A 132,053-nucleotide genomic window follows, 5' to 3' on the forward strand; every position below is an offset into this window, starting at 1 on the left:
ACATCATAAAGGGCTCTGACATCATGTACGCCACATGAGTCAACAAAAAATGCCATGGTTACGTATTGAATGTCATCAGTATGACGTGTTCTGATTTTCCTATATGGGCATAAATGGACACAGGCAAACAGATGGTCAAAACGGATCCTATGACAACAGGTATAATGGGGTTTGCTTAAAAGGGCGGGACATTCATTCCCTATTTACATCGTTCCCGAGTTGGCCAGGTTGCCGACTAGACGCTCGGCCGCACTTCGGGCGTCCGAGCTTCTAGTATGCATAAATTGTGTACAATATAATGTAAAATAAATATGTACAGTGTAGCCTATTCAGTAATGATCGTTAAATATGCCAGTACATCAACAACAATATAACACATGCATAGGAATATCAATCTATGTTCTGTTCCATTGGCACAGCATTGACATTCCACACATTACCAGACCAAATAGATTTCACTGTGTGACAACAATCACCAAATAATCCTAGTTATTGTACACCATTTTAACCATATATTAACCATCATTATGTATTTCACAATGTAATAAAATGTTAGACAATGTAACGGTGAAGCAGTCACTGAGTTCAGGTGCCATTGAGCATTGACTGTTATATAAGTCTGATTGCGTGGCACATTGTAGTTTCTTTCCAATATCCAACATATTGGATATAAACAATGTTTTAGTTTAGAGATCATTCAGTTGAGTCAGTCTGAAAATGTTGAAGTGATGAAAGAATAAACAAAATATCAACAAAGCAAAAAAATTAAATAAAAATAAAAATAGCAAAACCAAAAAACAACTGTTGGAATCCTGGGCAGCTGCTCAAAACGTTACTTGCACCATGAAGAGTGATTTTGATGTGCTTATTTGCTGCTATAGATATATATGCCTTCTGCTTCTGCACATTTTGACACTGCTACTAAAGATATTATAGGCTTATATATCATACCTGCCATTCTGTACTTTAACTTTATTTTTATCTTACTGTATATCATTTGTTTTATCCCCGCCACAAGCACTGCTGGACTGATCGGCGGGAAACCTAGGCCTAGCAAGAACCTCCACCCAAAATGTTCAAGACTGCTATAGCACCACCATGACGCGGATTTTTGCAAAACAATTTTCTTTTTTGCTAGTTGCTACTACTGTCCAAATCTCTGTAGTCATGTAATCAGGGACGTCAGTTCAGAAAAAGCTAAGGTATGGCAACATGACTGGTGTCTTGCATGCGCAAGACACCAGTCATGTTGCCATATACCTTAGCAACAGGCATGATACATTTATTTTAAGAAGTACATTTTATTTTTTCCCCCATTTCTACGGTTTCTTGGGCTGGATATGGCAGCAGGAATATACCATATCGTGAAGATGTTGAGAATAAAAGTGTGGAGAATATAATTATAATACCGGTAACTTGTTTAAGTGACCATTTTGTAAAATGTTGTAGTTTTACTGTAATTTAACAACATAAAAACCAGCACAGATAGACAAAGAGACATTCATGGATTTATATTTAAAAGTAACTTTTATTTTCCCCCTGGACCCAAGGTATGGCAGCTGCATACCCCTGCTATACCCAATTGTCGCCCCTGATTCATTCGTTAACCTTAGGATCATGATTATGTACAGTAGGCCTACGCAGACACCAAAAGTTCTCAAGAAACTTCAATATGTGAAACTTAACTTCAATACGTGCAAAACTCTGCTGCTCACCTCCTCACCAAGAGACCACTTCACCCCAGTTCTCCATGACCTCCACTGGCTCCCAGTAAAACACAGAATTGATTTCAATACTGATCACCACCTATACAAGCAGGGGCGTCACAAGGGGTAGGAAAGTTGGACTGAGTTACTAGGGCCCAAGGTGGAGGGGCCCTAGTAACTTTAGCTATTGAAAAATAGCAGATCTACAAGCTCGCAGCGAGTGCCGCGCTGTGAGCTTGTATATCTGCTGTTTTTCAATAGTTAACATTCATGGGGGGCCCGCAGTGAATCCTTGTACCCAGGGCCCAGAATTTGGTGTGACGCCCCTGCCTACAAGGACCTCAACAACCTGGCTCCCCTGCTTTCTCTCTGACCCCATGTTCCCTCCCACCCCTTCAGGTCTGGCAATTAGAGGTGGGGCGTTCGCGAACGAATCGAGTCTTTTGAACGGCTCTTTGAAATGAACCATGGGATCCGGTTCGCAGTAGCTGGGAACCGTTCCTTTCTAAATGAACAGTTGTGGGGAAAAAAGTACAAACGATCTTTACTTATGTAAAAGTATCAATACTGCAATGTAGAAATACTCTGCCACAAGCAGAAGTTTGGAATTAAAATGTACTTCAGTAAAAGTACAAGAGTAGGCTATTGGTATCAAAATGCACTTAAAGTAGGCCTACCAATGGTAGAAAGTATTCATTATGCAGAATGTCCCGTTTCACAGGTTTTCCAATGAATAAAATGTAGAAAAAACATTTGAAAATAGCAGATCTACAAGCTCACAATGCGTCGTGTTGCGACGCATTGTGAGCTTGTAGATCGACTATTTTCAAATGGCGGAAATGTGTAAATATATATATATATATATATATGGCTAAAATGTATAGGGTTGAAGTGATTTGTAATTATAATCAAAATCTACAAAGTAACTAAATAACTAAAGTAACTAAAATGAGCCAGTCTTTTGAACGGCTCTTTGAAAGGAACGGATCCCAGACATCCGGCTCACTTCAAAGAACCATGAATCCCATCTTTACTGGCAATGCCAACCTCCTGGAATTCCCCCATAAAACAAAAAGAACGCACCTGGGGTGACAGGGCTTTCTCAGTTGCAGCCCCCACCCTCTGGAACCCACTCCCACCTCACATAAAAGCCGCCCCCACCCTTGCTGTGTTCAAAGCCTCCCTCAAAACCCGCCTCTTCTTTAGACTTGCCTTCCCCACATAACTCTACTCTCCCTCTCTGCTATTTTAATTTGTTCTGTGTCCTGGCTAATTTTCTTTTTAGCTTTTAGCCTTTTTACATTTTCTCTCTTAATAAAGTTGTTTATTACTTTTTTATTTCAGTTTTTTTAACTTTGGGTAACTTAAAAAGCACTATATAAATCTGTATTATAGTATTATTTTTCCACCCTTAGGCGTCTTACTGGTTATTATATATTATATCACTTGCTATACGACAATATGCTTTATTATTATATAATAAAGCTTATTACACGGCTACTTTAGCCTATACATAAATTAATAAATTGTCCCAAAAGTAACAACAAAAAGTATTTTCTTGCCTACGATAATTCATGTATTCCATAATACATGAATGTGTTCCGCCGAGTGCAACACGGTCACCTCGGAAAACAAGGTAGTGTTTATCAAAATAGAATTGTTTTTTGTTTGTTTGTTTTAATTCTTGAGAGCTGTAAATGGCATTGTGTGTTTGTTTACATGGCTGTCATGTTTGATACAGCATAACAATCAAGCAGTGGCACTGCTTGATTGTTGCATTGTTGCTGCACTGTGCAGCAAGGTGCTCTGAGCCAGTGATTAGACAGAGGTCTGTTATTAAGCGGTAATTATCCAGAAATAACCCACAGCTGAATTCCGTGTTGATTGCATAGGATGGCTCAAGGTAGAGTCAAGCAATTGAAATTGGGGCTGACATATAAAATTGTAAATGCATCGCTGCCCTCCATGCCCTCGGTGCCCAATTATTTGACTGATTACCAAAAAGAAAAAGAAAGTGAGCAACTCTCACGGCTATAATACTAGAGGGAGCGCACACAATGATCTGGTGCCACCCATTTTTAAAACAAATATGGGTAAATTCACCTTCCACAACACTGCCACACAGGAGTGGAATGCTCTGCTCCCTTCCCTAAAAAAAAAGCAATTCACTGGCTTCATTCAAATCTGGCTTGAAATTGCACCTGTTAGCAGGTCAAATGGAGAGGTAATGATCACCACACCTCTTTATAACCCATGCAACCTTTTTATAGACCTCGTGTTTAAAGGGGAAGACCACCCATTTTCAATATTGAACTATGTCATTAATATACCTTAGAGGAGTTGTGTGGAAATAAAATAAAAAGTTCCCCCTCTTCTGTGTTGCCTAGAACTGGAGGATTGATTTTGGGGTTTGTATTGCAAATCACGACTTGATGACATCACACATTGTACTTTACTATACAAACCCCAAAATCAATCCTTCAGCTCTAGGCAACACAGAAGAGGGGGAACTTTTATTTTATTTCCACACAACTCCTCTAAGGTATATTAATGACATAGTTCAATATTGAAAATGGGTGGTCCTCCCCTTTAAGAGATGTTTTAAATGTTTCTTGTTGTTGATGTTCTTTGTTGTGTGGTTTGTGTCTTGTACTATTTGTGAGTGAATGCAAGGGACCGGAATGGAAACGAGACCACGTGGTCTTTCTTCGGTGATATCCTTTTGGACCAAAGTGCTTGTCTGTACCCTGTACTGTATGCATTGTTTTAAATTGTCTAATAAAACAATCAATCAATCAATCAATCAATCAATCAAACCGGTCTGCAACTGGTCAGTCCAGAGCGCTGCGATTTCTTGCAACTGGTTGCAAGTTGCAAATAGGTGCAATCAGGGACGTGCTGGGCCCCTGATTCAGCCTGGGAAAAAGAGTTGGAGAGGCCCTCATTGCGCGCTATAGAGAGAGATCTCTCTCTATAGCGCTGCTGCTACTCAAAGATTTGCCATTTCAGATCATGACAAGTGACAAGCCAGTGGGCCAATTACATGAGTTATATTTCGTCGTCGTTGTCGGGTCCCAAACCGTTTGTTAAAAATGATTTAAACTAGTGAAAACAGCCGATCTACGAGCACACAACGCCTCGCGGTGCGAGGCGTTGTGTGCTTGTAGATCTGCTGTTTTCACTACTTTTGTGCAACGGCCTTGTATGATGAAGCAGGGCTTTGCTTTGCGAAAAAATGTACAAATTTGAAACTTGTAGATACGAGGTTTCCCAAAATGGAACGAAGGCCGACATTTTATTTGTATTTTTTTCCTAATGGCCGGCCTGGACCGGCCGGGAATGAACCGGCCGTTCGGGAGTTGTCCCGCTTTTCCCAATGGCCAGCACGTCCCTGGGTGCAATGGTGTGGAATGGGCTTGAGTCGGGCCTGTCTTGTGGGTGTGACTGATTGCAAGTTGTTACCATGTGTGTTCTCTGTCCTTTTAGTGCAGTCGCCCCCTCAGTCATCTGCTCATTCTCAGAGTGGATGTTCACACCTGCACACTTTGTCTCCGTGTCACCATTATATTCTGTTTACGCCTTTTTCATTTTGTACCTTGTTTTGTCCTCTGTGTTTGCCTGCTAGTTTTTTTTTTTCAGCAGGATGTGTATCAAAATAGCGACGCGCTCCCGTGTATCTACTAGCTGTTCAAGGACTTTGCTAACACAAAGTTATCTTAACACCTTTCCGTTAGTGTTACTTTTCTTAAAACACTGTTAAAGGGATATTTCACTTTAAAAAAAAACTTTTGGTAATTGTATTGTCTATTCAGGGTTTTATGAACACCCTGAACGGATTTTAATTTGCTTGATTCAATATTTAGATATTTGATGTAAATGCTATCAGGCCCTCCTCCTGCAGGACGCCTCCCCATACACACCCATTGTAACTTCAAACTCCATTTTAACCATAGTTGGGGCGAATCCGATACTCCGATACGTCTCAGTGGTTTTGTCAACTATGAAGGTTAAATAACACAGCTACACCCAAAAAACTGATTCAACCCCCCTATAAATGTGACACATATAAATTATGTTTGCTTTATTTAATTACTTCACTTCAAGGCATAAGCATATACATTTAATTGATATAACTCAAATATTATTAATAGTGCCAGATGTGATACATTTACATTATGTTGGCTTTATTTAAATGTATTTAATTATAATATATGCAAATGTATTGAATTGATGTAACTGAACAAATATTAATCGTGCTTACCTTAAATATATACATTTACAATATATGCATTTTTATTAAATTGTTCCAACTCAAATGTAATTAATAGTGCTTATACAAAATCTATTCATTTAACATTATGCATTTATATTACATTCATGTAACTCAAATCTTAGTAATGGAATTTAAAAACACATTGAAAATGAGTTCCAATGAAAACTCCCAGAGTCCCATAAACCACGCCTCTCACCAATTTTATTGAGTAGTTTTTAAGGCTGAAATCATTCTGAGAATATTGTTTGAATCCAACTCAATTTTATTAAGTACATTTTACAGATCTGAGAAGTGACTCCAGCCCTTTCCCTTGATTGGTCAAATAAGTTGGTCACATGTTATGCAAAGCATGCTGGGAACAGCATTTTTCTAGGTTTTCAGGGAAATGTTTAAGCTTTCGGGAGCTAAAAATGCTAAATGTATCATATCAATGTGTCTGCCTTGGCAAGATGACTGTCATATGTCAGAATTTGATTTGTCAGTATTTGAGCCTTAACCCTAACCCTAACTGCTAGGCTGCTAGTTTAAGCTTGAGCTCCCTCCCCATGCTAGGCTAAAAGAGAAGAACTCATGGTAACTTTGAGGTTATTGCGTTGGTTTTCTCTTAAATGTTCTGATTATTCAATAATCACTGCTATTGCATATATCCATTATGCATCTGTATGTTGATATTGTAAAACTTGAAACAAATCATCCAGAAGAAAACCTGAAACCGAATTCTTCTTATGTAAATGTAAAAGTATTTTATTTATCTTAGCTTAATTCCATAAAAATGAGTTGAACCAACACATTTACGTTAACATTTGTTTGAGTTGGACAAACGTAAATTAATTAAGTTCATATAATTAACTTGGCTTAAGTTAATGAAAATGAGTTGGACTAATTGAACAACATGCATTGCATTGAATGTAGATTTGACTTGGGACTACATATATCCCATATATAAATTTACTCATATAAAATGGGTGGAAAAGTTTCACACATTTAAAATGTGTTCAACTGAGAGATTATTTTTTTGGGGTAATTTTCAGTCTCATTCACTTAGTTACTATACACTATAATATAAAGGAAAAAAATTACTCCCAAAAAATCTGCTTTAAGTGGGATGTGAGGGGTCTAACTAGGTGTTTTTAATTATTCTGAATCCATTGCAAGTATTTGTTTTGCACGAAAAACATTCCTTGGGCTAAAAACGGCCAACAAAACTATGGTTTAGTGATGAGTCATCAATTTTCACAGTCTTTTGGGGTCCGTTTTTAGCCCAAGGAATGTTTTTCATTCAAAACAAATACTTGCAATGGATTCAGAATAATTAAAAACACCTAGTTAGACCCCTCACATCCCACTTAAAGCAAATTCTTTGGGAGTCATTTTTTCCTTTATAGTAGTGTATAGTAAGTGAATGAGACTGAGAATTACCCTATAGCTTGTCAAACATTTTGCCCGCATTTTTGCAAGGGACATGGGAGCTCAATTTGTTATTTAACCTTCATAGTTGACAAAACCACAGAGAAACGGACCTTTGCTCTCGTGGTCACGGAAGTATCGGATTCGCCCCAACTACCATGATACTGTAGATTCATCAAAAACACCCATTTTTCTGGTAACTCATATTAACCTCTTAATATGTGAGCAGGCCGTGCTTTTCTGCATGCGATAAATTGGCTGGAGGTTGTGAGTTGCCATCCAAGGAGTGTGTGTGCAAAGTTTGGCATGGATGGGGGGGACGACGGTGCCAGAGATAAGAGTAGGGCCAAAAGTGTGGTGTGACGTGACATGACGGACAGACGGAGGGACAGACAGACAGACAGACAGACAGACAGACAGACAGACAGACAGCCGGTGGAGGTTTTCATAGTAACTTGTGAACTGACGGTCGCAACAATATTGTCTTTTAAATGTACTGGAGTGAAAGTATCCATAATTAGGCAGACAAATACAGGTAAAGTACAGATACAAGTACAGGTTGACCTACCTATGTAAATTTACCTTGTTACCGTCCACCCATCTGGCTAACCATCGTCAAATAAAAGGGAACGCCCACTCTGTTTTGTTCCTAGCTAGAGTCTGCCTTGAGAGATTACCTTCCACCTAACACAGTCCACTGAGCAATTTGAGGGCTATAACACCTGATATAATAGCTATTAAAAAGTTTGTATTTAATCAATATTCATTGAATAAGGGAGACAGCTGTGTGTGTTTGTGTGTGTTGCTGTCAGAATGAATTATGTAACTCAGAGAAGTATAATATGCTGTCCCGAGCAGCGCCAAAAAGGACTTACTGCCCAGCTTTTTAGACGGCTTCTAGACGTCTATAGCCAGAAAACTGCTCAGTGGATGCAAACTGCCATTATTAAGGTATAACCGGGAGATCTAATCATTTCAACCTATACTGTTAGCATCTGATAATGAACAACATGATACAAATGTAAAAATATTTGATGGTCTAAAAATCGTTTTCATCCAAACGTTGATATATCGTTCAGCTGGAAACGTCAAATGACGGCTAAAACTAAACCAGACTATATAGTGATCATTAGCTCTTAAAATTATGTTTGAAAATCAGGTGTGAAAATTAAAGCTGTTTTTTTTATCAACAAGTATGGAATAATGAATTAAATGCAATCGGCTAGAATCGATCTATATAAAGACGGAATCTAGCCCATTGAAATTCTGGCTGTTGTTACCATATAAACAGGCTGAGGATTTTCTTCAGAAAGATACATCAATAGAATTGCACTCAGTGACTTTGCCAGGGTCTCAGCTGCAGAAAACCACCAGCAGGGGGCACTGCTGTCTGCCACATCACTGCTGCTCTGTGCAGGCAGGCACACTGCTGAAGCCTGTTGGAGGAAATACACATGTGAATGAGTAGTTTATTGACATGACACACACCATGATGGCATCTTCTGAACATTTGAGAAATTAAAGGAGCTATAGTCAACTTTTTCATTGCATCCTAGTCTATAGACTTGAATGTAAACAAAGTGTCGGTCTGACAATGGCCAAAATGATTATTTTATCATTATTTTACGCTTGTTGTGGTCATTTTTGAATAGAAACACATAGGCCTATATGAAGCTTATTTTTTTATAAAATATTTTCGAAACATTAATTTTATTTTAGCATCCGTTTTTAAAGAAAAAGTTGACTATAGCTCCTTTAATTTACAAAATAGGGACACCAGGGTTGTTAACAGCCAACAGTGTTCCTCCCATGGTCATGTTTACTTGAATACTGTACTTATACTTGTAATAATTGTACTTTACTGGATTATTTACAGTTTCCATTATAGCCTATACTTACTTACTTTTACTCCTCAACATCTCGGATCCAAATATTGTTCTTTTACTCCACTACATTTATTTGAAAACCTTGTTTAGTAATTACTTTGTAGATTGATTATTAAAAACATAAACCCTATACATTTTGGCCATTTTGAAAATAGACGATACAAGCTCACAATGTGTTGCATTTCGACGCATTGTGAGCTTGTAGATCGCCTATTTTCAAACAAAGGATTTGTATACATTTGAAAACTTGACATTCTGCATAATGAGTGCCTTTACTTTTGATATTTTAAGTAAATTTTCATGCCAATAGTTTTGTACTTTTACTCAAGTATATTTTGAATTCCATACTTTTACTGTTAACAGACAGATTATTTCTACATTGCAGTATTGATACTTTTGAGTACTTGAGTACATTTTTCCCACCACTGCTTGCATGAACCTCCCTTAATGTTGTTCTGCTCTGTCAGACGTCCAGACAGACTGTTACTAGGGGCGTCACAAGGGGGGGGGGGGGGGGACTGAGTTACTAGAGCCCAAGGTGGAGGCGCCTTAATTATTTTATACTTTAGCTATTGAAAAATAGCAGATATACAAGCTCACATTGCGGCACCGAGTGCCACGCTGCGAGCTTGTAGATCTGCTGAAAAGTCGTGAAAATGTGTGCAAATCTTTGAATATATGTATTTCTTAAGCGAACATTTGTTCTCAAATTTAGCTTCTGGGGGGGGGGGGGGGGGTCCCTGGAACGAAATATTTTGAGATGGGGGTCCGTGGCCAAATACATATAATGTTGGGGGTCCTTCACATGTTTGAGCACAGCTGACATAGAAACATAGGTTTTTCAAAGAAACCTTAGAAGGATTTGAAATATTCAAAGACTTGCACAAATGTTCACGATTTTTCAAAATAGCAGATCTACAAGCTCGCAGCGTGGCACTCGGTGCCGCGCTGTGAGCTTGTATATCTGCTATTTTTCAATAGTTAAAGCACAAAATGTGACTGTTACAGTAGCCTACAGCATCACTCAGTATTCATTCTCAATACTCATTCCCTCTGTTCTCCTGTCATCAGCCCTGCTCCATCTGTCTCCATCACTCCTCAATCAATCCTTGTTATACCTGCTTCTCCCACGGCTGTCGTTTGATTGGATTACTTTATCTGATTGGAATTGATTGTTTTCATTGATCCCTGTTAGGAAAAAGAGCACCGTCTCTATGTCTCGTACCCCTTCCTCCCTTATGTGATCTACATCCCTAAGTTAACACAGTCCTTAGTGTGGATGCCATAAGCCTCTCACCTCTTCAGACTCCACCTAAACCGATGATCACACAGTCAGTCTATTGGTTGGTTCCCTTGTCACTGTGACATCACAGGTGATATCACAGTCACCTATGTAAAAGTCCATATATGGGCATTCCCAGAAACGAAATCCGTTTTATGCCCATATATGGAGATTTCCAAGAGCCTGCTTTACTCTGATTTACACCCTACCTTCCCCGAAAACGTTAATATTAAGTCCATATGTATATGCATATATAATAATAAAGGATAAAATCAATAAAATGTCCATATACAGTATGGGCATTCCCAGATGATGCTGTTAGGGTATGCCCATATATGGAGTTCCCCAGGCATCAAAGGCCCTGCTTGACTTTACTAATTAACATACGTTTTATGCCCATATATATGGAGATCAATATTAAGGACATATCAGGGAATGCCCATATTTGGTAATGCCCATATTTGGGCATGTTCTGACATAACATTGTTGACTATCATGCAGGGGTCTCCATATATGGGTAACTGGTCCGATATACATCACTGGCCAGATGGTTTTAGGGCAAGGTCGCATGTCGCCCTGAGGCGTCTTACTAGTACTGATTAGGTGCGTGGTCTACCTACGTTATTGTCTTTTAGATTGATATTCATGTGTAGTGTTCTTGATGTATTGACGTATTATCTTCTTATCTTGCTGTATTGATGTATTACCTGCTTATTGTAAGTCGCTCTGAATTAAGAGGGTCTGCTAAATGCCTAAATTGTAAATTGTAGGGGGGAACAAATCACGGCACCATGTCTTTTAAGTATATTTGATATCAAAATTGTACATTTAAATTTGTCCATTTTGAATTCTGGACTTTTACTTGAGTATTACATTGCAGTATTGATACTTTTTTACTTAAAAAAAAAATATGAGTACTTTTTTCACCACTGGAAGCTGCTGTGTATTCATAATGTATTCATAACAGTATGTTTCCATCCAGCCGGATCCAAATCCCAGGTGGAGTGGAGTGGAAACATTGCTGCATATTTAAATGCAAATGACTTTCAACAGTCACGCTGGAGTCATACAGCATGCTACAGTATCTGCATGTAGAGTGTGTCTTTGTCCCAACACACTTAACAAGGAACAAGGAAAGTCTTTAAAGCCCCTTTTCGACTGCAGCTTTAGCACCACACTATATGACACCACACTGCACCACATAAAGATATCTACATTTTCCATTACACAAAAGAACCCCAGTAAGAAACAAATTGACCCTTTTAACTGTGATTATAATACAATAATAATAATTACAACTATCCTAAATTATAATACACTATAATGGATTATAGCTGTGATTGTTACGAAGGCTTTCCACATCCTCTGGCTTGTTACCTTCTAAGTTGGTATAACACCTGGATTCCCATATATGGAGATTAATATCATCACATGGATCTCCATATATGGAGCTGGCTGTACCTCCACGTCTGACATCACGGACTCCAGATATGGATATAGCTGAGTCACTCTGACATCACAGGAATGACTCGACCCACTCAGCGAAGGGTATATAAAGGCCCGCATTCTCCGGGCAAGTTGAGATTCAACCATCGCACCCGAGAATCTCCAACTCTACCAGCAAGACTTCAAGACTCTCCACGGATCTTCAAGGACACTCCAACCTCAACCAACTCATATTCAGTTCCCAAGATATTTGGCCTTACTTACAACCCATATATCTTTGTACCGCACAAACCTTTGACTACCTTAACCATATCGTTAGATATCTCGGTTTAAGTCCAGTTGGACACCACTGTGGCGGGTCCTAGTTCCAACCCTTGAATAACAGTTATTTCTTATTAGTAGTAATTAACAGTGATTATAATACACTATAAAGTATTAATGTATTACTATGATAATTATAATACACTATAATAGATTATAATAGTGGTTTATAACACAATAGAATCTATTTTCATGTATTACAACTATATCCTGGTGGTCTAAATGAAAAGTCAGTGAGTGATCAGTCATTATGAAGTGTTTGGCCCAGTTTGGCCTAGCTCAGACCTACTCTAGTTTGGATACTTTTTAGTACCACGTTTAGTACCACTTTCACACCACTCTACCCTGGTCCTTGTAGTGGAAAACCTGGCACAAGTGGGTGGTGTGGAGTGGTGTGGTGTTGTGCCATGTCAGTGGAAAAGGAGCTTTTTAAGTGATTACTGTTATAATGAAATAACCAGTCTACAATATAGTTGTGAGCTTTTAGAAAACAAGAAAAGAAAGAAAGACATCTAGATATAGATGTGAAAAATATGAATATTTTTGAAACACTTTTAACAACACAAATCTTGTATAAGTGTCACTGGCACAAAATGTTTTCATATGGGGGTCTGGGGCCAAATACGTACACATTTGGGGGTCCTTAACATGAAAATGTCTGAGAACTATACTGTCGTATAGCTTAACCTATGTAAGCGCAGTATGCTTGCACAAACATAAGCAAGGACATCGACAGCACGCACGCACGCACGCATGCGCGCACGCGCACACACACACACACACACACACACACACATTTTAAATGCTTTATTTATGTCCACATAGGTACATAGTTTGCATGGACATAAATACTAATAGTGCAAAATTCCTCGGGAGACATTCAGTTACATTGTGACTGTGCACAGTGATCAGCATAACCTTACAAAATTTACAGCTCGCAACAGTAGCATTACAGTATTACTGTAAAAGAAAAAGAAAGAAAGACCGTATCTACCTCATGGGTACAAAAAGCAGCGCCTCCTCCATATAGAGCGGCTACCAATAATGGCAGATATAGAGCAATATCTTGCTAACTGTTTGGCCTTCCTCTTTGAGAGACCAGCTATCTGAAGGCCCCTAACCACAAGCTTGTGAACATGGCCCAGGCTGCCAAATATAAACACAATAAGGTTACACTTGTAGCCTAGGCTAGCTGTAAGATGGTCTGCTTCAGCTGCTGGTATTTCAGCATCTTGGTTAGAAAGGCCTCCTCTAGACTGTAGTCAAAGGTACAGGCAACCTCTAAAATGAGCACCTCCCTCCTACTCTCATTCACCAACACAACATCAGGAGTGTTTGCTGAGATGTTAGAGAACACATCCGAATCATCATCACACAGACCAAACATAGTGGGCTTTACAGTAGAGTGCTTGTACAGTGATGCAGAGGGACCAAAGGCAGAGCTAATATCTTTTGATAAAAGATCCACAATTCTGTCATGTCTACATATATAAAGCCCTTTGTACGCAAAGCATCCGTTTAGGATGTGAGCCATGGTTTCAGTGATCTGTGTGTGGCCATGGTGTATACAGTGTGGGCTGTGACTGTCAGGAAGCCAGATGGAGAGATTCAGCTTAGTTGGTAAAACTTGCAGTCTGGCTTTTATAGTGAAGATGGTAATGCTCTCGTCCAGAGCTACACTCTTAAACACTGCATGGGAGACGCTATGATCTGCAGAGGTGAGACAGGCCAGCTTCCCCTGCAGTCTGAGCTCAGTCCAGTGTTGACGTTGACGTTGTTGCTGTGCTGACAGGAGATGACCACGGGCGTTGGTGGGTGGGAGTTCATGCTCTGCTCCACAGATGTTAATGGTGGCCCTCACAGAGATGTTAGGGTCAGAGATGATCCTCTCAGAGACATTAACAGCCTCCGAGTTGGGCCCCACCCACTCCAGGGCCACGTTGGACCAGCCGCAGAGGTCGTTCAAGTCTGGCCAGTCAGACCACACCCCAAATCCTGGGGAGCGGGTGTCCAGCTTCCCACTGGGCTTCCTCCTGTAACCCAGGAAGTTTGGTTCCGACCCCCTCGCCAGGGGGACCTTGCGCCTTTGCAGGTCCAGGAACAGAGAGGCTCTGGCCTGCTCCCTGATGTGCTGGTCGTCACTGTTCAGCATATTAAGAAGATGGCTGAGCCTCGTGGCAATGTAGGTCCACTCAAAATTGGGAACACCCAGTCCACCCTCCTGCTTGGAGTGGAAAATGATGTCCCGTGTTGTGTGAGTGTTCAGTCCAGTCCATTGCCTCACCATATGTACGGTCTTATTATTCAGATCACAAAGAATATTGCGAGGAATATGTACAAACATACACTCCTAGTGTATGTTACACTCCACACACACACACACACACACACACACACACACACACACACACACACACACACACAGTGTCAGTCTAATAAAAAACACTAATCTCATTAACCAGCGTGCAGATGAGTCATAAATCCCTGGTGTTTTCATGCTATGAAAACTCTGCCTTCTTTGATACGGGGCTAATTACGACAGCGCTTCCCCATTAGGCGTGTGTGTGTGTGTGTGTGTGTGTGTGTGTGTGTGTGTGTGTGTGTGTGTGTGTGTGTGTGTGTGTGTGTGTGTGTGTGTGTGTGTGCGCGCGTGTGTGTGTGTCTGTGTGTGTCTGTGTGTGTGCGCGTGCGTGCGTGCGTGCATTCGTAATGTAAATGTGAATGTACTTAAATACAAAAAAGAGAATGTCCCATTTCAAGTTTTCAAATGCATATATATATATATATATATATATATATATATATATATATATATATTGAAAATATCAGATCTATATATGTGTTGAATGCGACTCATTGTGAGCTTGTAGTAACTAAAGTTTTCAAATAATGTAGTGGAGTAAAAGTACAATATTTGCCTCTGAGATGTAGTGGAGTAGTAGTAAAAGTACTGCAAAAGTAAAGTTGTCAACATTGTATTTAAGTACAGTAGGCCTACTGTAATGTAATGTAAATGTACTTACCGGTAGTTACTTTACACTACTGGAAAAGTTGCATTCATAAAACTGGTGTTTTAAAATGCTGATGTCCTCACTATAAGCCTACACATTACAGTAATAGCCTACTGCAGGGGTCTTGAATGTTTCCGGTCAAGGACCCCTTACCTGAGAGAGAGAGAGAGAGAGAGGGAGGGAGAGAGAGAGAGAGAGAGAGAGAGAGGTGAAGCAGGGACCCCCACTATCCACATTATTGCGACCATAGGTTGCAGGTTTATTATGTGAACGGTCACAGCTTGTCCGTATCACTGTCTATAACGCCTGACACTGTGGTTCCCCTGACACATCACTGTGACATGTGTCAGGGGAACCACTCTAACAGAATCACTTTTATACCCATACATGGAGAGCCCTGATGTCATCAATATTAAATTAAGCCCATACAGGACTTCATATGGGAATGCCAATATGGAGGCCACATACCACACAAACAGAATCCATATATGGCCAAGACAGCCCATATCTGTGTGGCTGGTTCTACAGACAAGGATCTCCATGTATGGGCATAAAAGGGATTGTATGTATGATGTCAGATGTCATAGACGTCATAGGACTTTCTGCCTGTTTGGGGTCTCACAGCATATCTCCATATACAGTACATGGATCTCCGTATATGGGTACCAGGGGTCTCCATATATGGGTAACTGGTCCGATATACATCACTGGCCAGATGGCCAAGACATGGCGCAACCGAGGTCGCATGTCGCCCTGAGGCGTCTCACTAGTTAAATAAAAATCACACCAGTGTGAACTGTGCGGTGGTGTCCATTCATTTCAAGGCTGTGTGTGTGTGTGTGTGTGTGTGTGTGTGTGTGTGTGTGTGTGCGTGTGTGTGTGTGTGTGTGTGTGTGTGTGTGTGTGTGTGTGTGTACATTTCAAGGATACTCAACAGCACCTCTCTGGCCACCCAACGGTATTGTAGGCCAGGCTCAGGCTACAGACACACATAGACATATAGCTACACACACGGTCACGAGCCGGTGTGACCACTAGGGTTGCAACGGTATGAGATTTTTAACACCGAAAACCGTGTCCGTGTCAACACCGCGGTTATTGGTAACACCGTTTCAACCACCATTGCGTGTCTTGCCGTCTTGTGAGCACTCAGTAGCAGCCAATGCTACCTCAAGCTACAACAACAACAACCATCCGACCATATTAAAAATTCGGCTTTGTAAAAAAGCAACAACACTGTTAAGGCCCTCTTACATCTAACAACTTTGAAAAGATTTCTCAGTCGTAATAAAGTCGAGGCGCGCTCCCGTGATTCGGTCGTTATTCAATCGTTAAATGTGAGGTAGTGTTCCGACTCGATTAAAAATTCAGCACTGTTAGTGTTACAACAGTCCTGCGTTTTCTTGTTTGGCTAATCGTTGTTTTTCTGCCTACTGCGCGCTGCCTGTGACATTATAAAGCCACAACTTGCCCTGCGAGTGGGGATGAGACGTCATGCAGTCTGATGGGCTGTGCCTCGCCCCGTAAATGATCCGTTGATTCTGGATCTGTTCTCGACACTCCCACACAAGGAACGGCTCCCGGCCTCCCGCGATTGAGAACCGAATCCCATCGTTCATTTAAAAGAGCTGTTCAAAAGAGCGGAATCGTTGGCGAACGTCACATCTCTACTGCGCTCCTCGGGGCAGAGAAGAGCAGCGGCTGCGTTTTCTTTTTATTTAACGGTGTTATCGGTGTGCAAGTAAAGTACTGCTGCAACCCTAGTGACCACCACTCCAAAACAAACAGACAAAGCCAGATGTAGGAGCGGTTAGCACTACAACCAGGGGTGTCGCACCAAATTCTGGGCCCTGGGTACAAGGATTCACTGTGGGGCCCCTGTGCTTTAACTATTGAAAAAATAGCAGATATACAAGCTCACAGCGCGGCACCGAGTGCCGCGCTGTGAGCTTGTAGATCTGCTATTTTTGAAACATCATGACAATTTTTGAATATTTCAAATCCTTCTAAGGTTTTTTTGAAAAACCTATGTTTCGATGTCAGTGGAGCTCAAACCTTTTCATGTGCAGGACCCCCAAAATGGTATGTATTTGGCCACGGACCCCCATCTCAAAATATTTAGTTCCAGGGACCCCCCCCCCCCCCCCAGACGCAAAATTTTAGTTACAAATGTTCGCTTAAAAAATACATATATTCAAAGATTTGCACACATTTTCACGACTTTTCAAAAATAGCAGATCTACAAGCTCGCAGCGCGGTATCTCTGCTATTTTTCAATAGCTAAAGTATAAAATAATTAAGGCCCCTCCAACACCTTGGGCCCTAGTAACTTAGTCCCACTTTCCTACCCCTTGTGACGCCCCTGAAATACAACAACCCCTGTAGTAGCCAGTAGCCTAACTCTGAGGACCCCCTGTTGAAGACCCATGGCCTACGGTATTCTGTGGGAATAGGTCTGCTAACATGAACGTAATGATGTGTCAGTGTGAAGGGTGATGCATGTGCAGAGGAGTGATCACACATCTCTCTGTCACGCATTGGAAATACCTGAAAATAGCTTATAAATAGCAGATCTACAAGCTTGTTGATAAGCAATTTTTCAGTGTGAGACATCACAGCTTAACGCATAACTAAGACAGTAAGACAGTAATGTATACTCTAACCCCAACCCGGGAAATAAACCTAAACCTCTATGTCACAGTCTAACACATTTAAACCCTGCACGCAAATGGGACAAAATACTTTGCAACAAAAAGACTTAAGTGGTTAAGCTCGTGTTAATTGCCTGGAGTGATTCATTGTGCGAGATAAGTGTGTGTTAATATCATAATCCTCTTGTTTGTGAGCTGAGCTTATAGGCTATTTTCTCAATTAATGCAAAACTCGATGCAAATATTTTGCTGGCAATCATGTGATGTGGGACTCCACGGTGGGAATAACTTCCAAGCTGACCTTCGAATAAGACTAATCTTTGTAACGGTATGACGTTTCTGTCGGGCAGAAACCTTGCATCTCAATATTTCAACTTCACATCCTCTTTTCGTAATTGAGCACCTTAGTTCGTCTTATGACAGTGACGCACAAAAGTAGCGAAAATAGACGATAGTAGGCTACAAGTGTGTCTGTGCTGTGGGTTTCATAAATACCGGTAGATAAATTGTACCAAAGAAAAGTATTAAAAATAGCTTGTGAGTGTGACTAAATTATAACTATGTATCCATAGGGCTTTTTATGCTTTTGCTGATAGGTATGCTACAGTAGTCTCGCGTGGCCAGACTCTGGCTACGCAAGACAAAGGTATACAGTAGTCTGACCAGAAATGGGGGGGAAAGGCACGCAGAAAAGGTCGTTGGGGTCGGGACTCGAACTCGTCACGCTGTCAGGCTATAGGTGCCCAGACGGCTATGCAAGCCTCCCAGGCCAAGAACACAGTAACGGTTTTGGACATACAAGGGTTTGAGGTTTCTAAAATATATACCGGTATATATTTTAATGCAAGGACATGCTGGGCCCCTGATTCAGCCGGGGAAAAAGAGTTGGAGAGGCCCTCATTGCGCACTATAGAGAGAGATCTCTCTCTATAGCGCTGCTGCTACTCAAAGATTTGCCATTTCAGATCATAACAAGTGACAAGCCAGTGGGCCAATTACATGAGTTATATTTCATCGTTGTCGGGTGGAAACCTTTTATGTCCAAAACCGTTTGTTTTGTATCTATCATTCTAAAAATGATTTAAACTAGTGAAAACAGCCGATCTACAAGCACACAACGCCTCGCACCGCGAGGCATTGTGTGCTTGTAGATCTGCTGTTTTCACTACTTTTGTGCGATGGCCTTGTATGATGAAGCAGGGCTTTGCTTTGCGAAAAAATCTACAAATTTGATACAAGGTTTCTGCCCGACAGTGACGATTTACTTTGTTGGCCACCCAGCCCCCAAAATGGAACGAAGGCAGACATTTTATTTTTTATTTTTTTCCTAATGGCCGGCCTGGACTGGCCGGGAATGAACCGGCCGTTCGGGAGTTGTCCCGCTTTTCACAATGGCCAGCACGTCCCTGTTTTAATGGCATGTTGGAGAGTCCTGCCTGGAAAGCCAAAGGTCCCAGGTTCAATTCCAGGCGTGTGTCCCTGAGCAAGACATTATTTAACCCTATAACTGAGCGCCATAGAATGGAACTCAATTCAATTCAATTCAATTCAAAGGAGCTTTATTGGCATGAGAAAACATACGTTTACATTGCCAAAGCAAGTATCACAAATACAATAAAAACTCACTGCGCCAGAGAACAAATGCCACTTATGTGCAAATATACAGATAATTATTATCACTATTACATTGGTACGTTGCACTAACATGCATCCTACACAGTATGTCTATGTCAGTAATAATGTATAAAGACCAGGTTGACAACATCTAATGACCGTCCCTGAGGGCTTTGAGGTCATGCCGACCTACAGTGCTGATTTAATTATTGTGTGTGTGTGTGTGTGTGTGTGTGTGTGTGTGTGTGTCTGTGTGTGTGTGTGTGTGTGTGTGTGTGTGTGTGTGTGTGTGTGTGTGTGTGTGTGTGTGCGTGCGCGTGTGTGTGCGTGTGTGTGTGTGTGTGTGCTGATGAATGAATGAATCTGCAGCAGAGCACGGTAATGAGCAATTTGAGAGGACTGAGTTGGCAGAGTATAGCGGTGCATCTGTCTGCTCTGCAAAGCTATGCTACGCAGCCAGGGGTGTCACACCAAATTCTGGGACCTGCGCAGTGCGCACAAGGATTCACTCACATTTAGAGCTTTAACTATCGAAAAATAGCAGATATACAAGCTCACAGCGCTGCGAGCTTGAAGATCTGCTATTATTTTTTTTATCGTGAAAACTTGTGCAGAGTCTGAATATTTCAAATCCTTCTAAGGTTTTTTGAAAAACCTATGTTTCTATGTCAGTGCTCAAATATTTTCATGTGAAGAACCCCCAAAATGATATGTATTTGGCCACGGACCCCCATCTCAAAACAAATAGTTCCAGTGACCCTCCAGAAGCATAATTTGAGTGACAAATGTTCGCTTAAAAATACATATATCCAAAGATTTGCACACTTTTTCACGTCTTTTCAAAAATGGCAGATATACAAGCTCACAGCGCGGCACCGAGTATATCTGCTTGTATATCTGCTATTTTTCAATAGCTAAAGCATAAAATAATGATGGCCCCTCCGGTGCCACTTTTCCCCCCCTTGTGATGCCCCTGTACGCAGCCCCCGAGAAGAGCCCTCAGGCTACATGCACATTTTACTATGACACATGGCATCATTCAGCTGACACTCTCATCCAGGGAGACTTGCCACTTAAAGGCGTAGTTCACCCAAAATAGCCTCTACGCACAGCAGCCATGTTCAGGGACGTGCAGAGAATGTTAAGGAGGCAGGGGCTGAAATGTCTAATAGAGCCTTTTGGTGAAAATATTGAAAATAGCAGACCTCCAAGCTCGGAAGCTTGGAGTTTGGCTATTTTCGGTACTTCATAACACACTAAACTAAGCATAAAAAAAGCAATACTGGAGATGTGGTGTGGATTTCTGGACAGTGAGGGCAATTCTTTCAACATAAGATTCTGCATTCAAGTTCAGGAGAGTTTGGACAAGGCATTTCTCTTGAATGCTGCGCCTTGGTATGGCGGGAGCGTTTCGCTGTTTCTATGTGTCATCTTTTCGACACCCAAACCTAACTCTTACCCTAACCCTAACCTCCGTGGGGTGAGTGAGTCGCTAACCCTCCCGACGCTCCTTTGTCGAAATGATGGTCGTTCGAAAGAGCGAGATTTCCCCTGGTATGGCATGGAAAGAGGGCATTTACATGTCTTTCACCACAGTAAAAACTGCATTCATGGTCTGGAGAGGGCACTTTTTTACAGACAGGTAAAAGGGCAGGGGCTCAAAGTCCCCTTTGATGTCTATGTGTGCACATGCCTGGCCATGGTGGAAGGAAATTGGGCCTCTTCCTTCCTTCCTTTCCTTCCTTCAGTTCGCAGGGTGGCTATTATGGAATCCGTAGGAGACGGTGGGGGAAGGAGCGCTCGTTTTCGATTAGCTACTCACCAGCGTCAGGGTTACTGAGGTTAGGGTTAGGGTTTGGGTTAGGTTTAGGCATAGAGGGTAACATTCACCAGTGTCGGCAGGTTAGCTACTCACCAGCGTCGGCAAGTTAGCATTTCACCAGGTTAACATTCCCCCGCGCGGTCCAAGTAAACACGGCCGAGCGCTCCCAACCTCCGCTCCAGCCAGTCACAAGCCGCGCCTTCTAATATATTCAACCCAGTCTCCTACGGATTCCCTTATCGCTCACAGGTGTTACCAAGGGCATAGTATCCGGCTTGCAAGTTGAGGCGATATAAGAGACTTCAAGAGAAAGTTCATATGAATGGCCGCTAGTTTCGCAGTTTTCCCCCCTGCTGGTACCATAAAGTATTTTGCTCCATTGAAAGTGAATGGATTGTTGCCGAACTTTACATATGATTTTATTACCTTAATAAACATAAATACTTTATTCTTCCAGTCACTAGTTTAAAATCTTCTTTCAATCACCATGATATGCGTTGTTAAATTATGGTCCCATGTATTTTGTAATTGATGATAAAATAACGTATGCCGTAGGAGGGGCGTGGGTAGCTTGATTGACATGTATTGACCCACCACCCAAATACTGCACACGGGTCCATTTGGTTCCATGTGTGCACTCGGGGGAGTTAAATGGAACAGAGCCTATACATTAGTATAATTACTAGTGTCAGCAGAGCGTGCAAGTACTGCGTTCGGCTGCGTATGTAGGTAGGTATGTATGTAGCTGTGTGTGTTTAAGCCCATATAGTCGGAGGCCTTAGGGATTTTTCGTGCTAATCAGTCTAAAAGCGCCAAATTTTGCACAGATGTAGCCCAGGGTTTGCTCTAATGATTTAGCTAGCAAGTTGGCGACCTTCGGGTCACCACAGCGGCCAAGTCAAGTTGGGCTCCCATCAACTTTCTATACAGGAGGAAAATACCCAGAAAAACAAATTTTTTCTGGGTATTTAAGTATAGGATGTGAGGGGTCTAACTAGGGGTTTGTCATGATGCTGAATCCATTGCAAGCATTTGTTTTGCGCAAAAAACATTCCTTGGGCTACAAATGGCCCCAGAAAACGCCCACAAAACTGTGAAAAGTGATGACTCATCACTTTTCATCACTAAACCATTGTTTTGTTTTTTGGTGGTATTTTCCTCCTGTATAGAAAGTGGATGGGAGCCCAACTTGATTTGGCTGCTGTGGCGACCCCGAAGGTCGCCGACTTGGGCGCCCTAGCTAAATCATTAGAGCAAGCCCTGGGATACATCTGTGCAAAATTTGATGCTTTTAGACTGATTAGCACAAAATTACCATTCTATCTCCCTAAGGCCCCCGACTAATAGCCCAATCAGGGACCAGCATTTCTGGCAATGTCATCATTAACAGCCAATGAGGGACCAGCATTCCTGGTGATGCCAGTGGTGATGTCACTGGCATCGGCCAGTGGTGATGCCAGTGGTGAGCGCACCTCATGGCGCGCTCTGCTGGTGCAAGTAGGCCATACATGGCCTACTTGATTTCTCACTCTTGAAATATGCTGTTTTTCTCCCACTGTGGAGGAAGAATGTTTAGGATTTTTGAGCGGTGGTCACATGCACCGTCTCCATAGAGTGGCCGTGTGTGTATCCGTGTATCCGTGTATGTGTCCGTGTATGTGGGTGGGTCTGTATGTAGCCTGCCCTACAGTACCTTTTATGACCACACATGTTAAGGGAGGGGCGCTGTTTTCAGGCCAGGCCAGGCCAGGCACACACACACACACACGCACACACACACACACACACACACACACACACACACACACACACACACACACACACACACACACACACACACACACACACACACACACAGGGGGGGGGGGGGGGGGGGTTGGTGGGTAAGAGGGTGCTGTTGAGACTAGCCTGGGGGGGGGGGGGGGGAGGTGACAGAATTCATAGATCTAGAACACATAGAATTCATAGATATAGAACACAGAATATGTACAGTACAGTTAGGTGGGTAAACCACCGCTCAGTTCACACGGGTGTGATTTTTACTGTGATTTCTCACTCTTGAAATATAATCCTTATAGTTTCTGTTGATTGTAAACAATAATAGCGATTCAAAACAGTTGCCCTTCAAATCCCCACCTCCATTCCCCGTCATCAGAACAGAGGGAGAGCTCCTCATCACGGCGCTACCAGCTGCTACTGCTCGCCCAGCTGCAGCCCATGAAGCCTAATTTATGCTCAGTCCTGACGCCATGTGAGCTTGTATATCAGCTACTCTCAATGCGCAATACCGTTGCGCAATGAAGTATAAATATGTCTCGATAAGGGCGCACCCATGGGTGCACCTCACTAGCCAACACAGCGTTCCTCAAAACAACGGGTTTGGGGATCTGTTGGGAATTGATTACATGATACAGTCACCTGTGCATTTAGTCTCAATGTTTGTAAACAGAGAATTGGTCTATAGGGTGACTAATTGATGTAAAACAAATCACAGCAAAACGATCTACAAGCTCACAATGTGTCCCATACGGCACGTTGTGAGCTTGTAGAGCTATTCATATAATATGGGGCTGATGCGGCCAGCAGGAGCAGAAGCCCCTGCCCCCCAAAACATGTGCACGGCCCCAGGGGCGTCACACCAAATTCTGGGCCCTGGGTACAAGGATTCACTGCGGGCCCCCCATGAATGTTAACTATTGAAAAATAGCAGATATACAAGCTCACAGCGCGGCACCTAGTGCCGCGCTGCGAGCTTGTAGATCTGCTATTTTTGAAAAATTGTGAAAATGTGTGCAAGAAACCCATGTTTGCATGTCAGTGGTGCTCAAACCTTTTCATGTGAAGGACCCCCAAAATGATATGAATTTGGCCACGGACCCCCACCTCAAAATATTTAGTTCCAGGGACCCCCCCCCCCCCCCCCCCCCCCCCGGAAGCAAAATTTGAGTTACAAATGTTCGCTTAAAAAATACATATTCAAAGATTTGCACACATTTTCACGACTTTTCAAAAATAGCAGATCTACAAGCTCGCAGCGCGGCACTCGGTGCCGCGCTGTGAGCTTGTATATCTGCTATTTGTCAATAGCTAAAGTTACTAGGGCCCCTCCACCTTGGGCCCTAGTAACTCAGTCCCACTTTCCTACCCCTTGTGATGCCCCTGCACGGCCCCGACAAATCTAGTTGGCTGGAGGAACAGCAGAAAGCAAAGAGCAGCTCATTGATCCAGCATGTCAATGTCTTCTCCATGGAATCAATGCATGATGCATCGCACTAATTGGGCAGCCCTCTGCCAGCTGCTACAGCCCCATAAAGATCGGGGCTCTAAATTTAAACTGTTCTCTCAGTGAGGTTAATATCCTTAGTGAAGATAATGAACCTATGGGAATGATCAGATAGGGAATAAGCTGCTAAGCCGTGCTGCAGTTTCATGGCCTACGGAAACCCCCAAAACCCAACCATTTTCACATTGGAATCCTGGGCAATCCTGCGGTGAGTCGATGTTGTCTTCAACAGAACAGGCAGCCTCGAAGAGTATGTTTTTCGTACCACAGACTGTAAAATATATGGACAAAGCGAAGCCATTGGTTTCTATGCAGCGCAAATGACGCATTTTGGTTCCTTGGCATGGGTGTCGCCATAATAGATTGTAAAAGCACCAGAGGATGCTATTGGCTGCCAACGGTCACGTGCAACCGCAGAGATACATGGGAGAATGTGGTCGGAGCCTCCCAAAATACAGCACACGAAGAAGAACACAGCCGGCTGGTATCAGTTTAGTTGGCCACGGCGCCCGCAACTTTATCATCAATTTTAACATAAATGGGACCTTATGTTCACAAAATGCATAGCATCGTGATTGAAAGGCAATTCTTAACTAGCGATAGGAACCATAAAGTATTTATGAAAATGTTAATTAAGGTTAGAAAGAGAAAGGGGAAAATGAATGGGGTCCAATGGAGAACAATTCTTTTACGATCGGCCGGGGGGGAAAACAGCGCAACTATAGCGGCCAATCATAGGAAGTTTTAGTTCCGTATTGGAGTCATTTTAAATCGGCGGAACTCTGGTCTGTCCGTCCGACAGACAGACAGACAGACAGACAGACAGACAGACAGACAGACAGACAGACTGACCAACTGACAGACGAGACATCCAATGATTCAAAGAAAACAACAGCTCACAAAACCCTCTGAGTCTGAGCAGTAAAACCTATGAAGGTTTGTGGTCTACTGGTTTCAATGAGGAAAGCTTTTCAGTACAAACTTACATCTTAACTACTGATAGATTAGTTAGTTAGTTAATTAGTTAAGTAATAGCTATTCCAACATTACTCGATGATTTTCATGATGAATTCATGATTAACTAATGTATTAGTTAATCAGGAATAAAGCGTTAGTTAAAGGAGCTATAGTCATTTTTTTCTTGAAAAACAGATGCTAAAATAAAAATAATGTTTCGAAAATATTTTATAAAAACATAAGCTTCATATATGTGTTTCTATTCAGAAATGACCACAAAAAGCGTAACATAATGATAAAATAATCATTTTGGCCATTGTCAGACCGACACTTTGTTTATATTCTAGTCTATAGACTAGGATGTAAACAAAGTGTCGGCCCTACAATGAAAAAGTTGACTATAGCTCCTTTAAGCATTATGAATTTGTACCTTATAGTAAAGTCTTTAATACCTAATGGTTTCAATGAGGAAAGCTTTTCAGTACAAACTTGCTTTAGTTCACTCCTCTTAGTGATGCATGTAAAGATTGAACTAATCAATTAAAGACCTGAAGAAGTATGTTTTTAGCGCCCAGTATTTTTCTGTTAATTAAAAACACTTCAGCAGTGGCAAAGGTGTGTATAAAAACTTTGTAGCATTTATAAATCTTTTAAATCTGCTCTGAGGAGGGCTGAGCCGTAACGCGTAAGCGTTCCCAATAAATGACAATGGCCGAGTTTCCCAAAGCGATGTTAGCCCATCGTAGCTCACGCATGGTCGTGGAGACCAAGCCCCAACACAACAGTAATGTTCCCCTGTTTGCATTGGTTCGGGCAGAGCGATTTATTTATCCCCCTATACAACTACACCATCATTCAGATTTCAGTTTTCTTAATAAAGTCTCATGTCTAAATACGGTACGGCTTTCTATAATTACCCGTATCCTAAGTGTTCTTTAATAAGAAGCCTTTATCCGATCGCGTTCTGTTTTCCCATGTATTTCCTGGCGTTCCCTATGCGCACCAACCCCATTGAGATAAACATCGGATAAAAATACTTCTTATTAAAGAAAACAGAGGATACGGGTAATTATAGAAAGCCTTACCGTATTTAGACAGGTGTGAGACTTTATTAAGCACTTTGTTTGTGAAATCTGAATGATGGTGTAGTTGTAGGGGGCTAAATAAGTCGCTCTGCCCGAACCCATGCAAACACGGGAACATGACGGTCGGGGCTTGGTCTCTACGACCATGCGTGAGCTACGATGGGCTTATATGGGCTAAAATCGCTTTGGGAAACCCGGCCAATGTTTATCTGAGACGTCCGAGATGTCTTGGATCCTTTATTTTGGAGTCCCGCTTTTTCCACTTCTGTGGTATTTGATTCAACCACGACACATGCTAGAAAACGTTAGCTATAATATTTGCAATCAGACCGTGACCTGTGTTCTGCTGTCTACATGTTATGGTCCATGTTATGGTCACCAATGTTAATGTCCTGCATTAGCTGGATACTCAAATACTGTAGTTATCATATTCTGACAAGCCATCAATGCTATCCATGCATCACAAATCAAATCTTGCTTATGTATCAGTCATGGTCATGAGGACATAGTTGTCCCATCGCAATGAGCTGAAATATCATATTGATTACCAGAATTGTATTGACCAGAACTGTGCGAACACATTAGTTATAAAGAACAATAATATGATCTAATAAAAAGGTTTTTACAGGCAGATGAACAATATATTTGTACTCATGTTGGAATGGCATTAAAATTCATCGTGTACTGAAACAGTAGGCCTATAGGCCTAATAGGTTTCCACTTTGTCACAAATTGTGTAGGAGAAGAAGAATGATTGTTAAATTTGTTCTTGCATTTGAATGAATCACTCTTGAAACAGTTTAGTTCTTCATTCCTGTGGTGCAGGGACATGCTGGGCCCCTGATTCAGCCCAGGAAAAAGAGTTGGAGAGGCCCTCAGTGCGCACTATAGATAGAGATCTCTCTCTATAGCGCTGCTGCTGCTGCTACTCAGAGATTTGCCATTTCAGATCATGACAAGTGACAAGCCAGTGGGCCAATTACAGGAGTTATGTTTCGTCGTTGTCGGGTGGAAACCTTGTATGTCCAAAACCGTTTGTATGTCCAAAACTTCATTGATGTCTTCATTTTCTCTACTCCTTTCCCTGCCTTGTGTCCTTACACTGTAGAACCGAGAGGCAGCATAGTTTTGCTGACCACAGCACCAGGCACAAAGTCAAGAAAACATGAAATATTCCAAATCCCTACAAGCAAAACCCAACATGAGGAACCATGCAGGCTGCCCAGCAACAGACTATTCTGCACCTCAGGGCTTACTTGAGGTAGAGCATGGGGTGGAGTACTCCTAAGTATCATTAACACACAACAGCAAATGAGACCAATAGCAAATGTAGTAGTACTGTTACACCCGGCATATATTCACACCAATTAAAATAAAATACGGTATATCATATAGAACAGAGTTCCCCAATAGGCGGCCCGCGGGCCATTTGCAGCCCGCGGGGGGCTACTGTCTGGCCCACACCAACCCCAGTAATAATGGTGGTATAAGAGCAGCAACAACACTAGTATATCGTCGTTGTCAGGTGGTAATCTCGTATCTCCAAATTTGTACGTTCTTTTGAAAATCATACAATGCCGTCGCACTAAAGTAGTGAAAACAGCAGATACAAGCACACAACGCCTCGCACCACGAGGCGTTGTGTGCTTGTAGATCGTCTGTTTTCACTAGTTTAAATAATTTTTAAAATGATAAATGCAAAACGAACGGTTTTGAACAAACAAGCTTTTCACCCGACAACGACGATATCTGAACTGTCACTGGAGTAGCGGGAACGCCTCCGTCGCCCCCTGCAATGCTGTGGCCCTCGACTTGGTACCCTAGACATAATTCGGCCCTTGTGGAAAACTAATCGGGGAACCCTGATAAAGAACAAACAATGCCCCAGCTTAGACAGTCATGTTGAAGCTGAACTTCTCTGCAGCCACAGAGCCAACTGCTCCTGTCCATGTCAACCAGGGACGTGCAGAGAATGTTAGAGAGACAGGGGCTGACATTTCTAAAAGGGCCTTTGGTGAAAATATAGACCTCCAAGCTCACAACGTGTCGCAGTGCGACGCGTTGTGAGCTTGGAGGTCGGCTATTTTCGGTACTTATACCACACTAAATGCATTATCAAGTGAATACTGGAGATGTGGTGTACGGCATGGATTTCTAGTTTCTACACAGAGGGCAATTCTTTCAACATAAGATGCTGCATTCAAGTTCAGGATTTTGGACAAGGCAATTCTCTTGAATGCTGCCTTCAGGTATGGCATGGAAAGAGGGCATTTGCTTTTCTTTCACCACAGTAAAAACTGCATTCATGGTCTGGAGAGGGCACTTTTTACAGACAGATAAAGGGGCAGGGGCTCAAGCCCCCTTTGATGTCTATGTGTGCACGTGCCTGCAGCACATCCACCCCAGAATCCACAGAAAATGCAGACTGAGCAGTTAATACGACAGAGGTAACACAGCATATTCAATCTATGCATGAGCTTCTGCATGTTTTCTTAAACAAAATGTTTATTATTAGTTCCAATGTCAGCCCTGTACACGCCTTTGAGAGCATTAGGACAGCTGACACAAACACAAAGGTACCACAGAATGGAGATGTGCGTATAGTGTATACTGCAATGCAAAATAGCCAGGGATGTGTAAGTCATGGGTTATGGCCATCAGGGTGTGAGGAAGCAGGGTGGGGTGGTGAATGGCAATAACATGTGTTCAACATACAGTGCGACTTTAGGCACTTGTGGCACAAAGAGCCTTTGGTGCATAATTGTAGGCCCCTCAATATGTGATTTGATGTTGCATTGTGGGATATCAAAATACCATTTGACAGTGCTTGGCACATGACTCACAAGATCATTTGCACCTATTTTGTTGGGGAAATACTCATGTTTCTGTTACAAACTATCCACGTAGCGTAGAGACCCTTTAATTTGTTATTCAAAACAATTTTGACAGGCAATACATGTTTAATAGGCCTACGTATGTAGGGCCATGTAGGAGTTGTAGGCAGCAAAACGTGTGTTTTGAAGAAATATAAATGGTTAGGCGGAAATGGGCGTGGCCTATATGGAGAGTTGCATCATGGTCCAAAGAATCCGGAGATTGTATTTTATTGCATCAATGCTTTAATCGCATGCTGCCTTTCAAGAGGCCAAAATAGAAAGTGGTCTGTTATAGCGCCACCATGAGACCAAAGATTTGGAGTAGAGGGTCTACTGGGAGAGAGCTTGCAAAGTTTGACGCCGCTCAGTCCAGCCACACTGTACCTGTCACATTGTGCAATAATGTGATGACAATTCACCCTTTGTCAAGTCCCACCCATTGTCCTGTCCCTCTTCACACCCATTGGTTGCTGTGTCTTGGTGGGACACTCGGTGGCCACTCCATCCACTACCATTTTAATTCAGTTGCTTCGGATTGTTATTCTGTGTGTTAAATTCTAATTTCAAACTTGGTTTCAGTAAAATGGAGCTGCTCAGTGGCAGCATAGTGACTCAGCATGTTTTTAAATGTTTTTATTTCTCCAAAAATTACGTTTTAGCAAATTCAGCATAAAGAAGGCGGAACCAGGGCGGGACAAGGCAGACAGAGCCTGCTGGTTGGTCAGTCAGGGACCAACCAGAAGGCTGCATGACAAAGGGGAAAGCCAACCAAAGCTGACGTTGGGTATTGCTTAATTTAAGTGCACAAGATTAGAACGAGTAGAGCAGTGGTTCTCAATCAGTGGGCCAGGGACCACCAGTGGTCCTCGAGGAGGTTCCAGGTGGTCCCCAGCTAAATAATGGAGAATTTGTAACCAAATGAACCCTTATTAGATCTTTAACTCTTAAGTAAAATGAAACCAAATTGGCTTCATTTTACGCTCTCAAGAGTTAAATTATTGTTAAACATCTGCATAACTTAATTATGCATTTGTGTGATTTGTTTTGTATTTTTGCGTGGGTTTTATTTTGTGATCATTGCATTGATTTCTTAATGATTTCTGTTTTGAATTAGCCCTATTCACGGCCCGCCCACTCAGCATCTCAGCATCCCTCTGGTGCTGAAGTCACGTTTTGAAGGGTAAAACCATAGAGTTAACACAGAAATCGCAAATTTAATGCAATTTCCGAATAGTAAAGTATAAAATACGGCTAGCATGATCAAGAACACACGATAGTAAAAGGCACAAAGCATTATAATTTACTTTACCGTTCGAAATAATGATTTGTTGGCTTTAAGTCCAGCTATTTCTGTTATAGTTTCCCCATCTAAACTGACGTCAGCACCAGGAAGTTGCTGAGAAATTTGCTGAGTGGGTAGGCCGTGAATAGGGCTAATAGAGTTTGTTAAACTTTGCCCACTGACCAAAAGCCTAGTCTTGATTGTTGAGGACCTGCAGCTGATGACTATTTATTCTTTTGCTATTTTCTCGCTATGTACATGGGGTAAAGACACCATAGACCAATGCACCAGAAGCATGTTAACTCATACTGTGCCGGGCCACTTGGGGGTGCCAAAGTCTGTTGAGTGGCCAGGGTCCCTCTCATAGACTGAGCGTTGCAACATACAGGGACTCACGTAGCAGTGACGTGCGTGGTCACGTTTGTGCATGTGATGAAAAAGACCCGGATGAAGATGGCTACAGGAAGGCTATAGGCTAACACTCATTTAGAAGATCGATTTTCGGCGATTTAGCCGTAAATAAAACGTTGTCGCTGCCCTGGGAACACAGTTCAGAGAAAAAGATCTAGATCGGGATCGGCACCCCGGAATACGTCGTGCCGCCGACAGTATATAGATTGAGTTTTTTTGGGGGGGTTAAACCATTTTCAATGGAATAAATCGTCGGACCATCTAGACTCGGTCGTTGGGAAGCGTAGGACGAGCCAGGACCACCCACATCTCTACAAGCAGCTCAGGGTAAGTAAAATAGCATACAAAGATATTGTATTGTATTGAAAAAAAGCCGAACTTGTTCGGGATCGGCACAAAAAGGGTTAATTGTTTACCAAGTATGTCCTTAGTAGATGTGACAGACTTTAAGCATTCATAGTTCCTTGGGCCAAATGTAATACTTTAACCTACATTCTGCCCTTTGAAACTCCAGGGCTGTTCCACAAATGTTAATGCGATGTCTGCAAGATGTAAAACATTTCTTTGAACTGTGAAAATCCACGACTGCCTAGTAGACAAGTTCGCTGACGGTTTGTCCCATTGGTTAGTGCCAGAGCGTTGTATGGAGAGAGTGTCGTCACTCCCGTTCACTTCATGGGGCCAGGTCTTCTACGCACACATCTATTGGCGTATAGTGACAAACCGTGAACCGGACATTTCCATAATGAATTGAGTCTATGAGGTGTAAAGTGACAATGAACCACGTGACCAGCGCTGTTTCTGACCCCGCAGTGGCAGAACTCTCTGATTAGACAACTCTGGTTAGTGCCTGTCACTACCGGGCCCATAGACCCGCCCACTCTCAGAGTGGACTGTTTCTCTGGTCTGGAATTGTGTTCATAATAAGCGCTTTCTCCCGTCCGAAATGACGGCTCCTCCAATAAGCGCACGGGGTGGGGGTGGGTTTAAAGAATAACCAATCCGCGGCCAGTTTTTCAAGCGACGTCATCATCTTCCGTCATCATCAGAAGACGAGGTGCTTTGCTTTGATCTGTAGTGCTTGGTTTAGGGAAAGTCAAAGTCCCTGAAATCAGGCTAGGGTGACAGTTGAGCAGTGCTGAACCCCATGCGTTGAATATGAGCTTGGAGCATGCGCGTCAGCAGCGGCTCAATGGCGCTTCGGTCGTCCTAAACGCTGGAAAACCGGCACCACTTAAGTGTTAAGTTCAAAGGAACGGCAGGAAATGCTGCGATAGGCAGCGTATTATTCCACTCTTAACAACTCGCCATATGTGTTCGCGCCTTCATTCACAGAGAATTTAAACAGATCATCAGTGGTGGTGAACTTCCCTCCATCCAGGGTACCAACAACTGTCAGTTCTATTCTAGGCCTACTCATAAACCCCACAAAACAGTATAGAACACATTCCCTACAAAAAATAATAAGCACAATAACACAAAATAGATCTCAATATAAAAGTGTTACACTTACACAAAATGTTAAAAGCCTGCACTTTTCTTTTAGTATTTCTGCTTGTGTTTGACTTGATGTAGAGATACTTGTTGCACTAACTAGCATTGACTGTATGGTCACTTTGATTTGGGCACTGTATTATTTTTTGATAGTCGTGCTTTAAGACACTTTATGTATATATATTATTCGTTCCCTTTCCTGTTGTACCTTGCTCTTACTGTACTTACTGTACTCTGTTCTTGTTTTTTCTTTTTATCTTTTTCATACTTCTCTGTAACTTTGTAAATAACCTTATACTGCTGTGCTGCCTCTGGGCAACACATTTTCCCCCTTGGGATAATAAAGGTATCTATCTATCTATCTATCACTGGTCTGGAAAGTGCATTGTGAATTCAACTCGAATTCCCATGACTTTCCTTGACAGAAGAGCACTTTGAAATTGAGGATTTGTGGTGTCTGAATTCAATTGCCTAATCCTCGACTGTGCAGCAGTCGGCTGCAACACGCACGCACGCGCACGCACGCACGCAAGCACGCGCGCGCACGCACAAACACACACACACACACACACACACACACACACATTCCATCTGCACACCATCTGCTCGCTCCTGGAGTCGTAGCAGCCCACAGTAGACACGAATTCGGTCAAAGAAGAACGCATATTTATAATAGAAAACTGTCTGTCTGTCTGTCTGTCTGTCTGTCTGTCCGTCCGTCCGTCCGTCCGTCCGTCCGTCCGTCCGTCCACTCTGCCTCGTCTTGGCTGGTGGTGTGGTGGGGGTGGTCGTGTGTGTGTGTGTGTGTGTGTGTGTGTGTGTGTGTGTGTGTGTGTGTGTGTGTGTGTGTGTGTGTGTGTGTGTGTGTGGACTGGAGGGGCTGTAGGGGGGCTGGGCTGGGCTGCATATGGGGGGACATCCACTGACACAGACCGTAGAGAGATGGGAGGATTCCTGAATGATCGTCTCTGTGCCTGAGAAGAGAAGAGAGAGAGAGAGAGAGAGAGAGAGAGAGAGAGAGAGAGAGAGAGAGAGAGAGAGAGAGAGAGAGAGAGAGAGAGATTATAATACAATACAGCAGCATGCACAGTGATACGACGAGGCTGTGCGTTTTCGTGGATATAATATAAAGCCAAAAGAAAGAACACAGGACTGAATGGGGATCATATGCTGCTGTTGAGAGCTGCTCCTCCTGCGTCCTGCCGTGCCACCGCATCTGCATCGACGACAAGCACCGCTGGATAGATAGAAGGTCTATGAAGGCTTATTGCAGCATGTATTGGTAAGCCTGTCCGTGTGGCTGTTTGTTCATTTTTGGAGGTAGGCTATATTTATTAGTGCAGTTGACTACGAATAAACAACGATCCATGCATGCACTGACAGATTAGCAGCAATTTAGCTATACACTGTACAATAATTCACATTTGCTTAATTGTCTGCTTTCATCATATAATATTTTTTACTTAGGCTAATTTGCACAACGAGCCAACCCAATAGGCTACATATCTGGCGTTAATGAAAATAATCAGGGCGTTTATAGCCTATTATTTCTCAATTCTTCAGAAAGAAAGGCCTGGATTCTATTTTAATTTAAATGAACACACATCATACTAATAACTCGGCTTATTGCTCCTCCAGCCTCTGTGAGGTATAGCCTGTTCAAGGTGACATTGGCTGAAGTTTCTCCACAGGTGTTCCTTTCTTTCCACTTCTCCAAACATTTATCTCCTTATACAAGTCAAATAAATGGCTGACTGAATGGTTCCCAAACTTTTTTTTAGCAGATACACACAACATAGACCAGATATTTTCAGTACATAATAAAGTGTTTCGTTAGATGAACAGAATTCTTAATTAATACAATAAACTAAAATAAACTAAATACAAATACGGTAAATAAATACTGTATATGTAGGCTATATTCATGAAATTCTTTTGGGAGGACAATTTAGAGGAGGAAAAAAAGTTTTTCAAATGCTTTATCTTTTGGAAAGAAAAAAGAAAGAAAAAAATATATAGACCTATATATTATTATTATTATTATTATATCTATTTTTTTACTTGTGTCGACCCACAAATGGGTCAGTGCAGAGGCGTCAATTGGGTATGGCAAGCTATGGCAGCTGCCACTTCAGTGCCAATGGACTAAAATGTTAGCAAACCTCTCCTTTCACTCCCTTCTCTCCCCCAGACAAATCCCACACAACATGCAGAGTTCCAGGACAACATCATCATTTTAAAAACGCGCTCTATCCTCCCATCCCGTCCCGTCAACTCAAGCAGGAGCGCTCCCGTACAGTTTTTTTGTTTTTGTCCCTGCCGGGCCCCCGTTGCCATGGGAGATAACATGTCCAAGAGGCTGAAGCTGCTCTCTGCTAGCGAGGCAGAGATGGAGGAACGCTCCTTCATAAACCCTTACCCGGACTGCGAACAGCAGCAAGGCCTGGTCTCCTCGGCCTCAGGCTCGGGAGGAGAGGAGGGGGAGGACGCTGCGGGCTGCAATGAGCCCTTTGACGCCAACGGGAAGGTGAGAGTTGGTGTTTAAAACCCCCACGTTCACCTGAATGTTTATCATAGTGCTAAGCTAACTGCTACGCAGCAGTCAAGTGTTCTGTCAGCAGTGGTTTGTTTGATTGATTGATTGATTGACTGATTGAAGACTTTATTAGAAGTTTGCATAGGAAAAGGTGCAGTTTCATGACAGTACAGTTCACTGTTACAAGGTCTACTAAAAGGAGATCCTAGAAAAGACTAAGCTTATTTCCACAGGAAACCATTAAAGCATCTCATATAACATTGAATTGATTGATTGATTGAAGAATTTATTAGAAGTTTGCAATAGAAAAAAGTACAGTTTCATGACAGTACAAATCACTGGTACAAGGTCAACTAAAAGGAGATCCTAGAAAGCCGAGGCTTATTTCCACAGGAACCACACTTTAAGTATCTCATATAAAATGACAGACGAATAGAACACAGTACTATGCAGTAGATATAGTCAGAAAAAAAAGAAAGAACAAGAAACAGTAAGGCAAACAGAAAGTATATACAAAGAAGGGGCAGGGTAGGGCTGGGCTGGGCTAGATTTGTATTTATTCCCAGTTGCGGACGGCTGCTGCCTGTAAGTGGTTTTTCAGGGCGATTTTAAAGGATGCTAGTGATCCACACTCCTTTAAGACCTTCGGTAAGGGCGTAAGGCATTCCACATTTTTGTGGTATAGCAGAAGAATGAGTTTGACCCTTTCTTTGATTTGACTCTGGGTTGAACGTGATCTGTGGCGCTGCCTCTGGTGTTGTAATTGTGGTGTAAAGTAACTAAGTAATGTAACGGAGGTATTTGTATGTTACTTGATTATTTCCACTTTCCAATACATTTACTTATACTTCCACTACATCTCGGATCCAAATATTGTGCTTTTACTCCACTACATTTATTTGAAAACTTTAGTTACTAGTTACTTTGTAGATATAAATTATAATATCATAAAACATAAATAAACCACTTTAGCCCTATTTTATACCGTGGCTGTTTGAAAATAGCCGATCTACAAGCTCACAACGTGTCACATTGTACTTTTACTTTAGGTACTTTCAGTACATTGTTATACCTATACTTTTGTACTTTTCTCACAAAAGTATAGGTAAAGTACAGTTTACATCTCAATCTATGTAAACTGTACTGTAGCCACAGCCATTTATTCATGAAGTATTGGCTTGTTGTGGATTTCACATTCAGTTCCTCTCCAAAGTTGAATTTTCCCACTGTCTGTTGGAGCAGTCATAAACGACACAGTTTCGTCCTGTTACATGTCTCCATTCCGACATGTCTCTATTCCGACACTATACCTAACCTAACCCTGACCTTTATGGAAATGTTGCCACTCCGACAATAAGAAGTCAATGTCGGAATGGAGACATGTCGGAATGGAGAGCAGCCCCCGTTTCGTTGTAAAGTAAAAAAAATAAAAATGTTAAGAGTTAGGTGAGCAGATGGACAGCTGTCTACTCTGTCCAGCGTAATAGCGTTGCATTACCAAACCGCACCGCAGTATTGGCGACGCCCCCTACATGGTGTCGCTTAGGAAATCGGCCTATATCAGGGGTAGGCAACCTTAGGCACGGTGCCAACATTGGCCCAGGGGAGGGTGATCACTGGCACACTGGCAGAAGTGTGAGAGAATAATGCCGCCTGATGGAGGGGAAAGGAACTGGTTGGAATAACGTGTTCCTTCCACGCGCTACCTCCATACGGGGGAAATCCCCCCTGTCAGGTGAAAAGAAAACAACTTGGACTACTCATGCATTGAAGGAAGCATGAGGTCAGTCCGTTGTCTCCCCAGGCGCGGCAGAGGCCAGGGAGAGCAGAGCCCGGGATTACATAGTTTAGGCAATTGGCACTGGGTGAAAAAATGGGTTACAAAATTGTGGGATAAAAATTATATAAAAAAAAAAAGAAGTGTGAGAGAGAGGATTTATGTTTTAAAATCAAATATTGTTTTAAACGTGGTCAATTACATTAAGTTACCCAATTTGCAGCAAATTACATCCTGCACATAATTCTACATTCATTAAAATTCTGAACTTTGAGTGGGGAGGGATTCGGGGGGAGATATGTGGGTTATTGCTCCGAGTCTAATGATCGTTATAACAATGTCCTAACAATCAAAATATGTCAGAATTTTGATGTGATGTTATTAAAATGAATGTTGACATGGCACACTGACTATCTAGAAAACAAAAACACTTCACTTCATTTCAAAAAGGTTGCCGACCCCTGGTCTATCCACAATTTTCCGCGGGAGTTTACTGGAGACTATCGGGACCAAACTTCCGGGTTTAACAGCAGACATACAAGCTCACGTCGCGTCGCAGATGCAACCCGTTGTGAGCTTGTAAATCGGCGCCGGAAGCTCGGTGCAGACGTCTGCGCAATGCACTATGGGGCGTTGGAAACTCGTGGATATGCATCAGTCATTCAATGGCAGTGCTATGGAAGAACGGTATACTGTAGGACAGGGTTCCCCAATTAGTTTTCCCCAAGGGCCGAATTATGTCTAGGGTACCAAGCCGAGGGCCACAACATTGCAGGGGGCGACAGTGGCGTTCCCGCTACTCCAACGACGGTTTTCGTCGTTGTCAGGTGAAAATGTTGTATGTCCAAAATTTATCATTTTAAAAATGATTTAAACTAGTGAAAACAGCCGGTGCGAGGCGTTGTGTGCTTGTAGATCTGCTGTTTTCACCACTTTTGTGCAACGGCCTTGTATGATTTGCGAAAGAACGTACAAATTTGGAGATACGAGATTTCCACCCGACAATGACGATATACTAGTGTTGTTGCTGCTCTTATACCACCACCGCGGGCCGCAAATGGCCCGCGGGCTGCCTGTTGGGGAACCCTGCAGTAGGATTACATCATAAACAGTGTCAGAATCACCTTTATTGTCACATCACAGGTTTACATGTGTAAAACTGGGTGAGATTAGTTTTCGTGCAAGCTCCACTAGTCGGGGGCCTTAGGGAGATACAAATTGTCATTTCGTGCTAATCAGTCTAAAAGCGGCAAATTTTGCACAGATGTAGTCCAGGGCATGCTCTAATGATTTAGCTAGGGCGCCCGAGTCGGCGACCTTCGGGGGTCGCCACAGCAGCCAAATCAAGTTGGGCTCGCATTAACCTCGGAAACCCAGGCTTTTATTTTGGCGATAGGAAGAAAAATAAAAGCCTGGGGTAACCTGCTGCAATTTCTGGCATAGGAAGTGGGAGGCTGGCCATGGCACAGATCGTGAACCAATAGGAACCACCGGCTGTTTTCAGCCGGTGGAGCCGCCCCCTCTAGACCAAAATCAGCCTGTGTTAGGGAAGGCTAGGCTCGCATCAACACTATACTACAGGAAGACAATTGCCAGAAAAACATCTGCTTTAAAGGGCCAGTTCACCTCTCGGACAACCAGATCTTATTTTATTGTTGTTTGGGACACGATCAACACAATCCTGAGTTATTTTTTGTGTTCAATCTGTGTTTTGAGATATTTTAGTATTTCAGCATGAATGATGATGCATTTTGCATCATATGATGCAGCATGATGACTCATATGATGCAAAATGCATCATCATTCTTAAGATATTCATTCATTGATTCATCATCAATAAGATATGGTTGCCCCAGAGGTGAACTGGCCCTTTAATTAGGACTAGCCCTTACCCGTTCAAAGATATGAGCTCCAAAATGATGTGCAGTGTGTGGGTTATGGGATGTGCACTGTGCACACAGTATATGAGGGATGGAAAGTAACTTTAACTGGTGCTTGCATGATGTAGGAGCATCAATGTAAGAAACCTGTTTCGTTTAATGGCTACAGAGATACTGTCGCCCGCCCACCCACCCGCCTGCACACACACCCGCCTGCCTGCACACACACACACACACACACACACACACAGAGCTGGTTAGGAGCATCAATGTAAGAAATACCCGTTTCGTTTAATGGCTACCCCCCCCCAACCCCCCCCCCCCCCCCCCCCCCCCCCCCCCCCCCAGCCCGCCCGCCCACCCGCCCACCCGCCTGCGCACACACCCGCCTGCCTGCACACACACACACACATACAGACACACACAGAGAGAACTGGTTAAACATGTTGCCTCATGCTAGATGCAGAATAGATGTGCCTCATGCTAGATGCAGAATAGATAGTAGATACACCATAAAAATGCTAATATACAGCATACGATTTGTGAAAGTGACAAACGGGCTTCACAGTTATGTTAGGTGTGTTCATATGCTAATGGTGATGCGATTTCAGATCAATTGCTCCAGCCACTGAGGAGAAACGCTGTTTCAGACAGACAGACAGACACTCACTCAGACATTCGCAAAATTATAGTATAGATGTGAGGGGTCTAACTAGGGGTTTGTCATGATTCTGAATCCATTGCAAGCATTTGTTTTGCACAAACAAACTCCTTGGGTTAAAATGGCCCCACAAAACGATGGTTTAGTGATGTGTTATCACTTTTCACAGTTTTGTGGGGGCCATTTTTAGCCCAAGGAATGTTTTTTGTGCAAAACAAAATGCCTGCAATGGATTCAGTAGTTAGACCCCTCACATGCTACTTAAAGCAGATTTTTCTTCCTCCTGTAGTGTATAGAAAGTCAATGGGAGCCCAACTTGATTTGGCCGATGCAGTGATGTTAACTCATTGACTGCCAAGGCCCGAGTTTCCCGAGTTATTACAGTAGTCCCAGGCTGCCAGAGCCCGAGTTTCCCGAGTTGGAAGCCATTTTGAAAAAAAAAAAAAAAAAAAAAGATTTTTTTTTTTTTCAAATTTTTTTTTTATAAAAAAATTTCTAAAAATGCCTCAAATGTATTAGGCATGATCGCAATTGTGAAATTGCATGTGTAGCCCCATAACAAACAAACACATCTTTCAAAATGTCAAAAATGGCTGTTTTGTCTGACTTTGAAGGCTTGTAACTCATGAATGCCTGAACGGATTTCCAAGCAGATTTTTTTGTTTGAAAGCTGTTAAAAAGTACTACACATAATTATGATGCATATATGGTGCATGGGCGTGCACGATCCGTGCACTAAAAATTGATCCGTGCACTAGAAATCTAGGATAGTGGCAGTCTGGTACTTGGGGGCCATCTTGAAATGGCATTCAATGAGTTTTAATGTAATGAGTCCCGGGACCTAAGAAGTGTCTTTCGGATGCGTCCCAGGGATATTTTATGGGTTCCACAAAAATTCAACACGTCATGTCATTTTTGACAAAGTGCATTGAATTGGTTATTATGGTTATGTTCACCGGTAATATCGGATGTTGACCACTTGGGGGCGCAGATAGAAGCTTTTACCGAGTCTTCATAATCAACACAGCCACCTGTTATTTTATATACATCGATAATATATGGATCTTCTCAGTGAGATGTATCCTGTTTGTACTGTTACTGCTTCTATGGAATGGGGGAAATGCTATCTGCCGTGCTTGTGTTTGCTCTGCTGTACAGAGAACCAGTGGACTGGGTCAAAAACAGTAGATTGGGATTGCTTGTAGATAGGCTACTTTTGTTTTGAACGGTTGATCATAGAGGGACGTGCCGCCCCTCTATGGATGCGGGAGGGCAAGGCACAGGCGGCCGCGGTGGTCCGCGGCCCCGGCGGACCACCACAGGGACGGCGCCGCCACGAAAACGCTATAATCAATCAAACAGTTAGGCAGCCTAGGCTACATACATACTGTCTCAGATAGCATACATGCTAGGCTAGCTTGCTTCCTCCGTGTTGTAGTTGAGCCAATAAAGGTTATTTGACCATGTTCACCACAACGTTAATCGTCGCTATTGTTGTAAAGACGCAATGAAGACCTGTGTGGCTTCAACACGTTGTCCAATGTCCACCACATCTATAAACTATAGCGCGTGTATCCAGTTGTTATTGAATGAAGAGGATGAAGAGGACAGGGGGAGAGGAGGCGGGGTCGCTGTCTGAGCAGTGAGCAGACTCACTCAGCATAATAAATACAATATCATGAATTTAATGCTGTCGGAAAATACACGTGACGCCGTCAGCAAACGTTTACATTTGTAAGTTATATTTGAATTGGATACTTTTTAAGTTTCTTTTTTTATTCCAAGTTATTTTCGGAGACCGCTCGCTGTCAATGCGCATGTCGCTGCACTGTAGCGCAGTGTCTTGCCATACACGTTCTGTGGGGGAACCCTTTTTGGTGCATCACCTAACACGCTGTGCCACTATGGTCAGAGAGCGGCCCGGTGCTACGCTAAAACTCAGGCACCCATTGAATTCTGTGACCATGTACGGGCACACAAAATGGCGTTCAAAACACAGTGTCGTTAGTTCTATCGTCTGTTTTAAGACTTTCTACGCGGATTTCATTTGTGTTAACGTAGCGTAAAGTAGCATGCCTTCACCCATGAACAATGGTGGCGACTTTTTAATTTTTTATTTTTTTCACGACGTGGTAAATTATTTTAACGTGGACTCCAATGGAGGCGATGCGTCCGTGGGACCCCAGAACAATGACGTGAATGCGTCTCTAGGCAACGTGAATGCGTCAGAGACGCGTGACGCGCACGTAATGACGTCACTGCCGATGTGGCGACCCCGAAGGTTGCCGACTCGGGCGCCCTAGCTAAATCATTAGAGCATGCCATGGTCTACATCTGTGCAAAAATAGGCGCTTTTAGACTGATTAGCACAAAAAAAAACATAAGCCTTGGCCTTAGGGAGCCTCACACTGTGTCTCAATACTAGAAGGAATAGACAATGTTCATTAATGCATAGCACTAATTGGACCTTTTAATGCCTAATTTGCTTAATGCAGAGCACTAAATAAGGCAATACAGGTCTGTGCCTTTTTGTCCGGCAATGCAGGATATTGGGAGTGACATTTTAAACTGAAGTGAGGCATACCCATAAATAACCCGCCAGGTAAACAATGGCCTTTAATCCATCATTGGCTCTTGGGTAACATGATTAATCACGCTGCCATCTATTGAAGGGTGCAAAGGATTAGGCTTAATTGATCGGCATAGTTAATGGAATTAGCACATGAAATTCAATTAGAAAGACTAGTTTATTAGAATGCAGTTGTGTGTTCATTAAGGATTCAAATAAATTAGGCTTTGTCTTGTCAATATTAGTCTTTTAGAGTTGCATGGCATACTTATTAAACTGAAAACTAAGGCTGGGCTCCCATTGGACGTGGACTCTCTGTGAAGTTTTGGAGACAGTTTTCCTTTCGGAGACGTTCATACCGCCCACACGTTTAGTGTGAATTGCAGCATGAAGCTGCTTTCTGTTGAATCTGTTTCAAAATGAGAGCGAAACAAATCGCCCCAAAAATAATGGCGTACTGTTTGATTGCAGCAGTTTTTAAGAGAGCAGGTAACATTTTATACAGTAGGACTAAGACAAACTGGCATAGCGAGTAGCAAGTCCAGTAGTGAAGCAGTTGAGTGTACAGCAAAAATTCTTAAAGGGGTGGTGACATCCAAAAATAAATTTTGAGTTTTTTATGCTTTTTTTAATGTTCCCTGGCCTCAATTACACCAAAAAAAACACAACTTTTGACATGCAGTGGTTTTCCTGCTATCTGTCTGTTTGTGCCGGTTTCTGCATAATGAGTCTCAAACGCGCAGTTCATTGGATACTGGACTCATACGTCGTCAGTCCTCCTCTCTCCCAGTCTCCCTGTCTGTATTTCTCCCATAGAGTTATTTCTCCACAGCCCAAGTTTTGAGGAAGTGACCTCTTACATTATATCGTCCTTTAATTGTAAATATGGGCATATAAAATACATTTATCCATTCAAATATCTTATTTACATCAATATCCTTCATATCAAGTAGTCTGTTTATGCTTTAGTGAAATAATTAAAATCGCTATGTATTTGCGCACAGCGGAACCTCTCTCCTTCTTACCGACACTCTGTGTCGGCTGTGTCCGACTAACAGTGCACTGCTCCCCGGGGTAGAGCTAAGTGGAACCTCCCTCCTTTTACCGACACTCTGTCGTTGCTGTGACAGTGCACAGCGCACCCACACACACACACACACACACACACACACACACACACACACACACACAGACAGACAGTAATGCGAGCAGACAGTAAAACGCTATAACACAAGCAATAGGTGTTTCTCTAAACTGAGGCATTTAGCCAAAATATGTTGCTATAACTACAAAGAAAGGACCATGACGTTTTTCTGCATTGCGGAGCGGAGCTGAACGTTACCGCGGCGCCGACGGTCTAAATTGAACTCCGCGAAGGTACATAGTAACCGCAGGGCTCCGGTAATGTATCGTTCCCGGGGTAAGAAAAAACACCCGCGCCTCGGCTCGTAATGACACAATTCCCCGCTGATCATGCAGACGCGTATGCCTCAGGCCAGGGCTTAGCTCAGCCTCTTTAGCTGCCATGGTTGTGTGTGTGTCTGTGTCACAGCCACTGTCTTGTGCGAAAGCAACAAAAAATGCGAGCACGCATCTCTGTGTGTTGGAGCCGGGGCGGCCGCAGATCTGTATGTGCGTGCGCGTGCGTGTGTGCGTGCGTGTGTGTGTGTGGCCACTTTGGGTACCATAGTTTGAGAATCGCTGTCCTATAAGGGCTGAAGTGATTGATTTGTATTAATAATCAAAATCTACAAAGTTACTAGTAACTAAAGCCTCCAAATGATTGTAGTGGAGAGATAAAGTGCATTTGCCTCTGAGATGTAGTGGAGTAGAAGTATAAGAATTGAAAATTGGAAAGGGTTAGGGTTAGGGTTAGGGCTAATACTCAAAATTGTACTCAAGTACATGTACTTACTGCACTATAGGCCTACTAATATTTATTTTGTTAGAATGAGTGGGAGAGAGAGGCTCCCCTGGTGGTGAGTTTAGAGTATTTCAGGTGACAGACCGTTTTTCATGACACCTAAACAGAGAGAGACACCATGGCTCCATGGAGTGGATTTTCAAGTTTAAACATTTTAAAACATGTTTTTAGGACCAGGGCAAAGACTTTTATGATTGGTAAAAACAGAATGTCATTTAACCTTTAAAGTTATTAATTCCAAGGACTCGCAGTATGGTATGCATTTAGGCTACGGACCCCCATAATATAACCTTTATGGGTCTTAAAATCTGAGGTTTATTTGGGAGCAATCAAAACATCAATAATCTGTACATCGAAGTATTGTCATTGAGGGTAGGCAAGTGCTACGGTAAATGCTAGTGATGCGCGGGTCAGGTTTTTTTCATAACCCGCACGGCCCACAGCCCGCACGGAACGTAACCCGTCCGCCCGAGCCGCAGAACAATACATAAATCAACGAATCCGCCCGCCGCGCAACCCGCATTTAAAAAAAAGATGGTATATCATCTCCACAATAGCTCATCTTTATATACGGCTCTTCTAAGTACCCAAAGTCGCTTTACAGAAAGGTCTACAGTTGCACAATATTGTCATAGGCTAAATAAACGTGTTGTTCAAATTGGGGTTTAGCCTAAAAGACATTCATTCAAAGACGTTCATTCTTCACGGGGGCATCGTCGGGGTAAGAATGGGGTTTCAGGGTTTATGTCAATCATATTTATACAGCGCCTCGCACTTCAAACAGACAGCAAAAGACGGACAATATTAAATCCTGTTGGTTATTGATTAATCACCAGATTGGAGAGATGGGAGCGACTCGAGGTGAGCATGGTTCATTCAGTCAAAAAATCCGTCTCACTTGCGAAAGTTGTGTTTCAAATCGTATCCGTTGACTGGCTGGTTATATAACTTAACCGACACAAAGTATTTATAAACGGACTTGTGTGGATGACAGAGACATAAGTGAAATCCTGATCAGCGACACGACACGCGCTGAATTGTTAGTGCATTCTTCTGCTGTGCTCACTCGCTCGTGCTCGTATTCAAACGTTGTATTCGTATTCTTATAGGCCTACTCTTATTAAGAATAAAAGGCAAATAAGAACAGGTGATTATTCTTATTTATTTTTTTGCACATGAGAGTGGTGATAACCCGCCCGCCCGCCAATTGAGTCTGAAACCTTGACCCACCCACCCGCATGTGGGCGGGTGGGGGCACCGGGTCGGCCCGCGCATCACTAGTAAGTGCTATGGGCTAAGGTGGAGTCTAAAGAGGTGAGTCTTAAGACTACGGCGAAAGTTAAGGAGTGAGCAATTGCAATGGGCAGTTAATTCCACAGTTTCGGGGCCAGGAGGGCTAATAGTCAGGACGAGTGGATCGTTGTCCTGGGGTTGTACTTATCTGAAGACAAAAATACTTTTCGGTGTCAGAGAGGACTGTATGAAATCTTTAGTCTGGTTGCTCGTTTAATCAACCCAGCATGTTGGGTTGCGGGGCTTTCATGTGTGCAGCAAATCAACGTTAGAGAGAGAGAGAGAGAACAGAGAGAACAGTGGCAGCTGAACTTCTGAAGTGCTTAACAGTGACAGCTGAAGTGTTTGCCTTTTATGAATATTCTATTGTTAAGGCTGAACAACAGTACGTTTTGTTTGTGTTCCTCCCAGCTCTCTCTCTTTTGTCTGCCTGTATCCATCGTTCTGTTCTTCTGTGTGCCAGCCTCTCTCCTGCGTCTGTGAGCTCGCAGCGCTGAGGCAGTGTTCTCTGGTCACGATCCAAAATGACAAAACAGACTCCAGTCAGGTCCCTGTTCTTCTTGAAGCTGTCCCCCCCACCCCCACATACATATACCCACACACACTTACTGGAGCCAATTGTGAGCTTGTAGATGTCTTGTTTTGTGCCGTACTGCTCTACAACAAAGTATAAAAAGTGCATTTAGTAAATTATTTTAACCCATTTAGGCCTAGAATTATTGAATGCTTTAACCAGTGAAAAATAGCAGATATACAAGCTCACAGTGCGGCACCGAGTGCCGTGCTGCGAGCTTGTAGATCTGCTATTTTTGAAAAAGTCGTGAAAATGTGTGCACATCTTTGAATATATGTATTTTCAAAGCGAACGTTTGTAACTCAAACTTTGCTTCTGGGGGGTCCCTGGAACGAAATATTTTGAGATAAAAAGCAATAAAACTAATTATCCCCCCAAAAATGGCTTCTCAGTTATTCGATTAATCAAGTTGAAAAGAAGATAATGGATAGCACTATTGCGCCAGGCCAGACCCACCAGTTATTTCTGGTGACCAGAAATGCCTTGTGGATCTGACCGGGTTCCGACTGTTCCGGGGTCACTGGATTTGACCCGGGTCCGACTGATTGTTTTACTGAGCAGTATTCTCAGTCTGCAGTATTCCTGCAGACTGAGGTTTGATTCCCCACCGTGGGGCCTCCAGCTTGGCCGGGGCACACCGACAAACACAGTGGGAGTGTCAGTGTTAGCGGGTGGGTACTGGGTAGCCGATTGGGGATTGCGAGTTTGTGGCGGCACTGGCAATGGCAACCCCTACTCGTTGGTCAGGGTGCCAGTTCAACTGGGAGCAGAACGAAGACATCTAAGGCTCATTCATACTAGGGTGAAGTGAGTAGCTTCTCACTTTTTTAGGTGATGGGGTGATGACGGAAAGTAAAAGCAGGGAGATGTGTCGGGGTTTCATGGAGGCCATGAAGGCCGCTGTTGCCCCTCAGTTTGGCCTTGTGTCCCTCAAACCAATGGCATGATGACCTGAGGCCCCAGCGGCCTTAATGCCCCAGCTGACTGTACCACTTTCTCCTCTGTCTCTTTCTTGTCGATATGTAGACATTAGACACCAGTGTCTCTTTCTTGTCATTTAGACACCAGTGTCTTTTGTTGAGATTCTGAAATCTTAACTCCCCCAAGTCCCCATTTTTAAACCAATCCAGTGAATCCAGTGACTTTGTTTGGAGCAGGGCTGAGCATGGATTCATCAGATTGTAAATACAATAATTGATCTATTTCACTGCAGATTAGGTTATCATCCCTAACCCTTAGATTCAAATTCTTTCAGTGGACTAAAATCTTGTTTTATTTGATGGCCTTCCTGCCCTGGCATTTGGCCTTTGTACCCTCAACAAATGGACAACACCAAAGGCCAAGTGGCCTTGCCCCTAAAATGACAAATTTCCAGGCCTGGACATAACGTTGTAGTTTTCTGACTTTAGAAAATGACACGGCGGTGAACTGCTCTTCACCTTCTCTTCACCTTCTCTGGAGTATGAATGAGCCTTTATTGTGAACCTCCACATACGTCAGGCTCTCCCAGTGAATCATCCATGTAAAAAGAGGCAGCTGGTGGTGACCCCATCCGTATCAGCGGAGATGAAAGAGATCACAGTACACATGGAGGGAATTGGCGATGACTACATTGGCAAAACCAAAACACTAAACAAAAACATCTTTGTGTTGTTTCATATGAATTGTACGTTCCCTAGGCTTCGGAGCCTGCGTCAGCCTGGCCTATTAAACAGCAGAAAAAGGGCGAATAGAGCTTGGGGTTCTTGCTAACATAAACCAATTATTCAAGGCAATTTATCTCCTGAAATAAGGTCCCGGTGAAGAAGCACTGGGTCATAGCCTTTCTGTCCTCTCGCCGTTTATGGCCATCTTTTGGCTCGTTTCAAAGAGACAGTAGCCTAGCAGCCGCTCAAATTGGCGAAAAGAGGGCCGTTGCTAGCTTGCTGTATCAAGGGGAGATGGTAGAAATAATAGGTGGTGTGTAACCTGGGCGGTAGGTAGCACAGAAATGGTTCTAAAAGAAATTAGATTTCCCATTTTGTACCAAAGCACAACTTGGCATTATACTATTGCAATTTGTAGAGAGGTATTATATTCCATTTGAACAGAACAGTCTGTCTATCAGCCTTTTGACAGATGAATCCTTGTCTATGGTATTCGTTATTATTGATTTATCATGGACCAAGATCATTGCTCCGCACGTAAATACGTACATATTGAAGAATTAAGCCACAAGAGGCGACCGGCTGAGAGTCCAACCCTCTCAGCCGGTGTAAAATACAGGTAACCACAAGCCTTGCGTGGCTTATTGCTTTTCTAAAACGGTTACAATATGGCAACATGAAAAATCATAGACATGTACCAATTAAAACTACTCTATGTCACCAATAATTCACTATAAGGTCTGCTCTGCAAGAAAGTAGTCCCCAGCTACAAGAAAGTAGTTCCCGGCCAGGCTTCAGAAACAACACACCTGTTACTTTGCAACCAAGTTCTCTAGTCTAGCTTCACAACACTGTGGAAAGAAATAACGCACCTGGGTTTGATATAATCTGATTAAAGGTGTGGGTTATAGTAGAGCAGTGTAAGGGGAGTGGCGACACACTTTGATCTCGCCGCAGACCGGAAGTGGCGTCGCATGGAGCCTGTTCTCATTCTTAGCAAGCCTCTGCTGCCCTTCAGCCCCGTCCGCCCCCATTATATTCGAGGCATTTTCCCCCTTTTAACTCATTCACAGGCCTCTCCAAGGTAGACAACATTATTAAAAGGGAGAAAAAGACGTAATTTAGTCTTCTTACCAGCGAGTGAAAATGCCTCGGTTATAATGGGGGCGGACGGGGCTGAAGAGCAGCAAAGGCTCGCTAAGAATGAGAACAAGCTCCAGTAAGCTAGGCTAAGCTAGCGACTTCCAAAGTTTTCCACGCTTACAATGGGAGTCGACGGAAGAGTCGTAACTCTCTTTCTAGGGGTCTGGGTTATAGTCTCACATACCACAACAATTAAAGGGAAAGCAACCAATCAGAATCAAGGAATGGAACTAGCCATTTTAGAATGTACAGTAACATGTTGATCCTTGGGGTTGGTTCCTTCTCCAGGTGAGCGCTGCCTTCCAGAGGAAAGTCCAGAGTAAGATCAAAGACCTCCTGGTGCAGATGGAGGAAGGCCTGAAGACCGCCGACCCTCACGATTTCTCCACCTACACCGGCTGGACAGGTCCGTTCTGCTCTGTCTTATCATCTCAGTGGTTCTCAACCTGTGGGTCGAGGTTTATTTTGAGGAGTCCCCAAATTATTTTGGGGGGTCCCCAGATGATTAACTTAATGTGTAACATTGTTTTCTCACTCAACAGTAAACATACCAACATAAGGTTTAAGTGTATATAGAGGGTATCTGCCCATTTCTAAAGTGACAATTTAAGGACTTTTTAATACCTCTAAAATGACAAATTAAACATTAGCCAAATTGTCAAACATTAGAGGCAGAAATAGTGAAAATAGCCGATCTACATGCTCACAACGCAAATTCCTACAGTATGTGCTTGGAAACTTTTTCAAGAATTTTCAAAAATATTTTTTTCTTTCTTTTACAGTTTTGTGTTTGTGTTTTTGTATTTTAATTCTGTTGTATGTAAAGCACTTAATGAATTCTCTCTGAGAAAGGTGCTATACAAATAAAATGTACCTACCGGTTATACCGTCAAATAATTCAATAGCTTTTTCTCTCTATGCCATCTGCCCCACAGGCATCGCACTGCTCTACCTGCAGCTGCACCGCGTGTCCAAAGAGGCCGCCCACCTGCAGAGGGCGCTAGATTACGTGAAGAGAGCCCTGAGGAACCTGAACGGCCGGAAGGTGACCTTTCTGTGCGGAGACGCGGGGCCCCTAGCGGTGGGGGCCGTGGTCCATCACAGGCTGGGGAACACCGCAGACAGCGAAGATTGTCTGACCAAGTATGTGTTATTAGTGTCATCAGATAATTGGAGCTATTAGTAGGGTTTTTGTAGGTTCTAAATGTAGTGTGAGATCACTTTGGTTGAGCTCCTAATGCAGGGTTCCCCAATTAGTTTTCCCCAAGGTCCAAATTATGTCTAGGGTACCAAGCCGAGGGCCACAACATTTCAGGGGGCGACGGTGGCGTTCCCGCTACTCCAGTGACAGTTCAGATATCGTCGTTGTCGGGTGAAAATCTTGTATGTCCAAAACCATTTGTTTTGCATTTATCATTTTAAAAATGATTTAAACTAGTAAAAACAGCCGATCTACAACCACACAACGCCTCGCGGTGCGAGGTGTTGTGTGCTTATAGATCTGCTGTTTTCACTACTTTTGTGCGATGGCCTCGTATGATGAAGCAGCTAGGGCTTTGTGAAAGAACATACACATTTTGAGATACGAGGTTTCCACCCAACAATGACGATATACTAGTGTTGTTGCTGCTCTAGTGCTCTTATACCACCATTATTACTGGGGTTGGTGGGGGCCAGACAGTAGCCCCCCGCGGGCCACCTATTGGGGAACCCCGTCCTAATGTATGTAGAGAAGAGTTCTCAAATTCTGCCCGAGCCCGACCCGGCCCGGCCTGGCCCGACGTTGTCGGGTAGGGCAGAGCCTGAAATAAATGCTAATTGATCGGGCCGGGCCGAGCCTCGGGCTACGTCACTCAAGCAACAGAGAACAGGCGCTTCCCTGTCTGTCTGTCTGCACGCACCCCGGCACTGAAGCCGGACCAAGGGACCAAGGATAATCAGTGAGCTTGGTTGTTGTGACGACGTCACTTACATAACCGTTGGATATACGGTAATTCTGTTAGCAGCATGAGCTCTGTGTTGGAGAGGCTGGTTGCGATGTTAAAAGACAGCTCGGAGTTCCACAAGTTTGTTATAAGTTATATAAATCCAAGAAAAGTACATTCAAAGTGGAACAAACTTGGATATTTTGACAAGGACTTGAGGAGGAGGAGGATTGTATTCAACAGTAACAACAACATCAACTTAACTCATTGATTGCCAAGGCCCGAGTTTCCCGAGTTATTACAGTAGTCCCAGGCTGCCACATTCCGAGTTTCCCGAGTTGGCAGCCATTTTGAAAAAAAAAATGCCTAAAATGTATTAGGCATGATCGCAATCGCAAAATTGCATGTTTAGCCCCATAACAAACACATCTTTCAAAATGGCAAAATGTTCGTTTTGTCTGACTTTGAAGGCTTCTATCTCATGAATGCCTGAACGGATTTTTGAGCGGTGGTCACAACGCTCCTATACGTGGCCGTGTGTGTGGGTATGCCTGTCTGTAGCCTGCAGTAACCTTTTCTGACCACACATGTTAAGGGAGGGGCGCTGTTGTTCAGACTCACATTCACACACACACACACGCACACACACACACACACACACACACACACACACACACACACACACACACACACACACACACACACACACACACACACACACACACACACAGCCTCCACCGCTCAGTTCACACGAGTGTGATTTTTTTTGTTTGAAAGCTGTTAGAAAGTACTACACATGCAACATCTAGGCATGGGCATGGGCGTGCACTAAAAATTGATCCGTGCACTAGAAATTTAGGAAGGTGGCAGTGTTTGTTTTGTCTGACTTTGAAGGCTTCTATCTCGTGAATGCCTGAACGGATTTCCAAGCGGATTTTTTACACATATGGTGCATCATCTAGGCATGGGCGTGCACGATCCGTGCACTAAAAATTGATCTGTGCACTAGAAATTTAGGAACGTGGCAGTGAGGAACTTGGCGGCCATTTTGAAAATGGCAATCAATGAGTTAAGCACTACAAGTTGACAACCTTACCTTGTTACAGACGATCAGCTCGTCTGGTAAGATATTATTAATTCCATATGCTTTCTGGTTAATGAAGTGTCCCTGTGATGCTGTGTGCATTTATATTACTAAAGGGTTTACAGCCGTGGCGGTGCTTAGACACAAGCCTGATTTGTATTGCATGTTGAAGCATGGTGTGGTGTCGCGCAGCGATCATAACAGATCTGCAATCCCAGAATGCAAGTGAAATGAAGTAATGAACACGTTTTGGGTTTATCCACCTGTTTCCGCGGGAGTTTACTGGAGATTATTTGGACCACACTTCCGGTTTAACAGCTGACATACAAGCTCACGTCGCGTCGCAGATGCAGCCCGTTGTGAGCTTGTAAATCACACTCGGCTGCGGCGCCGGAAGCTCGGTACAACGTCTGCGCAATGCACTATGGGGCGTTGGAAACCCGTGGATAGATCTGCCCTGTTTGCTGCTGCTGTGTTTGGCGCGTCACCGTTGGAAGGACGAAATATAAATCACACGCAGCGAGAACGTCAGGGAGGGGAGAGAGAGAATGAGAGATGTAGGCTACTGTAGGCTATAACAGGGATTTTAGCCTATTTTGTGCAGATCTTGGCTTGTTTTATGAACAACACGTGAAGTTGCCATTTCGCCAACTATTATAGGCCTATGTCCGTTCTCTCACTCTGCTGTAATTTGAGACACTGGTGCAGCCTACTGGCGATCTCTCTTTTGCCAAACTTGGCACACACACTCCTTGGCTGCCAAACCACAACCTCCACCCCTCATTTCTCACATGGCCCTCTTCTAGCGCCACCATGAGGCTGATTCTTGCAAAACACATTTTTGGACACTGCTCCTACAGATTTTGCCCTAAAATCACGCAAAGCGGTACACAGTATATCTGCATGTGACCTGGCGGTCGCTTATCTCCCGATTAGGGAGTCTTACTGGTGTAGTGAAAGAAAGAAGCCCAGTCTTAATATATTCTGCTCAACTGGTGTTATTCAGGCGTGGTTTGCTTCTGTTTTATCCCTAATGGCCACACGCTGCTTCCTGTCAACTTCCTCCTCCTGTTGTGCAAAACAAAACAGAATGCATGAATAATGTAACCGAATTAAAATGGTGCAAAGCAATCCAATTATTATAGATGAGGCTGGGGGGGGGGACAGGGCAGTCATTCTTCTCAACGCTTCTGTTATCGCACAGTTTAGGTGTACAATGATGTGCTTAGGATTAACAAGACGCATTGTTATCGCTGGAACGCTGGAGGCAGAGATTTTGTTTTCGGCCCTGTGTGTGGGAATCCAGAGCTAATCACGCAAACCACCAAGGAAAACACCCAAGCCCACACTTTCAAATCGGGTAGTGCTTTATCAGCCTCTTGACCCTCAGGTGTCTTCAACCGGGGGTCCGTGACCCCTAGGGGGTCCTCAAGGTTAGTACAGGGGGTCCTCCAAAGCTGAGTGATACAACCTTTTTTTATATTATTATGTATATATATTTTTTATTATTATTACCCATATTGGTTAAATATCTGAAACACACTCATTGACATGAATCCAAAATACCGTACACTGATGATTGTGCTGTCAAACAATGAAACTATATGGAATCTATGAACAGGTTATGGGGGTCCCTGCTTCATCTCTCTCTCAACTAAGGGGTCCATGGACTGAAAACGTTGAAGACCCCTTGCCTTAGGTTGTACAGTGGAAATTGTGGATTCCTTGGATCAACTCCTCAGAGGCAACGCCCATTTCCATCTAACTAGATTTCCCACCGTTTATCATTTTCTGACAACAGGGGTTTGACATTCCCTGCAATTTGCCTATAATTGGCTTTCAAAATGACTCACATGTTGAGGGGTCTTTATAGACCAGGGGTTCCCAAACTTTTTTGTCTCGGCACCCCATAAATATTTGTTTTAATCCGAGGCACCCCTACATACACACCCCTATTTATCATCTATAAAATGGACTAAACTAGTGAAAACAGCAGCTCTACAAGCACACAACGCCTCGCTGTGTGCTTGTAGATTGCTGTTTTCACTAGTTTTGTGCGACAGTCTTGTATGATGAAGCAGGGCTTTGCTTTACCAAAAGACGTACAAATTTGAAACTTGGAAATTTTTCTGCCCGACAGTGAGGATATTTTAGTGATTGTGTTGCGAGGAAAACGTTGAGATAATAGCCATTTTGGTTAGAACTGACTGAAAATAACTTTGTACTTCAAGTTTAAAATGATACTAAATAAAAAAAATTCCAAGTGTCCAAATAAATTCCAAATATTATCATATGATCTCGCGGCACCCCTGGACTGCCGTCGCGGCACCCCAGTGTGCCCCGTCACCCACTTTGAAAACCCCTGTTATAGAGCACACCTCCAAAAGCTTCTGTCCATAGGGGCCGCTGCAAATTTGAAAAGGAGAACCGTATGTTGTCGAAAGACTAATTCCCTCGTATAGCTTTTCCGAGTCCTGTGAACCACGACTTGGCAGTGAGTAGGCAACCCAGCCTGGTGGAGATAATGTGCTCCATGAAAGCTCCCCTTTCTAGTTCAGTGGTTCTCAACCTTTTTCAGGCTGTGACCCCCAAAATAATCATATTTGAACTGGGGACCCCCCACCCTGACGAGATTTGAGGCTTTACATTTTGTATAATAGGGTTCTATTATGAAAATAGCAGATCTGCATGCTCACAATGCCTCGCAACGTAGATCTGCTATTTTCTTAATTTCTGCCTCTAACATTAAAAAGTCCTTAAATTGTCACTTTAGAAATGTGCATAAACCCTCTATACACTTAACTCTTTTAGTGCTAAAACCGAACAATTTTTGTTCTTTTTTTCAATCCAATCCAATATTTATTTTGCTATTTTACTTACCCTGAGCTGCTTCTAGAGACGTGGGTGGTCCTGGCTCGTCCATCGCTTTCCAACGAGCCATTCTACGTGTTCCGACGATTTATTCCATTGAAAATGGTTTAGAATAAAGTTTAGAGCCCCCCAAAACAAACTCAATCTATGCGCGACGTATTCGAGGTGCCGAAACCGAACAATTCCGGTTTCTTTAATAAAATGAATTAAATAATCGGAGGCCTCAACGAAGCCTCCGTCTAAATTTTCATCCAGGCCGAAAACCACGATCTCTTTCCACCGGCCCGTAATCGGGTAACGCCGCCGCATCGCACCGCCTAATCCAATACATTCTCACATCTTTAGAGCCCATTTTCTCTGAACTGTGTTCCTATGGAAGCGAAATATTTTTTTTTGTGGCTAAATAGCCTCAAATCGGGCTTAAAAAAAAAGAAAAAAAGCCTATAGCATCTGTTAACTCTCTTCATCCGGGTCATGTTCATTCCACTGTTCAACGTGAAATGAAGATCCACTGCTGCGTGGGTACCCGTATGTTACAGTGGTGGCCTACGGGGGAATGTCTGGCACTTTAGCGGCCTCTTGTGGCCCTTGGCAGTCATCGTGTTAATCTTCTTTATGTTGGTTTGTTTACTGTTGAATGAGAAAACAATGTTGCACATTAAGTAAATCATCTGGGGACCCCCCAAAATAATTTGGGGACCGCCATGGGGGTCTCGACCCACAGGTTGAGAACCACTGTTCTAGTTAACTGTGTGTGTGTGTGTGTGTGTGTGTGTGTGTGTGTGTGTGTGTGTGTGTGTGTGTGTGTGTGTGTGTGTGTGTGTGTGTGTGTGTGTGTGTGTGTGTGTGTATCAGACTTCTTCAGCTACAGAGGGCGGTACTGAGTCCAGAGTCGGACATGTCGGATGAGCTGCTGTACGGTCGAGCCGGTTACCTCTACGCTCTGCTCTATGTCAACAAGGAGATAGGACCCAACACAGTGGACGATGGCACCATCGCTAAGGTGATACTCCTAATGTCACATTACACCAACACAGTGGACGACACCAACAACCGTCCTGGAATGTAGGGCATTAAAACCCATTCAGAATGGGTACACATTATTGCATTAACTATGCTTTAACTATTGAAAAATAGCAGATCTACAAGCTCGCAGGATCTGCTATTTTTTTTAAATCGTGAACATTTGAATTTTGTCCCGATTCTATAAGTGTCTTTTGAATCCTTCCAAGGGGTTAAAAAAAAAAAAACCTATGTTTCTATGTCAGCAATCTGGCCAGCCGTCGTCAAGGTCCTTTTCACTTAACTGGAGCTCAGTTAGTCTGTTCTTGAGAGACTACTATGTCAGTGGTTCTCAAACCTTTTCATGTGAAGGACCCCCAAAATTATATTTATTTGGCCACGGACCCCCATCTCAAAATATTTAGTTCCAGGGACCACCCACCCAGAAGCAAAATTTGAGTTACAAACGTTCGCTTTGAAAATACATATATTGGTGCCGCGCTGTGAGCTTGTATATCTGCTATTTTTCACTGGTTAAAGCATTCAATAATTCTAGGCCTAAATGGGTTAAAACTCATTTACTGCCACCATATCGACACTGAGGGTTCGCTGCCACAATGTTCTTACCTTTTGACGGGGGCGCGTGTGTGTTCCATTGTTCATGAACCGCATGCACGCCATGGTCTGTTCGCGGCGTGCACGCTTTATTTTTTGCTACATTGCCTGTCTTTAGGCATTGCACATAGGAGTAAGAGACGTCTTATTGCGCTGAATTATTCTTATATAGTCCTGGAAATTGGGTTAAATATTCTGGAAAAGTTTTGGAAATTCATTGGTAAAAATGTGTGGGAACCCTGGTACTGGAATGTAGGGCATTAACGACTCAAGTTTTTTTCAAGTCGAAGTTGAATCGATCCGTATGACGTCATCATATTGACGGGGTGGGGGGTGTGTGTGTGGGGGGGGGGGGGGGGGTCGGAAGGTCGGGCGGAGAAACCACACACACAGTCTGCTGTTCAACTTGAGCAACTTGTATTAAAGATCTGTGTCTTGACAACTGAATATAAATGATATTATTATAAAACATAGTAGGCCTACCTTTAGTCCTATAGCCAGGCTATTTGAAAACAGACGATCTACAAGCTCACAGCGTGTCGCGCTGCGACGCATCTATGATCACAGCAGCTGCAGCCCACGATCAAGCCTAATTCATTTATTCTCCGTCCCGCGACGGTGTTGCGTGCAGAGAATAGCAGACCTCCAAGCTCTCATAACGGGCACATCCGCGACGCGATGTGAGTGACTTGTACTTTATGAGTAAAGCAGTGAGGTTTGTAGCCTTCAGTCAGCTGTTCTCAGCGTGCAATGCCGTCTGTTGTGGCGGCCTGGTGAAGTTAAATGTCTCGCTAGGAGCATACTGTATATACCACGCGTCTTACCACAGTCACCAGCCAACAAATAAGAGGCAGGGTTCCCACGGTCATGAAATTCCTGGATATATTTTGAAATTAGAAAAATATTTTTCCAGTACTGGAAAAGTTTTGGAATTTATCAAGGAAGGTCCTGGAAAAAATAGCTATGCATTGTCTTTGGTTATTGATTTTGTTAATACCTCTGAAATGACAAATTAAACATGGGCCAAATTGTCAAATATTAGAGGCTGAAATTGTGAAAATAGCCGATCTACACACTATTTTCACAATAGAACCGTGTTATACAAAATTCCTCAACTCTTAGTGCTCGTCAGGGTGCCGGGTCCCCAGTTAAAACATGATTATTTCAGGGGTCACGGCCTGAAAAGGTTGAGGACCACTGGCATACACTACCTGTCTTTGGGCATTGCACATAGGAATAAGCGACCTGTTATTGAGCTGAATTATTGTTATATTGTCCTGGAAACCGGGTTAAATATTCTGGAAAAGTTTTGGAAATTAATTGGTAAAAATTTGTGGGAACCCTGAAGAGGTATGAATGAACTGAAACTTTCGCTGAGACTGAGCGGTCCCCAAAATAACACATTTGGGGAATTGATTACATGAAACAGGCATCAATAGTCTCAAATGTCTCTTTTTCTTATTTATTTGTTCTTCAACTTTCGACTTTCCCTGTTGGGAGTCCACTTATGTAATCAAGTCGATTGAATCGACTTCCTGATCCGATCCTGGCAGGGAACAAACAACATCAACAGATTGATTTCAATGTATTGATGTCAATGGGTTTGGGAGATCCATCGGACTTCACTGTGTAATATCATTTCTTTTCCCCCACGACATTGTTTGCGGTTTACCTTCAAGATTTAATCGTGTTCCTCAGGTTGCTTGGTGACACAGAGTAAGCAATACTCGGGTGCAGTTCTCAGCATCTCACGTGCGACGAGCAATACTCACTCATGCAGACCAGAACTACATTGATTGCCATTGACAGCCACCATTATGCATGTCGACATCCTCTGCTGTCTTTGATTGCAGTTAGCTCATTTGCTGCCCCCTCCTGAGTTTCAGGCCGCCAGGGCCCGAGTTTCCCGAGTTAGCAAATATATATATATTTTTTTGGACCTCCAAAATTGTAGTAGGCATGATCGCAATCGCGAAATTGTATGTTTAACCCCCATACCAACCACATCTTTCAAACATGGCAGCCATGTTTGTTTACATTTGAAGAAAACATAATGCCTGAACGGATTTCCAAGCGGATTGTTTTGTTTGAAAGCTGTGAACAGCGTGCACACACATGGTGCATGATCTAGGCATGGGCGTGCACGGATCCGTGCACTAAAATTACATGTTTTGGCATCCTGGTACTTGGCAGCCATTTTGAAAAGGCAGAGAATGAGTTAATAATGCTTATTTTAAAAGTTGTTTCCTTGTTTCTTTCGTTCTGCTACTTTGGCGAATTCCGTGCAACACCAACGTATGCCAGTTTAAAATATGGCTTAAGTGGTTAAGGGACTCTTAATATATAGAAATGGATGTTAGCAGCAGTAACATGCATTGTTGAGCTCCCCCACCCCCTTCCTGTGAACTACCCGTGGTTTTTCAACCCTGCACAAGCCCCGGGCTTCACCTCGTTTCTCTCCCCTGCTCCAGCCAAGTGAGAAGGAAGCCGTAACCTTGTTGCGTGGCGTGCCCTGCCCCAGGGCCGCATGAGCCAATAATAACATTATAGACAGTATCTGAGTCAGAGAGGCAGGGAGACTCAGGGGGGGAAAAACACATGGAGAGAGACCAAGCGTGCTGGTCCTGCTAACACTACACCAGGGGTCTTCAACGTTTTCAGGCCAAGGACCCTTTAGTTGAGAGAGAGATGAAGCAGGGACCCCCACAACCTGTTAATAGATTCCATTTAGTTTCATCGTTTGACAGCACAATCATCAGTGTATTTTGGATTCATTACAATTTGTGTTTTCAAATATTTAACCACTTGAACCTTCGATACTTAATAAACTTGACCTTTCACTATGTACTTACCGTAGTCAGCTCTTTTCCCCCTCTACACCAAAGCTCTTTAGAAGTTCACGGAATATGGATATGGATATATTATATTATATAAAAAAAGGAGAAAAAAAAACTTTCTATCACTCAAAGATTTGGAGAACCCCCTGTAGTAACTCTGAGGACCCCCTACGCGTCCCGAACCCCCTGCTGAAGACCCCTGCACTACACGGCAGCCTCTCTTCCAGGGGGTCACCGGGCCAAATGATTGATTGTTAACCAATCAATCATAAAGGTCCATGGTCCATTTGGGTTCTGCAGTGCAGGCTGCAGTCCCAGACTCCCAGAGATGCAAATCATGTCATAATGGAGCCCTCATGGCCTCATGCATATCAAACTATGGGGGCTTTGAAATCAAAAAAGATTGCGAATCACTGCTCTAGATCACACTCTTTTATCCCCTCCCGGCTCCCGTACGCACGCACGCACAATTCCTACAGGCCTGAGATCTCTGAGAGGAAAGAGATCGTGGTGATTATCGTGTCTGCAGAGCAATAGGATTATGGTTGTACTGTAGATATGAGGCAGCTTAACCTAACAGGACAAGATGATTACTCTATTGGAGAAAGCCTTCGGCTACAATATGGTTTTAAAGCCCAAAAATCTGGGATTTATTGTATTATTTATTTGAACCACTGTATGGTATAGTATAGTTTGCATGCTATGCACATGATTGGACACTAGCCGCCCTATTTAGACGGCGCTAAATACCGCCGCGCTAAGGAGATTCCGTCTATCGACTAACCTTTTGGAAGCGTGAATAATGATCAGCTGCTCATTAAGACTTTTTCACTCTTTGCTGTTGATTTACATAAAAAAACACCCCCTGCGCTAAATATGCGAGCGACGCTAAAACGTAACGTGTGCTGATTACATTCAGCGCGCATTTTATAATAGCAATAACACATATGATGGGTGGCGCTCGCCGAGTTGTGTGCTCAAGGCGAGTTTCAAAATCGGGCCATCGATGCGCTACCGTCTTTATTGCAGTAATGCAGTTCAGACATCGTTGCAATTAGTCAATACTCAATAGGGTACAGCAGTAACAACACATAAATGTGTGTGGCGAGAAATTAATGGCTTTACGACCAAATTGGGGAGAAAAAGGTGGTAAAAAATAATTGGCTATACACTAAATTTAAGAGGAAAAAAAAGATGTGATGTTTGAGCTTGTATATCTGCTATCAGGACAGTTGTTGTGCTCTGTGATCATTGAGTGTGAAACACAATAAAGAAACGTCCTGATGGGGCCTGACAGCATGTCGTGGGTTCGAGACCCGATCCCGACTACGGTCCTGGCGCTCCAAAGAGCATCATGTTCAGTTGAGTTCTTGTTTATAGAGGATATATACACTCGTACTACTGAGCATAAATAAGGCATAACGTCATACTTTTGTCACACCCGCTCTGCCTTTTGAGTCGACCGCACCGCAACAAAACCACACAACTCGTATTTGGTCTTTTTAAAACAATTTAGGCTTTTTGACCATCTATTAACACATTGACCGCCATTTTAACATACCTCCGTACTCCCACCTGCCATTCGTCTCCATAGACTTCCATGTAATTGGGTGTGCACGGATCATGCACACCCATACCTAGATAATGCACCACGTGTGTCCACATTGCTCACAGCTTTCAAACAAAAAAATCCGAATGGAAATCCGTTCAGGCATTCATGAGATAACAGCCACTATGTTTAACAAAGATGGCTGCCAAAATGGCTGCCATGCTTGAAAGATGGGGTTGCTATGGGGGTTAAACATGCAATTTCGCGATTGCTATCATGCCTACTCCATTTTTTGGGGTCAAAAGAAAATTTTGAAAAAAAAAAATTTTTTGAAAAAAAATTTTTTTTTTTTTTTTTTTTTTTAAATTCTCGGGACTATCGGGCCTGGCGGGGAAAGACATTGGAATAATCTCGGGACTATCGGGCCTGGCAGGGAATGAGTTAAGTATTAATTAAAAAAAAAGAAATTCTACAATTGTCTGGAGACAGCCGGTTATACAGACAGCTTTATCGTCAAGCTGTACCCACACGTCACCATGCTGCCAAAGACACCCCACGCAACTTACCCTGGCTTCGCCACTAACTAAGCCAATATTGTGTGTGTGTGTGTGTGTGTGTGTGTGTGTGTGTGTGTGTGTGTGTGTGTGTGTGTGTGTGTGTGTGTGTGTGTGTGTGTGTGTGTGTGTGTGTGTGTGTGTGTGTGTGTGTGTGTGTGTGTGTGTGTGTGTGTGTGTGTGTGTGTGTGTGTGTGTAGAATGATTATTGCATTAGGTTTTTTTGCATTTTTATTTTCTGACCAATTTAAATGCTCGTGCACGCATGCACACACTCACTCCTGCACACAAATTGCTGCAAAAACTGCAGGACCAGCTGTCCTTATTGGTGAGGTGCCACACGCACACATGCACACACATACGCACGCTCACACACAATAGGTGTTGTGAGTGTGTCAGCAGGAAGTTGACAAACAGCCGGTGTTGTGGTCAGACATATTGGATATGAATATCATGGTGACAAATGGAGGAATCAGGTTGTCACGAGCGTGGCTTTGAAGCACATCATCCGTCTTCCTGCAACAACTATTCATCACGCCATCATCTGGTGCTGCCACCCTAAACGCCAGCAGACCACAAAGATCACAGCGCTGAATCCATTTCATGGAGTTGATGAATGGCATTCTATATTAAAACCCATTTAGAACGGGTACACATTATTGTGTATCATTATTTTATGCTTTAACTATTGAAAAATAGCAGATATACAAGCTCACAGCGCGGCACCGAGTGCCGCGCTGCGAGCTTGTAGATCTGCTATTTTTGAAAAATCGTGAAAATTAGAATTTTGACCCGATTCTATAAGTGTCTTTTGAAACCTTCTAAGATTTTTTTAGTCTGTTCTTGAGAGACTACTATGTCAGTGGTTCTAAACCTTTTCATGTGAAGGACCCCCAAAATGATATGCATTTGGCCACGGACCCCCATCTCAAAATATTTAGTTCCAGGGACCACCCAGAAGCAAAATTTGAGTTACAAACGTTCGCTTTAGAAATACATATATTCAAAGATTTGCACACATTTTCACGACTTTTTCAAAAATAGCAGATCTACAAGCTCACAGTGAGCTTGCATATCTGCTATTTTTCACTGGTTAAAGCATTCAATAATTCTAGGCCTAAATGGGTTTAACAACCACCTGAACCCCTGTGTCCCGCTATTCTGAGTCATCATAATAGGCAAACATTCTGCAAAAACAAAAAGCTCAGTTGAGAGCAATTCTTACATATAATCACCTAGTCGCAATTATTTGAGACGATCGCAATTATTGTATGCATAATTGTCATACTCGTTTCCATGATTTAAAAATAATAATAATAATAATTTCAAACATTTCAAAAATTCCTGGAAAAAACTTGTTTTGAGCTTGTAGATTGTCTAATTCCACTCTCAATGTATTTTCTTTTTTTAGTTTAAAGTAATTAAATGTGCAGCGTGTTATTTGCTTACGAAGGCTAAACGCCAAACAGAAATGTAATTTTTATTCATAATGTTTCATGACGGAAGCACAATTAAATTGTTAATGGCATTGATTTGAGTGACTATTCATTGTGAAGTAAAATGTCATAACTACTGACAAGTCGTAGATCAGGTATTTTCACCAGATATATTTGGTGAAGAGGGGGGCGGGGGAGTGGACCAAGCATAGCGCCCTGAGGGACCCCTGGTCGACTAAAGTATATAGGGCTTAAAGTGGTTAACCCATTTAGGCCTAGATTTACTGAATGCTTAACCAGTGAAAAATAGCAGATATACAAGCTCACAGCGCGGCACCGAGTGCCACGCTGCGAGCTTGTAGATCTGCTATTTTTGAAAAAAAAAAAAAAAAAAACGTGAAAAAGTGTGCAAATCTTTGAATATATGTATTTTTAAAGCGAACATTTGTAACTCAAATTTTGCTTCTGGGTGGTCCCTGGAACTAAATATTTTAGATGGGGGTCCATGGCCAAATAAATATCATTTTGGGGGTCCTTCACATGAAAAGGTTTGAGAACCACTGACATAGTAGTCTCTCAAGAGCAGACTAAGTGAGCTCCAGTTAAGTGAAAAGGACCGTTTCGTTGACGATGGCTGGCCAGATTGCTGACATAGAAACATAGGTTTAAAAAAAAAAAAAAAACTTAGAAGGATTCAAAAGACACTTATAGAATCGGGTCCAAATTCAAATGTTCACGATTTTTCTAAAATAGCAGATCTACAAGCTCGCAGCGCTGAGCTTGTATATCTGCTATTTTTCAATAGTTAAAGCATAACATAATGATACACAATACTGTGTACCCGTTCTGAATGGGTTAACCGTGATTTACAGTACCGCTATATTGTCATAGGTTGCAGAAGTCATCTCCCCAGATGCAGGTTTGTCGGCATTATGATCCCAATGCTCCCAATGGTCTCCAATCTCTTCCTGAAACACACGTTCAGTCTGACTCACTGCAGCGCTTGTGATGTTGATTCTCCCATCTTTTCACTTCTTTTTATTATTTTCATGGCAAAGTGTGCTGACAGGGTTTTTTGTTTGCAGCAATGTGCGTGTTTGTCCGCATTTGTCTGCCTCTCCTTGCATGCATGGCTGCACGACTTCTTACGCCTCTTATTCTCTGGACCCGTCCGTATCATGTTTTGTGCCTTTTTTTTCCTGCTGTGAATTTGTGCTCTGCTTCAGCGTGGACAACCTCAGGGCTGAGAGGGGAAAACAACAAAACAGATTTGGTTATGATATGATGACTGTTTTCAGGGACGTGCAGAGAATGTTAGAGAGGCTGGCTGGGGCTGACATTTCTAAAAGGGGCTTTTGGTGAAAATATCGAAAATAGCAGACCTCCAAGCTCACAGTGCGACACGTTCGACGAATGCTACAATAACATTTTCAAAGACAGTCGCTCAAAACAGCTCAACATCAACTCACCAAAACCACAGGATACTAGGCAAATGAACACATCTCTCAGTGAGGCAAACATACTATTTTAACAGATGTGAAAATGTGATAAACATGTAATCTGACAATGAAAATTGCATCATGTAATGAAAATACCTAATGAATCACTCGCTTGGAGGTCGGCTGTTTTCGGTGCTTGATACCACACTGAATAATTGCATAATCAAGTCAATACTGGAGATGTGGCGTAACCGCATGGATTTATACACCGAGAGGGCAATTCTTTCAACATAAAATGCAGCTTTCAAGTTCAGTAGAGTTTGGACAAGGCAATTCTCTCTTCGCTGCCTTCAGGTATGGCATGGAAAGAGGGCATTTTCATTTCTTTCACCATAGTAAAAACTACATTCATGGTCTGGAGAGGGCACTTTTTACGGACGGATCATTTCCACATTTGACTCAGTCATGGAAGCATGGCACCTAGTGCACCGCTTCTATGATCGCCTCCTCGCTTTGTTGTGCTGTGCAGATAAGAGCCCTCTCTACTGACCGTGCACCCGCTCACTGCGTAGAGAGCCCTCTCGACTGACCGTGCACCACTCTCTGCGTACGCGGCACGCCGCAGTCTGAATGCTGCAGATTCCGGCTATCAAATAATTTTCTCCAAAGCCGTTGCAACAGTATCACTTCCCTACTCTCTCAAACCACCGTGTAATTTCGTGTGTGCGTGTGTGTGGATGCCAAAAGGTAGATAGGGGTGTAACGATATAGTAACTGAATCGAAAAATCGATTTGAATTTGCAATGATCTACTATATCGTTTGCAAAAGCAAACTACCGTACCGTTTTGGCTTTGTATCGTTTTAAAATGCAGATAATCCGTGTGGAATAGTTTTGCAATGCAAATAATTGATTGTATGGAAAATGAAAAAAGAGGTCTAATTACCTTTCCGTTCCATATAGCTACTCTTGGTCTCGATAAATGTGTGTAATCTCTGTGTTCATGTCAAGGTGGGTTTGTCCTTAATAATGTGTTGAAATATACCGGTAATGTCCATGTATTTGCTAGATAATCACAGCGTTTACTTACATAATAACAGATTTTTTTACACGTTTTACACAGATTTAATTTCTTTGCTAAATAGTTACTATATTGATTTTAAATCTTTGAATCGAATCGTATCCTATCGCCATGAATGAACCAATATCGTCCATTTATCGTATCGTCAAACATGTATCGTGATGCGTATTGTATCGTTGTTAAAATGTATTGTTACACCCCTAGTAGATACTCATTTGGTTGTGAGCCCTCCAAGTGGATGTCCCAGCAGCTCAGGTGTGAATCCACTGATTCAGCGCCTTGCACAAGGGCACTGCGGCAGCAGGGGTAAACGGTTCCCTGCCCTCGGATTTCTCTGGTGTGCAGACTTATGCACACTGTGCTGATATACCTTGTCAGCAGCATTAAACCCATTCAGAACGGGTACAGATTATTGTGTATCATTATTTTATGCTTTAACTATTGAAAAACAGCAGATATACAAGCTCACAGCACGGCATCGAGTGCCGCGCTGCGAGCTTGTAGATCTGCTATTTTTGAAAATTCGTGAAAATTAGAATTTTTACCCGATTCTATAAGTGTCTTTTGAATCCTTCTAAGATTTTTTTGAAAAACCCTATGTTTCTATGTCAGCAATCTGGCCAGCCATTGTCAAAGAAAAGGTCCTTTTCGCTTAACTGGAGCTCAGTTAGTCTGTTCTTGAGAGACTACTATGTCAGTGGTTCTCAAACTTTTTCATGTGAAGGACCCCCAAACTGATATTTATTTGGCCACGGACCCGCATCTCAAAATATCTAGTTCCAGGGACCACCCAGAGGCAAAATTTGTGTTACAAACGTTCGCTTTAAAAATACATATATTCAAAGATTTGCACACATTTTCACTACTTTTTCAAAAATAGCAGATCTAGGTGGCACGGTGGCGCAGTGGTTAGCGCTTCGCCTCACAGCTAGAAGGTCCTGGGTTCGATTCCCGCCGGGGGACGCTGTGGGTGCTGGGGGCGTGTTTCTCCCTCCGCGTCATCAGCGCCCACACCCTAGGTGGGGTCGGCGATATGGCCTTTCTGTGTGGAGTTTGCATGTTCTCCCCGTGTCTCCTAGGGTTGATACCCTCACAAAAACATGCAGTAATCCTGGTCTCAATAATGCCTCCCCCTGGCCAGCCGGGGCGCCTGATGGAGGGGAAAGGAACTGGTTGGAATAACGTGTTCCTTCCACGCGCTACGTCCATCCCGGGGAAATCCCCCCTGTCAGGTGAAAAGAAACAACTTGGACTACTCATGCATTGAAGGAAGCATGAGGTCAGTCCGTTGTCTCCCCAGGCGCGGCAGAGGGAGAGCAGAGCCCAGGATTACATAGGCAATTGGCACTGGGTGAAAATGGGTTGCAAAATCGTGGGATAAAAATTACGAAAAAAAAAAAAAAGAATAGCAGATCTACAAGCTCGCAGCGCGGCACTTGGTGCCGCGCTGTGAGCTTGTAGATCTGCTATTTTTCAATTGCTAAAACATTCAATAATCCTAGGCCTAAACGGGTTAAAATAAACCCCCAAATGGGCTTTTACTTCAGGAGTGCGATCCGACGTATAGCCTCTAGACCCCGTTGACAAACTAGCTGCCGTCTCTCTCGCACTCGAGTAACTGTATCTGTTGCAACTCCGCTGTGTGTACGGCGGTGATACATTAGGGCTGTAAACAAATGACTTCCCTCTAAATTAGATTGGCTCGGTATCCCTGTGGGGTGGCCGAGGACTGTGTGTGTGTGTGTGTGTGTGTGGGCGGGGGATTGCAGGAAATAGACTCAAGTGAGCGAGGGAATGTCTAAACGGACAAATGACGGCCTTATAAATGTGCCCTGTCACAAGGGAGGAGTTAACTGCTGCAGGATCTCTACCCCTTCTTAGGGAGGGGACGATATGAAAATGTCATATCACGATTATTGTGACAAAAGAAATTGCGATTTACGATATTATTGCGATAATCAAACCCATTATCCTGGGGCGGAACATTTGCCAAAAGAATAGCCGATCTACAAGCTCACAACGCGACGTGTTGTGAGCTTGTAGATCGGCTATTTTTTGGCAAAGACATTTGAGGGTGAAAAAAAAGACTGTATCAAGTACGTATATTATAAGCACCTATAGAGGGTTTAAGTGCTACCGGATATGCAGCTCGGCAAATAAAAGGTGAATTGATCCCAGTGCATGACGGAGGACGATATCACGATAAATTAAATCTCGACGATACGATTATCGTGAGTTTTTTTTATCACGATAAACGATAATATCGCTTATCGTCCCATCCCTACCCCCTCTGTTTCTCAATGGTTCTCTCTCCCTTTCTTATTCTTTTGTCTGATTTTTTTTTCTTCGTCTTTTCTTTTCCCTATACTGCGGCATCTTTCTCAATGCTTTCTTTGTCCCTTTATGTCAGTGCCACTCCCACAACGCGTCTCTTTCTCAGCGTGCCGGCCTCTATACCTGCCTCTCCCTCTCCAATCTTTCTGCATCCCTGCACTTGTCTTTTCCTTCACCTCATATCTCGGTTCTTGCTCTCCTCTCCTCTCCTCTGTTTGTGTGTGTGTGTGTGTGTGTGTGTGTTTTCACACAGAGACGAGAAGAGGCACATGGACAACAGCAATGCGCTGTATCACGCTGTGGCGTAGCCCAGCCTCCCTCTCTCCTTCCCTGTTACCCACCTCCCTATCCCCTTCACCAGGCACGTGCACACCTAGACATCAAAGGGGGCTTTAGCCCCTGCCTTTTTGTCCATCTGTAAAACAATGCCCTCAGTTTTCACTGTCGTGAAAGAAATGCAAATGCCCCTCTTTCCTTGCCATACCCGAAGGCAGCATTCAAGGGAATTGCCTTGTCTAAAATTCTCCCGAACTTGAATGCAGAATCTTATGTTGAAAGAATTGCCCTCTCTGTGTAGAAATCAAGCATCGAAAATAGCCAACCTCCAAGCTCACAACGCGTTGTGAGCTTGGAGGTCTGCTATTTTCGATATTTTCACCAAAAGGCCCTTTTAGAAATGTCAGCCCCTGCCTCTCTAACATTCTCTGCACGTCCCTGCTCTTCACGCCTCCTCCCTCCTTCCCTCCTCCCCAGTGTTGTACCCGAACGCGTTCAAAGAACGATCGTTCATGAACACGTTCATATTTTGGCCGAACGTGAACTGAACGTTCTTTGTTTTCGCTTGATGAACGATATTGTCGAACGCGGTCATTCTGACGCCCGTGAGCGGCGTTCCTCGGCCGTTCATGCGGCGGTCCGCGCCTCCGCGGTCGTCTGTCCTCTCGTCTCTCTTTTCATTCACATGCTCCAATAGCACGCACTGCACGCAGCTCCTCGCAAACGTTGATATGCGGTGCTGTGCTGTCTGCACTCTGCAGCTGCACTGTGAATCTCCTCCTCGTTACGTCTCGCAAGCCTGACTATACTTTGTCCTATGTGTGTTGCACGGCGAAAATAGCTGATCTGCAAGCTCACAACGCGTCGCATCCACGAGACAACGTGAGCTTGTAGATCAGCTATTTTAACCACCGCGGAAACATGCTGTGCGCGAGGTTTAGAAACTTCTGCCTTCAGCCCTTCACAATAAGGGTGCAGGAAGACTGGGCAGTGGGCACATAAATATTGTGGCCACCTCAATGTTAAGTTGGATGAAATTATTGCTGTGTGTGGTTCTATATGGGCTGTGTCAATAATTTTGACAAATAATAGCATGCAGCAACGTCTAAACACACACATATATATATATATATATATATATATATATATATATATATATATATATATATATATATAGACAAAAGTATAAAAAAATTTGGTTAAAAAAAGAACGAAAAAGAACTAAGTTAGTTCATTTTGGGGAACCATGAACTTTAGCTCAAAATATAGAATTATGAACTATGAAATGAACTAGTTCATTTTAGAAGTTCTGAACTTGAACTTGAACTAGTTCGTTTTTAAAGTGAACTTTCCCAACACTGCTCCTCCCTTTCTTCTCATATCTTCCCCCCTCTCCCTCGCTTCTCTTTACCCTTTGCCCCTTCCTTCTCTCCGCCTGTCTTCCTGTCTTCCCCACCAGGGGCGTCACAAGGGGGGGAGTGGGACTGAGTTACTAGGGCCCAAGGTGGAGGGGCCCTAGTAACTTAAGCTATTGAAAAATAGCAGATCTACAAGCTCACAGCGCGGCACCGAGTGCCGCGCTGCGAGGTTGTAGATCTGCTATTTTTGAAAAGTCATGAAAATAATGTGAAAATCTTTGAATATGTCTATTTTTAAGCGAACATTTGTAACTCAAATTTTGCTTCTGGGGGGTCCCTGGAACTAAATATTTTGAGATGGGGGTCCGTGGCCAAATACATATCATCTTGGGGGTCCTTGACATGAAAAGGTTTGAGCACCACTGACATGGAAACATAGGTTTCTTGCACACATTTTCACGATTTCTCAAAAATAGCGAGTGCCGCGCTGTAAGCTTGTATATCTGCTATTTTTCAATAGTTAACATTCATGGGGGGCCCGCAGTGAATCCTTGTACCCAGGGCCCAGAATTTTGTGTGACGCCCCTGTTCCCCACTGACCCACACTCCTCTCTCTCTCGCCTGTAGATGATGCAGTCAGTGTGTTTCAGTTCAGCGTCATTAGTTCTGTCGTGTCCTAAAGGAAATCCATATTAAGAGCCTGGTTTGCTGTAGGCTGCTGCTGTGTTGCTGCTTTTCTTAGCCCTGTTCTGTAGCATCTTCTCTCAGCTTCTCACAATGGCTTCCTCAACATGGAAGGCAGTGTTTTTTTTTTGGACCACTGGCGTTTCTGCTTACCCTCATGACCAGTGCCATCGGACACGATCTGTACGGTTTCTGTCAAGCCAATAATTACTTTTTGTATTATTATTAATAGTTAATAATAATTGTTAGTTGCGACCATAGGTCGCAGTTAACTATGAAAACCGGGCACATCTTGTCTGCGTATCCGCGTATCTCTGTAGGTCACGTCTGACACTGTGGTTAAGTGGTTAAGCCCATATCTAACAGGACTTCATATAAATGGGAATGCCCATACAGTATATGGAGGCCACATCGGCCACATACCACACTAAAGCTGGGTTCAAACCTGAAGCTATTTGTTCTATTCTAGTCACTTCTTTCGCTTCACTTTGGTAGCGCAGGTCCGCGTTGGTAAAAAAATCATGTCCCGTTGGAATCAAGGCGAGTCCCAACTCAAAACACCAAAATCATGTCCGTGTCTCCAGACAACATCAACGCTGATTGGCTGTCAGGACGCGATGGTTGGAGTGGGGGTGAAGCGAAGGTCGCTTCAGTTGGATTTTTCCAAGAGGGGCGAAGATACTGATGCTACCGTTTGCGCCGCCCCTTTCGGATCGTTCACGCCGCGCCTGTTCGCGCTGCGCTCGGTCACACGTCGTCTCGTCTTTACATGCACTTCGTATGTAATCGCGCTGCTCGAACCATCCAGGTTTGGACGCAGCTTAACAGAATCCATATATGGCCAAGACAGCCCATATCTGTGTGGCTGTTTCTACAGACAGGAATCTCCATGTATGGGCATAAAAGGGTATGATGTCAGATGTCATAGACATCATAGGACTTTCACATAACGAATAACTGAGTAAGCATGTTTGGGCTCTCACAGCATATATCCTTATACAGTACATGGATCTCCATATATGGGTACCAGGGGTCTCCATATATGGGTAACTGCTCCGATATATATCACTGGCCAGATGACCAGATAAATTAAAGGGCGAGGTCGCATGTCGTCCTGAGGCGTCTTACAGGTATTAATGATTATACTGTATATCATTAAGTTATTGATATATACGATTTTACAACTAGGCTCTGAAGGAGGGTAGCCTCAATTTTACCTCCCCGAACCCAAATGGACCCGCGAAAAATGGATCCGGACCCAAATGGACCCGCTTATTATTAGAAACCGGAGCCGAGATCCAAAATCTCACCTGTAGTGAACCTCAATGGGACGTCTTCCAATTGTAACTCGGAGCAACTTCCTCCAACGCAAAGACAATGTGTTGAAGACCTGGACTTCAGTCTGATCACTGTTGTAGCCGTATTTTCCAAATGAATACAGCTTGTGTCCAACCACCACAGCAACATGGCAGTACTTCTCATGTCCTCCTTTCAAATGTATTGTCCAGTGAAATATTTTACACTCCAGCACCACTGTGAACCAATGCAACAACAGGATAAGTTGTTAATTTTTTTTTAATCGTTGTTGAATTACATTTTGTTAATCGGACAATTAGTTTTAACTCTTTGAGTGCCAGCGCCCTCTAGGGGCCAAAGAATGCCAGCGCATCTCTCATAGGCGAGCGCTTTAGCTTCCAGGACTTCAGCTTCCAGGACCTGACGTGCTCACGTTCATGCACGGCATGGAAATGTCCCGGATGAAGATGCTAACAGAATGGCTATTCCCATTTTGTCATCTAAAAGATCATTTTTGGGCGATTTCGCCGTAAATAAACCTCGCGCCGCTTCCCTAAAACACAAAAAAGAGATATAAGCCTTTAAAGATGCGGTCTTTCATTGGATTAGGCGGAGATTGGCGATTGCGTTCGCAAATTACGGCCGGCCGGGACGTTGTTAGCTTTCGGCTAGTAGCTACAAAAATCAAGCCAGGCTTCAGAAGGCCTCTTATCATTTTATTCATTTAATTAAATAAAGCCGAACTACTTCGGGATCGGCACACTCGTGTACTCATCGGAAGCGGCGCCGAACATCGGGTGAACATTGGGGAGCTCAAAAATGTATTTTAAACCATTTTTAATGGAATATATCGTCGGACAGAGTAGAACGGCTAGCTGGCTAGCGGCTAGCGAGCCAGGACCACCCACGACTCTACAAGCAGCTCGGGGTAAGTGAATTAATAAAAAAAAGATTGTATTGGATTGAAATAAAGCCGAACTAGTTCGGGATCGGCACCAGATGAGTTAAAAGAACAAGCACATCGGTTTTGATGACGATGTTGTGATGTCATTGCGTAATAATGACTTAATTATGTAGAACTAGTCCTTACCCGTTCAAAGATATGTGCAACCAAAATTAAGTGCAGAGTTTGGGTTCTGGGTTGTGCACAGTGCTTGAAAGTAACTTGAAAGTTACTTTGTTGCTTGAAAGTGCTTGAAAGTAACACAGGGCTTGAAAGTAACTTTGTAGTTGGAATTGAATTGACAGTAAACAACAGCTTTGGAGACCTTAAAGTTGTGGGGGTGGGAGGGAAGAAAATAAAGACTCTTGCACTTGTTTATTGGCTCTTAATACTGGCTGGAACGAAGAGTATTTATCACACGCAACGTTGTGACGTTTGGCGACCCCCTCGCGCCTATTGGCATACTACTAATAACCATTGGTTCCTTTGTGTTGTCTGCTAGGTGGTCACTGCCATCCTGGAGTCTGGTAAGAGCCTGTCAGCGGAGCAGAAGAAGACGGAGCGATGCCCGCTGCTCTACGAGTGGCACAAGAAACAGTACGTTGGCGCAGCCCACGGCCTGGCTGGCATCTACTGCATGATCATGCAGGTAGGGTGGTCCATCGGTGGAATGGATGGATGGATGCTGGTAGACACTGCATATAGATGCTTGTTTGGTAGTTGGGTCCATAGTTGTACAGGGGTTGACACTAAGGTCTCTCGGAGGTTTTCAATGTAATGGGTCATAGGACCCACAGGTGGTCATTTAAATGGGTCCCAGAAAAATAGTATGGGTCCCCAATAAAATGTTTTTGAGAGTTGTGAGCTTGTAGATCAGCTATTTTCCAAAATGTGCCTCTTTCTTATATTATTTTACAATTTGTCTAATGTTTGTTTTTATAGTATAGTTTGATTACTCATTGATGCGTCAATGGTCTTTTGTTTCTTCTTTTCTTTCTTTATTAAAAAAGGTCTTCAAGTTATTATGACTTCATTGTCATCTAGGGACCCCCCCAAAAAAAATCATATGGGGACCTCTGGGGGGTCTCGACCCACAGGTTGACTCACTACTGAAGAACAACCCGTGGAAGGGAGAAGAGAATGTAGTTGTAGTAGATGAAAGTGGAGCAGATATATTTGTTTCAAGAGAATTAGATGTTTGCACAAGTGTTTATTGCTCTGGTGTTTTCTTTTTACAAACTGGGATTCTCTTTGAATGCTTTATGCTTGTGTCGCAACGCGAACGATCTGAAGACAACGTTGTGTGTCAACATTGTATGTTGATGGAGGGTATGATGTCATGTATTCTGTTATACTTGTAGTACGCACTTGTGCTACACCTTTCGGTCAAGATACTTTAGGGGTAGGGCACGGCACACACATGCACTATGCAAGGGATAATCGATGGGGAGTGGGTCATCAATGAGAAATAAACCCAGTCAGGTTGATTAGATGGGCGATATCCTGCTTATTACACGAGACACACAGCTGAAGATGTGACTGGAAAGCCTAGTTAACCCATTTTATACCGGAGGCTGATTCTACAGAGCAGTGGTGGCTGAGTGGTTAGTGTCCACACCTAGGACTCCGGAGGCCCCAGAGGTCGCAGGTACGATTCCCCACTCCAGCTACCACTGCTCCCCTTCCCCCTTGCGCTCCTTGTGGGCATCACTGGGTTGAGTTCAGCTGGGTCAAAGCTGATAAAAAAAGCAGCTGGGTTGGGCTGCGATATCTGAATTTCCCCCGCGGGAGGAGTAGGTATTCATCATCATCATTCATCATCATACAAATTATAAATCTGTTTTCTAGAGCTGGGCGCGGTAACCGTCGTACCGCAGCCTACCGCAGTGTCAGGTTCCTTACCGCAGTAAAATATATATTTTTATATATCAGTTATGTTCTGAATTTGTCGTCTCATATCTTTCCACAAAATATTAGAAAACGCTCAATAGTGGGCTCGATAAAAGCCCGGCTCAATAAGCAGGAACTATAAGGTGCTCATTATCAATAAAAATTAATGAGCTCCATCCCTATTCATGATGTTTGTGAAAAGCTTGGGCCGTCTCTCACACGGACAGACAGAAGCCTCGTACAGCAACAGCGTTCAACTTTCTCCATAATCCATGAGGAATGGATGTTTATAAATACCTTGTGGCAGTTTTTAGTGACAGTACTTTTACTTTAATGGAGTATTTCCAATTGTCAATACTTTTACTTCTACTTCTACTCCACTGCATGGCCGATCTAAAAGCTCAACGGGTGTTATCGCGACGCCTTTTCCTGCAGAGTATTTTTGTATTGTGGTATTGCTACTTTTACTCAAGTAAAACATTTGAGTACTTTTTCCACCACTGTCGCTGCTAGTGCTGCTACAGGAACGTATGTGCTCCGTCGGCGGTCAAGTTACAACCTTTTCTCTCAAGTCTGGTAACTAAAACCTACTATATGTTTATATCACCACTCAATCAATGCAATTTGAGACGTGAGTTTACAGAATCACAGTAAACGATCTACCCGTCTCATCTGGTTTACTTTGTTTTCACGGCATACAGCAGGGTTCCCCAATTAGTTTTCCCCAAGGGCCGAATTATGTCTAGGGTACCAAGCCGAGGGCCATAACATTGAATTATGTCTAGGGTACCCAGCCGAGGGCCACAACATTGAATTATGTCTAGGGTACCAAGCCGAGGGCCACAACATTGAATTATGTCTAGGGTACCAAGCCGAGGGCCACAACATTGCGGGGGGCGACGGTGGAGACGAAAACCGCGGTAACAAAATTACGATACAAGTCACTGGTGCTCAAACATTTTCATTGTTCCATGGACCCTCAGAAGTTAAGATTTGAGTAAAACATGTTTGCTTTAAAGAAAATAATAATTGTTATTTTAGCTAAAATGACACTTTCTCAAATCTTTCTCAAATCTTTCTTTCTCATGGTCCCTGGAACAACATATTTTGAGATGGGTGTCCTATAGTTCTAGTGGTCCTTGACATTAAAAGGTTTGAGCACCACTGTTATAGAAACCACTGTTATTTTCAGAAAACCATTAGGATTAAGAAGACATTTTTCGAAACGGCTTCAGGGTCCTGGGTTAAGGCTACTTTATTTGAAATTTGAAATTTTCGTTAGAGGATCAACCATTGAGTTGCAGCAACTCGTTTTCGAGGTTTTCCTCAAGCACAACAAACAACAACAACAACAACAATAAACAACACAGAATAACAAAACATACATATAAGGCTCCTCCAACATTTCAACCCCCACTACACCCCCCACTCCAACAGTATACTAGTATCCTTAGTGATAAAGATGAATAAAAATGATATACAAATGAAAACATAAAAATAAAATAACCAAACTTTGCAGATGCACAGATCATACAAATAACAGATCAGCATGAAAAATAAATACAAATAATTTAGTTAAGCATAATTACAATCAAAAACAAGAGCAGATAGTTGTAAGATGGGCCCATAGAGAAGATTTGAATGCATTAAAATTTGAAATTGCTCTAAGGGACAAAGGCAGGATATTAAAGTCAGCTGGTGCTTTAAACTTAAAGGCACGTCTCCCAGTTTCTGAGTTCATAATGGGCACTATGAAGAAAAGATGCTGTGTATGTCTTAGGGAATATGATGATGTGAATGGCTGTAAGTACTGTTTTAAGTATGATGGAGAAATGAAATAAAAACATTTGAAAACAAAAAGTAACCAATGAAATTTTCTCCTAGCCTGGGGTGATAACCAGTTCAGTGATTCATACATAACACAATGATGAGTAAGATAAGGACATCTCAAAACAAATCTACAAATACTATTATAAGCCACAGTTAATGGATGGAGATGCGTTTCAGAGGTGTTCTGGTAAATGACATCACCATAGTCCAGTATTGGAAATAACATCTGCTGGGCAATTCGTTTTCTTATTTTAAAGCTAAAACAATTGATTGATCTATACATAACTTTGAGACTAAAGTTTATTTTAGTTCGAATGGATTCAATGTGAGGCTTAAAAGAAAGCTCAGAATCCAGCCAGAGTCCCAGGTACTTGAAAGACTCAACCAATTTAAGGGGAGACTGATCAGAAAAATAAATGGACAAATCAGTGGATAAATGATTGAGTTTATATCTAGTGCCAAACAGCATGCTACAGGACTTCTGTTTATTCAGTATGAGATTGTTATTTAATAACCAATCCTGGACCAGGGAAAATTCAGACTGCAGATTTCTTTGTATCTGAGCTACATCAGAGTGAGATGAGTGAATGACCGTGTCATCTGCAAATAGATGCATGGAACAAATTGACATTATTTTGGGGAGATCATTAATAACAATTGTGAAAAGCAAAGGACCTAATACGGAACCTTGGGGCACCCCCTTTTCGACCACTAGAAATTCAGACTGAACTTGATTTAGAGAAACACATTGACGACGGTTATGAAGATAACTGTTAAACCAAAATAAAGCTTGTCGAGAAACACCAATTGCATGTAATTTATCAAGGAGTAAATAATGATCCACCAAATCAAAAGCCTTGGTTAGGTCAATAAAAATAGCACCTGTTAATTGTCCATTGCCAAAAGAAGAGAACACATCATTGGTAAATTTTGTGAGCGCTGTAGTGGTGGAAAATTTAGAACGAAAGCCAGATTGAAATGGAGATAATATATTAGAATATTTCATCTGAGTGCTGTTATCCCCGGGCATGGATGGACATAGTAAGCTGTATTTAAAGAGACCTACAGTAGCCTCTATCAGTGATTATTGGCAGCAGCAGTGGTCAGCCCTGCCAATCAGTCACCAAGGAGAAAGATTAGGTCTAATCGGACCGCCTGAATAATACATGACATTTAAAATATTCAATGAGTAAACAGCAACGTTGGCACGGAGCACGGCACACACTCAGCAGATTCAGCACAGCATTCAATAGCTGAGTTGGTTGGCTTATCATTAACCCATTTACCATATAGTTGGGTCGAAAATGGCAGTTCCGTGACCGGGAAGACAAAGGTCCGTTTCTCAATGGATTTGTCATCTAGGAGGGTTATTAAACAAATTTGGCCGGGGTGTCTTTTTTATAATGGCTGGGAAAAAGTTTGACAGTTAGGGTAATTTTCAGTCTCATTCACTTGCTATACACTACACTATAAAGGCAAAAATGACTCCCAAAAAATCTGCTTTAAGTGGGATGTGAGGGGTCAAACTAGGGGTTTTTAATTATTCTGAATTCATTGCAAGCATTTGTTTTACATGAAAAACATTCCTTGGGCTAAAAACGGACAATAATGGTGGTTGCCAGGGCACCAAATTCTGGGCCCTGGGTACAAGGATTCACTGTGGGCCCCCCATTAATGTTCTTCATAGGGGGAGTGTCAGTGGTGCTCAAACCTTTTCATGTGAAGGAGGACCCCCAAAATTATATGAATTTGGCCACGGACCCCCATCTCAAAATAGTTCCAGGGACCCCCCAGAAGCAAAATATGAGTTACAAATGTTAAGAAATACATATTTTCAAAGATTTGCACCCATTTCCACCCACTTTTCAAAAATAGCAGATCTACAAGCTCCTGAGCTTGTATAGGCCTATCTGCTATTTTTCGATTGCTAAAGTATAAAATAATTAAGGCCTTGGGCCCTAGTAACTCAGTCCCACTTCCCCGCTTGTGACGCCCCTGGTGGTTGCTTGTGAGCTTGCAGATCGGCTATTTTCAAATGGCGGAAGTATTTAGGTTTAAAGTGCTCATGTGGCCTATATTCACTTATTTTGGGCTTGTTTTCATAGACCTGGTTGTTTATTCCTCCTGACAAATCTGACAACAGAACTTACTTAGGTTATTTACTTAAGTTTGAAAAGCCAAATAGTTTTTATTTTTGTGTGTAAATAAAGCACTTTGAAAGATCAGAAGATGATGGCCAATGTTGTTATAAAATACAAATCTATATATTTATTTTTTAACTAAGTAGAATCGCGCAAACACACCCAACCCGAAAAACACAGAACATTTTCCGCCTGCACGCCGCGCTGTGCGCGAACGCTATGCCGCTCCCCGCAACTCTCCCCCCACTCCTTCAGCTTCTGCCTAGGGGAAACACTGGGGGTCCTTCACATGAAAAGGTTTGAGAACCACTGACATAGTAGTCTCTCAAGAACAGACTAACTGGAGCTCAGTTAAGTGAAAAGGATAATTTCTTTGACGATGGCTGACATAGAAACATAGGTTTTCAAAAAAACCTTCGAAGGATTCAAAAGACACTTATAGAATCGGGTCAAAATTCAAAAATAACATCTACAAGCTCACAGCCCGGCACTCGGTGCCGCGCTGTGAGCTTGTATATCTGCTATTTTTCAATAGTTAAAGCATAAAATAATGATACACAATAATGTGTATCCGTTCTGAATGGGTTAATCGCACGCGCGCACACACACACACAAATGTGAATGTTTTCCACTGTCTTGTGGTTTTCGAGTTGTCTCTTTATCAGCTAAACTTTCAAATTATGTTTTTTTTTGTTTCATTTTAAAAGCCAATCACTTCAAAACGAAACATTTATATCTAATTAAGGATTAAAATGGTGCACATTAATGAATTCAAATTGCATCTCTGGACCGAGTAGCGGGCTTCATACCTGAGAACCTAAAAGCCTGGTGCATCAACTTCACTTGTGGGTCTGTCTTTAGAGGCGTAGGTACATTTGGCATGGCCTTGCTTTTGTCGAAAAAGCAGCGTGTCCCTTATTAGTGGAACCAAGTACTTCTACACAGCTAATTTATGTTGGGACTGCCGTAGCTGAGTGGGTAACAAGACCGTCTGGGAATCACAAGGTCACCGGTTCACCCGCCCAGCACACCACCCTACATATAATTTAAGAGAGTCATGCTCTCACACTCTCATTTCCACATTTATTGCGGTCGAAGGTCGCAGTTTAGTATGTGAAACGGCACATGCTGACTCTGGACGTCTGGATGTGTACACTTTTTTACGTTCTATGGGTTTTCCGCTCTGACATCATGCTCTGGCATCACTGTGATGTCAGGGGAACCACTCTAACAGAATGGGTTTGCCGCTCTGACTTCACTCTGATGTCAGGGGAACCACACTAACAGAATCCTTTTTATGCCCATACATGGATATCCCTGATGTCATCAATATTAAGCCCATAACAGGACTTCATATGGGAATGCCCATACATGGAGGCCACATCGGCCACATAAAGTACACTAACAGAATTATTTTCAGGATTCAAATTTAGAGCTTACGGATCTACTACTTTTGATGCTTTTGTGTGACGCTGTGTAGTATGGTCAAGCAGGTACAGCGTTCATTTATGGAGGGACAAAAACCCCACAGAGGGAGAGATTTCTGCCCGACAGCAACGATACATAGCAACATAGATTTTTCTGAAACCTTTTAGGATTTAGAAGACATTTTGTAGAATCAGCCTCAGGTCTTAAATGGGTTAAAACAAAAAAAGTTAAATAATAATACATTCCTCCAACAGTTTCTTTGGCCCACAAGGCTGGGTCCGCATCAGTGTGCCAACGGGCCGGTATTCCGACACTAAAACTAACCCTAACTCTAACCCTAAACATAACCTCAGTAACCGTGACGAGTAACTAACCTGCCGACGCTAGTCGGAACAGCGGCCCGTCGGCATATGAGCGGACCCACACAAGGCTAAGCAATTTTGAGTTTTGCCTCTTCCCCTGAGCCTTCTTTTCTGCAAGTTCGTCCACGTCGCAAAATGAGCCAGACTGTTCCAATCACAGTGTGAGCTCAGTACCATCTATACTCGGTTAAGGGAGAATTTCGGGTCAAAAACATGATCCAGTTGTCCCGTTTTTTGGGTCCCATTCACTTGCATTGAGAAGAGAAGTACCGCGAGAGACGGGATTTCAACGGGAGTTCAACGTTCAGCGTTCAGTTTTATCAACCCCCCTGGGGGTGTAATGGTCTCTATGTGTTGCTAACAGTGTCGGTGACTGATGTGTAGAGAGAAAATGGACTTTGAAGCGAGAAAAATAACCAGATTAACAATATATCCAATCTTTCCTGTTTGAAGCCCTGTTTGGGTAGGACGGCTCGACCAAAAAATGAATATATTGCATCTTTTCAAAACGGGATAACTGGACCATGTTTTTGGGCAACAAATAAATACTTTGAAAGGTAAGATAGCCGTTTTGTCCCGGAATTCTCCTTTAACACAGCATGGTGTGAGCGTAGTATAGAGGAACTGAAGCCCTAGACCAGGGGATAATACTGATATTTTCACAAATTGGTACCACCCAAGGTGGTTTTGTCTTCCTACATGTCTCTAGTTTATATTTTGGTATGATAACCCTTTCTGAGAAGTAGCTTAATTGATGTCGGTGTCCCATTAACTTAACATTACAGGGAAAAAAAAGGGAAAAAAATATTCAGCTTTATGTAGCTTATGAGGGGTCACACTAGGGGGTTTTCATGATTCTGAATCCATTGCAAGCATCTGTTTTGCACAAAAAACATTCCTTGGGCTAAAACGGCCCCCTCAAATGTGTGAAAAGTGATGACTCATCACTTTTCATCCCTTTTTCAAACCACTAAACCGTAGTTTTTTAGCGCAAGGAATGTTTTTTCGTGCTAAACAGATTCAGAATCATGAAAAACCCCTGGTTTGACCCCTCATATGCTACTTAAAGCATATTATTTTTTTTACCTTTTTTTCCCTGTAATGTAAAGTTACGGGTGATAACTTCAATTAAGCTACTTCTCAGAAAGGGTTATCATACCAAAATATAAACACATATATCACCTTGGGTGGTACCAAAATGTGTATTATCCCCTGTACTACCCTAGTTGCCAGCCATTTCCCTCAGTTTAAAATACAGTGTGTTAATTTCATCTGACAAAATGTGTCTGTTCCTCTTGTCTCTATCTTGTTGCGACCGTAGGTCGCAGTTACTTGCACACTATCCAAACCTCCACCGGCTGTCCCTCCGTCACTCCGTCACTCCCTCTGTCACACGTCACACGTCACACTTTTGCCCTGCTCATATCTCTGCAACCGTTGCCCCGATCCATGCCAGATTTTGCACACACACTCCTTGCCTGCCAAACTACAACCTCCAAGGACCCCCGGAGTTTCGGGGACCCCCAGGTCCCTGGGGGACCCCCAGGTGTAAAAAATTACCAAATGTGCAAAAATGACCAAATGACCACCCCAACGGGGCTGCTCACGGGGCATTCCCGGGGACCACCCACTCCTGGTGCTCCAGAACGGATGCAAAAGTGGTGGCGCCCCCAGTGGAGGACCCCCTGCCACTGCAGCTCACATAAAATGCCGTAACTCGGGCTAGGAGCGACCGGGAGAGCCGGGGCCGGTACCTATTCGTCCGCCTTGGCGGCGAGGAGACCCCACCCCTCATTTCTCACATGGCCCTCTAGCGCCACCATGAGGCCGATTCAGATTTTGCCCTAAAATCACGAAAATCACTACACAGTATGTCTACACTCATGTCAACAACATGGATCAGGAAGATTTTGGAAAAACACATTTTTGCTCTATTTATGGAGATAAGCGACCAACGGTCGCTTATCTCCCGATTAGGGAGTCTTACTGGTCTTTGAAAGAAAGATCTTTCACTCCTCTCGGCTTCGCTGATGACGCAGATTTGCTTGAAAAAGAAAAAAATCAAAGCTTTATGCTGAACCGGACAGGGAGACACAGGTTAAAGGTTGGGAGCTCACCCCTCCAAAAAAAGAATCCATCAAAGCATCACAGATCTCATGCATAGATAATGAACCACAGCACAATGTCCTCTTTGCTCGAGCTATATCAAACATCTGCATTTTAAAATAAACCTTAAGAAGATGACGAAAATTCTGTAATTAGAACACGATCAGAGTCTTCAAAAAGATTGTGAAGTGATAGCCGCTTGATCAAAGTAGTGGGAGGGCCGTGCAGTGCCACACAGCACAGTATGTTCTGCTTTGACAGCTCTCTTCACATAAGCAGTCACCAACTGTGCCGTTAATACCCATAAAGCACTTTTTGTTGTAAGTCGCATGGCCAGCTGTTATGACCGTTGAGCTGATTGCTCTTGATTTCTCTCGCTTTGCATATTGTCGTTGTCGGGTGGAAACCTTGTATGTCCAAAACCGTTCGTTTTGTATTTATCATTTTAAAAATGATCTAAACTAGTGAAAACAGCTGCCGCGAGGCGTTGTGTGCTTGTAGATCAGCTGTTTTCAATACTTTTGTGCGAAGGCCTTGTATGATGAAGCAGTGCTTTACTTTGAAAAAATTTTACAAATTTGAAACTTGGAGTTAAGAGGTTTATGCCCGACAGTGACGATATAAAACATCGTCTCGGTCGGCTTGAAACCTCACCACCCCAAACTCTTACTTTTCCCGCATTCAAATTCAATCAAAAGTCACAGATGATTATTTTTTTACTGTATTATAAAAGCCATACAAATAGAAAAAAAAAGTATTTTCTGATCAGTGTTTGGTGCCACCAGTGCCGTTGCATCAGCATTGTAGCCATAGTCTCAGTACAAAATACCCTGTCAGATTCTGATCTGTGCGTACAGCGGATCCAATGCAGATTAACAGAGGATTAGTGTTCTTAGTGTTGTATCAGCTTTTGCCCCCGTGGTGGTGTGTTCCAAGACACTGAAGAAGATGTTTGTGTGGGCATTTCATGGTCGTATGTTGGTACAAGTCCCTTCTGGCTCTAGGCCTGTCACAATTATTACATAATCGTCTAGTCCAGGGGTCTTCAACATTTTTAGGCCAAGGACCCCTTAGTTGAGAGAGAGATGAAGCAGGGACCTCCACAATCTTTCATTGTTTCACAGCGCAATCATCAGTGTATTTTGGATTCATTTCAATTTGTGTTTTCAGGTATTTAACCTTGAACCGTCATTACCTAATAACCTTGTACTTTCACTCTGTACTTAGTCTGCTCTTTTTCCCCTCTACACCAAACCTCTTTGCCAAAAATAGCCGATCTACAAGCTTACAACGCCTCGCGCTGTGAGGCGTTGTGAGCTTGTAGATCTGCTATTTTTGGCTAAAGTTCTCAGAATATGGACACTAGGGTTCAAGCGGTTAATATAAAAAAGAAGAAAGATTTGGAGGACCCCCTGTAGTGACTCTGAGGACCCCATAGGGGTCCCGGACCCCCTGTTGAAGACCCCTGACTTAAATCGTCGATACTTAGTAAATGTGACATTTCACTCCAAAATTTGACAAAAATAGATGATCTAAAAGCTTCTAGATCTGCTATTTTTGGCTAAAGTTCTCCTCAAAATAGGGATGCGAGGGTTCATTTAAAAGAATCCTACAAAAGATCCTACACAAATATTTGGAGGACCCCCTGTAGTAACTCTGAGGACCCCCTGTTGAAGACCCTTGTATTAATATTGACCAGGGATCCTTTTAATATGTTTGCGTTGTGACCCCCTTCAATAATATAGCTTGGAGGTAGACCAATTCTAGTGCATAAGAGTGAATCAAGCTTCAGACTTTCAGTCTGGGGAGCAAGTCCAGAAGCATGTCTCCTGATGACTACAGTCTCTTGTAGCCTCGAACAGAGTAGTGCGGTGTAGTCTTTTTGAGTCATAAAACTACAACGTTAACGCTCAAAAAGACTACACCGCACTACACCGCGGTGGACCCGACTCTGTTCGAGGCTTGTGTCTCTCTTGACAGATAGTATATAGATTAATTCAGGCAGAAGATATTAATAATCCTCCTGAATTCATCTCTGCATCTCTTTAACACCAGGCATATGGCCAAGGGTTACTTGGGGTTAGAATAATGCTTTATATATCGTTGCTGTCATGCAGAAACCTCTTATCTCCATATTCGATTTTTATTTATTTTTAAATTAACGCCCTGCTTGATCATACTACTACGGCATCACTCAAAAGTAGCAGATCTGCAAACTCGAAACGCGGCGCAGTAGATCTGCTACTTTTGCTGTCTTTGAATTTGAATCGTGAAAAGTAACTGTTTGGACATATGAGACATTCCAGCTGACAGAGACGACTACGCTCCATCTCACGATGTCTCACGTTGGAAAATAGCAGATCTACTAGCTCACGATCACTGTGACAAAAGGCATAAATCAGGCTTATGGTCATAATGATGAGTTATGAGCTGAGGATTAGTTCTGTCAAGTTGTGTCTTTGTGGACATAAGCTCTAAAGCAGCTTATTATTCATGTCGGCCTAAACTCTTTGCTCTCATGTTTCAGATTAAGACGGAGAAAATGACTAAATCTTCAAAATTCTCCACTTTTGCCCCCTATTTTTCTCTCTCAACCTCTCCCTCATCTCTTTCTTGGTCTCTGTCTTACTCCACACACAAACACACTTATATGCGTACATATACACAAACGCTTCCAAACACGACATGCACATGCACACAGCCCTCAGATCCTCGGATAAGTCCCTCCTGGAACCTCCCAACACCTCCCGTGTCACCTGGGGGGACCAGGCTTTTGCGGCCCGGGCACCTCTGCTCTGGAACGCCCTGCCCTTAGATCTTAGGCTAGCAGAATCAGTGCCCTCTTTTAAATACAGGGTTCCCACGGTCATGAAATTCCTGGAAATATTTTGAAATGGGGAAAAAAAAAATCCAGTACTGGAAAAGTTTTGGAATTTATCAAGGGTCCTGGAAGGTACTGGAAAAAATAGCTATGCATTGTCTTTGGTTATTGATGTTGTTAATACCTCTGAAATGTCAAATTAAACATGGACCAAATTGTCAAATATTAGAGGCAGAAATTGTGAAAATAGCACTTTGGAACTATGTTTGGAAAAGTGCTATACAAATAAAATTCATTCATTCACAGCCAGGGTCCAAGGTGAACCCGGACGTGCTCTCAGAGTCGGTGCGGCCCAGCATCGACTATGTGCGCCACAAGAAGTTCCGCTCGGGCAACTACCCCTCGTCGCTGAGCAACGAGAGCGACCGACTGGTGCACTGGTGCCACGGAGCGCCCGGTGTGGTGCACATGCTCATCATGGCATACAAGGTAAGGGATGACGCCTGTCCTAATTATTACATAATCGCCTAATCACACTTATTTGAGGTAATTGCATAATTGTTGCCGTTGTCATTAGGGCTGTCACTCCACGTTGAAAGATTTTCATACTGTGTATATAAGAAGTCAAAAATAGTGGAATTAGCAGATCTACAAGCTCACAACGCGTCGCATGTTCTTTTTAAGTTGTCAAATATGTTAGTAATTTCTTTGTACATTTAGGTTATGTGTCATATCTACCATGTGCAACTTAAAAGCCTAAAAGCCAAACAGAAATGTAATTTCTATGTGCCATTGTTCAGCGACAGACAATTGTTAATTGCAAGAAACACGATTAAATCGTTAATTGCAATTTGAGCAAGTCAAATTTCCTAATCGTGACAGCCCTAGTAACGAACTGATCGTGTGTGTGTGTGTGTGTGTGTGTGTGTGTGTGTGTGTGTGTGTGTGTGTGTGTGTGTGTGTGTGTGTGTGTGTGTGTGTGTGTGTGTGTGTGTGTGTGTGTGTGTGTGTGTGTGGGGCTGTGGAGGGGCTGGAACAATCAGGAAATGTAACTTGACGATTGTCTCTCAATTAACTGCGATTATCGACTGTGTGTTTGTGTGTGTGCTTTTTTTTTAATGAAAGTTAAAAAAAAAATGTGTTCAGCTTTAGAGCTTCGTAAACAAAAGTTGCCCAGGGCCACTATGTCAAAAACGTAAATATACAAAGATTTTCAAACAAGCTACAGTAGAAGACTTTAAGCTGAAAAGACAGGTGAAGTCACACTTTTTGATGGCTGGTGGTCGGACATTTCACATTTTGGTGGCACAACGGGGGGTGTGAGTGAGAGACAAAATAGTTTCAGCATTGCATAATTCATGAGCTTGTAGGTCGACTTTTCTCAATGCGAGACAGTCTGTCACGCGAAGAAGTATGCATCAGGCTTTTGGCATCTCCGTTGGATGCTTTGTCTTCAAATGCATGTGCATTGTTGTTGATGGTTTGAGGTGTGACAACCTGGTGATGTACAGCTTGTGTTTGACCTTGTTTTTATTACTACACAGAACACAGAGCTTTAGCTTTTTAACAAAACCTTATAGGACAATATGCCATTTACAGCGCCATAGCAGTTCATATGAATATTTCTGCTTATTCTCAGTGCAGACAAAACACACACACACACACACACACACACACACACACACACACACACACACACACACACACACACACACACACACACACACACACACACACACACACTCTTTAAAAATGATAATAATTGGATCCAATTGTGAACAATACCCAGATGATATATCCATTTGGCCAATCATATGGTTCACTGCAGCAACCAACAGTTCAACAGTCACCATTCACTTCCCAACACAGATTTTTTCCTGCCTGTCCGTCCAGGGATCGAACCGGGAAAATTTCTGTCACAAACGAACACCTACGGTGGCGCTGTCGGTAGCGCTGTCGCCTCACAGCTAGAAGGTCCTGGGTTCGATTCCCGCGTGTTCTCTCCTCCACATCATCAGTGCCCACACCCTAGGTGGGGTTGGCGAAAGGGCCTTTCTGTGTGGACTTTGCATGTTCTCCCTGTATCTCCTAGGGTAGGTACCCTCACAAAAAGCATGCTGTAATCCTGGTCTCTATACTGCCTCCCCCTGGCCAGCCAGGGTGCCTGATGGAGGGGAAAGGAACTGGTTGGAATAACATGTTCCTTCCACGCGCTTCTGTATGTCCAGCCGGGGAATCTCTCCCCTGTCAGGTGAAAAGAAGCGGCTTGGACTCCTCATGCATAGAAAGAAGCATGAGGTCATTCCGTTGCTCTCCGCAGGTTGGCAGAGGGAGTGTAGCGCCCAGGATTACATTAGATAATTGGCACTGGGTGAAAGATGGGTTGCAAAATCGTGGGATAAAAATGTAGGACAAAAAACTAAAAACAAACGCACACCTACTAACCTGTAGGCCACAGGTTCTGTCCAAGATGCAAAAAAAGGTTTTAAAATAGGAAAAGTGAATTTTATGGAGGATTGTATTGCAACAACATCAACATAAAAGCACCCATGTGCGCAGCAGATAGGGGGGGATGGGGGGGATTAACACCCCCACTTTTTTTGGGTGGGGGGGATATCCCACCCAGTCAAAAAGTCTGGATTAAAACTCTTTTTTCCCCCAATTATTATTATGTTTATCATTTGTGTCTAAAAACTTAAAATTACTGCTGGAATAAAACCAATGAGCGATACAATTTAAATAATTGAGGGTCCCTATATTATATACTCACCCCTTATAAAGCTAAAATGGTTTCTCCTGCTTTCACGTTGTTTTGAGACCTATAGTAGCTTTGCGGTTTGTGTGTCCGCTTGCATCATGTTATGGTTGTGAAACTTAGGTGTGCTATAAAGGATAATTATGATCATCTGAAGTAAATGGAAAAGTCTTTTCATTGGTCCTGCAAACATAATATCAACTCTCAGGTTCTGTTCGCCACACCCTCCCCCGGTCCTGACTGTAAAGCAGCTTCTTCAGCACACAACAGCATGCATTGAACAGAGACAGGGAGAAAAAATAAATAAAAATACTGCAAACATAAGATCAACTTTCAGGTTCTGTTCGCTCCACCCTCCCCCGGCTTCTTCCACACACAACACGCATTGAACAGAGACAGGGAGAGAGAGAAAAAAAGACGTAATGTAACATAGAGCAGCATGTTTCATTACTGTAAACTGAGAGGAGAGCTTGACTGTTTACACTCAAGGAAGCAGCTGATGTCTGTGGGTAAGCATGCAACAGAAAATCTTCTCCCCTCTTCCTTCTTCCTTCTTTATCCAACACCATTAAGCAATAAGCATGGATAACGTTTTAAGCACAAACGCAAGTGTTTCGAACGAAACACCTGTTTGCTAAGTTCTGGAAGGAAGCACTCCCAAACTAGTGACATGATCAGTTGATCACAATCACATCACGTTATGAATGTATGTAGGTTCCCAAATTGTGAAAAGTGAAAAATGGTTTGGTTTGTTGCAACAATGACTAGTTATCTAAAGTATGGTAATAGTGTCAAGTAGTGTGAGGATTAATGTTAGAGTGTTTGTGTTTGAGCGCCTCAGTTTGGCCGCTGCAGAGTTCATGTGCAACCTCTTCCAGAGAGATAGATGGAGATACTAGAAACTAAACTGCTGGATGTCCCTAGTAATAACAATAATTGTATAATATCCCATCATCTATCTAGTAGTCATATGATTATGTCATACAAAATTAACAATCTAGGCATCACAATATTTTTGTTTCATTCAGTCACAGTATTATTGTTTTGTGAACTCCCAAAATGTTCACAGGATCTTGCTGTAGATTAAACGCACTGACTGACTTTGCTGTTAAAACAATGTATGTGCATACACACAGTACACACAAGAATGTCATGTTATGCCATTCTCATATAGCCTTATATGATCTAGCCTGTTATACAGTAGATGTATTCTCAGATCATTATAGCCAACCCTTGTTTTCCATAGCTTAGCTAACTAGCCAAAGTTCTGATTGCATGCAGACTCATTTTTGCATGTAGGCTAATCATTTTCATACTTCACCCAATCTGAATAGTCCTATACTGCTTATTTTTCCTCCTATTCTATTTCCTATGTATAGCCTATATGCTTCACTCCTCATGTGCATTTGCTTGAGCACTGCTGCTATTGATTAGTGATTGTATATTCTGCACAACACCTGCACATATTTAAGCTGCTACTAAAAATACAATGTAGTGTTTTATTGTTATACTGTTTTATATTGGCTTGCATGGGAGGCTGGGCTCAAGTCAGAGTTCTGGTGTCTCATTCACTTGCTGGTGATGATGGTGGTCTGCACTTTTTATTTCATGGGTGGATTATACTGCATTAATAATACAGTAGCTGTATCTGAGTGTGCATGTAATGGATGATTATGTGTAGTGATCATGGTTAGATCAAGCTAGAATTCCTGGACTTTGTTTCAAGAGCTAGCATTGTCAAATTGTTACACCAGACACCACATGTTTGTTTATAGCCTGCTTAGGCTACAATAGTAAAACTAAAAGAGTGAGGAAAAAATGGTAAATGGTGTTACAATTTGACAAATAAGGTGAACATGATTGCTGAGGCGATCACGGCTACTGTATCATTGTGAGACATGTCATTCAAACAGTAACAAAGTGTTCCCGGTTGGCCGGTTCTCCGCTTGCATGGGGGGGCCCATACAGATTTCTGGCCTAGAGGCCCAGAATTGCTAGTGACGCCCCTGCCCCCAGTGTTCAGGTCCAAGAAAAAGCCGTGATCGATTATACTGTACACACTGAGTAGTTCTCATTTCAAGGCGTATTACTGCCCTCTAGAGGCACAGTCCCACCAGTGCAGTGCAGTCGGCAGCTCAGCTCAGCTGTTCTGAATGAGTTTAATTAATGCGACGCGATAGTGACAAGCAGGCAGGCAGTGGCCTGCCTGCCTTGAAATCTGTGTAAAACAACTGTGTAATTCAGCTCAAGTAGAGGGGATATGTCCCCCCCTCCTCGGGGCAAAAGTGGGGGGGATATCACCAAAAGTGGGGGGGATACCCCAAAATTTTTCGCGCGCGCACATACCTCCCAGATATGTCCCCTTCACTTTTAAAATGCCTCCTGCGCCCCTGAAAGCACCAATACGTTGACAACCTTACATTATAGAGACGATCATCTCGTCTGGTAAGATATTATTAATTCCATATGCTTTCTGGTTAATGAAGTGTCCCTTGCTGCTGTGTGCATTTATATTAAAGGGTTTACAGCCGCAGCGTGCAGCTTAGACTCGCAGAAGGCATACAGTACATGCGTGAGTTCTGTGTGTTTAAGCATGTTGGTCAGGTGGTGTCGCACACCGAAAATAACAGTCTGCCATCCTGATGAACACATTTTGGGTTTATAGATCTGCCCCGCTTGCTGCCTGTGTTTGGTGCGTCACCGTTGAAAGGACGAAATGTAAATCACGCAGGCAGCGGCAACGCCAGGGAGAGAGAGAATGAGAGGTGTATGATTGAGATTGACAATAACAGGGATTTAACCTGTGCAGAACCTAGCATGTTTCATGAACAACTTAACACCAGTTGCCATTTCTCTCACTATGTTGTAATTTGAGACACTGGTGCTGCCTACTGGCAACATTTCTCTCTTTTTTTTTTGTATTTTTTCTCTCTCTCTGGCTTTCAGGTTTTCGGGCCGAAAATGATGAAAATTGTTAGGGTCGGGCCGGGCTTCGTGCCTGCCCACTAGGGCCCAGTTAGGGCTGGGCCTTAATTTTCGGACCTTGTATGTCCACATAGGTTAATATTCAGGACTCAAATTAAAAAAGTAGCAGATCCACATGCTCAAAATACACCTTGCTTCACGCCACATTTCAACCTTGCGGGTGTGCTACTTTTGATGCCTTTGTTTTGTGTGACGCTGTAGTATGATCAAGTAGGGCGTTAATTTAGGAAAACAATATATGGAGAAGAGGTTTCTGCCCGACAACGACGATATATTGTTCATGGAAAATGTGCCCAAAATAGGGACACCAGGGTTAATGTGTTCAAGTATGCAACACCCAGGTATTCTCAGTCACTGTCTCGAGGGCTAGCCGTCTACTACTCTAGGCGCTGCCAAAATGCTACCTGTCTAATCAGTAGTCACCCTTTTGCATAATAATAATAATATAATAATAAAACTTTATTTGTATAGCACCTCTCATGACATGAAATGCAGCTCAAAGCACTTTACAGAGCAGAAAATGAAGCACAAGTGCTTAACAGAAAAAATACACATGATTACAATAACAGAAAAAAATACAATAAAGCAGAGAAAAAAACAAAAAAAAAACATTGAAGAACATTTAAAACATTTTAAGAACAGTGTGGACGTCAATAGCACAGGAATTTAAAAAATCTGCTAAAAGTAAGAGTAAAGAAATAGGTCTTGAGCTATTAGGTGTAGTGGGAGTTTATTCCATGCTAAACTCCAATGACTATGCAACTGAGATTGGCCTACCGAAGGCCTTAAAGGAGTGTAAATCCCTAACTTCCTTTAAAACCGCTTTGAAAAAAACACTTACAGGCGGCTGAAACTGTTAACATTAAACCTAGCCCAACCTTGCCCTCCCCTTGACCTTTATTTTTTTTTTACCTTTACTTTTGTTTAGAACAGTTTTTTTCCTGATGATATCTAGTGCATAGTACTGTGTTCTATCTGTCTGTCATTCAATGTTATGAGTTAAGGAGAAGGATCTCAATGGAAATAAGCTGCAAGGCTCACCTGAGTGTCATTTTAGTTGACCTTGTACCAGTGAACTGTACTGTCATGAAACTATACCTGTCCCTAAGCAAACTTCTAATAAATACTTCAATCAATAAATCAATCAATCAATCAATCAATCAAAGCTGAACTACTATGAGACCACAGTAAACTCTCCACCACAAACACATGAACAACAGCATCACCTAGTGGTGAGCATCTGCACTGCCAATAGCCAGAACACAATGCCACATACAGTAGCATTGTGGAATTATGTGGCTGTGTTTGGATTGGGAACTATTCTATCTCTCTCAAAAAGGTTTAAAATGGACATGTATGATTCTCCATAGTGAAAGCTTTGGAAGCTGCCTGGTAATAATGGTGCTGTGATTTTCTTTTTTTAAGTGAAGATTTGTAACTCCAATTTTGCTTCTGGGGGTCCCTGGAACTAGATATTTTGAGATGGGGGTCTGTGGCCAAATACATATCATTTTGGGGTTCCTTCACATGAAAAAGTTTGAACACCACTGACAGAAACATAGGTTTTCAATTTTTTTTAGAAGGATTTAGAAGACATTATGGACTTGGGTCAAAATATTAAAAGATTTTCACGATTATGCATAAATAGCAGATCTACACACTTGTAGCTTGAGCTTGTAGATCTGCTATTTTTCAATAGTTAAAGAATACAATAATGGTTAAAGTAATAATGCGTAACCCATTAAGACCTGAGGTGGATTCTACAAATGCCTTCTAAATCATTTAAAAGGTTTTCATGCCAAGGAGCCCAAAAATGATATGGATTTTTCCGTGGACACAGAATATAGAAAACTGTATTAACCCATTTAGGCCTGAACACATTATGACACAATATTTTATGCTTTAAATATAAAAAAATAGCAGATATACAAGCGAGCTTGTAGATCTGCTTTTTTTTTTTTAATCGTGAACATTAGAATTTTGACCCGATTCTATAAGTGTCTTTTGAATCCTTCTAAGGTTTTTTGAAAAACCTATGTTTCTATGTCAGCAATCTGGCCAGCCATCGTCAAAGAAAAGGTCTTTTTCACTTAACTGGAGCTCAGTTAGTCTGTTCTTGAGAGACTACTTTGTCGGTGGTGCTCAAACCTTTTCATGTGAAAAATGATATTTATTTGGCCACGGACCCCCATTTCAAAATATTTAGTTCCAGGGACCACCCAGAAGCAAAATTTGAGTTACAAACGTTCGCTTTGAAAATACATTATATTGAAAGATTTGCACACATTTTCACGACTTTTCCAAAAATAGCAGATCTACAAGCTCGCAGCGCGGCACTCGGTGCCGCGCTGTGAGCTTGTATATCTGCCATTTTTCACTGGTTAAAGCAGTCAATAATTCTAGGCCTAAATGGGTTAAAGTTAAATCCCAATAAGGCGAGCAGATTTCTAAATTGCCCCCAATGAAATCATGGAGTCACTGTGTAAAGTGCATTGTAAATGGTTCCAGGAGAGTAAGGCTTTTGGACATAATGAGGTAATTGAGGTTTCCACCTGACAGCGACGATGCTTCCTCCTGTAGACGCCGGCCTGGCTTTGAAGAAGGTTGGGCCCATGACGTCATCCCAGCCCGTATTTTGGAAAATGGACTTGCATTATTAAAAAAAAGAAAGAAAACACCGACACATACACACCTTAGACCAGCACTATTCAACCTGCGCCATGTCTATGCGGCCCGTCATGGTCATAGCAATTGTATATATTTTGTCTACTTTCAGTGTGGATAAATCATTTCTCATGTAATCTCCAAAACCATTAGCCCTATTCACGGCCCGCCCACTCAGCAACTTCCTGGTGCTGAAGTCACGTTTTGAAGGGTATAACCCTGCTAAAAGCCCATAGGGTTAACACAGAAATCGCAAATTTATTGCAATTTCCGAATAGTAAAGTATAAAATACGGCTAGCATGATCAAGAACACAAGATAGTGAAAGGCACAAAGCATTATAATTTACTTTACCGTTCGAAATAATGATTTGTTGGCTTTAAGTGCAGCAATTTCTGTGTTATTTTACCCTTCAAAGCTGACGTCAGCACCAGGAAGTTGCTGAGAAATTTGCTGAGTGGGCGGGCCGTGAATAGGGCTTATTAGGAAACTATTTTTGTCTTGTTTTATACAAGACGTTTTTGCATTTTTTATTTATTTCCCGAAAAAAACGTAATTTCATCACTAATCATTCCACAAGAGTCGTTTTGTTCAGTGATGTTTGGCCTTAGATGGAAAGGTGTCTGTTTCGGTGTGTTTCCTTAATTTTTAGATAGATTTTAGATAGACTCATGTGGTGTGTTACAAAATCATTGTCTAAACGTCCAAAATGGGACCGCCATTTTTAGCTTGCGGCCCTTTGAATTTTGGTATTTTGCTGAGTGGGCCCTGAGCCATCTTAAGTTGTAGTAGCCCTGCCTTAGACAGTTACTTCTTTTTGAGTCACGCCATAAACAGACTATGTTTGCACAAGCTCCCTTGGGTGCCGATAGGGCGATCAGAGAATGTTTTAACATCACCACACGCACACGCACACGCACACACACACACACACACACACACACACACACACACTCACTCACTCACTCACTCACTCACTCACTCACTCACTCACTCACACTCTCTCTCTCTCTCTCTCTCTCTCTCTCTCTCTCTCTCTCTCTCTCTCTCTCTCTCTCTCTCTCTCTCTCTCTCTCTCTCTCTCTCTCTCTCTCACACTCTCTCTCACACACACGCACACGCACTGTAATGAAATAACTGTGGGGAGTCCAGGGGGAAAATGTGCATGTGACAAATTTAGGACGTCATATGCACACAGCCACGTCACAAGGTGTCTTTCATTAGTCAAAGGCTGGCACACACACACACACACACACACACACACACACACACACACACACACACACACACACACACACACACTGTCGCTTGCACTCACTCCACAGAAATGCATTGTAATCTCTCTTCCCCATGGCCCATTAGCCAGGCTACTGGCCACAGCTGAGGTGTTGCTATTTTGGCCCCGTCATCCTTCTTGCTAACAAGGAGAGACACTTTCGAGAGGAGCACCCACTTCCACAATACATCATGGGTGAAAGGCCGTTACTAACCTGTAACTGATATAAGAACAAAAAATACCGTAAATAAACAATAGCCTAGCACAATGCGTTTATTTTAAAGGCCCAAGTTTTCCCCAAACTACAGCAGCTTTGTGGCCAAAGATTAAGTTGCATTTTGCAGATCCATATGAATGCTGATGTCGGTACACGCAGAGCCAACAGCTGCTATTTGATTCAGCGTCATGACTGGGAACAGGAGGAGGTTGCTAGTGGACAGATGTTGTCCCAGCGTGTGTCTCGGTGGGTGGCTGACCCAACTCTGTCTCCCTGATAGAGCTGATCTCTCTGCTCAAACAGGGCTCAGAGCCTGAGGTCGTGCAGGGCAGGCTGATTACGCGTGTTATCTATTCTGCATCTAGCTTAAGGCAAGACCCAAATTCAGAGTGAACATTTTTAACTCAAATCTTTGCTTCTGGGGGGTCCCTGGAACAAAATATTTTGAGATGGGGGTCCGTGGCCAAATACATATCATTTTGGGAGTCCTTGACATGACAAAGTTTGAGAACCACTCATATATAGGCCGATTCTACAAATGACTTCTAAATCCTAACAGTTTTCTGAAAAAACAAACAAAAAAAAAACGTATGTTTCTATATCAGTGGTTCTCAAAAGTTGTCATGTCAAGGACCCCCAACATGATATGTATTTGGCCGCCGACCCCCATCTCAAAATAATGTTGTTCCAGGGACCCACAGAAGCAAAGATTTGAGTTAAAAATGTTCACTCTAAATGTGGGGTCTTGCCTTAACTCATTCCCTGCCAGGCCCGATAGTCCCGAGATTATTCCAATGTCTTTCCCCGCCAGGCCCGATAGTCCCGAGAATTAAAAAAAAAAAAAGTTTTGCCTACTCCAAAAATGGAGTAGGCATGATAGCAATCGCGAAATTGCATGTTTAACCCCCATAGCAACCCCATCTTTCAAGCATGGCAGCCATTTTGGCAGCCATCTTTGTTAAACATAGTGGCTGTTGAATGCCTGAACGGATTTCCATTCGGATTTTTTTGTTTGAAAGCTGTGAGCAATGTGGACACACGTGGTGCATTATCTAGGCATGGGTGTGCATGATCCGTGCACACCCAATTACATGGAAGTCTATGGAGACGAATGGCAGGTGGGAGTACGGAGGTATGTTAAAATGGCGGTCAATGTGTTAAGCTAGATGCAGGATAGATACACATGCTGATTACTGGTGTCTTCTACCCAGCCCACCTCTGGCCTGGGGCCAGCCTAGATACTAATGCATCTCGCTAACTAACTGCAGTATCATTCCCTCCTTGTTTTAACATGGCTGGGATGTCTAGCTCAGCTAGGCTAGTCCACCTCTGCCATGGTTCAACTGAACTGGACTGGAGCCGGGCCAGTCAGGGCCGGGCCGGGCCTCAGGCCGGGCCGGTAGGGCCGGAATACCAGTAGAGTCGCCGGAATGAAACTCACCGGGAAACGGGGGGTGCGTTCGGAAATGCACACCGGGTGGGGCAACGGTGTGCTTTTTCAGTCTGAACTCTGAAGGTAAACTTTCTGAAAAGCAGCAGTTGCTAACCTAGTGTTGCTATTGATGTTTATAAACTAGGGTAGATTATAATAATAATAATAATAATAATAATACATTTTATTTATAAGGCGCCTTTCAGGTCACTCAAGGTCGCCGAACAACAGTTTAAAAAACAACAGTTACTACAGGAAACAATTTAGAAACAACAGATAATACAAGAAACAACTTAAAAATATATATATATATATTAAAAACAACAATTAATACAGGAAGTCACAGTTTAAAAACAAGCAAAATAGTTTGCAGCAGAGCAACATCAGTCATATGCCTGTCGAAACAGGTGGGTTTTGAGATGGGTTTGAAATGTGGTGATTGAATTGCAGTTTCTGATGGCAGGGGGGAGGGAGTTCCAGAGGTGTGGGGCAGAGCGACTGAAGGCTCGTAACCCCATGGTGGAGACACTGGCTGAAGGTTTGTCAGGGGGGGTCAGTTCGATGGAGGAGGCGGACCTTAGAGACCGGGAGGGGATGTGGATATTGATGAGGTCAGACAGATATGGAGGGGCGAGGTTATGGATGGATTTGAAGGTATGGAGGAGAATTTTATAGTCAATGCGTTGTTTTATTGGAAGCCAATGGAGTTGGTGTAAAACAGGGGTGATGTGGTTGATGGCAGGGGTTCTGGTAATGATACGGGCAGCAGAGTTCTGGACCAGTTGGAGTTTACGGAGGAGATTTTGGGGGAGACCGAAGAGGAGGGAGTTGCAATAGTCCAGGCGGGAAGTGACGAGGGAGTGGACCAAGATTGCAGCACTGTTGGGGGTGAGTGAGGGGCGGAGGCGGTTGATGTTTCAGAGGTGGAAGTAGGCAGAGCGGATGGTGTTATTGATATGGGTATGGAATGAGAGGGTGCTGTCGAGGACGACACCCAGACTCTTAACCTGAGGGGAGGGGGAAACCGAGGAGTTGTCTATAGTAGGGCTTTCACTTCAAGCATTTTTTACAGATCGACTAGTTGAAGCCACTGGTAGTCGACTAGTCGACTAGTCGTTAACATATTATGTCATAATAAAGAGCGCTGTGGCACGGCTTTCACAGCAGCCAAGTTACCATGACAACGGATACTCACACACAAACCCCACATGTGCAAGTCAGTGCAACAACAAGACCAGCATTTCACAATCGCCACATCCATTTGAGCTGCTACAGTAATAGAAAGCCATGCTTACTCACCAATAGCTGCTGTCTCTCGTAAACAAAGGACATATATCCATTTCCATGGTCGGCTAGCCAGGCTAGCTGGCTAGCTCGCTACACAACACAAACACTCCTCTGTCTTTTAATTACTTCTAATCAAACGAACGTGCGGAACGTCTGTCTGTCTGTTCGTTGTAGCAAGATCTGGCCTGTCCTCACTTGCTGCTATGATCGCGCTACGATGTTATACTGTTAAACAACTATATTCTGACTGTAGGACTAGTAGTCTGTAGTCTCACAACTCACTGCTGTGTGCAGACGCGACACGGAGCACTTTAGGTGAACTCTGGGTGAACTCCACTCCACTGTCTTTGGGAATATTAACCCCTCGGTGGGGAGATGCAGCAAGGTGTGTGTGTGACTGGATAATAATATTCCGTTTGTAATGGTTGTTAGACATAAAACAACTATAATCGAATTGAAATGAGTTTGCTAGGTCTTCATAAAAAAAAACAAAAAAAAACGAAAATATTTTTTTTTAATTTTTTTTCGACTTTTCGACTAGTACCTACAAGATCGACTAGTGGTTATACTAGTCGACTAGTCAACTAGTCGACTAGTCGGTGAAAGCCCTAGTCTATAGTGAGGGAGAAACTGGGCTGCTTGGTGAGTGTGAATTTGGAACCAATGAGGACTACCTCGGTTTTGTCACTGTTCAGTTTGAGGAAGTTTGAGGTGAACCAGGCTTTGATTTCCTGTAAACAGGCACTGAGGGAGGGAGGTGGGAAGGTGGAAGAGGGTTTGGAGGAGACGTAGAGCTGGGTGTCGTCCGCGTAACAGTGGAAATTAATGTTATGTTTACGAAATATCAGTCCGAGTGGGAGGAGGTAGATGATAAATAAAATGGGACCAAGGACAGAGCCCTGGGGAACACCGGAGGAGAGGGGGGAGGGATGTGATGTGAATGATTTTAGCTGAATGAACTGAGTGCGGCCGGAGAGATATGAGGCAAACCAGTCTAGGGGTGTGTCTGATAGTCCAATGGATGCTAGTCGGTCGAGGAGGGTGGAGTGAGAGATGGTGTCAAAGGCCGCACTCAGATCGAGGAGGATGAGGATGGATAGTTGTCCAGAGTTTGCTGCCACCAGGAGGTCATTTGTGATTTTAATGAGAGCGGTTTCTGTGCTGTGACAGGGGCGAAAACCAGACTGGAATTGTTCATACAGGTTATTGTTGGAGAGGTGAGTCTGGAGTTGAGATGCCACTGCTTTTTCCAGGATTTTTGAGAGAAATGGGAGGTTGGAAATGGGACGGAGATTATTGAACATGTTGGGATCCAAACCAGGTTTTTTAATAATGGTGTAACAGCTGCGGCTTTGAGGGATGGTGGGACAGAACCAGAGGTGAGGGAGGAATGGATGATGGCAGTTATCAGGGGCAGCAGAGAGGGGAGGGAAGCTATAACCAGGGAGGATGGCAGTGGATCAAGTTGGCAGGTGGATGGCTTGGATTTTCTGATGAGTTTTGATAACTCTGTGGCAGAGGGGAGTTGAAAGCAGGAGAAGGGTACAGAAATGGGAGGGTAGGGGACATACGGAGATGGACAACTGGACGTGTGAGGCGTCAGTTGCTGGTGAATGGTGGTTATTTTTGTGTTAAAAAATGACATCAGGGAGTTACAGTGGTCGGTGGAATAGAAGTGATGGGGGAGGGAATCGGGGGGGCGGAGTGAATTATTGACCACTGAGAACAGGGCCCTGGTGTTCCCAGCACCAGCAATCCGATGTCAACAAGGTGAGTGAGGCCATCGTGGTGCTGTGGAGAGAAAATTGACTTTGGCCAGTAAAGGTGTAACAGTAATGTATTATATGAAGTAGCAGGTGAGATGGTCAGTTGGCAGTCAGGCAGCTCTTGACACGTACCCGCACGGGCTACATACAGTAGCCCACAGAGAAAAGTAGACACACAATATACAGCTCAGGTGGTCCCGGCTGGGAACGAAACTCACCGGCAAGGCCCAGAAAACTGGGCCTGTTGCGTTGAGTCGGCCTCGTATTTGGTGGTCTCCTCTCAGTGACTGAGGGTGAAGATGTTGGCTGGCTGTCAGCTTAGCAGTCGGCTAGCACCCGGTAGGCTAGCTGTCAGCGTTGCCCCAGGGCTGATGCCGGTATCATTCCAGACTGTGTCTGTGACATGCGATATAAAACTATATAAAAGCTTGAGAACTATGCATTCGATTGCTGAGATTTGTTGTTGTCCAACATGACTGTTAAAAAGTAGCTAAAAACGTGTATAAAACAAAGATTTAAAAGGAGCTGCCGGTAGCCACGTTTGTCGTGACTTGTGTCGCAAAACTGGTGATTTATGGTGATAGTCTTAATTTCACAGTATCACAAATGTTAATGCTAGAAACGACAAACATGTACAGTAGGACAAACAATCACAGTATGCCTTCTTCAGTATCAACATGAATTAATATTCTAAAATTCTATTATAATTTACCCTAGTTTATAAACATCAATAGCAACACTAGGTTAGCAACTGCTGCTTTTCAGAAAGTTTACCTTCAGAGTTCAGACTGAAAAAGCGCACCGTTGCCCCACCCGGTGCGCATTTCTGAACGCACCCCCCGTTTCCCGGCGAGCTTCATTCTGGCGACTCTACCGGTTACCGTAGGACCCAGTTAGTGCCGGGCCTTAATTTTCAGGCCAGTGGAGAACTCTAGGTCAAATCCATATAATTCCAAGGGTCCTTGACATGAAAATGTTTGAGCACCATATAAACATGTTTTTCAGAGAAAACTCAGGATTTATAAGACTTCTTTTTGTGGTATTTTTCAGCAAAGAAAGGAGTGTTTGTCCACTTTCTGACTGGCGGTCAATGTGTTGTCCTCCAACTGGAACATAGGATTTTCTGACATTCAACACAGCCAAAGGAATGAACAGAGTCTAGCAGGTTTATTGATTTAGCCTTCTCGACTCTATACTGTACCTACTGAATCTTTCTTCTATTACAGAAGTCAGAAACGCTGGGTGGATTTGAAAAGCCGATCAGTTTATGAAAGATATTGGTTCACAGCTTGTGTTATTGGTGTCCAAAGGTCTCCCTCACTGACAGACCGTCTATACATTATTCATTCTTATATTTCATTCTTATTTCTTCACTTTTCTGAACCTTTGGGCATTCACTTTTTTATTTATTTTGTGAAAAAAAAAGAATGATTTCAATTATTCACTCATTCACTGAGATCTTAATGGACTAAACAAATAAAGAATCATTTTGGAGGAGCATGGTGCGCTTGATTCCAGTCGTGGAACAGAAAACAGAAAATGCTTCCAGACAATTCTAATATTTTGTAACACATTGTAATATAACACATACATTAACGACTTTAGCCCCATTTTATACCTAGGCTATTTGAAAATAACCGATCTACAAGCTCACAATAATGCGACGTGTCGTGAGCTTGTAGATCTGCTATTCAGACATTTTGTGCGTTTACTTTTGATACTTTTATGTACATTTGATGCCAACACTTTTGTACTCAACTTTTACTTGTAACAGAGTATTTCTACATTGCAGTATTGATACTTTTTACATAAGTATAAAATGTGAGTACTTTTTTCCACCACTGATTCCAAGGTGCAACTACCTGTACAGAAGCACCTTTTGCTGATGATCTGTGATCAGGGGAGTTAATCTTTCAGACCGCTAAGCTTGCCTGGAAAAGAAAATAGTTTTCCTGACTGTAGAAACTATGAGGTCCAGGCACGTGCACACACAGACATCAAAGGGGGCTTGAGCCCCTGCCCTTTTATCCATCTGTAAAATAGTGCCCTCTCCAGACCATGAATGCAGTTTTTACTATGGTGAAAGAAATGCAAATGCCCTCTTTCCATGCCATACCTGAAGGCGGCTTTCAAGAGAATTGCCTTGTCCAAACTCTCCTGAACTTGAATGCAGCATCTCGTGTTGAAAGAATTGCCCTCTCTGTGTAAAAATCCATGCTGTTACGCCACATGTCCAGTATTGCCTTGATTATGCTTAGCACCGAGAATAGCCGACCTCCAAGCTCACAACGCGTCGCAGGAGATCGGCTATTTTCGATATTTCCACCAAAAGGCCCTTTTCGAAATGTCAGCCCCTGCCTCTCTAACATTCTCTGCACGTCCCTGATGAGGTCAGGTTGACGCTTGCATGCAAAATGATTAAATGAATGATGGTAATTGTAGGAACGGCCAACAAAGTAACTGCGTTGCATTGTAAATATTGTGTTTTTTTATTTTTATTTTAAATATGGTAGTCATCAACACGTTTCAGTGCTAGATTTCAAATCCTGCTCACACAGCAGTGCAACAGACATTCCAGATAAACTTCTCACCCACATTCTCATTCATACAGTCTCTCTTCTCTCTCTCATTCCTCTGAACGCCTTCACAGTTCACTCACCTGCTCATGGTGCCCAGGGGACGTGACTTTCCATAACAGAGCAGTGGGTGCTGCTGACTAGGGCTGTCACAATTATTACATAATCGTCTAATCGTGATTATTTGACATTATCGCAATTATTTTGTCATAATCGTCATAATCGTGAATGTTGAAAAATGTCAGAAATAGTGGAAATAGCAGATCTACAAGCTCACAACGCGCCGCGATGCGACGCGTTGTGAGCTTGTAGATCGGCTATTTCCACTATCAATGTTATTTTTTAAGTAGTAAGTTGTCAAATATGTTAGTAATTTCTATGTGTATTTAGGTTTTGTGTCATATCTGCCATGTGCAACTTCAAAGCCTAAAAGCCAATCAGAAATGTAATTGTCAATGACAAAAACACAATTAAATCGTTAATCGCCAATTATTTGAGTGACAATTAATCGTCATGTAAAATGTCATATCGTGACAGCCCTACTGCTGACGCCCCTTTGGTGGCTCTCAGAATGTGACGGCATGTGGATGTAGCGGCTGGCACAGCTCTGCCACGTGCCACTACCGCTTTCTGTCTGATTTGAGTTGAAAATGTTTGCTTTAAAAATATACATTTATTCAAAGATTCGCTCAAGGTTTCATGATAAAAAAAAGAGATGGCGGCAAGCTCGTATATTTGCTAATTTTGAAACTATGAAATATGGTTAAAGTGGTTGATTGTGACGCTATATTAACACATTTTGCTAGGGACCCCTTGGTACCCCTTTAAAAAATTGTCTTTTAATTCCCTGTCTCACTTTTAAAGATTTGGGAAGCACTGTTCTTTTTTTTTTTTTTTGTTTTTTTAGATTTGTTTTTGGGCTTTTATGCCTTTATTGGATAGGACAGTAGACTGACAGGAAATGTGGGGAGAGATGGGGAGCGACACGTGGCAAAGGTCGTCCGGATTGGGAATCGAACCACCGACGCCGCCAGGCATCCATGCCTACGTGGCAATGCCCAAGCGGCATGCGCCTGGACCAGTAGGCCAGCGGGTGCCCCAGGGAAGCACTGTTCTAACCATTGATTACACATCACATATAAACTGTACCTTACATTGCTGCCTACCTTTTCTCCTCTACGTCAACTTGCCATCTTCGCCAAATGTTTGCCTTTGATGACGTACTCAGAAAAGCGTTAGAAGTAAAATAAGCACGCACATCTTGCAATATTCTCTGTTTGCCGAGCAAAAATACGTACAGAGCAAGAAAGGAGGAGGCCCGCACACCGTCTTAAGCTCCCATTTAGAACAGGCACACATTATTGTGTATCATTATTTTATGCTTTAACTATAGCACATATACAAGCTCGCAGCGCGGCGAGCTTGTAGATCTGCTATTTTAGAATTTTGACCCGATTCGAAGTGTCTTTTGAATCCTTCTAAGACTTTTTGAAAAACCTATGTTTCTATGTCAGCAATCTGGATGAACAGGACAAATAAGGCATCAAGCATAAGGAATCACACGATGCAAATGCAAAACATGACAAATTAAAATAATTTAAAAGCAAAAAGAAAGCTAACCCAGGAATGGTTTAATATCAAACTCCTCATTGAGGCCGCGAGGAGCCATAGTGTTGAGTGAGTAGATATAAAACGCCATCCTCAGAAAAGTGCACACATACATGCGAGTGTGTGATTGTGACTGTAAATGGAAAAAAAAAAACACTTTTGGTGTGATTGTGACTGTGTGAGTTGAGGGTGTGATTAAGTAACCCATTCAGAACGGGTACACATTATTGTGTATTATTATTTTATGCTTTAACTATTGAAAAATAGCAGATATACAAGCTCACAGCGGTGCCGCGCTGCGAGCTTGTAGATCTGCTATTTTTGAAAAATCGTGAAAATTAGAATTTTGACCCGATTCTATCCACAACTTTCCAACATCCCATCGTGCATTGCGCAGAAGTTGCACAGAGCTTCCGGCGCCGCAGCCGAGTGTGATCTACAAGCTCACAACGGCTGCATCTGCGACGTGACGTGAACTTGTATGTCTGCTGTTAACCGGAAGTGTGGTGCAAAAAATTCTCCAGTAAATTCCCACGGAAAGAAGTGGATAAGTGTCTTTTGAATCCTTCTAAGATTTTTTGAAAAACCTATGTTTCTATGTCAGCAATCTGGCCAGCCATTGTCAATGAAAAGGTCCTTTTCACTTAACTGGAGCTCAGTTAGTCTGTTCTTGAGAGACTACCATGTCAGTGGTTCTCATACTTTTTCATGTGAAGGACCTCCAAAATGATATTTATTTGGCCACGGCCCCCCATCTAAAAATATTTAGTTCCAGGGACCACCCAGAAGCAAAATTTGAGTTACAAACGTTCGCTTTGAAAACAAATATATTCAAAGATTTGCACACATTTTTCAAAATAGCAGATCTACAAGCTCGCTGTGAGCTTGTATATCTGCTATTTTTCACTGGTTAAAGCATTCAATAATTCTAGGCCTAAATGGGATTAATTAAAGCTATTCCTGTGTGTGTTTTCCCCAGGCTTTCAAAGAGGAGAAGTACCTGCGGGACGCGGTGGAGTGTGGGGAGGTGATCTGGCAGCGAGGCCTGCTGAGGAAGGGATACGGCATCTGCCACGGCACTGCCGGCAACGGATACGCCTTCCTGTGCCTCTACCAGCTCACGCAGGAGAAGAAGTACCTGTACCGCGCCTGCAAGGTGATTGTTTTAACCCACTTAGACACGGGATCGCATTATTATATATATATATATATATATATATATATATATATATCCATTCTATAATTAGGGAGGTCAGTCAGTAGGTCAGTCAGTAGGTCAGTCAGTAGGTCAGTCAGTCAGAATATGCATTTCCACCTTTCTCTCTTCAGCAACTGATCCCAATTTTCACATGGCATTGGCCATTATCATTAAACAGACGATGACGGAGCCCGATTTCCATTTTTCCCAAATTCAAGCTATTTCTTAGCGTTTTTATACCACTTCTGTTCAACTCAACTTCAGCCTGTTGTCAGGGTTACGGTCTGTTCCTCCAGGCTATGGGATCTGTAGCCCCACACACACACCCACCAATCTCACAGTTAGGAATGTTGCAGTGTCTCTCTCTCTCTCTCTCTCTCTCTCTCTCTCTCTCTCTCTCTCTCTCTCTCTCATGTGGTTTGCCTGCATGCACGGGTCACTCATGCACCGGGTGCATTTGATGTGTGTCTTATCTTCCGACGGGTATGGCAAAATTATGTAGAGCAAGCGCATACATCCCCATACTTCTATTCACCTAATTTAGCTGTTAAATTATTTGTATCCATCAAAAAATATACACTCCTCCATGGGTTGCTCCTTACATTATGATGCTCCCACATATTCTCACGCACGCACCAGTTACAGTTACTTTTTCCATAACCCACACTCTGCACATATATTGGAGCACATTATCTTCAAACGGGTAAGGTCTAGTATATATATATATATATATATATATATATATATATATATATATATATATATATATATATATATATTTTTTTTTTTTTTTTTTGAAAAACGCATGTTTCTAAGTCAGTGGTTCTCAAACTCTTTCATGTCAAGGACGCCTAGAATTATATGTATTTGGCCGCAGACCCCCGTCTCAAAATATTATGTATCAGCCCCCTCCCCCCCCCAGAAGCAAGCGAGTTACAAATGTTTGCTTTAAAAAATATATATTCAAAGATTTGCTCAAAAAAAGCAAATCTACAAGCTTGTATATCTGCTATTTTTGAATCACCAAATATATAATATTGTTAAAAAAGGTCTTAAAACACATTATGGTTGAGCGGAGTTTCTCAGGGCTCTCTACTAGTGTCCTTTCTGTTATTGCGGGGAAAGCTTTGGCAGAAAGTTGGCCGATAGACAAGCTCTCTTGGCGTCGCAGCGCGTTGTGAGCTTCCTCACCATATGGGAAATAATTATTTGAAGCCCGGCTCAGAGACATTAAGGACGACTTCACTAGGGCTGTAATCTAACCCGGGGGGGATTTTCCGAACGGACCACCGAACCTTCGATTTTTAATTACTTTAATAAAAACCGAACAATCGGACCATCGAACCATCGAACATACTGTACCTTTAACCATCTAAAACAGTGTAGGAAATGTGTTAAATGTGCTGTTTTGTCCATTGAAAATGCGTTGATGCGTGAAAAATCCAATCCAATCGGAGAACTGTAGCGCTGTTTGTTGACGAACAAGCTCAATGTACAGCGGAATTGCACGGACGAGGATTAGACTTGGTGACTTTGTCGGAGCACGTCGCGTTCGGGTGAACTGGTCTCTCGATTAGATTATGGATCCTTAGGGTTTTGCAATGACATCCATCTTTGCTCATGCTTAGGAGAAAGGCTATTTAATCGTTGGGTGCGTGGAGGGGTGTTCACTGTTCGGAGCACAAACACAGTCTGTCTCATTCTCACACTGTCATCAAGCGTGTGTCAGTGAGGCTGGTTCGCGGCCCCAACAGGAGCGGAATTGGAGCGGAGGACGGACCTTGATCACTCCAAGCTGTTCTGGCGCATTTTAAAACTACTTATTAACGGTCACCATTAACTGTTAGTGTTTACTGGTAACCTATTTCGTATTCTTTCTTATTGGCTTGGCTATCTCTACTACTGTGATATTCTGAATAGGCCTATCACATTCTGATCATTATTTTTCATGTAAAAAAAAACTTCACCCATTTTTAACCTATCTTCAACAGCTCCTCACTGATGCTCATGATAAAATGGACGCCATTTCTTTCTTGTCAGGCTGTGTCTCATAGGAGGGCTGTGGACATTTAAAAAACCTTTAAGTGACATCATTAACAATTTTGCTGCCATTTTAAACATAGCTCTAGTAAGCAGCTGCCAAATTGTCCTTACCTTTTAACGTGGGCACGCGCACGCATCGTGCACAATCTGTGCGCGACTCATCTAGTAGACTGTAGACTCGGTGACAAGCTTTCGAATAAAAAAAACCCCATTGAAATAGACATATCCGTTGCCACGCTGTATTCCTGCTTATCCGCCAGTGTTTACATGAAAAAGCATTGAAAAAAGCCAACTGTGCGCTATGGTAACAAGTGGACACGTTCGCGCACAAAACGCACGATATGTGCGGGGATCATAATCCAGGCGTGTAGAGACTGGATCAAAGTTTCCAAACGCAAAAATCCGATTGAAAAACGAGTGTTCCATCGCCGAGTAGCTTTCTCCTCTGTTACACTGTAAACCAACGGAGGCGGGACTATGGCCCAGGCTCAGACAGGATACGGAAAGCTAGATCCGGTCCAGACCGGAAATGACCGGATACAGTTAGGGGGGCGGGCCTAAAGAGCCAGAATCAGCGAAAATTTGCGATAATACTTTTAATCCTTTCATAATGATTAAAGCTAATTAAACTTCCGGGTTCGACGGGCATGGCACCGCGGTACAGCGGGAAATCTACGTTTTCTACGGGCATCGCCCAGAATGAGTTAAGTGATTTAACATTTTTGAAAGACTTAATTTATTTTTTTATAATTTTTTACATTACGCGAAAATAGCTTCCCTTATAGCATGCTAACTTTCCAGGAATAGAAAGTGACATCGATGATGTCACTGGTATGCGGGTTTCTGAACTGTCCACAGTAGAAAGAAGTTGTATCCTTTAGACCTGAATGCAAGCTTTAATTGCCGCGCTGCGAGCTTGTAGATCTGCTATTGTTGAAAGATCGTGAACATTTGTGCAAGTCTTTGAATATATTTGACCCGATTCTATAAATGTCTTGTAAATCCTTCTTCAGTCAGTGGTTCTCAAACTTTTTCATGTCAAGGACCCCCAAAATAACATGTATTTGGCCGCGGACAACACATCTCAAAATATGTTGTTCCAGGGACCACCCAGAAGCAAATGTTTGTTTTTAACTCATACCTCGCGATCCCCGTAGAGACCGTAGATTTCCCGCTGTACCGCGCTGCCATGCCCGTAGAGCCCGTAAAGTTTAATTAGCTTTAATCATTATGAAAGGATTAAAAGTATTAGCGCAGATTTTCGCTGATTCTGGCTCTTTAGGCCCGCCCCCCTAACTGTATCCGGTCATTTCCGGTCTGGACCGGATCTAAGCTTTCCGTATCCGGTCTGAGCCTGGGCCATAGTCCCGCCTCCGTTGGTTTACAGTGTAACAGAGGAGAAAGCTACTCGGCGATGGAACACTCGTTTTTCAATCGGATTTTTGCGTTTGGAAACTTTGATCCAGTCTCTACACGCCTGGATTATGATCCCCGCACATATCGTGCGTTTTGTGCGCGAACGTGTCCACGTGTTACCATAGCGCACAGTTGGCTTTTTTCAATGCTTTTTCATGTAAACACTGGCTGATAAGCAGAGATACAGCGTGGCAACGGATATGTCTTTTTCAATGGGGTTTTTTGTATTCGAAAGCTTGTCACCGAGTCTACACGTCTACTGGATGAGTCGCGCACAGATTGTGCACGATGCGTGCGCGTGCCCACGCTAAAAGGTAAGGACAATTTGGCAGCTGCTTACTACAGCTATGTTTAAAATGGCAGAGAAAAAGTTAAAAAGATATAAATCAAGATTTTTCAAAAATAGCAGATCTACAAGCTCACAGCATGGCACTCTGTGCCGCGCCGTGAGCTTGTATATATGCTATTTTTCAATAGTTAAAGCATTTCCTATGTTCAAAGATTTGCACACATGTTCACGATTTTTCAAAAATAGATCTACAAGCTTGTGACGTGCTCTGAAATCTGCTATTTTGTGAATAGCCAAAGAAATCTAAAGTATGCCTGACTGAAACACAAATGCCTACAACAATGTGTAAAATAGAAACATGCTACGAGAAATACATGTTTTAAAGGTGATACACCATGAAATTTCACTTTTCCTATTTTAAAACCTTTTTTTGGGGTCCCACTAGCACCTTCTATCCTCACAAAGTCCCATTTCTGACCGATGTGTCTTTCTCTGGTTTTGGGAAGGTGGAGGTTAAAAGCATCCCACGGGTTCTCAAAACAGGCTATCCAGATTTGCTGCCGATTGTGACGTTATCATCGGCCGTTTTTTTTTTCCAATTTTTTTTTTTCCAATTTTTTTTTTTTTAAATTGTTTAAAAAAAAAAACATTTTTTCAAAAAGATTTTGGGGGGGGTGGCGCAGTTCAGGCCAAAGGTGGTACTGCAGCTGAAATGCTCTCAGAGCCATTCAAAAATGAGAGAGGCTCTCTATTCAGGAGTGGTAATTTAGCCTCAAACCTTTTGAAAAACGTTTTTGGGACACAAACAATATGACATAAATACTTTTTAAATGCATGGTGTATCACCTTTAAACAACCCCTCAATTATCCGTACAGTACGTACACATTTTTTTTTAAACACTTTATTTTAATTTTTCATTTTCAACAAATAATCATACATGTACATCATTTTTTTTTTAAATGAAAAAAAAAAAAAAAAAAAAGACAGAGAAAAATAAATAGATACATGAAATATTGAATGTCAGATTTCCAGGTTTGTAAGAAATTATTTTACTAATCAGTTCAGAGATGCTAATCAGAAAAAGCTCTGTAACCAACTGTCTACTGACTGTAGGCCTCCAATCAGAGGTCACTCAGCTTCAGATTTGGTAAATGGCTTTGAAACATTCAAGGGGGTGTATATTTAAGCGAATGGTGTGCTTTCAACATATTCTATAAAAGGGGTCCAAGTTTGAATGTATCTGTCTTTAGAGCCATTCCGGCTGTATCTTATTTTTTCTAAGGGAATCATAGAGAGTACCTCCTTTATCTTTTTATTCCGTCTCTGATCAAAAGCCATTGATGATGAAGAGTATTTTTGTCCCCTCCTGCCTCCTGCAGTTTGCTGAGTGGTGTTTAGACTACGGGACCCACGGCTGTCGCATCCCTGACAGGCCCTACTCTCTCTTCGAAGGTAACGCATGTCTGTTTGTTTTAAGCTACAGTACTTACTTTAATGAATTAAACATTATTTTAAACAAATCTGCATGGTAGACACAAAGCTCTGCCGGGAAGCATGCCCTAACCCATTCAGAACGGGTACACATTATTGTGTATCATTATTTTATGCTTTGACTATTGAAAAAAAAATCAAAAATAGCAGATCTACAAGCTTGTATATCTGCTATTTTTGAAAAATCGTGAAAATTAGAATTTTGATCCGATTCTATAAGTGTCTTTTGAATCCTTCTAAGGTTTTTTTAAAAACCTGTTTCTATGTCAGCAATCTGGCCAGCCATCGTCAAAGAAAAGGTCCTTTTCACTTAACTGGAGCTCAGTTAGTCTGTTCTTGAGAGACTACTATGTCAGTTGTTCTCAAACCTTTTCATGTGAAGGACCCCCAAAATGATATGTATTTGGCCACGGACCCGCATCTCAAAATATTTAGTTCCAGGGACCCCCCAGAAGCAAAATTTGAGTTACAAACGTTCGCTTTGAAAATACATAATTTATTCAAAGATTTGCACACATTTTCACAACTTTTTCAAAAATAGCAGATCTACAAGCCCGAGTGCCGCGCTGTGAGCTTGTATATCTGCTTTTTTCACTGGTTAAAGCATTCAATAATTTTAGGCCTAAATGGGTAATGATACTATCTGACACAGTACTGCACACTTTGTCTGTCTGTTCGCCTGTCTCTCTAACTATCTCTCGCTCTCTCACTCTCACAGAGCACAATAACCTAAATGGAAAACGCACCATCCATTCAATGAACACCATTTTTGTAATTATTTGAAGGACGTGAAGAGCCATTCATACGGCACGAATTCAAAACAGAAAGTACACACTAATTGCAGTGATCTTTTAATGGCACTCTTTAAATGACAGTGATCTTTTACTGTAGAAAGTAAGTACAGTAACCATCATCCATACAGAAAGAGGTCTGGCATCGCTGCTTTTAAACTTTAATTTGTTTGGCACATGATCACCTAAGATGTTTTCCTTGGCTGGCGTGATCTGATCACGCAGTTAACACTTTCCCAGCTTGGCCAGAATGGCTTGTTGTGGACTAGCCGGAAATTTCTATCATTGTATTATGATCTGAGACATAATATTATGATTATAAACATCAACATCAACGCGTGCCTTCTAGGATGGCAGCATTCTTTTTTTCTCTTCCGTCACATGGAAATAAACGAATGTAATCCAGTCCGTATGAAGCCCCGATCTCAACTTGTATCTGGTCGAAAACATAACCGAGAGATGCTATGCTGACGCCTTCTCCTACAATGAAAGTGAACGGGAATGTGGGTATAGAGAAGGGATAGTGACCAGAAGCACTTCCGGTGCAAGGGTTGAGAGAATGATCCTTTTAGACCAGCCGAAGAAGAGACGGAGGACAGCTGCCGATCGTTGTTTTTTGATAATTATCATTTATTTCGGTTTTAATGACCTAGTACGGAAGATTCCAGTCAGCTAATTTGAGTACAGATGAAGTACGGTTTAATCCGGTTTTAATATTAAGTGGCTCCACGTGGCTGAGAAAGAGTTAACAGACAGTGAAGATCACCATGGCTTTTGCTGTCGGGTGGAAACCTGTACTGCAGGCTACCGTTGTTTCCTGTTGAGATTGGCACATTTCACCCAGGTTTTTGTCATCTCACTCTTGTCTTTGTCCGCTGACCTCACTCAGCGACGAAATGAAAATAAAAGAAACAAAAATAAAACAATTCACACACAGGAGGGAAGCTGTGATCACCCTATGATGTGCACTGACAATGTAGTTTGAAATGCACTACATTGCAGGCGCTTTTTGAGAGTGAAACAATAAGAAGACACGTGTGACATGTGTGATCTGGGCAGCTTGCCCCAGGAGATGTGCCAAGCTCAATAGGGAACAACCGTATGTCCAAAACCCTTCCATTTCTGTTACTGCAGGTTCGGCTACGTGCCTCTCTGTATCTGTCAGTCCTTGTGACTTTTTATGCATTTTATAATAAAACTCGGCACAAAAAGAAAGGAAACTTGACTTCGGTCCATTATATCTCCCCTTTAATAATACTAATTTGTATTGTGTTTTATATCATGTTTATCGTTGATTCGTCACCTTTAAAAAAAAGGTACAGCTTGTAAGCATGGGGCATTCGAGGCATGAGCCAAACGTGTGGGTAGCGCCAACCAAAATCTTGGCAAAATGGCTTGCAATACTGTTCTGCTGGCATTTGCTCTCGTTTTGGGCTTCCCTGACACTGCAGCTTAAAATTAACCAAGTGTAAAAATATGTGTTGTTTTTTCTTTTCCTTATTACTGTGGTAGAGTGCAACCATTCAATGCTCCAAGCAACAAAGATGAACACCAAAAGAACAATATTGCAGGCCTGCCAGGCCATTTTGACCATTTTTGGAGGGGCGCTACCCACACATTTGGCTGTGTTGCTCATTCCACGATAACAATGATATCAAATACAATACCATTTGGCATAATTAAAGGGGAGACATAATGGACCGAATTTTGGGAAATTTTGGGTCGGCGCTACCCACACGTTTGGCTGTGGTGCTCATTCTACGAATGCCCGATGCTCACAAACTGTACTTAGGTGATGAATCAACGATACAAATGATATAAAACACAATACAAATTGGTATTATTAAAGTGGAGATATAATGGACCAAAGTCAAGTTTCCTTTCTTTTTGTGCTGAGTTTGTATAAGCTAACAAAGAATGAGACAGCAAGTCAACATGAATAATAACGGTAAGACAAATTCAGTCTGGTAAGATAAATTCAGACTATCTGGTGAGAAAAGTGTTACGCACAGATAGTTTTAATGGGTTGTCGGGGGGATGGTTGATTTTGTTCATTTAGATTAGCAATAACGTGTATTATTGCGTTGCCGTGGCCGTGCGTGCGAGTCACCTACCGCTTCCTCGCTCGTTATTCCTCTCGCTTTTCCACCTCCATCTCTCAAACCGTGGAGGGGAAAAAAAATAACCAAGCGGCTCATCTCCCGCAGCTGTAACTTGAGATTGGAGCTGTCACACACGCGCGCGCACACCCAGGGGCGTCACAAGGGGTAGGAAAGTGGGACTGAGTTACCAGGGCCCAAGGTGTTGGAGGGGCCTTAATTATTTTATACTTTAGCTATTGAAAAATAGCAGATATACAAGCTCACAGCGCGGCACCGAGTGCCACGCTGCGAGCTTGTAGATCTGCCATTTTTGAAAAGTCGTGAAAATGTGCGCAAAACTTTGAATATATTTATTTTTTAAGCGAACATTTGCAACTCAAATTTTGCTTCTGTGGGGTCCCTGGAACTAAATATTTTGAGATGGGGGTCCGTGGCCAAATACATACCATTTTGGGGGTCCTGCACATGAAAAGGTTTGAGCTCCACTGACATCGAAACATAGGTTTTAAAAAAAAAAAAAAACCTTAGAAGGATTTGAAATATTCAAAGATTTTCATGATTTTTCAAAAATAGCAGATCTACAAGCTCGCAGTGCGGCACTCGGTGCCGCGCTGTGAGCTTGTATATCTGCTATTTTTCAATAGTTAAAGCACAGGGGCCCCACAGTGAATCCTTGTACCCAGGGCCCAGAATTTGGTGCGAAACCCCTGCGCACACCTGCTCTGAATAGGAAATGAATGTGTTTCAAATATAGACATGAAAGTGCCTCAGCTGACTTGCTTTACTGCCTGATATCCATGGTAACAAGTTGCACTCCATATACCTGGAGAATGATTGATTTCCCCTCTCTGGCTCTCGCTCTCCCTTTAGTATGTTCCATTTCTTTCAGTCAGCCTGTGTGCATTTCATGCAGTACAGGCCAGTGGCTCTCAGAGTGGATTTCAGGAAATCTCCTAGGTTCCTTTATGGGGGTCTAAATCGACCCTTCCAAGTCTGTAACCTTGACAGTGTACAAATTTGTACACTGTCAAAGTTAAGAGTAGTTAAGTTTGAGAGCTGGAGCTCAGTTAGTCTGTTCTTGAGAGACTACTATGTCAGTGGTGCTCAAACCTTTTCATGTGAAGGACCCCCAAAATGATATTTATTTGGCCACGGACCCCCATTTCAAAATATCTAGTTCCAGGGACCACCCAGAAGCGAAATTTGAGTTACAAACGTTCGCTTTGAAAATACATATATTCAAAGATTTGCACACATTTTCATGACTTTTTCAAAAATAGCAGATCTACAAGCTCACAGCGCGGCACTCAGTGCCACGCTGTGAGCTTGTATATCTGCTATTTTTCACTGGTTAAAGCATTCAATAATTCTAGGCCTAAATGGGTTAAATGACAGTGATCTTTTACTGTAGAAAGTAAGTACAGTAACCATCAGCCATACAGAAAGAGGTCTGGCAAGTAAATCGACCCTTCCAAGTCTGTAACCTTGACAGTGTACAAATATGTACACTGTCAAAGTTAAGAGTAGTCAAAGTTTGAGAACCACTGTCAAAGTTTGAGAACCACTGCATTGCGCTATACCAGGGGTTCTCAAAGTGGGGTCCAGGGGTCCTATGGTTCCAGGGGGTCCACTGCAAAATCTGTTTTACCACTTAAACCATATATCGTCACTGTCTGGCTAAAACTCAATTTTTGAGGGTTTAGAATTTTTGGCACAATTCAGGGCTATTGAACACCCTCCACCCGATTGGCCTTCTCTTTTTTTCATAAATATGTGCTATTGAACACCCTTTACGTCTGTGTGTTGGTTAAAATAATATTGAACCAATATATAAATGTAGTAAGAAGCCCTTTGGTCAAAACCTTCTAACTCCACTTTTTTCCTACAAATGAACATTTTGGATTGGAGTTAGGTTGGAGTTTAGCTATTTGAAAATAGCTGATGTGTGTGCAATCTATGCAGCGCTTGTGTTGTGAGCTTGAGCTTGAAGACGTGCTATTTAAAGATTTGTTTTTTATTTTACAAATATTTGTTTAAACAACACTCATGGATAAAAGTTCTCGTCACTTCTTTTTTTCTTTTAATATTTTTTATCCAACGGTTTTTGCAACCCATTTTTCTCACCCGGTGACTACCTAACCTGTAGTCCTGGTTTCCGCTCTCCCCCTGCCGCGCCAGGGGACATTGGGGAGCACCCGGCTGGCTAGGGGGAGGCAGTATAGAAACCAGGACTACTGCATGTTTTTGTGTGAGGGCCTATGCCCAAGGAGACACGGGGAGAACATGCAAACTCACCACAGAAAGGCCCTATCGCCAACCCCACCTAGGGTGTGGGACGTGGGTGCTGATGACGCGGGTGGAGGAACACGCCCCCAGCGCCCACAGCTTCCCCCGGCGGGAATCGAACCCAGGACCTTCTAGCTGTGAGGCGAAGTGCTAACCACTCGTCACTTCTGACTGATTCCAGTCATTTGGATTCCATAGAAGCAAGCATGTCTCCTATAAAAGCATGCTGTGCAGCAAAATAACCGATCTTGATTCGTGAAGCATTGAGAGCTTGTAGATCTACTATTTTTGGTTATTATTTTAACCCATTCCTGGAACGCATCTGTGTTGCGTTAGACTTGAACCACTTCAACCATTATCTTATGCTTTAGCTATTAAAGGTGATACACCATGCATTTAAAAAGTATTTATGTCATATTGTTTATGTCCCAAAAACGTTTTTCAAAAGGTTTGAGGCTAAATTACCACTCCTGAATAGAGAGCCTCTCATTTTTGAATGGCTTTCAGAGCATTTTCAGCTGCAGTACCACCTTTGGCCTGAACTGGTTTATCTTTTAATCCAGTTGCACCAAACCTTAAACCTAGTTTTCATTAATCAGGTTTATTTTTAAACTATCCTTTTAATCTTGGTTTTAATTTTCACTGTAAACCTGGATTAATCTTAATCTAACCCATTTCGGCCTAGAATTATTGAATGCTTTAACCAGTGAAAAATAGCAGATATGCAAGCTCACAGTGCGGCACTCTCGCAGAGAGCGCGTCATCTCCAGACGGTTTTGTACCGACTATGAGTTTTTTGTGTTGAGATACACTCATACATATACAGTACATTCTATTTATGTCTGTGTTTGTCTAGCTTTCTGTACAGTATCCAGAGTGTTAACTACTTAAGAGACGCTGACTTCCAACGTCCTCAGGTTTTGCAAAAATGCTGAGATGAAAGTGAAACGCGGGGTTCCTCTAAAAACCCAACAAGTCGACCCACAGCTCCTCAGAGCAGCTTCCCCTTTACCCCCCGGCTCCACCGGGCGCGTCGAGCGTCGTGTCAACGTCACCGCTGGGAACGCTCCCGTTTTAATCAATGAAGGGTGCTCCACTGCCGACGTCAACGTCCGCATCGGACGCTCAAATTCGCCCCGGTTCATTTTTTGACGGCGTCCGACGCCGGCACGACGCCGTAATTTTGGTGGAGCCCTAGCCTTAGGCAGTGTAAATATTTCATACGCAGACTTTCTGGAGAGGAAGTACATTGCCAGAGCCTGCATTTTTAAAACAGGGTGGGTAACTCAACTCCCGCTTGTGCTGTTTTATACTCAGACCAGGGTAAAGCTCACCCCTCCGTCAATACCCACGGTTGAAGTGCCATCAAGACAGCAAGACACTTAAAGGGGCACTCCACCACTTTTCAACCTATGTTCATATAATTGGTCCTCACTCAAAAATAGCTTTTCTTTTTTTTTTTTTCTTTTTTTTTTTCAGAGGAGGGCTGTGGGCAGGTCAGAAACCCATAGTCTTGTGACATCATCGATTGCCAATCCAGCTTATAGAAACTGCAGGCTTTCTATTCCTGAAAAGTTGCAATTTTAAAGTGGAAGCCATTGTTCTTGCGATAATAAAAATCTAAATATTTTTTTCAAAAATATTGATTACATTTTTTTTTGTGGAAAATGATGATGTCACAAGACTATGGATTCTGAACTTCCCACAGCTCTCCTAGGAGACTTGGACCGAGTACAAAAGAATTGTGATATTTTATCATGAACATTAGTGAGGACCTATTATATGAAGACAGGTTGAAAAGTGGTGAACTACTCCTTTAACCCATTTAGGCCTAACCTATAGTTAGGCCCAAATCAGAAATTAGCCTACAAAAACAAATATGTTGATACATACTGTACATGTACTGTAAGCCCCTCCCATACACTAAAATGTGTACCCGGCCTGAATGGGTTAAATCCCTGACTGCTCCAGTGGAGCAGCGGTGGAGCTTGTTTATATGATTTATGTTAGTTGTTTTTGATCTAGGGTTAACCAGTCCTAAAAGGGTGGTGATACAGGCCTCCAATTTAGGCAGATATAGGCATATAATGTGTTAAAGGTGTATTCAGTGATAATGAAAGTGGCTGGGGGTCATCTTCTCCCTTACTGGTCTTAGAGCGTGGAAATGTTTAGTTTTTTATAGATTTTTTACACCATTATAATGTTCTCGTTTTGATCATTAGACCCAATCACTGAATATCGGTAGGCCTACGTCTCCAGCTTCAGGATATGTATGATACTGATTTACTACGGGACTGTGGCATTTTATGAGTTCAGTAGTTTACAGTCTAGGCATTTAGCAGACGTTCTTAATTCAGAGCGACTGTGGTTCTCAAAACTTTTATTTTGACTGTCATAACTAAACATCATAACATAACTACGGCCATACTCTACCCTGATTGGTCGAGGACTGGCTGGCCACCTCTGAAAACTGAATCTAGCTATGCTCGCAACACAGGCCATGGTGGAAGTCCGTATATGGTCAGCTCTCATTCTAGTGAGGATAATGAATGGAAAATGTACCAATTATATTTTTATTTGAATGAAATACAATCACTGAATATACCTTTAAACATGTGGCCACCCCCATCCCCCACTGCATCTGTTGTAACATCTTTGTGTTGCGGTTCAGGTATGGCCGGTGCCATCCACTACCTGTCTGAGATGGCCGCGCCCGAATCCTCCCGCTTCCCTGCCTTTGAACTTTGACCTCCACACCCTTCCCGGACCGACGGGCCTTGAAGAAGCTGATGGAGGGTAGGAGAGAGAGCGCAGTCTGGTGTCAACTGAGACGTCCCCAAGAATGGAGGTTCCGAGTGTGTTTTTGGTTCGCACTGATAAATGAGTCCGAAGCCACGGCCAGTTAACAGATTTGATGTAAGACAAAACAGACAAACAAAACAAGAAACTGTAATTCACTTGTGGACAGATCGATCCGAAGCTGTTTTGGACCCAGCATTGGGATTGGATGGAGATCCATCTGCATCTGGCGGACGGATGCGGCTCTCGTTGGACATTTCCCTTCGGCGAGGAAAGACATTTGTTCTGCAGCCGCGGAGCCCTTGGCTTTTGTGAGAAGAGTCACAAATGATTCAGGGTCACATACTCTAAAACACCTTGTCCCCCTCCACTCCTTCATACTGGAGCTACAGGGACTCCGCTCCCTGTAGCTCTTCCCATCACTTCTTAACCCCCTGCCCCCCACAAATCTCCTGAAGCTGGCATGGTCGTGAATAAAAAACAACACCCCAAGCCTGCAGCCTATAATGCCATAAATGGCTCCCAGGCCAGGTTAAACCCATTCAGAACGGGTACACATTATTGTGTATCATTATTTTATGCTTTAACTATTGAAAAATAGCAGATATACAAGCTCACAGCGCGGCACCGAGTGCCGCGCTGCGAGCTTGTAGATCTGCTATTTTTGAAAAATCGTGAAAATTGTAATTTGGACCCGATTCTATAAGTGTCTTTTGAATCCTTCTAAGGTAATTTTTTAAAAACCCTATGTTTCTATGTCAGCAATCTGGCTAGCCATCGTCAACTAAAAGGTCCTTTTCACTTAACTGGAGCTCAGTTAGTCTGTTCTTGAGAGACTGCTATGTCAGTGGTTCTCATTTTCATGTGAAGGACCCCCAAAATGATATTTATTTGGCCACGGACCCCCATCACAAAATATTTAGTTCCAAGGACCACCCAGAAGCAAAATTTGAGTTACACACGTTTGCTTTGAAAATACATATATTCAAAGATTTGCACACATTTTCACGACTTTTTCAAAAATAGCAGATCTACAAGCTCACAGCGCGGCACTCGGTGCCGCGCTGTGAGCTTGTATATCTGCTATGTTTCACTGGTTAAAGCATTCAATAATTCTAGGCCTAAATTTAAGAGAGAGAGAGCAAGAGAGTGTGTGTGAGTGCGTGTGCATGTGGTGAGCGAGAGCGCTAGAATGTTGTATGTTTCATCTGTGTTTGAACGTTAACCGTATTAAAGCAGTGTGTTGTCATTTCCATGGCTCTGCATGCTCTTGGTGCCTCATGCAATGTGGATATAGTGTTTTCTTAGCCTGGCCAGCCAGCCTCATACTGTGCAGTCATTCACTCGGTTCCTTCCCGCAATATAAGGCCATGGCTACACGGAGCTGGATATTTCTGAAGCTCGACATTTTTTTTGTGCTGTTGGGGCTTGCAGCCACATGAAGCTGGATATTTCGGCTGCGAAGCTGGATATTTTTTAAACCGGATAAATAAGTGAAGACACTGAAAAATATCCGATTCACTGGATCCGTGTAGACAGGGAACCCGGATATCTCTGTGAAGACTTTACTGTGTGCGTGCTTGTTAGACCTATATCTGTCATGTGGACCTAGATATTTTTCTATGTGGATATCTGAAAAACCGGGATATATGAAATATCCAGCTACGTGTAGCCAAGGCCAGTCTGGACTTTGGGCTATAGGCAGCTTGAAAAGTTGCCCTGACAGACAGACTCCTCTAACCAATCGGCGTAGCAAAACATCTGTCATTACAGTGCAGCCAGTCTAGCCATAAATTATAACTCCTGTAGAGTGCTTTTATTTGTCTTCAAAATAAAAGCTCTCTACAGGAGTTATAATTTATAGCTACAGCCAGTCGGAAGAACGGCAAACAAACACGTCTTTTTGGCCGATGAACTCCGCTAGCGCATACTCCTGTTCCTTTTTAATTGTTGTAATTGATTCCAACTCTGAAATAACTTCACTTATTGCTTGTTTTATCGTTTCTGCGTTAACTGTTACACTTGTTGCATCGAGGGCAGCCATTGTTGTTCTGAAAATGTCACAGGCAGCATGCGTCTACGTCACCAAGACTACACATGGACCAATCAGGGGAAGCTTTTCACTTGTTGTGCGGACAGCAGTTGAAACGCAGTCACTGATTGGCCCCGATCAGAAAATGATCAGGGCCAATTTCTCATACGCTGAAGTCCAGACCTGATACTGGGGAAGGAATGAGTGAACGCAGTATCAGGGATGGCCCGCCAGGCTAGTGTTTTCTGTCTGTCACCCCCCAATCCTCTACCCCATCATCTCCTCCTCCAGGCCGCCACATCGCCTTGCAGGGACTTAACAACATCCTTATCACCTGTCACATTATGTAGGGAAACTACACCTTTTGTGTGTAGAGCTCGACAGCATTCTCGGCAAACATAGACGGGTCTAATCCTACAATCTTTCGATAAAAGGGTGTACCACACTTTTCTCAGTTGATTCTAATGTATTTTTTTCCTGTGGAATCCATTTCTGCCTTGTCAATTTTTGTATTGTGCATAGTTAATGAGATAATTAGCATATTCAAGTAAATATGCTAATCATCTCGTTAATTATGCACAATACAAACATGTACAGGGCAGAAATGGATTCTACAGGAAAAAATACATTAGAATCAACCAGAGCACACGAGCGGAGTGGAGCGGGACGGAAAGCCGCTCCGCGCTCCAGGGGTCTATGGTACCGTTCACTCTTCGCTCATGTTGCCCCCCCTGCCGCTCCGCTCCCCCCCGCTCCGCCGCTCACCTTGATTTGCGTATCGCTCGCTCACCGTGCACTCCACGCTCCGCTCAGGGTCGTCAAAAAGCAGCAAAGAAAAGAAAAAAGAAAAAGTTTGCTACCATGTGCGAAACACTTTCTCCTTCGCCAGTGTGTTCCCAACACAAACGCCTGCGGTAATGTGAGCCTCGGCTTGATGGAGACCTGTCTAGGCAATCTAAGGCATTGTATTTTAAGACGGGCAATATTAAATCCTGTTGGTTATTGATTAGGCTAATCACCACAACCGAGAGAGGGATGCGAATCGTGGTGTGTTTTTCATTCAGCCAAATCAGTCTCACTTGCATTTCAAATCGTATCCTTTGACTGGCTTAACTGACACAAGGTAGGCTACTTATTATAACATAGCCTAGCCTACTTGTGTGGATGATATAGATACATTTTGTGAAATCTTGATAAAGGGAATTCTCTGTCTCCTGTCCTCTACACGGTGCCGACATGATGGCTGCGCTGCCACAGACTATCCGAGAGACTGTTTGTTGGCAACATGTGGCGCGGATCGGCTAGGAGCGGAGGAGGTCGGCGCTCCAAGGAGCGGAGGAAAATCCTCGCTCCGAAGCCGCTCAGACCCATTTGAAAAAAACGGCCCGCGCCGCACGCGCTCGTCTCCACTCGTATGCTCTGGAATCAACTGAGAAAAGTTTCGTACACCCTTTTATCGAAAGATTGTAGGATAAGACCTGTCTAACATCAACGGGTTGCGATGGGACACGGTTCAAAAAGGTTCACGCTTAAGTTTGAGGAAAGCCAACTAACTTTCATGACGCAAAACTTGCCCGGTGATTCATGACTGTAACCTAAATAATGCATTTAATGCAGTTTTCTTTCGTCTTCACGTCTTACGCAGTCCCTTGCCTCTGTTTCAGAGGGTCCTGCTGTTGTATCCGTGTTGTACTGTACTGTATGTGCCGAGCTCCAAGCTCATAAAGATTCAACAGGTTCTCACCCCTATTGCGTCATACAACTGACGCGATCTTAAATACCGAATGCTTCTCACCATAGACGCGGACGGATTGCCTAATGTCTCAAGGGTTAGACGCATTGGGTGGTCTAAGAAGAAAGAAAAAAAAGTAGTTCCTGATGCGGGATTCGATACCGCTCTGAAGGCTTCTTGGTTTACCAGCCACCCGTCGCTACCGTTCACGCCACTATAAACGACGGAGTGGCGCCGTCTCAGGCGCCGATGACCCCCGTGAGTCGCCACCGAGGCGAGCGATAGCGAGCCGAGTTGCCGCGACGAGCGGTGGGAACGGCGCATGAGCCGACTCAGCCGCGTTACCGAATTACGTGCCGTTATGGACAGAATAGTAAATCTTGACCAGGGGACTGCTTCCGCCTCCGAATGTGGCTCAAAGAAGGGACTACGTTATCATTCCACGTTTTGTCAAAGATAAAAGCACAAAAAAAAAGGAACTTCCCAGTCACTCTGGTTAGCTCAGTCGGTAGAGCGTGGAGATACAAATCCAGGGACCGGGGTTCGATTCCCCGTGACGGCCGTCAGTGAAAAATATTCCAGTTAACACATGTCGGCGCATGCGTACTAAGACTCTGTCTCGTCCAAAAACACTCCGTCTCTGTCGCACCCTAGACGCAATAGTCACTCCCAAAACTTCACAGGGGTGAAGCAAAGGAAAGAAAGACACGGCGTCGGGAGGGTGAAGCAAAGGGAGTGAGAATGGGTTGAAAGATTGCAACTTGTAGTACCCACTGGCTGAGAGTTGACTCGGGTGGAAACCTTGTATGACAACACCATTCCTTTTTTTATTAGAATTAAATTATACAAACGGATTTACAAGCTCACAACACGTTGCATTTCGTTGTGAGCCTTTAGATCTGCTATTAGCAAAATATTGTATGATGAAGTAGCTCAGGACGTTAATTTACAAAATAAAACGTATTAGTCGGGGGATATCTTAAAAAGTCCTGGAATAAATTCCTTACCAAAACATGTCTTCACCAATGTGTTTGTAAAGGTGTCTAGTAACACATCCCACAAAGACTGAAATTCAGTTTCCCTAGGAGAATCCTTGACAGCTGCTGAAAGTTGGGGTCCCATTAACTTAACTATATAGGATAAAACACACCAAAATAAATATGCTTTAACTAACATGTGAGAGGTCAAACTAGGGTTTTTTCATGATTCTGAATCCATTGCAAGCATTTGTTTTGCACGGGAAACATTCCTTGGGGTGAAGGCGGCGCCCACAAAACTGTGAAAAGTGATGACTCATCACTAAACCATAGTGTTGTGAGGCCTTTTTTTTAGCCCAAGGAATGTTTTTTGTGCAAAACAAATGCTTGCAATCGATTCAGAATCATGAAAAAACCCTAGTTTGACCCCTCACATGCTACTTAAAGCATATTTATTTTGGTGTGTTTTATCCAAAGTTTATAGTTAACACTTATAGTGCAATGATTTTTTCCGGCCAATGTCCCGCGTTGCCATGGTTACCATAGACTTCCATGTAATTGTGCAATTGTGTAAAAAGTGCACGCCCATGCCTAGATGATGCACCACGTGTGTGCAGGCTGTTCACAGCTTTCAAACAAAAAAAATCCGCTTGGAAATCCGTTCAGGCATTCATGATTTATGAGCCATTATGTTTTCTTCAGATGTAAACAAACATGGCTGCCATGTTTGAAAGAATGGGTTGGTATGGGGGTTAAACATGCAATTTCACGATCGCGATCATGCCTAACACATTTCTGGAGGTCCAAAAAAAAAGTTTTTTTTTTTTTTTTTTGAAAAAACGAAAAAAAAAAAGTTTTCAAAAACGGCCCAAACTCGGGAAACTCGGGGTTGGCACAGCACTAGTACCAATACAAACTCAGGAAACTCGGGGTTGGCACCAGATGTGTTAAGTTAATGGGACCCCAACTTTCAGCAGCTGTCAAGGATTCTCCTAGGGAAACTGAATTTCAGTCTTTGTGAGATGTGTTACTAGACACCTTTACAAACACATTGGTGAAGACATTTTTTGGTAAGGAATTTATTCCAGGATATGACACTATTTCGGAAGATATCCCCCGACTATATGTTGAAATTATGGAGAGACGAGGTTTCCACCCGGCAGCAGCGAAATGGAGAACCTCCGTTTTCGAGCAGCGGATATAGCCAAGCTCACGGTGCGTTGCCAGATTATTTTCCATTTTTTGTGGGGAAGATTGTTCGCCTGTTTGAATATGTTCACCTTCAATGACTTGCCCAACATAGGCGCACAAGGTAGCTATGGATGAAGTAGTAGGGGTGTAACGATACATTTTAATAGCGATTCGATACATATTACGATACATAATTGATGATCCAATACATGGACGAAATTGGTTCATTCATGGCGATGCGATACGATTCGATGATTTAAAATCGATATAGTAACTATTTAGCAAAGAAATTAAATCTGTGTGAAAGGTGTGGATAGTGCAGGTTTTTAAGAGAAACATGTATTATGGATATAAATAAGTAAACACAGTGATTATCTGCCAAATACATGGACATTGTATATTGACAAATCTGCACCTTGACATGAACCCAGAGATTACACACATTTATCAATAGATATGGAAAGGAAAAGTAATTAAACCCCTCCTTTAAAAATGTTCTTCTTAAAAATGCTAAATACAATGCGCAAGTTTGTAGTATCGATAAAATCGATTCTTTGCACTGCAGATTCGATACGATACAAAATAAAATGATACGATTCGATTTTAGCTGTTTTCATTTCGATATACTTAGATTTTTTAAGTTAAAAACGATATTTCGATACAGTTACCATATCGTTACACCCCTATTGTTATCCCGACCAACCCCCTCTATGTTCCTAAGTGTATCTAGGAACGTAGATGGGGAATGGTACGTGTCAATACTATTCCCCACTGGAGCATACCTATAGATAGATATTGATCCAAAGGAAGTTCTGTTCATAGCAGCACTACAGTAAGGATGAAACATAGAGATACAAGGCAATAAGGGTGTAGAATAAAATAGTCATGGGTAACACTAATTATAATACCATCAGACCTGGCCATCTGCACCTGGGTTGGTCATGTTTGCATAAAGTATGAGTCGCGTGTTCATTTACCAAACCCAAACCCCTGGTCCTCTTTGCCATGGTTGTCATTGCATGAGGATAACGTCACGTGTAACAATAGCCTTGAAATGTTTACCTGCGTTTGTCCGTCCGTATCTCTGTCGTCAGGTGGAGTCTGTCCCGTGTGTTTTTAGGTGTGTGTGTGTTACCAGTGGAGCCCCCACCAGTGTTGATTGCGTCGACTGAAACTATGATGAAGGATGTTCGTCGACTGCCTTTTTTCGCTGATGGAAACGAAATAAAAACTAAGCCATGATGACTAAAACTAAGACTAAACATATTGACAATATCCAGGAGAAAAAGATTTTCGTTTTATGTTTGGTTGCGCTCGGGTTTTGCGCACTGACAATATACAGATCTACCAAGGTCACAACGCATCGCAGCGCGTTGCGAGTTTGTAGATCGGCTATTTTCAGCCTGCAACCATGTGAGCCATGAGGCCCATAGGGCAGGAGCCCATCTCCTGTAGCGCGAGGCAGCTTGACGTACAAGTACATCCCCTGGACATGACGCTATTATGTCACAGGGACTTACCGGTTACCCTTGTTGCTAGTCTTTGGTATGACTCAACCGGGGTTCGAACCCCGACCTCACAGTCTCAGGGCGGACACTCTAACCACACGGCCACTGAGCTGGTTCTCGACGCCATCAAGGCACTACTGGCAAAAATATATTTTTGTCGACAAAATCAACTGTAGATTCAGTCGACTAAAATCTTATGATATATCGTCAACTGAAATGAAATCTTTTAAGATGACTTTAATTTGACCAAAACGAAATGTATTATTTTATTTTTTTTAATTCAAAAGACTACGACTAAAACAACATGAAAATGTCCAACACTGGAGCCCACCTGGTTGGTTCAGCTGTGTGTTACGTCCGTCAAAACAACGTTTCCAAATGTCCAAATGTTCTGTCCTGTGGCAGTGGCACACGCACACCATTTCCACCGCGATACTCGGTGTCTTGTTCATATTTAGGATTACTGATGCAAATAAACATCAGTTAACCCAGTGGTTCTCGAACCTTTTCTGGATCAGGCCCCACTTGAAAACGGTGTGGTCAAATGGGTGGGCGTTTTCAGAACGTGTTTATTTCAATCAACAAAACCAACAAATGATACTATCACACTAAAAAAACGAAATTGTAAATGTTGGAAAGAAAAAATAACCATTAGTGTTTTGTACATTGTTTTTTATATTAATGTTATATTATCATTAAAGTAGTGTATCATAGTGTATTGTCAATTATTTGGGGGCCCGCTTGCAATTCTCACGGCCCACCTGTGGGTCCCGGCCCATAGGTTGAGAACCACTGTGTTGTCCTGTTTACGAGCTAATTTCATGGTTGCGGACAGAAGTTACAAAGATTAATTAAAATAAAAGCGAGGTTTTGCAGAGTCAGTATTGTGGATATTGTGCTCGTGAAAATGTAATGTCCTTACGGTGTGGATATGATATAAATGAGCGAGCCATTTCCCCCTGTGACGATTTCATTTCAGTCTTATAATGGTTGGTGTTCTTTTTTTCGTCCACGCCAACTCGAGCTTCAGCAACAGAATGGCACTGTTGGGGCGTGGTCTTATTTAACCCCCATATACTTGGTTGACCGGGGGGTCCCCCAGGGGTCTATTCTTGGTCCCCTCCTTTTTCCACCGGTACACGGCTTCTCTGTGTTGAAAATAACTGATCTTGAAGCTTGTAGATTGGCTATTTTCACTGTACGTTCACCTATGTCGACCATGTTCACCTATTCTGACATAGCCAATCCAGATAGGGAAACTTAACCTATTTAGAACGGGTACACATTAGTGTGTATCATTATTTTATGTTTTAACTATTGAAAAATAGCAGATATACAAGCTCACAGCCGCGCTGCGAGCTTGTAGATCTGCTATTTTTGAAAAATCGTGAAAATTTGAATTTTGACCCGATTCTATAAGTGTCTTTTGAATCCTTCTAAGATTTTTTGAAAAAACCTGTGTTTCGGTGTCAGCAATCTGGCCAGCCATCGTCAAAGAAAAGGTCCTTTTCACTTCAACTGGAGCTCAGTTAGTCTGTTCTTGAGAGACTATGCCAGTGGTTCTCAAACCTTTTCATGTGAAGGACCCCCAAAATGATATTTATCACGGACCCCCATCTCAAAATATTTAGTTCCAGGGACCCCCCAGAAGCAAGATTTTAGTTACAAACGTTCGCTTTGAACATACATTATTCAAAGATTTGCACAAATTTTCACGACTTTTTCAAAAATAGCAGATCTACAAGCTTGCAGCGTGGCACTCGGTGCCGCGCTGTGAGCTTGTCTATCTGATATTTTTCACTGGTTAAAGCAGTCAATAATTCTAGGTCTAAATGGGTTTAATGTGGTTAAATAAATTTAAAAAAAGATACAAAAACATGTTCTGCTTCCTGGATAGCCAATGCTTTACAAAGATATGCAACAGTGTCATGCAAGGTTTGATACTGCCGTTAATAAAGAATACATTCAAACGTGTTTATTTGCATTATTTCCACTGCCTTGGCAGCAACATAATTTGTATGCAACGTTACTAAAATGCTAGTTTCGGTCTGTCGTATCCCATAGTTGAACTGAATGTAGCTGAAGTTATACAAACTCCATTTCTCCCAGGGGTACAAAACAAAATTAATGTAGTTTGTTCAAACTACTGCCATGGGGAAGCAGTTGTAGCTTTTCCAAGCTACGCTTTCAAAGTGGCTTCCCCAACACTGGCGTTTAACACTTATGTTGCCATCAATTAAATCTCTTTTGAAGTCCTTGTTGCCATGGTTTCCATAGACTTCCATGTAATTCATGGAATTCATGCCTAAGCTGTTCACAGCTTTCAAACAAAAGAATCCGCTTGGAAATCCGTTCAGGCATTCATGAGCTAGTAGCTAGTATTATGTTTTCTTCAAATGTAAACAAACATGGCTGCCATGTTTGAAAGATGGGGTTGGTATGGGGGTTAAACATGCAATTTCTTTTTTTTTTTTTTTTTTTCAAAAACGGCCCAAACTCGGGAAACTCTGGGTTGGCACAGGGGGGGTACCAATACAAACTCGGTAAACTCGGGGTTGGCACCAAACAGGTTAAGTATGTAAAACATTTTGTAATAAAAGGTAATGCAAGCAGGGGCTGGGCCCTGGGTACAAGGTTTCACCGCGTTCTTTTGTGCTTTAGCTATTGAAAAAGAACACGTTTTCCCGACTTTTCAAAAATAGCAGATTTACAAGCTCGCAGCGCGGTGTATATCGGCTATTTTTCAATAGTAAAAGTATAAATTAATTAAGGCCCCTTCACCTTGGGCCCTAGTAACTCAGTCCCACTTTCCTCCCCCCCCTTGTGACGCCCCTGGTTGCAAGCACAGAGGGGAAATGTGACTTCAGCTCCACAGCGAGTCAAAATCCTCATATCAGAAGTGAACTTTATTTACAGTTGTGTCACAGACAGCTAGTGATCATTTCCATGTTAAAGGATCAAGATAGAAGCAGCAGGAGGAGCATAAAGGGGAAAGACAAGGTGAGAACATGACAGAATGCCCATACAAACTTACAAAACGATCTGTTCATTATCTGTTGCATATCACGTGGGAGGAAGGGGGAAAAGCGGTCAAACAATGTATCTTATACATATCTACTTCCATGACAACGTTGTTTCACTGAACATGTTCTGCCAGAGAACCCAAAGTGAGAGAATTCAATTAGCCAGTAGCTATGCCCCTCCCCTAAAAGCTTTTGTCCAATACTAGCTTAGCAACCGGCAGCTTGCCAAGGCTGTTGCCAAGGCAAACCTTGGCAAGCAGGAAGTTATTCTAAGCTAGCATTGGACAAAAGCTTTTAGGGGAGGGGCATAGCTACTGGCTAATTAGGCCCATAATAGGCCCAGGCACGATATACATACTGTAGTAGTACTGCTGATATTCAGACCAAGTCACCTGTCAGATGAATGTTCTGATACAACTCACGCAAAAAAAAATCACAGACCTCTACAAAACATCCATGAAGGAAGGAGTAGCCTCCTCAAACGCAAACTAAGGTTTGAGTGGAGTCACACATTTTTCCATGGTTCTCCACAGTAAACATTTTTTTTAACCTTATATGGACTGTCACTAGCACATAAGATTATACCATTACCATTCCAGTCATGTACTGCATGTACAGCTGCTGATATATCTTAAGTTTTTCAAAACTGCACTTTTATGTCTAACCTCATGTACATATCACCTGCTACTTTTTACACCTTATGTCTAACTTCATGTGTATACTGTAACTACATACTACTTGTTATGCTTTGCGTATAAATGTACATCTCTTAGAGATATTTCTTTTGACAGGTTTCTTTCTAATGTTTTTTTTTTCTTTCTCCTTGGTCTCCCTCTCTTGCCCCCCCCCCCCCCCCCCCCCCCCCCCCTCCTTTCTTAAAACTATGAATGATGGGAGCTTTTGCACAACAAATGAATTTCCAGCAACTCTGAATTTCACCCATTTCTTTACACCTGAAAACCTGTGATGTGACAAAGTTGATCCTGATTCTGATCTTACCGTACAAACAATTTGGAGCAGAGGTCTGCAGAGGTCCACGTGAAACCAAAAACCCAGACACCGGAGCAGATCTGGGTCCAAAATCAGGGTCAGAACTATCAAAATGACTGTGCAGTTCTCACATACTTTAAAGTTCACAACAACAACAAAAAAAAAGATTTATTTTCTATCAATTAATGGCCTATGAAGCCTTATCACATTCCTAAGACAATAATTTGATTGTGTTCCCAGTAGACTCTCTGAGTCTCCACCAGTCATCAAAGTTACCCTTAGCCTATGGACCCGTGAGGAGCTGATCTCCTTATTTCCATAAATACTCTTTGATGAATACAAATACATGTTGTCCTTCCAATATTGAAGGAGCCACACTTAACATGAACAGCAGATTGAAACACAGCTAATCTCAAGAGCAGTGCAGTGCATGTCTGAAAACCAGCGAGGGGAAACTCAAACCACAAGGTAAAGCATAGTGAGCAAAAGCCATAGAACGTCATCATCTGTGTGGACAAGGCAGACATCCACAACAAACATTAACAAAAGCCCATCAGAAGTTCTGAATGATGTCAAGATGTCTGTTTAAGACAGAATGGGGACAACTTTTTGAACCTGTGCAGACCTCTAGTTCAGAAAAGAAAACACAAATAAATGGTGTAACACTTCTAAAAACGTAGCTCTACATTTTAGTCCCGAAAAGGAAAAGAAGACCTCAGACAATGTGGGTTACCTGGGTATTTGTTGTTGACCAAGGTTATTCAACCCAAGGCACCGCAATGTCTTGTAGAGCTTGGAAAGATGACATACTTTGGGCTTTGCTAATTCCTGAACTCCATCTCCAGCTGTGGACGACTGTAGGGATGGGACGATATGAACATTTCATATCACGATTATTGTGACAAAATAAATCACGATTTACGATATTATCACGATAATCAAAATCTATTATCCTGGGGCAGAATATCTGCCAAAGAAAGCAGATCTACAAGCTCACAACGCGTCACAACGTGTCACAACGCGACGCGCTATGAGCTTGTAGATCGGCTATTTTTTTGGCAAAGACTTTTGATAGAGAGTGAAAAAAGACTGTATTAAGTACATATATTATAAGTACCTTTTACCAATTATAGAGGGTTTAAATGGTACCGGATATGCAGCTCAGCAAATAATAGGAATTGATCTCAGTGCATGACGGAGGACGAATCACGACAAATTAAATCTCCACAATACGATTATCGTGAGTGGTTTTTATCACGATAAACGATAATATCGCTTATTGTCCCATCCCTAGATGACTGTGTGCAACGCATGCTGGTATCACAGCAATGAGGTTGGTGCATTGCGGCCCAATCGTCTGCCTTTGCCTTAAAAAATGTTTCTGCTATCCATTCGGGGCCATAACTGAGAACTGTTCAGTTTAGTTTTCTGAACATCCATAAACTCATACAGAGAAATAATGCACTAAAGACACGCCTAACCGTATTCAAAATAAGGTGAGGAACAGAGGAAAACGTATTTAGACTTGAATCCCTTTCAAACTTTCAGGTTGTGTTAACATCACAAACCCGGCATTTATGCCAGCTTGCATTAAGAAGCAAATTCGAAATAGCAAACAAGCCTATTTGAGGACTTGTATCATCATGACCTGTGGTTCATGTTGTTATATTAATTGTTTTGGGAGGGTAAGGCTCTGTGATTTTTAAAGCTCCTTACAAAGTGTGGTACCTCATATGGATTCTGAATTGGAGAAATGTAACGCAGTAATTCATGTCAAACATTACTCCGAAAATGACAAACACACGATTCCTGATTTGACATAATTATGATTACCCATGTATGTGGCACGAAAACTGTGGAGTAGTGTGCCAAAACGTCGCTGCTACAGTACTATATGTACATCGTCGCTGTCGGGTGGAAACCTTGTGTATGTGCCAAAACAGTTCCTTTTGTATTAATCATTTAAAAAAAATATTTAAACTAGTGAAAATAGCTGATCTACAAGCACACACCTCGCACGCGAGGCGTTGTGTGCTTGTAGATCGTGTGTACAACTGAGTGTGTCCAAATAGGGTCCATTTGGTTCCATGTGTACACTCTCAGAGTTACCTGTAATGGTCATTTAGGGCTGGCTGACCCTATTCATTTTGTATGTCCATGGAAAAAAATAGAATTTTGAGGAGAATGTCCACCACAAGCCAGAATGGCGATGACCCCTGACGGTGGGGATGTGTTTAATTCATGCTTTTGGTCAGACTGAATTAAGGCAGGGGTCTTCAACGTTTTCAGGCCAAGGACCCCTTAGTTGAGAGAGAGATGATGCAGGGACCCCCACAACCTGTTTCCATATGGTTTCATTGTTTGACCGCACAATCATCAGTGTATTTTGGATTCATGTCAATTTGTGTTTTCAGATATTTAACCACTTGAACCGTCAACGCTTAATAAACTTGACCTTTCACTCTGTACTTAGTCAGCTCTTTTTCTCTCTCTCTGGTTCTATCACTCAGTTTTGGAGGAATCTCTGTTAAAGACCCATGAATTAAGGAAATGTACACTGTCTGTAATGTTTGATAATTCGTTCCGTATTTTGGGCAAATTTGAAAATATTTCACAAAACCGTTTTTTATTTTTATTTTTTTAGAATAGCAGATCCATAATCTCAGAGCACCTCACAAGCTTATAGATCGGATAGTTTCGCTATTTGTCATTCAACAAACTACATTAAATATAGAAGCCTCGAGAGCACCATCGCATCGGTCCATTTAGGGCATAAGCGGTTAAGAAAATCAATGTTTTTTTTTTTTCATTTCTTTTGTGTGTTTTTTCTTTTCTTTTTTTTTTACAAATCAAACCCTAGAAGACAATGCCGGGCAAACACATTCATACGTTCACTTTGCATGCCAAATGCTCACGTCACCTTCATGTCGACAGGCGAAACACCAACC

The 132,053-nt window shown here is 42.7% G+C and overlaps 1 protein-coding gene across 1 annotated transcript; it reads left to right on the forward strand.

The window, feature by feature from the left end:
- The first annotated feature begins 35,121 nt into the window (after positions 1–35,121).
- Positions 35,122–118,228, forward strand: lancl2 (LanC lantibiotic synthetase component C-like 2 (bacterial)). Its single transcript, XM_080752164.1, has 9 exons — positions 35,122–35,334; positions 49,099–49,216; positions 49,746–49,953; positions 55,546–55,693; positions 72,596–72,742; positions 84,978–85,160; positions 104,216–104,392; positions 109,563–109,635; positions 117,525–118,228. Exons 1-9 carry the CDS (start codon positions 35,143–35,145, stop codon positions 117,599–117,601), a joined length of 1,323 nt encoding a protein of 440 aa, XP_080608290.1. The 5' UTR covers positions 35,122–35,142; the 3' UTR covers positions 117,602–118,228.
- The last annotated feature ends 13,825 nt before the right edge of the window (positions 118,229–132,053 follow it).

The sequence above is a fragment of the Nannobrachium achirus genome (genome assembly GCF_963921795.1).
Source record: "Nannobrachium achirus genome assembly, chromosome: 21".
Taxonomy (NCBI): domain Eukaryota; kingdom Metazoa; phylum Chordata; class Actinopteri; order Myctophiformes; family Myctophidae; genus Nannobrachium; species Nannobrachium achirus.

Bases quoted from the DNA above. Each gene is read 5' to 3' on its own strand.
- lancl2 (XM_080752164.1), top strand. From the start codon at position 35,143: ATGGGAGATAACATGTCCAAGAGGCTGAAGCTGCTCTCTGCTAGCGAG. The intron at 49,217-49,745 runs GTCCGTTCTGCT...TCTGCCCCACAG, and splicing joins CACCTACACCGGCTGGACAG to GCATCGCACTGCTCTACCTG. The intron at 85,161-104,215 runs GTAAGGGATGAC...TGTTTTCCCCAG, and splicing joins TGCTCATCATGGCATACAAG to GCTTTCAAAGAGGAGAAGTA.